Source organism: Oncorhynchus gorbuscha, linkage group LG16 (assembly GCF_021184085.1).
Source record: "Oncorhynchus gorbuscha isolate QuinsamMale2020 ecotype Even-year linkage group LG16, OgorEven_v1.0, whole genome shotgun sequence".
Lineage (NCBI taxonomy): Eukaryota > Metazoa > Chordata > Actinopteri > Salmoniformes > Salmonidae > Oncorhynchus > Oncorhynchus gorbuscha.
Genome location: NC_060188.1, coordinates 21,905,484 through 22,027,379, shown reverse-complemented (window position 1 = coordinate 22,027,379; position 121,896 = coordinate 21,905,484). Strand labels below are relative to the sequence as shown.

The window sequence follows — 121,896 nt, the reverse complement described above, 5'->3', positions numbered from 1 at the left end:
AAAAAAAAAAACTATTGAGATGACCCAGTTGAGTGAATTATGCCATTCTTTGCAGCAAAGCATGTAATTGTATAAATATATCTTGGCACCAGGCTGAGTATACACTGACTGTACAAAACATTAAGGACACCTGCTCTTTCCATGAGATAAACTGACCAGGTGAATCGAGATTAAAGCTATTATCCCTTATTGATGTCACTTGTTAAATCCAATTCAAATCAGTGTAGATGAAGGGGAGGAGGCAGGTTAAAGAAGGATGTTTAAGCCTTGAGACAATTGAAACATGGATTGTGTATGTGTGCCATTCAGAGGGTGAATGGGCAAGACAAAATATTTAAGTGCTTTTGAACAGATATGGTAGTAGGTGCTACTGGTTTGTGTCAAGAACTGAACATGTGTGGATGGGGGGAGGGGGTATAACTCAATATTATGAAGGTTTTCTTAATGTTTTGTAATGTTTAGATTGAAATAATTCAAACAACTCAAACTGAGAGTAGCAAAGTGAAATGCCATCTCCAGTGAACCATCCAGATGCTCTAAACGTGTGCAATGTGAAGTGAAATCCATGGAATTTGTTTAACAAACCACAAAAAAATGTTTGGCATGGGTCAATAACTATGAATGTTATGAACGTAACCAGACAAAGGCCATTACCTTATCAGGATCAACTAACAGACATATTCTCATTCAGCCATGGCCAAGACAAAATATTCATAAAATAACAGGAAGCTGACACAATCTGATGTCACTGTGAATCCATCCCCCCCAGTCACCTGCTTTGAGTCTCGCTGGCAGTCCAAGCAACACAGCTGGAAAGTATTCACTGTGAACAAAGAGAAATTGTGAAGGGAAACTCAACACTCATCCTAGGTTTACACAAAGGTCAAGTCACTCATTTGAAACATCCCCTATAGGTCCCCTGTAAGTGGCTGATCTGCTGTGCCTGTAAGCATAGATTTACAATGTATAATTGCACAACCACTTGTTAATGTAGCTAGGTTAGCCTAAATAGTTATTTTCTTTTGTGAGTTGCTGTAAGAACAAAATAGAAAATAAAGAAGTAGAATGAGAAAAATTGGAAATTATAATATATTTCCCCCCACCATTCAATCATATAATTTACTTCACGTAAATTAAATTCTCTATGTAAAAGAGCACATTTTATAAGTACATTTTGTGATTGAATTTGTTCATCTGATGTGTGTGGTCCCTTTAAGAGGAGTCAAAAGAAAATGCTGCATTTATAACCAAGTGGGAAGCTGGTATTTACCACGCTGGTAAAAATCCAGTTGAACGAACCTACAACTGGTAATTACTAGTGGTAAACTCGTGTACCATCTCCGAGCTCCGATTTCTCACACATGCTGAACTCTGACGTCAAATATTAAGGAAATGCTTACAATAACAGCATTTTTGGCAGTAAAATGCAACAACAAAACAGTATTTATAGAAAGCAATCTTTTCATGTGTTTTTTTAACAGTATAATTTGTTTGCGAGCATGATAGCTGTACTTTTTTGTCGATGGTCTCAACAAGTTCAAAGCACGTGAATGCACCGAACTCGTTTTTACGACTTCACAACTAGTAATTACCACCTTCCCACTTAGTTGTCAACGCAGCAGAAGTCCCAGCATCCCAAGCGATACAGCTAGCAAGCCAAACCGGCTTTTGACAAATATTTCCTATAACAAATCATTTGTGGGTGCAAAACCTATTTCAGATTAATACATAGGAAACGGACGTTATTGATGTTGCATACTGAATAGGTCTGTATGTTCTGGCTAACATAAATGTGCCACAACAACCCTAAATCGTTGCAACAAAACAAAAATACTAACTCAGCTAGCTAATGTTTTTAGCCTTAGTTCACAGACGAACACGTTAGTTATAAGTTCTCTGGCTAGGTAGCTATTTTACTCGATTACAAGCTCGGGTACATCAAGCAATGTCAGGACGAAAGAGGACGCAAATATCCGTACCTGAGTCCGAGGACCAAGTAAAAAAGTGCGTGTCACTGAGACAGGTGAGGTCTACCGACCACGAGAGCGGTGATGTTAAACCAGGGACAGTGAAGAGTCAGTACTTCTCCAAGGAGGGGGACCCTCAAAGGCTTGGAGAAGAGTTCTTCAACCAGCCCTGTATAAGTTTGGCTAAAGCATTCCTAGGCAAGGTACGTTCCCTAGAATCAAACATCATTGTAACCCAAACCGCTGTTGAAATACCCTTGATCAGATATAGATTTTAACATAGTAGCTAGGCCTATGACTAGGGCAGTCCTCGTGATGGGAAGGGGGCTCTCTGTGGACTAATGTCTACCCCTGATATAGCTACAGATTGTTACACCAGATAATGTGATTGAACTTGTTTTGCTCCATGAAGTAATCCAACATTATGTACGCTACCATCTTGTCTATTTCAAGTCTTTTCTCATTGATCGAGACTGGTGGGTGTCCCCCCAAGGTGCTCATGTCATGAAGGACAGACACCTGTCTCGATCAATGAGAGAAGACTTGAAATAGACAAGATGGTAGAGTACATATTGTTGGATTACTTCATGGAACACAAATGGAAAAACAAAAGTGATTATCTGGTGTAACAATCTGTAGTCACCTCTAAGGATTATTGTTGCAACTAAGAGTTGGAAAGGTCATCTATTTTAATCCTGAACAGAAACACTGTGCTTGCATTCAAACGACCAGCAAATTTCAAAGCCAGGAAGTGCTTGGTATGCAGAGTTACTATTAATAATCATAGCCATGACTCCTTTGCACTTCGCTTCTTTTTAAGCCCTCCAGTGGCTGAATCCTGTGCATGTTTATGTTTAATTAAGCTATGTCTGGACCAGTTTACAGGAAGGCTGTAATAAAAAGTATGAAAGCCATTATCGTGTGGCAAGGCTTCCGGGCTGGTTGTTAATTGTCAGAGAAGCTTGGTTCCCCCCGGTGTGATCATGCATTCCACCAGCCACTGCCTCAGAACACTGTGTGGTTTGTGAACAGTTCTTTGCTCAATGCTGAAATAATTGCACTCCTCAATGGTGACTTCTTTCAATGGCACTGAAAGAAACCCTCTGACTCTGAGTAGTTGGTGCTGACTGAGATCCAAACAACTGATGGGAGAGGACTTATCTTGTAGAGAAATATTGTTTTCCTTCTCACATTAACCTCATTTTATACTACTTTGTCCCCCCCAGCAACACCTATACTAAATGCCTTCTCAATGGAGTCTCATGGCCTCTGTTGATTTTGTATTTATTATGGATCCCCATAAGCTGCTGCCAAAGCAGCAGCTACTCTTCCTGGGGTCCAGCAAAATTAAGGCAGTTTATACCATTTAAAAACATTGCAATACATTCACAGATTTTACAACACGCTGTGCATCCTCAGACCCCTACTCCACCAATACCACATATCTACAGTACTAAATCCATGTGTACAGTGGGGCAAAAAAAGTATTTAGTCAGCCACCAATTGTGCCATTTCTCCCACTTAAAAAGATGAGAGAGGCCTGTACTTTTCATCATAGGTACACTTCAACTATCACAGACAAAATGAGAAGGAAAAACAATCCAGAAAATCACATTGTAGGATTTTTATTAATTTATTTGCAAATTAGGGTGGAAAATAAGTATTTGGTCAAAAACAAAAGTTTCTCAATACTTTGTTATTTACCCTTTGTTGGCAATGACTGAGGTCAAACGTTTTCAAGGTTTTCACACACTTGCTGGTATTTTGGCCCATTCCTCCATGCAGATCTCCTCTAGTAAAGTGATGTTTGGGGGCTGTTGCTGGGCAACACGGACTTTCAACTCCCCCCAAAGATTTTCTATGGGGTTGAGATCTGGAGACTGGCTAGGCCACTCCAGGACCTTGAAATGCTTCTTATGAAGCCACCCCTTCGTTGCCCGGGTGGTGTGTTTGGGATCATTGTCATGCTGAAAGACCCAGCTACGTTTCATCTTCAATGCCCTTGCTGATGGAAGGTGGTTTTCACTCAAAATCTCACAATACATGCCCCCATTCATTCTTTCCTTTACACAGATCAGTCATCCTGGTCCCTTTGCAGAAAAACAGCCCCAAAGCATGATGTTTCCACCCCCATGCTTCACAGTAGGTATGGTAGGCTTGGATGCCAAACACGACGAGTTGAGTTTTTACCAAAAAGTTATATTTTGGTTTCATCTGACCATATGACATTCTCCCAATCTTCTGGATCATCCAAATGCTCTCTAGCAAACTTCAGACGGGCCTGGACATGTACTGGCTTAAGCAGGGGGACACGTCTAGCACTGCAGGATATGAGTCCCTGGCGGCGTAGTGTGTTACTGATGTAGGCTTTGTTACTTTGGTCCCAGCTCTCTGCAGGTCATTCACTAGGTCCCCCCGTGTGGTTCTGGGATTTTTGCTCACCATTCTTGTGATCATTTTGACCCCACGGGGTGAGATCTTGCGTGGAGCCCCAGATCGAGGGAGATTATCAGTGGTCTTGTATGTCTTCCATTTCCTAATAATTGCTCCCACAGTTGATTTCTTCAAACCAAGCTGCTTACCTATTGCAGATTCAGTCTTCCCAGCCTGGTGCAGGTCTACAATTTTGTTTCTGGTGTCCTTTGACAGCTCTTTGGTCTTGGCCATAGTGGAGTTTGGAGTGTGACTGTTTGAGGTTGTGGACAGGTGTCTTTTATACTGATAACAAGTTCAAAGAGGTGCCATTAATACGGGTAACGAGTGGAGGACAGAGGAGCCTCTTAAAGAAGACGTTACAGGTCTGTGAGAGCCAGAAATCTTGCTGGTTTGTAGGTGACCAAATACTCATTTTCCACCATAATTTGCAAATAAATTCATTAAAAATCCTACAATGTGATTTTCTGGATTTTATTTTCTCATTTTGTCTCATAATTGAAGTGTACCTATGATGAAAATTACAGGCCTCTCTCATATTTTTAAGTGGGAGGACTTGCACAATTGGTGGCTGACTAAATACTTTTTTGCCCCACTGTATGTATAGTGTGTATATTATTTTGTGTGTATGCATGTGTCTGTGCCAATGTTTGTGTTGCTTCACAGTCCTGCTGTTCCATAAGGTTTTTTAAAAATCTGTTTTTGAAATTGAATTGTACTGCTTGCGTCAGTTACTTGGTGTGGAATAGAGTTCCATGTAATCATGGCTCTATGTAGTACTGTGTGCCTCCCATAGTCTGTTCTGGACTTGGGGACTGTGAAGAGACCTCTTGTGCCATGTTTTGTAGGGTATGCATGGGTGTCCGAGCTGTGTGCCAGTAGTTTAGACAGACAGTTTGGTGCATTCAACATGTCAATACCTCTCATAAATAAAAGTAGTGATGAAGTCAATCTTTCAGCCAGGAGAGATTGACATGCATATTATTAATATTAGCTCTCTGTGTACATCCAAGGGCCAGCTGTGCTGTCCTGTTCTGAGCCAATTGCAATCTTTTTGTGGCACCTGACCACTCGACTGAACAGTACCTGCCTTATCGTGTTAAGTGTTAAGAAGGCAGAGCATCGCTTTATTATAGACTTCTCCCCATCTTAGCTACTACTGCATCAATATGTTTTCACTATGGTATTTTACAATCTAGTTTTACTCCAAGCAGTTTAGTCATCTTAACTTTCTCAATTTACACATTATTTATGACAATATTTAGTTGAGGTTTAGGGTTTAGTGGGTGTTTTGTTCCAAATACAATGCTTTTAGTTTTAGAAATATTTAGGGCTAACTTATTCCTTGCCACCCACTCTGAAACTAACTGCAGCTCTTTGTTGAGTGTTGCAGTCATTTCAGTCGCTGTAGTAGCTGACGTGTATAGTGTTGAGTCATCCGCATACATAGACACTCTGGCTTTACTCAGTCAGTGGCATGTTGTTAGTAAAAATTCCTGAATCTAACGGGATTATAATTTGATAGGCTTCCATTAAGACAAGTAACTCTTTATCCACATTATAGCAGGGGGGCGTAAAGCCATAACACATACGCTTTTCCAGCAGCAGACTATGATCGATAATGTCAAAAGCTGCACTAAAGTCTAACAAGACAGCCCCCACAATATTTTTATCAATTTCTCTCAGCCAATCATCAGTCATTTGTGTAAGTGCTGGGCTTGTTGAGTGTCCATCCCTATAAGCATGCTGAAATTCTGTTTACTGTAAAATACCATTTTTTTCCCAGAACTTTACTTAGGGTTGGTAACAGTCTGATTGATCGGCTATTTGAGCCAGTAAAGGGGGCTTTACTATTCTTGGGTAGCGGAATGACTTTAGCTTCCCTCCAGGCCTGAGGACACACGCTCTCTAGTAGGTTTAAATTGAAGATGCGGCAAATAGGAGTGGCAATATCATCTGCTATTATCATCACTCATATTCCATCTAGATTGGCAGACCCTGGTGGCTTGTCATTGTTGATAGACAATCATTTTTTCACTTCTTGAGTTGATGAGTTGAATGACCTAGATAAACGTGGTGGGAAAATGTGTGTTGTTTCTGTGTTCCTGTAACAACATTGGAGTCCAGCTAGCGGTTGCACAGCCATTGGCACACATACACCATCAGCAGGGCTTATTGTGACTCCACACATGTAGTCTAGTTCTCTTCAGAGACAACAATAGATCAAGTTCCTACTGAAGACATACCCACTGAGGACACACATGAAGGAAAGTCTTTATTTAGGCCATCCCTTGTTTGTGCTGCAAGGTATTGGTGCGTCGGAGTGCGGATGGCACTGAGCTGAGAGGGAGGGTGGTGGAGACTGAGGCCTACCTGGGAGGAGAGGACAAGGCCTCTCACTCTGCTGGGGGAAAATGCACTGAGAGGAACACAGCGATGTTTATGAAACCCGGCACCATCTATGTGTACCCCATCTACGGCATCTACCTCTGTATGAATGTTTCCAGTCAAGGTAAGACCATACAACAAAACAGTACAACAGCCAGGCTTACCCTGAAGGCAGTGGAACAAACCACCAGTAATAAACCAAACTGCCATTAAAACCACACGCAGTAAAGTTCAGTGTGTTGGCCTTATCTGTAGGAAAATCACCTCATTAGAGACTAAGTAGTGTTGTATCTCCCAGGCTCCCCCATGTTACTTTCATTAGGCCATAGTTCTCTTTTTTTCAACTGTTTCTCATTATTGAAGACATTATATTATATGTTGCACCATGTTATTATCCATTCATTCACACTGGAGAAAAAGGGCAAAGGAAGGAGACAGTATGGCTCCACTCTATCGTTCCCTGTGTGTGTTCTCTCTAGGGGAGGGTGCTGCCGTGCTTCTGCGGGCTCTGGAGCCTCTACATGGCTTGCCTCTAATGAGGCAGCTGCGGACAGCCAGGCGGAGAGAGGGGGCCCGGCCCCTGAAGGACAAGGAGCTATGCAATGGTCCCTCAAAGCTGTGCCAAGCCCTGGACATACCACGCTTCTTCGACCGGAGAGACCTAGCCTCAGAGCCAGAGGTGTGGCTAGAGAGGGACCCCCAGATAGGACCGCAAGAGCCAGGCCTCAGGGAGGTGGTCTCAGCAAGCCGGATCGGCATTGACTCTCATGGGGAATGGGCCACCAAACCCCTGCGCTTCTATCTGCGTGGTCACCACTGTGTGAGTGTAGTGGACAAACAGGCAGAGACAGAGAGTTGAAATTGGGAATATTTTTGGAATTGTATCAAACCATGATGAGTACATAAGTACATAACGTTTTTTCTTAACTATAACCAGCTTTTTACAGACAATGCTAGAGCAAGTGAAAACTTGTCAGCTATGAGCTATTTCAGTCATTTGGTCTAGCTATAGGCAAATCATTGCAAAAGACCCAAAGCCAAAATGTTTGCTCCGAGGGGAATCCAGACTCAATAGATACACACATTGTTGCACAAACACAAATCCCACAGATATGGAATATGCCATATTTGTATGCTACAAATGATTAAACTACATTCCAAACATCTGTAAAATATTTGATCTAGCCTCCCCTCCCTGCTATCAAAGCAACTAGAATTTCCATTCCAGTCATTCTCAATCTTCCACCTGTTTTTTAATAAAAGTCCTTGCTTGAAAAGTTATTTTGTAATCATTGATTTCACAGATGTTTGGAACGTCGTGCTCCTTCTTTCAAAGCAGAAACAGCATGTCTGATGTTTGGCATCTTTTCATTCTTTCCCTCCCACAGACTCCTGGGGGAGGCAGCCTAGGTTGTTTTCCTACATTGTGTTTGTTGGAGATGATTTATCACTTTTGGGAATCCCCCAAATGGAAAGGCTCAAGTGGAGTACAGTGTTTAAACTGCCCAATTTATAGGTGTCACTAAAGCTCTTCACACACTGTTATTCAATCATGTAGTATTGAAAACAAGGCATTGAACGTAAAACATCTAAGAGACAAAGGGACAAATTAAATCATCTAAAAGTTACATACATTTACTCACATTCCCCCAAGCAGAGCAGACAGTTATGCTTTTTTAAATCAGTATTTTTCTGGTGCATTGATAGATGAGTACAGTATATTAGTTACCTCAAATTGCAATATTATCCAGTTGGCTGAAAGCAGCAAGCACCATAATAAGGCCTTTGTACAGCAGCAGTCTGTATCATTCTGTCTGTCTGGTATTTCAGAAAGGGTCCTTCATCTCATGACAGACCTCTCTACTCCAGAGGAGAGTGGAAGAGGGAGATGACAGACCTCTACTCCAGAGGAGAGTGGAAGAGGGAGATGACAGACCTCTACTCCAGAGGAGAGTGGAAGAGGGAGATGACAGACCTCTACTCCAGAGGAGAGTGGAAGAGGGAGATGACAGACCTCTACTCCAGAGGAGAGTGGAAGAGGGAGATGACAGACCTCTACTCCAGAGGAGAGTGGAAGAGGGAGATGACAGACCTCTACTCCAGAGGAGAGTGGAAGAGGGAGATGACAGACCTCTACTCCAGAGGAGAGTGGAAGAGGGACATGACAGACCTCTACTCCAGAGGAGAGTGGAAGAGGGAGATGACAGACCTCTACTCCAGAGGAGAGTGGAAGAGGGAGATGACAGACCTCTCTACTCCAGAGGAGACTGGAAGAGGGAGATGACAGGATCCTCATGGTTGGTGACCACCAGAACACTTCTGAATTTGTCAAAGAGGGTCTTCAGCTGAGAGCGCCTCATGTTTTCATTATACATGATCTCCTCCAGGTGATGGTGCCCTCGGAAGTAGTGCAGCAGCCTGGAAGGAACATCACACAAGAGGCAGAGAAATTAGACTAAAGCAAATTCTCCACCAAATCATTAGCTAAGTAAATCTAGCATGAAGCAGCACTTGTTAGAGCCAGTAATCACATTAGTGCATCCTGCACACTATGCAGTCACGCTATTGATTCACTGCTTAGGGCTTTGGCGTTTTCCTTCAAGCTTTTTATCACTTTTGCAACACAACCAAGAAATAACATTCTCTTTCCCATATATTCTTACATGACAGGATGAGAAAAATATATTTTTTAAATGTTGTAAAAAAATATATTTTTTAATCCTTTCATTCTCCACAACACCAAGCTGACAGATGTATGTTTGTTCTGAAGATATACGAGTCACAAGAGCCTCCAGCCCAGGTCCTTCAAAATGACCCAGCCCACCTGTCATACTGGCTGTTACACAATAGAGGGCGCCATTACGCCACTGTCCACAGCCACTGAAATACAGTAGCCCACCTTGGTGCCAACTAGTAAAGGGCAGGGGACATACTTTACCTGGCAAACATGCGCAGGTCTTCAGGGCTCTGTGCAGCCGGGATGTTGAGGATGACCTGACGCTCGTGCTCTGTCAGGCTGGCCAGTAACGTCTCGGTCATCCTCCTGTTTAGTGGAGAGTCTCCACCAGGAAGCAGTTCTGCACTGGAGTTATCCATACTGGGACTGGTCAGGGTCATGTCATCACTGCTGGCTACAGAGAGAGAGCGTGAGGGGTGGAGAGAATGAGTGAGACAGACATTGATTGAGGAGGAGGAATGACAGATAGGGGTTGATGATTAGGTGACTAGAGGCACAACTGTAGCAGGTAACCCTATTGAACAGGTTAACCAGGTATATTAAAACATACTCTATCATACAAATAGAGCGTACTTCATCAACACTTCACACCCAGAGTGCAAGACAGCTAGTTGAAGGGGCAGTTCACATACTTGGGGATCCGAAGCTGAGTGCGCTGGGCGTGCTGAGGCTGCGGCCCCCCACCCGGGCCACCAGAGGGAGCTCCTCGTCCCGCAGCAGACCTGACTCCTCCTCACTGGGGGGCACCAGCAGACACACGTAGGTATGGAGCTGGATCAGCAGGCGCCGCTGGAGCATCCACACCACCATCTGGATCAGCTGGGCCTGGCCAGAGGTGGAGGGGCAAGGAGAAGGGACACACTGGGTTAGAGGCACCACTCAAAGAAAATAACTGAACACGTGGAACTGGAAGAAGCGTCACCCTGTAACTGGGCGCATCTCTTTCAGACAGACAGGTTCCAACCTGGCCCAAAATAGAGCCAAGAAATAGCTGTGTGTTCTGGACCTGTTGCCATGAAAAATAAATGTTGAGAAGGATGGAGTTGATGTGATGTCTTTTATTATTTATCATCTTCGCTTAGAGAGCTCGGCCAAACCAGGATGGGTCTGCGAGAGAGCCCAGACGCTCTTTCTGCTTCAAACATCAGCATTTCTGATTATATGCTGAGTAGCTTTCTGGAAGCTATCTTTTAATCAAAACGAGCGTGTGTATTTCCTAATAGACCTACCTCCTGCACAGACGCATCCAGTGGGTTCCTGAACTCAGACAGTGAGAGCGGCAGGGAGAACTTGGCCAGCATGGAAGGCAGGTCATGACCTGGGAACTGCTGGCCAAACGCCTCAGCCAATGGAGAGTACCTATGCAAGAAGAAGGAGATGGTGATTTCTTACTTCTTCATATTGTAACCGGTACAAATGTTCAAGCAGGAGAGAATCCTTTCAGTCTACAGTACAAAATACAGACGGACACAGTGGCCCAAAGGAAATCTAATTCAGTCAACAAAAATCACATTTTGTTATAGATTCACCATCCAATCATTAGGTCATAAGCCAATCATAATTCAACATTAGCGCCCTGATGCTCATGATGAGTTTATTATGTTGGTATAAAATGGATGTACAGATTACAGTGTCTGGTTCATTAGTTTAGCCACCTCTCAATACACACCCTGTTAATGAGGCATGGAAGGAATGAGAGAAAGGGAGCACGAGGCTGTTCAAACACTCACACACAGATACTCACAGGCTGATGTTGGCGTGTGGGGACAGCATGTAGACATTGTTCTCACACAGAGGGTACACTATGATGGCTTTTCCCCAGTACACCAGGTGAGCAGCAATCTGGAAGATCTGCACACACAACGAACAGAAGCAAACATGTAACTGTGAAAATGCATTATTGGGCATGGACAGAACCTGTCTATTGAAATGAAATATTACTGAAGAGAAAGAAGATTCATCATTTACTCCACTAGATGGCAGTATGAGAACAGCAACATGACACCAACGCCATGGTGTGACATTGAGGACAGTTTGTAATGACTTGCTATTCTTTTTATTGACAATTCTTTATACTGCAGCATGTTAGTGTTCAGCAACTTACAATTAAATATAGTCCCCTGTTGAAAAGTGGGCTGATGTCAACTAAACCTGGCTACAAATTTAGGGTATTTACTATTTAGGGTATTTCAATTGCTTTCAAATACATTTGGAGGTAAGTATTTATATTTCATTTTTCAAGACAAGTAATTGAATATTGGAACATATTTGGAAATACACTTTGGAAAGCATTTAAAAATACTCAAATACTCAAATACACTCATATGCATTTAACCCAGGCATTTGAAAATAATATTTGAAATTAGTATTTGAAAATGCTTTCAAATAATAGTAGGCTATTTATAGGAAATTATTTTAAATACATTTACATACTTCCAATAAGTATTTTATTCAGCCACATTATTTGAAAATACTCAAATACACAGAAAATAAGTACTAAAATAATCAAATCAAATACCCATGTATTTGAACCCGAGGCTGTTGTCACTGATGCAAGGTGCTCCTACCAACCTGTAGCAGGTTCAGGTCTGCATCCTGTGCCAGCTGCTGCAGGTTCTTGACTGCAGAGCAGGTCTTAATGAGGCGCACCAGAGCAGGAGAGCAGTCCAAAGGCAGCTGGGCCAGGAGAGCCTTCTCACTGTCCAGCAACAGCAGAGCATGATACGGCCTGGGGGACAACAACACATACATTTAACACAGAGCCCATGTTCATGACTAATTATCACTAGTTACATTCTACATAGTCCATGAAGTGTATGGAAATACACTTAGTGCCCCTTCATTGGGCGTGGCAGGTAGCCTAGTGGTTAGAGCGTTGGATTTGTAACTGAAAGGTTGCAAGATCGAATCCCCGAGCTGACAAGGTACAAATCTGTCGTTCTGCCCCTGAACAGGCAGTTAACCCACTGTCCCTAGGCCGTCATTGAAAATAAGAATTTGTTCTTAACTGACTTGCCTAGTTAAATAAAGGTAAATTAAATTGCTAGAAATGTACTCATTTTTTTCTTGGAAAATACTCATAATATATAGCTATTATTATAGCTTATATTTAAGTTTCAATGCATGTTTTACTAAGGGAAAATTGGACTTGTAGTATTTTGAGATGAAGACGCTGTAACATTGCTCTGACTAAACATAAGCATGTGAAAGGCAGAAGAAGTAAATAAAGAACATTTACTGGCGCTGTGGCCTACAGGAAATGATTGGTGGAGCTGCTCACCAGATGCAGTTAATTGTTCCACATAAAGAAGCAGGCCACCAGAGCTAACTGTTACCACAAAGACTTCTCTCTCACAGCCTCGGTATATAATTACTGTAAAACGTTCCATAATACAATCAGATCAACCTAATGTCCACATACAATGAAAGCCTACAAAGGTCTACCGTCAGTTACAACTTGTAACCCACACGTCTCAAACAGTGTTCAGTAGCTCACAAACACACACACATACACACCTTATGGCCTTGAGGCTACGCTCCAGAGCCTCTGGGGGTACGTGGTTGCCCCCTACCCGGTGGATCTTGTGAGGTAAACAGAAGCTCACCTCTAGCCAGTTGTTGATATGGAGCCTCACCACCCCTGTTGTACACAGGCTAGAAACACAACACAGGCTCTATTATTACACCTGCACTGTAAGAACAAAGAAACTATCCACGAATACATGATTTTGTAGGGTGTTTTTACAAACCTGTCATATGCCTCCTTCAAGTCCCTGGCAAGCTTGCATTTAGGAAGGATTTGTCTGAACGGTGACTGAGGGCTGCCATCAGCTAAGAACGAAAACACAGAAAATCAAGTCACATACATTGACCTCTCCATGACATTGTAAATCCATGTCGAGTGAAGACTTTGACAGACACCTCTCATCCCCATCTTCTTTGGGACAATATGGAGAGGAAAATATATGCATTGTTCTATAAAATGCTATCAGAGTAAAGTGGGTACTTCATGGTATATGGTACTTAATGGAGGGTACTTTTTGGTACTAGACCCAAGCGCTGAGTGGTGTGTTTTGGGTATGTAGTATGTGACTCACTCTCGGTCATGTTGGTGACCTCGTCCTGCACGGCCAGCATCAGCTTGGCCTCTCTGGTGAGGTACTGGCAGCGGCGCTCCTCGTGCTGCAGGGCGATGGCGATGCGCCGGGACAGGTTGTGCATGCAGCTGATGACTGACGGGTCGGCGTTGGCCTGTAAGGGGCGCAGGGACAGAGAGACGGCATTATGAGACACTGGTGCAAAGCAACTGGAACACTGGCCACACTTCAACACTTGGTTAAAGGGATACTTCGAGATTGTGGCAATTATGAAGGAAGGAAAAGGTCGTGTCGTGAGCCAATTCTTACTAGCGTTAGGACTGGAAGTGTATAGACTTCCAGTCATTGCGCTAACACTAGGTAGCAACTTCCTTCAAACTGCACGCAGAAACATACAAATGGTATCCACGAGTTCATCAGACTCTGGGGATTGACAAAATATCCCTTAAATTTTTACTACTAAAATGTACTTTATTATTAGTTTGTAGATGATTATAAATATGTAATAGTTATAACACCTTGGTTGAAATTGTGAGCATCTACTAAATTATTACATTGTAATTGTAACAAATAGGGAATCTATGGTCCAGCAAGTCAGTAACCCAAGATATCGGTTTGTTTACATCACTAGATCTGAGTATTAGCAGCATTGCTGACTGCAAAACATGTTGACTTTAAAATATTGTAATCTCTAACTTCAAAACAGCAATATTAGCAGCATAATCCATTTAGAGGTTCAATAATAACTATTTTATTTTATTATTGACTGGTAAAATGACCCTCATTCCAAACTGCTCATTTAGGAAAAAAAATGTGCATACTATACAAAAATAATATCAGATATTTTATCAATACATGCATGTCAAATTGTATTTTTGCAGTTAAATAATTTTGGGTGAACCCGAGATTGAGTGACATTACTGGCACTCAATTACAAAAAAGAATGAATCAATGAATCAATAATGTATTTAAACAAATTACTCATATTTCAAAATAAAAACCAAACAAGTCAAAAGGGCAGGACATAATTTTCTGCATTCTCATGTTAGGTGAAGAGCCATAGAAAATGCCAGTGAGTGACAGGCTGGGTGGGTTGCTGGGCAGATATGAGGTTAGAACATGACTGTGCACATTCCGCCCAGTCTCAGCTGTGCAGGGCTAGGCAGCCTCCAGTGAATCAGCAGTCTGCCAGGCTGAGTCATGCCCAGGGGAGTGTAGTGCCATGCTGGGTAGAGTGATTAAACAGAGCCCACTGCCCCCGCCCAGCTCTCACCCTTCTTTCCACCACAGATAGACCCCATGCTGGAATGTTATCACCCCGAGAGACCCATCCCTTTCTGAGAAAGCACTCTCCCTGACCTGGCCTCACCCACCCAAATTACCAGCTGACTTATTTAATTTATTTAGAGAAAATGTATTTATCACCAATGAATGTGGTGTTTGTAAAATAAGCACATAATGTGGAAAACAATTAGCTAATCCAAACCTGAGTATTAGCACTTATTCATCAAATTAAGAGGAATATTATTGACATGACAATAATTATATTCAAGAGGAAAGAGAAAGCTATTTATGGAAAATAAAAATTACGTTCTTACCCTCAGAGCAAACACAACACTGAACAGGATCATGGTGGGCATCTCCCTCTTAGGTGAGGGGTCTGTCTTGGACACCTGGACAGAAAGAAATAAGATAATAAATATAATAGATGTTCTAAATCACTCTGACTATGATCAATGGCTTTGCACACCACTATTTAAATCATAATCAATTTAAATCATAATAATTGCTATTGTATGTATTGAAATGTATAAAACAACACAGTGAAAACATTCATGTTAGACCTGTGACAAAGTTATAGAATAAACAGCTGTAAATGTCTCCTTTTATTCATGCCTTTTATACTGGTATTTTCAACATCTTATTTACAAGAATACATAAATATAGAATTGCACTTTTTAAAGCTTGGTTTATTACAGTAGGTATTCAATTAAGCTTTTAAATAACATTCTATGAGAGCCATAGCTCATGAATTGTTGGTATAATTTCTGAAAAGGGCCATTTTGTAAGGATACTAACATACAGCTCAGGCTTGGTTTTTAGGGGATCACACTGATGAGAAATTGCCATTTGGATACAATCAATAGCATACAAATCACATGGATTAAATACATGTCTTTATGGAAAGCAAATGATTCACTGCACCAGTTGAGTAATTTGTTATCAGGTTCATCAGGACACTAATTTCAACCCTCCAATAGACTACATGTAGTCCAGTGAATGGAATTAGTACCCATCATCAACCTACTTTGGTTAGATACATTTTAGTTACGTTACAAACCATTTCAATATTTGCCTAGAATTTCACTCCAAATTATTTCTCCACCCCTTATATTCAACCATTCTATCTTACTTCTGTAAATTGTAAAATAATTATTGTGAAACACTGAGGTGTAAGGCACTTCTTCCACTAGATGGAGCGAGGGACCTGAATTCAGTCTCAGAGTGAAATTAGAAGTCAAAGGAGAATTGCTGTTTCAGATTGAGGGGAGAAGAACTGCCCTCTCTCATTGAAGCCACGGAGTGCAAAGCCGACCGCAGTACTGCAGAAATTGTTTGCAGAAAATAGTGATTGGAAAAATGTCAATCTTCATGGTCAATCTTCGTGTAAATAAATGAAAATATTCTAAGACAAGCATGGTACCAATAATTGCTTCTATTACACCAGATGTATGTCCTTGAACTGATTATTTTAAAACCAAAAGGTTGCTGGTTCCAATCCCGAGTCAACTAGGTAAAAAATCTATCAATGTGCCTTTGAGCAAGGCAATTAACCCGATGCAATCTCAACCACACTGCCCTAACCCATCTGGACAAGAGGAATACCTATGTGAGAATGCTGTTCATCGACTACATCTCAGCATTTAACACCATAGTACCCTCCAAACTCGTCATCAAGCTCGAGACCCTGGGTCTCGAACCCGCCCTGTGCAACTGGGTACTGGACTTCCTGACGGGCCGCCCCCAGGTGGTGAGGGTAGGTAACAAAATCTCCACCCCGCTGATCCTCAACACTGGGGCCCCACAAGGGTGCGTTCTGAGCCCTCTCCTGTACTCCCTGTTCACCCACGACTGCGTGGCCACGCACGCCTCCAACTCAATCAACAAGTTTGCGGACGACACAACAGTGGTAGGCTTGATTACCAACAACGACGAGACGGCCTACAGGGAGGAGGTGAGGGCCCTCGGAGTGTGGTGTCAGGAAAATAACCTCGCACTCAACGTCAACAAAACTAAGGAGATGATTGTGGACTTCAGGAAACAGCAGAGGGAACACCCCCCTATCCACATCGATGGAACAGTAGTGGAGAGGGTAGTAAGTTTTAAGTTCCTCGGCATACATCATCACAGACAAACTGAATTGGTCCACCCACACAGACAGCATCGTGAAGAAGGCGCAGCAGCGCCTCTTCAACCTCAGGAGGCTGAAGAAATTCGGCTTGTCACCAGAAGCATTCACAAACTTCTACAGAGGCACAATCGAGAGCATCCTGTCGGGCTGTATCACCGCCTGGTACGGCAACTGCTCTGCCCACAACCGTAAGGCTCTCCAGAGGGTAGTGAGGTCTGCACAACGCATCACCGGGGGCAAACTACCTGCCCTCCAGGTACCACCCGATGTCACAGGAAGGCCATAAAGATCATCAAGGACAACAACCACCCGAGCCACTGCCTGTTCACCCCGCTATCATCCAGAAGGCGAGGTCAGTACAGGTGCATCAAAGCTGGGACCAAAAGACTGAAAAACAGCTTCTATCTCAAGGCCATCAGACTGTTAAACAGCCACCACTAACATTGAGTGGCTGCTGCCAACACACTGACTCAACTCCAGCCACTTTAATAATGGGAATTGATGGGAAATTATGTAAAATATATCACTAGCCACTTTAAACAATGCTACTTAATATAATGTTTACATACCCTACGTTATTCATCTCATATGTCTACGTATATACTGTACTCTATATCATCTACTGCATCTTTATGTAATACATGTATCACTAGCCACTTTAAACTATGCCACTTTGTTTACATACTCATCTCATATGTATATACTGTACTCGATACCATCTACTGCATCTTGCCTATGCTGTTCTGAATCATCACTTTGTGTCTTTATGTACATATTCTGTATCCCTTTACACTTGTGTGTATAAGATAGTAGTTTTGGAATTGTTAGTTAGATTACTCGTTGGTTATTACTGCATTGTCAGAACTAGAAGCACAAGCATTTCGCTACACTCACATTAACATCTGCTAACCATGTGTATGTGACAAATAAAATTAGATTTGATTTGATTTATTTAGCTGCTCCTGTAAATCACTCTGCAGAAAAGCATCTACTGAATGACTAATGGAAGCCTGCAGTACCCCGGTAGGCCTTCAACTTGATATAATCATTGAGAGGGGGCAGCATGGAGCTAGCCTGCAACGTCACTTTTAGGAAGTAGCTCAAACTGCGCATGTTATGTATACATGAGACACCATATTAACCAACTTCCTTGGCTTCAAATGTGCTATTGAGTCTTCACAAAGGGATGAATGTCACATGACTGATGGCTTTGTCCATCCATTCATATACAGTCATTGTTCAGATCTCATGGTACTGCTGGACTGACTGACAGAGAATCTCTGCGGGTGAATGTGTAATTATGCTCAGGCCATCACAAATTCACAAAAAAGTATCTTACCTGAATGGTATGAGGATGCTGGAGGAGGGTGGGGTGCCCAACGAAACGCACATTGTCTATCTTCAGCTCAAACTTCTTCCCACACATATCAGACTTGGTGGCCAAGATAGTGGCGAGGATAATGTCAGAGAACCTTATTGGAGAAAGAGGAGAAAAAGACCTAAGTAAACCAGCTGAGAGTAGAGCAGGAAGGGAGGAGAGCAACAAGATATCTGAGAAAGTGCCAATTATATCTAATTCTGTTTTATTGTCTTTGTTTTATTATTTAGTCCATCAACCTATAATGGTAGCCATAGTGTGACTATGGATAGGAGGGTTAGGTTAATCACATGGATCAGCCTGCAACCTGATTGATGGATCACAGTTTGAGAGGAGCTGGTGTAAATAGTACTTGGAGAGGAGAGACGACAGTGAATAAGCCCCTCTGGCAGAGAAGGTGAGGGCTTTGTAAAGGGGAGGTGAGAGACTCATGCTGGTTTACATAGCTCATGCTGTAGGCTGGCCCCATCATCAAATACAAATTATATCATCATTATCAGGAGCTATTATTCCACCAGAAAACCCAAAAAGGGACAGATTGTAATCCAATCTTAATCATGACTATGTTTTTTGTTCTGAGAAATACATTATTATGGCTCTGCTTGGTTTAACCATGTTGAAGAAGTCTATGTATCTATTCAGAATTGATTTCCCAACAATCAAATATCATCAGATGAAGTGGATTCCAACGCTGAATGAACTGAAGAATCTACGTTGCTGGTTTTGGAGCAATCATTTAACAAGGCTTAATTAAAATGCAGGATTTACCAAGATAGACCAGTGAATCATTCCATCTGTAATAATTCAACAGGAATTGCAGAGATTAAGGTTGGCGTAGGTATATATATATATATATATATATATATATATATATATATACACACACAGGATATATATATATATATATATATATATATATATATATATATATATATATATATATATATATATATATATATATATATATATATATATATATATATATATATATATATATACAAGACAAAACAGGAAGGAAGGAGTGAATAAAGACATGGGTGTTGTAAACAAAAGAAAGGTGGTTTTAGAATGACTTGGTCTTACCCTGCTACCAACTGTTCATCAGTTAACGGAGTTTGTTCTCTGAAATGGGAGTAGGGCCAGAAAAAAAAGAAAACGCAAACAAAAGGAAAAAAATGCAGCAGACAATTGGACAGAATGCATAACAGAAGGACATCACAAACAAAAGCTAAACAAGATTACCACTTGAGAGTGACTTGAATAAATATTTAAAAACCTAATTGATCTCATTTTTGTACCAAAGACTTGATTACAGAAAATGTTGTAACGCTTCACGATGCATTGCTCTTGTCCTGGAGTACAAATGCTATAATTAACCCAGTAACAATGTTATGAACATGTTATTACAAAGTAATAAAGTAATTTAACATTTGCTTTGTAATTACATAGTAGTCAACATTCGTTTTTTTTGTTAGTGGACTCAACCCCATTAAAATGCAACAACAAAGAAATAACTGAGTAACAACAAGTTACTAGAGTAATTACCATGTTAATATCATACATGGGTTGAAATAGGTAAAGAGTAAGCCTAACTTGATGTAAATAGGCCTGTTTTTATTGGGTAACTATCAACTGTAGCCATGTGTATTTTTGTTAAATTCTTGCTTTTAAATTAAATGAGTCACTGAAATATATATATATATATTTATTTGTATTTATTTTTAATGCTGTATCTTGTGGCCACTATGTTACATGCCAGTCATTTCTTATAATCTGAATGTCACTTGAAAATGTAAATGCAAACATTTTAAAAGCCCACATGTTAAACAAAAGGCACTGATGTAACAAGGTTAAAAAGCTCATGTAATCTACCCATTTATTTGACACACATATAGAGTGACTTTCATAATCACATATTCCAAACAACAGATAAGGGGTGTATTGCCATGAACCCATGCTGTAATATCACAGACACATTTGCAAGAGGGCACAAATACAACCCTAGCCGTCTTGGGTGCCAGCCAATAGGACCCTAGCCAACACACATGCCGCAATTGTTTTAATCAAATGTTGACTAATTTTGTTCTGATATGAACATATCCAAAACTTGACTGCTTAACAAAACGTATGATGAATATGCTGAAGCCTGTCACACTGGTGCAGTTTCACACAGTCACCTACCCCATTCATAAATGCTAACTACTTTAGCACATATTGATGATAGTATCTTCTGACTAGGGGAGTTTTGTTGAGAGCCCAAACACTTGCTCACTTGCATTAACAAGCATTAAGAAGCATTGCCTGAGGTACTATATTGGAAACATAAGGAATGTATCTTTCATATCAGTGAGAATTACTTTTTATGTTTTTTAAAGTTACTACACACCTTGTAGGGTTAGTGTTCCCACACGGCCATATCTCCATGTTACAGAGCTTGTTGATGGAAGACATTGGCCGCCACCTGTGAAAATTGGCTATCTAGCGTGCTCCGAACACCTGTGTGTAAGATAACTGAGGAGGAAGTGTAGTTCATAAACTGGGGGCGCACAAAGTGTATGGATCTGTGTAAAACTACTAAAGTAAGTGTATCTTTTTTTATTTGAAAGATTATTTCTCGCTGACATGAAAGATAGGGGGCATATCAGCATACGTTTCGAAAACCGTTTCGAAAGCGATGATTATTGACGTTTTTAAACCTTAAAACACAGCATCGGAATTGTAGTTTACACCGAGCCAAATGCGGGCGAATGCAATGGCTGAAAATCCTACATACGGAGAAGGGTTTTCGAAAGCTAACAGTCCCCATTCAAAGGGATGTTGTTTATTTCCCCGTCGTGATATAGGCCTACACATGGATGGATACATTATGTAGTTGACATAATATGACGACCAATACCTTGAATCTCCATCTGGATCTTCAAGAACATCTCCTGTAGTGTTCAATGCATATGGACTTCGCTGTTTTGCTGTTGGGCAAAAATATCAGATTAGAAGATTTGTTTACCAAATCTTACATATCACACCACATAGCAAGCTAACGTCACACACACAGTAAGGACTACTTACTCGTGAGTGATGATGTGCAATCTGAAACCTGTTGAAATGGGTACCTAAAGAGCAATTTGTTCCCTCGGCTACCCGAAGTAACCAAAATTACACTGATAGGGCTTGTCTTTTCACCACATTTGAAGAACCTATTTTCAGACTGTTTATACATAGATTTTCGCTCGCCTTGTAAATCAAATGAAGATGAATGAATGTACATATTTTAACGTCGAGTTTGCAAATTGTTTGTCAATTAATATTTAACAATACTGTAGCTATTCACATGGTTATAAGAAACGTAGTTGCCAGACTTTCCATTTTTTTTTACAAATATAACTTTAGCTAGCTCCGAGCTAACTAGCTTATGCTAGCTAAGAAATGTTTAGGGTTAACGTTAGCTATCGAAGCACCATTAGCTACATTGATTAACTACTTAACAAAACTTGGTAATATACAGGCGACAATATATTTGAATACTTATATAATTCTGTTAGATGTGTTGTTTCTCTACTCCAGCTCAGCGCTGCCTTCCAATGTTGTGTGTTACACTGATATGTGATGTAGACCGTAAAAGTAGTTCCGCTAGTGGGGTGGGATATTTACATGTGAGATTATCGGTCGATTCTAAAACAAATACCCTGTTGTAAAACTCGCATTTTACCAGTTAATATCATCACTGTTATTTTTCACATTCAGTAGCAATGCGTCTGTACCGTAGCCTCGAGAGCCAGCATGATCACGTGAGACTAATACATCTGGAAAGCATAGAGCAGGGGTTCTTAAACGTTATCACCTAGAGACCCAAATAAAACATAAAATCAAATTTTATTGGTTTCATACACATATTTAGCAGATGTTATTGCGGGTGCAGCGAAATGCTTGTGTTCCTAGCTCCAACAGTCCATTGGTATCTAACAATTCACAACAATACACAAATCTAAAAAAGAATGGAATGGAATGGAATTAAGAAATATATAAATATTAGGATGAGCAATGTCGGAGTGGCATTGACTAAAATACAGTAGAATAGAATACAGTATATAAATATGAGATGAGTAAAGCAGTATGTAAACATTATTAAAGTGACTAGTGTTCCATTATTAAAGTGGCCATTGATTCCATGTCTATGTATATAGGATAGAAGCCTCTAAATTGCAGGGTTCAGTAACCGGATGGTAGCCAGCTAGTGATGGCTATTTAACAGTCTGATGGTCTTGAGATGGAAGCTGTTTTTCAGTCTCTCGGTCCCAGCTTTGGTGCACCTGTTCTGACCTCGCCTTCTGGATGATAGCAGGGTGAACAGGCCCTGGGTCAGGTGGTTAATGTTATTGATGATCTTTTTGGCCTTCCTGTGACATTGCGTGCAGTAGGTGTCCTGGAGGGCAGGCATTGTGCCTCCGGTGATGCGTTGGGCAGACCGCACCACCCTCTGGAGAGCCCTGCAGTTGTGGGCGGTGCAGTTGATACAGCCCGACAGTTTGCTCTCAATTGTGCATCTGCAAAAGTATCTGAGGGTATTAGGAGCCAAGCCACATTTCTTCAGCCTGTTGAGGTTGAAGAGGTGCTGTTGCGCCTTCTTCACCAATCTGTCTGTGTGGGAGGACCATTTCAGATTGTCAGTGATGTGTACGCCGAGGAACTTGAACCTTTCCACATTCTCCAATGCGGTCCCATCGATGTGGATAGGGGCGTGCTTCCTCTGCTGTTTCCTGAAGTCCACAATCAGCTCCTTCGCTTTGTTAACGTTGAGGTTATTTTCCTGGCACCACGCTGCTAGGGCCCTCACCTCCTCCCTTTCGTCATTGTTGATGATTTGTTGTGTCATCTGTGAACTTGATGATTGAGTTGGAGGCATGTGTGGCCACACAGTCATGAGTGAACGGGGAATACAGGAGGGGTCTGAGCACGCACCCTTGTGGTGCCCCTGTGTTGAGGATCAGCAAAGTGGTGGTGTTGTTTCCTACCTTCACCACCTGGAGGCGACCCATCAGGAGGTCCAGCACCCAGTTGTACAGGGCAGGGTTCAGACCCAGGGCCCTGAGCTTAATGATGAGCTTGGAGGGTACTATGGTGTTGAGCTATAGTCAATTAACTGACGTAGGCATTCCTCTTGTCCAGATGGGATAGGGCAGTGGCAGTGTGCAGTGCGATGGCGATTGCATCGTCTGCGGATCTTTTGGGCCGGTCAGCAAATTGAAGTGGGTCTAGGGTGTCAGGTAAGGTAAGGTAGAGGTCATATGATCCTCTAATCTCTCAAAGCACTTCATGTGTGGCGATAGTCATTTAGTTCAGTTACCTTTGCTTTCTTGGGTACAGGAACAATGGTGGACATATTGAAGCAGGTGAGGACAGCAGACTGGGATAGGGAGAGATTGAATATGTCCCTAAACACTCCATCCAGCTGGTCTGTGCATGCTCTGAGGACATGTCTAGGGACGTCGTCTGGCCCGGCAGCCTTGCGAGGTTTAACACGCTTAAATATCTTACTCACGTTGGCCACGGAGAAGGAGAGCCCACGGTCCTTGGTAGTAGTCTGCGTCGGTGGCACTGTGTTATCCTCAAAGCGGACAAAGAAGGTGTTTACCTTGTCCAGAAGCAGGACGTCCGTGTCCGCGACATGGCTGGTTTTCCCTTTGTAGTCCGTGCTTGTCTGTAGACCCTGCCATATACAGTGGGGCAAAAAAAGTATTTAGTCAGCCACCAATTGTGCAAGTTCTCCCACTTAAAAAGATGAGAGGCCTGTAATTTTCATCATAGGTAAACTTCAACTATGACAGACAAAATGAGAAAAGAAATCCAGAAAATCACATTGTAGGATTTTTAATGAATTTGTTTGCAAATTATGGTGGATAATACGTTTTTGGTCACCTACAAACAAGCAAGATTTCTGGCTCTCACAGACCTGTAACTTCTTCTTTAAAAGGCTCCTTTGTCCTCCACTCGTTACCTGTATTAATGGCACCTGTTTGAACTTGTTATCAGTATAAAAGACACCTGTCCACAACCTCAAACAGTCACACTCCAAACTCCACTATGGCCAAGACCAAAGAGCTGTCAAAGGACACCAGAAACAAAATTGTAGACCTGTACCAGGCTGGGAAGACTGAATCTGCAATAGGTAAACAGCTTGGTTTGAAGAAATCAACTGTGGGAGCAATTATTAGGAAATGGAAGACATACAAGACCACTGATAATCTCCCTCGATCTGGGGCTCCACGCAAGATCTCACCCCGTGGAGTCAAAATGATTACAAGAATGGTTAGCAAAAATCCCAGAACAACACGGGGGGACCTAGTAAATGACCTGCAGAGAGCTGGGACCAAAGTAACAAAGCCTACCATCAGTAACACACTACACCGCCAGGAACTCAAATCGTGCAGTGCCAGACGTGTCCCCCTGCTTAAGCCAGTACATGTCCATGCCCGTCTGAAGTTTGCTAGAGAGCATTTGGATGATCCAGAAGAAGATTGGGAGAATGTCATATGGTCAGATGAAACCAAAATATAACTTTTTGGTAAAAACTCAACTCGTCGTGTTTGGAGGACAAAGAATGCTGAGTTGCATCCAAAAAACACCATACCTACTGTGAAGCATGGGGGTGGAAACATCATGCTTTGGGGCTGTTATTCTTCAAAGGGACCAGGATGACTGATCCATGTAAAGGAAAGAATGAATGGGGCCATGTATCGTGAGATTTTGAGTGAATCCCTCCTTCCATCAGCAAGGGCATTGAAGATGAAACGTGGCTGGGTCTTTCAGCATGACAATGATCCCAAACACTCTGCCCGGGCAATGAAGGAGTGGCTTCATAAGAAGCATTTCAAGGTCCTGGAGTGGCCTAGCCAGTCTCCTGATCTCAACCCCATAGAAAATCGTTGGAGGGAGTTGAAAGTCCGTGTTGCCCAGCAACAGCCCCAAAACATCACTGCTCTAGAGGAGATCTGCATGGAGGAATGGGCCAAAATACCAGAAACAGTGTGTGAAAACCTTGTGAAGACTTACAGAAAACGTTTGACCTCTGTCATTGCCAACAAAGGGTATATAACAAAGTATTGAGATAAACTTTTGTTATTGACCAAATACTTATTTTCCACCATAATCTGCAAATAAATTCATTAAAAATCCTACAATGGGATTTTCTGGAATTTTTTTTCTCATTTTGTCTGTCATAGTTGAAGTGTACCTATGATGAAAATGACAGGCCTCTCTCATATTTTTAAGTGGGAGAACTTGCACAATTGGTTGCTAACTAAATACTTTTTTGACCCACTGTATGTCTCATGTCTGAGCCGTTGAATTTCGACTCCACTTTGTCTCTATACTGATGTTTTGCCTGTTTAATTGCCTTATGGAGGGAATAACTACACTGTTCGTATTCGGCCATATTCCCAGTCACCTTGCCATGGTTAAATGGGATGGTTTGTGCTTTCATTCGCGTTTAGCGCAAATGCTGCCATCTATCCATAGTTTCTGGTTCGGGCAGGTTTTAATAGTCACAGTGGGTACAACATCTCCTATACACTTCCTGATAAACTTAGTCACCGTATCAGTGTATTCGTCTATGTTGTTCTTGGAGGCTAATCGGAACATATCCCAGTTTGCGTGATCAAAACAATCTTGAAGCGTGGATTCCGATTTGTCAGACCAGCGTTGAATAGTCCTTAGCACGGTTAATTTCTGTTTGAGTTCCTGTCTATAAAAAGGAAGGGGCAAAATGGAGTCGTGATGTGATTTGCCAAAGGCAGGGCGGGGAAGGGCCTTGTAGGCATCCTGGAAGTTGGAGTAGCAATGGTCCAGTGTTTTAGCAGCACGAGTACTACAGTCAATGTGTTGATAGAACTTCGGTAAAGTTTTTCTCAAATTTGCTTTGTTAAAATCCCCAGCTATAATAAATGCAGCCTCAGGATATGTGGTTTCCAGTTTACACAAAGTCCAGTGAAGTTCTTTGAGGGCCATCGTGGTATTGGCTTGAGGGGGAATAGACACAGCTGTGACTGTAACCAAAGAGAATTCTCTTGGGAGGTAATACGGTCGGCATTTGATTGTGAGGTATTCTAGGTTTGGTGAACTAACGGACTTCAGTTCCTGTATGTTATCACAATCATACCATGAGTAGTTAATGAAACCTTTTGCAGCACTTGATTTACTTTTTTTATTTTACCTTTTATTTAACTATTCAAGTTAAGAACATATTATTTACCCCAAGAACAGTAATAAAAGTCAACATTAGAATCCTGGCAGTTTATTAGGCTTTTGAACCACTGTTATCCATAATAAAAGTCAACATTAGAATCCAGTTTACTTTTAACCACCTCTGAGCGAATTTATCTAAAGAGTTCTAATGCGCCTAAAGTCGTTTTCCATTGCTTTGTTGCCGTTATATCAGTTCAATAATGTCTCAATAATGACCAATCTACACTGAACAAAAACATAAACACAACATGTAAAGTGTTGGTCCTATTTCATGAGCTGAAATGCAAAATCTCAGAAATGTTCCATTCGCACAAAAATCTTATTTCTCTAAAATGTGTTTATTTCCCTGTTAGTGAGCATTTCTCCTTTGCCAAGATAATCCATCCAAAAATGTGCAGTTTTGTCACACAACACAATGCCACAGATGTCTCATGTTTTGAGGGAGCATGCAATTTACACGGTGACTACAGGAATGTCCACCAGAGCTGTTGCCAGAGAACTGAATGTTCATTTCTCTCCCATAAGCAGCCTCCAACGTCATTTTAGAGAATTTGGCAGTATGTCCAACCTGCCTCACAACAGCAGACCATGTGTAACCACGCCATCCCAGGACCTCCAGATCTGTCTTCTTCACCTTTGAGATCGTCTGGGAGGGGGTGGAGGGGGGTGCTGAGGAGTATTTCTGTCTGAAATAAAGCCCCTTTGTGCGGAAAAACGCATTCTGATTGGCTAGGCCTGGCTCTCCAGTCGGTGGGCCTGGCTGCCAAGTGGGTGGACCTATACCCTTCCATTGGTGCACCCATGCCAAGTCATATGAAATCCATAGATTACGGCCTAATGAATTTATTTCCATTGACTGATTTCCTTATATGAACTGTAACTCAGTAAATTCTTTGAAATTATTGCATGTTGCGTTCAGTATAAATAGCCTACCTACAACTGGTAATACATTGTTGCTCTGTCTCTGTGCAGCACTCTTCCAACCAGTGCTCTCAACGCACGCACACCCCTCTGGCTCTCTCCGACTTCACCATTCATTCACTCACTCACTCACTCACACACTCAGTAACAGCCTGCTCACTGCCTGATAGTCAGCATCAGGCCACAGTGAAATGTATATATATTTTTTAGGAAATGCCATGGCAGCTGCGATACAATTTAGAAGTAGCCCAAAGACCTGCCACCCAAGACCAATACATTTTCACCTGCAATATCGTTTTCAAAGTAGCCCAATTATCAGGAAAACTGAAAACACGTCTGCAGTGCACCACAAACATACGGTTCATAATTGCCAATCACAACACTGGACTGGCCAATGGCAGGAATTTGTTAGTCCATCACTCCAGTAAAAGTGACCAATTTAAGGTTTATAGACATGCACCCGCCTGTAAGCCCACACCCCCATCAGCCTAGAATCCAAACCCAAAGGTGCCAAAACTTGGGAGAGCGCAATTTGAGAAATTGAAAGTGAGTGACTATTGCTGGTGGATTTAATGCACTCAAACTTTTTTACACGTTTGAATCACGTTTGCTTACAGTTCTATATGTACTGTGTCGTGGAAATGTCCTCTATTTACCAAATCATGGGAGCAAACCACACACACAAGTCTTAACAAAGTCCATCTTTAATTATATCAGCTCTATCACAATCCTGTGACTCTCAGGTAATTCAGTGTCTCTCAATTAATTCTCTGAGAGCCCCCCTTACAATGCAACTGCGATCCTTTAATAGCAAAGAACACACATAGTCAGACAGCATAGACATAATAAATCGTTCAGCTTTGTCTCCTTACTCAAACCCCAGAACCATAAACCAATCCTCCATATCAACAGGCATATATCAAATTGTCATTTAGATACAACCAATTCTATATACAACCAATCCTGGACAAGATCACAGAGACACACTGACTGGCACACAGACATTGTGGAGTAAAAGATATGTTTACACATGATGACACTTTGGCCTCTCCCCTCTCTGCGGCCCATGCAACTTAGTCTTGACATAGAACAGATAACTGCAACCCCGCCACAGTATTATACAAAAATACCATTCTGATGAGAAGTAACTTACAAACATATGATGAATATAAAACATCTTACATATGTTACCAACAAATGCTGATTATTTCCACAACAACTGTTTAATTAATAAATCTTCTCTAGGGTAGGGGGCACTATTTTCACCTCTGGATAAAAAGCGTGCCCAAAGTAAACTGCCTGCTACTCAGGCCCAGAAGCTAGGATATGCATATAGATTTGGATAGAAAACAGTCTAAAGTTTCCAAAACTGTTAAAACAATGTCTGTGAGTATAACATAACTGATTTTGCAGGGGAAAACCTGGGAATAATCCATCCAGGAAGTAGGATTTTTTTGGTGTTGTAGTTTTCTATTCAATGCCATTACAGTATCCATTGACCTAGGACTCAAATTGCATTTCCTAGAGCTTCCACTAGATGTCAATTCTTTAGAAATTGTTTCAGGCTTGTGTTCTGAAAAATGAGCAAGACCAGTCTAAATGAGTGAATCCTATAGTGTCACACAGAGCTCTTTCATGAGCAATCCCGAGAGTGCACCTTTCTTGTTTACCTTTTATATTGACAATGTTATTATCCGGTTGAAATATTATTGATTATTTAGGCTAAAAACAACCTGAGATTTGAATATAAACATAGTTTGACATGTTTCTATGAACTTTACGGATACAATTTGAATTTTTTTGGTCTGCTTGTTGTGACTGTGTTTGAGCCTGTGGATTACTGAAGAAAACGCGCAAACAAAACTGAGGTTTTTGGATATAAAGAAAGACTTTATCGAACAAAACAAACATTTATTGAGTAAATGAATGTCTTCTGAATGCAAACATATGAAGATCATCAAAGGTAAGTGATTAATTCTATCTCTATTTCTGACTTGTGTAACTCTTCTACTTGGCTGGTTACTGTTTGTAATGATTTGTTTGCTGGGCGCTGTTGTCAGATAATCGCATGGTATGCTTTCGCCGTAAAGCCATTTTGAAATCTGACACCATGGTTGGATTAACAAGAAGTTCATCTTTAAACCTATGTATTACACTTGTATGTTTTCTGAATTTTTATAATCAGTATTTCTGTTTTTGAATGCATTTCACTGGATGTTGGTCATGCAGGACGCTACCGTCCCACGTACCCTAGAAAGGTTTTAAGACATGTTTCTTTTTGATCTACGATGAGTTTCTGCTTGCTCAAAGTCACACTTGCAGGCTCTCAAGTTTAATTTGCGCTCTTGACTGGCCTGTGCACTCGGGCATACTCGCGGGACCGCTCCTCCGCTCAACTATTTTCTTCTCTCTCGACTCACAATGCAGAGGGCTCCGTATAACTCCTCATTGCCATGATTGGTTTACTGTAGGCAGGGGCGGGAGGTCCAGTATAAAACACAAACTCACATCCTTGGCAACTTCCTTCACAACAGCTTTGCTTTGCTAAATCAAGATGTATGAAAGCCATGACGACTGAGGAGACTGCATGGCAGTAAATGCTGTACGGTCACTGTACAGATTGACCATGCAGAGCCTTTTACGCACTAATGCCAGATAGACTAAAATAATGAAAAAAAGCTCTTAATGTAGCCTATAGTTATAAATTGCTCAATAATTATACATTAATTGATTTTTAAATGTATTTTTTTCTCTTTCTTTTTTTATTTTTATTTTTTATTTTACCCCTTTTCTCCCCAATTTTGTGGTATCCAATTGTTTAGTAGCTACTATGTTGTCTCATCACTACAACTTCCGTACGGGCTCGAGAGAGACAAAGGTTGAAAGTCATGCGTCCTCCGATACACAACCCAACCAAGCACCAATGTGTCGGAGGAAACACTGTGCATCTGGCAACCTTGATATTAAATTTCAAAACTCAGTTTGATTCACAGTTTTTCAAGCTGACCTGCATTGATGATCTGCCAAACATGGGCACAATTACGCTTTTGATACTGGAGGATGCCATGACTAGCTCTGGGGTGTCCTTGAGTAATCCAGGGTGGCCTAGTGGTTAGAGCGTTGGACTAGTAACCGAAAGGTTGCAAGTTCGAATCCCCGAGCTGACAAGGTATCTGTCGTTCTGCCCCTGAACAGGCAGTTAACCCACTGTTCCTAGGCCGTCATTGAAAATAAGAATTTGTTCTTAACTGACCTGCCTAGTAAAATTTTAAAAAATTAAACTTCACAGCATCCAGGACAACCGAGTGACAACTTTGAGGTGCCAAACTTTTCACATGACCTTAAATTGTAACTGAGAGAGGGAAATCAAGGGTATGACCAATTTGGAAGACAACTGGTGTTAACCAGAAACCAAAGACAACAGATTTTGGATGACGTGGCAACAGCTATGTATGAGAGGAATGAGTATCCAAGTGTGACTTTGAAGATGCTGCAAAAGCCTTAGTCCACTGACATAAATTCCTTGCTGACAATGGGTCACCAAAAGGGTGGGACGGATGGAAGAATGGCCTTAAGTTTAAAGTAGGAAAATACAGAATGAAACTAGGCAGAGATAGGTGGCCTGAGGTTGGTTAAAATAAAGTGCCCAAAAAAGGAAAGATCCAGAACCACCACTTAAACACACTGTTTACTGTGGCCCAGTCAACCTGTCACAGTTCCCTCAATCAAACGTTGAAGCAGATCTGGAAAAGCTAAGGACTGATATTTCTCTTGAGATGAAGAAGACACACAAAAACTTGGCTGTAATCAATCGTTGTATGGGAAAGACAGTTGCCCTGAGAAGACAGGAGATTCTGAACAGCAGTACTGAAATACAGACAGTGGAGAATAGATGGCCGGCACTATTTCTAGAGTCACAGGTATTGCTTTGGCCTGGTGGCAGTGTTAACATTCTGTTACAATGTCTAAAATGTAGGGAATTAGAGGGAGTGTGTGTGTGGGGTGTGTGGGGTGTATTGAGTTAGTCATTCAGTAAGAGCCTGGTAATATATAATCACATTAAGTACAGAAGACTTCTGTGTCTTTAAATCAAATATCTAATCTACAGATATTTGCTGAGTTTCATCGCATAAATAATCAGAACCTGCAGCGATTGTTCTTTTCTGCACTAGACCATCACACTGAACGATTGCTGGCTTTATCTCGTGTGGTGCAGGGACAGATGGGGAGCTTTGGACTTTCGTTTTCTGCCATTCTGAAGACGTATGATGAAATGGTTTGTTACATTCTAATTTACATATTTAGTTTCCATGGTTCTGTGCTGGCACTCCCCCTATGTTTTTTTTTTTTTACCATTTTCCAAACTCCACCTGCAGTGTACATAACATTGGTTTGGGGTGAAATGGTAGTAAAAGGGGTGTTGTGTCTCGATTAGTGATTTGAACCTATGGATAGCCATATTGGTTTAAAATCACTGTGCCTATATACTTTTCCCATTTGTCCTCTGCAAGTTGATTTATTAATGTTCTGTCTGTGTCCTTTTAGCAATCAAGGGATGTGAATGTCAGTCGAACTGCTGCCCTTCATTGTCTCCCAGCACTACTTCTTGAAAGCGACTCAGAGGTGTTCAAAACCTGCAAGGTTGGTTAATACACTTCAGGGTTATTACTGAGTTTAAGACTGCTCCTTTTAATATTGACGTGCCCAGAAATCACAACACATCTTCCGCTTTGGTTGATCTGTATTTTACACTCTTCCGGTTGTCATACTGTAGGAACGTGAGTCAAGAAATCCTGGTGTCCTCATTGGTCCAGTCTGCATACCTGCTATCGTCTCTGATGATGAAGATGCAGTCGCCCTTCAGCCTCACCAAGTCTCCATCATCCACGAAGATAGAGTGGTGATGCACAGCTTCCAATCCTGGCCAGATGCTTTTCTCGCTCTAATTGGCCTGGTTTATGGTCTACATCTGGATTACCCAAAACCCATGTCCAGCTCATTTCTATTCATTCAGAAAGTGTTCCTTAATGTTGATTGCGAAAAGCTCAAATCAAGTTTTGGCCTTGAAAAAATAAACTGTAACCTAATTTTAACCTGTTTTCAGCTCAAATGTGCCTGTGGTAAGACAACAGATGTTGTTGTTTGTTCAACCTTAGTAAAGAGAACTTGGTGATTGTTGGAACAAAAAGGTTTGTATGCTTTTTTTGTTATTTCCTTTCATGTGCATTCTCTTGAACTGTAACCAGAGGAACAAAAATTGACAACTGTGAATCTCATGTGTTTGAAATGCTGTTGTGGTATTCTCCAATAATAAATCATATTATTTTGTACAGTTCAACATGAAATTTACACCTGAACCTAAATTATTTACATGGAAGCACGCTGAGAGGGATTGGCTTGTGTCTTGTTGTCTTAGCAAGGAGGTAGGCCTAGTAAGGTAGGCCTATGACTGTGCTTTTGTGGACTTTGTAAAAAGTACATTGAATGTGTACGTTGAAGGGGTTAAATTTGTTTTACACAATAATACTTACTTCAGCTATTATGTTTGTTCTATCTTATATTGCCTAACCAGCAAATACTCACAATCATTATTTGAATTATCAGATGTCAATACTTTTATTAATTAACTTGAAGTCATTAGACATTTACAAAGTAAAGCATGATGAACCGCTAAATGGGGTGGCTTTGAACTTTGCTCCCTGGTTTGCTTTGAGAGAACATGCCATCATGATAACCTCTGCTTACAGTACTAATACTGAGCACTTTCATATAGCAGTCTATGGAGTAATATATTCAGTCATTTGTCTCTGTTATACTATTATGGTGTTGCAGGAGCTCATGGTCTCCTGGTACTCCTTCAGGCAGTGTTAACAGCAGTGCTCCCATGAGAATTGATTTTGGCATGTTGTGTGGCATCTGCCTGTTCGTTGCACAGCATAAAATTGTTTTCCACAGCAGGGTTAACTGGTGCATCTGAACATTGTTAGGTGGCCCAACGTCTAAGACACACCGTACACATAATTTTGAAACTATGGGAATGGAACGATTAGGAAAGGGGTGGCTAGTGAGGTCTAAGTCAGTCTCTCTTCCTGCCTATCGTTCGTTCTTCTCTTATGCCTTGTCATCTTACTTGTCTCCTCCCACAACACATACCAGCCACATGTGGATACAGCCAGATAAGAAATAAAAGGGTGTCGAAAATGGTTGGTGAGGTCTTCTCATGCCCTCTACTCTTTTGTGGATTTTCTTTATGCCTTACACAATTTGTCCTCTCTAGAGTCTCCCATCAGACAGGGTAAATTGCGCTGATGTACTGTCCTCTGCAATGACCTGTGCTGACACTAATCTGGCCCTCTATAGCATTGTGCTCTGTCAGTGCGTGTGATGTATAGGTGATAGACATGCTTACTCTCTGGCATGATGTAGGCAGAATTATGTAGGCACCTCAAGCCTAACAGTGAGAATAATACAAATTGCTAAATGTAGTAATGCCCCAATTGGTTCGGGCCAAACCTATTTGAACAGTGACAAGATGATGGAGGCCAACTCAAAATGTTGTCAGAAGGCCTATATTCCCCAAATTATGGCGCAATTACATTACACATTCAATGTGTCCTGGACATGGTCCTTAAGCTCCTGGTGTTAGCTGGTCATGACTAGATTAGTCGAGTCACTGTGGATGTCTGTCTGTCTCCAAAGTGTCACTGTGGATGTCTGTCTGTCTCCAAGAAAATGTGGCTTATGAAGTGGCACTGAATTAAGAGTAATATTTATGTTCAAGTGATATAACCTCTAAAGAGTTAACTGCATGTAATATAAAAGCTGGTTCATTTGACATATGGGGCGGGCATCTGGAAGTATGTATTATTTTAAACTGAAGCCTGGTCATCGGCCAAAGGCAACATCTTCTCTGTGATCATAGGGGTGACTTTCTCCAGGTACATGTGCAGTAGTATACCTCACACACAGGCGGCTGACTTCCCACCAAGGTTTGTACGAATACGTTTATATAATTTAAAGCTACATTGCAATAGTAAGCCAATTTCTGAAATAAATCATATCAAAACCATTAATTAGTACAACCGGTCCTATTTTTTTGTAACAAAATTCTGTACTTCAATCAAAAAAAAATCTACTATAAATACAGGCAAAAACAAATGCGAAATGGTCTCCTCCAGTCCACAGAAATCACATTTATAGTCAATATTCAGCTTGAATCTTTCCAAAACATGTTTCACAGAATAAATTCTATGTAACGTTTTAAATGAAACTTCCTTTACCGTGTTACTGATACAATATGTTTTAGCAATTTTCCATGCTTTCCCCCATTGTATATCACCATAGATATTTGACCAAAAGATGTAGTATATTTAATTAAACTGCTAATAATACCAGGTACATTTCATATTCACAAATGCAAATGGTCTAATTCAAAACCTAACTTTTTTCACTTTATAAATGGATTGAAACCATATTGCACTACTTGAACTAAAATGAAAAACGAAAAGACAATTAAAACTTGTATTATTAATTAATATGATGTGTTTGTTTAGGATTCCTGGCGTTGTAAATAGTTTGTATGTATGCTTGTTTGCATGTGACTATTCCTCTTTTGTTTGTTGATATTTGTTAATTAAAAATAAAATAAAAATGAATTAGGGAGGCAATTGTGAGCACGGAAATCTAATGTAGTCTCATTATTATAGTTAGGGAGAAAATTTCCGGAGCCTACTACTACGTAGCGTAAGTAACGTTAACATTAGATGAAGTCGGTTAACTTTTCAGCAGTTCATGTTAGCCAATTAATTTAAGGAGAAGTGCTGCTGATTTTCATGACCTAGCCTAGCTAAATACAACATTATCCGAATGGTAAATCTTTATTTTATTTTTTAAAAGAAAACTATGCGTAATATATTATATGATTATTATAATGTTAATTACGGAATATTGTGAAAACTATGTGGCTAGCTTTATTTAGCAAGCATGACTAACTGGTAGCCAACTCTGACGGATCAATGCACGTGTAACGTTAACGTCGATAATTTCATGTTCAAATCCATCTGCGTATTTATTTGTTGATGTTTTAACTGGTTGGCAGCACGCCTCAACAATTAGCTAGCCTAGCTAACGTTAGGGGGAGTAAAGCAGTTTTCAATTGCCTTTTGTACTTTGTTTTATGTATGTGCAGAGTACCATCGCATCACAAACTAGAAACTCCGGGATTCGTTTTATTCCATGTTGATCAACACACAGAACGCTTGCTAGCCCTATCCAGAGAGGCAGGGAAAGACTGGAAGACATGGACAGAAAATAGCTGCCATTCTGAATATGTACAGCCAGGTATACAAATTAAATCAGTAAGCAAAATGTAAAGCAAATGATTGGATTGAAATGATACATTTTAAGATCAGTGATGCCCTTACACAGATATATAGTTTGTTTGTAATGTTTCTCTGGAGCAACCACACAATCTGAACACCGATCGAGCTGTTGTCCTCTTCCAGCAATACTCCAAGAGGATGACCCTGGAGTGTTCATAACTTGCATGGTGGGTTGTGTTTGTGTGTGAGGTTAAAATATTATTTGACCCAAAATGAAGGAGGGGAGTTGTGTGTCTTCATAAGAGTTTATTGTGACATGATAATTAAATGTGCATGTTCTTTCTCAGGAGGGAACATCCCAAGACCCTGCAGCCATCGAGAACAGCAGCCGTCATCTGTCATTGATGACGATGGAGATGGAGATGTAGCTGCTGTGCCATTCCATCCAGGAAGAGTCTACGTGGTCCTTGAGGAGAACGTGGTTACGAAGGATTTCCGGTGCTGGCCTAATGCACTTGTATGTTTGTACGGGCTAATGTACTCACTCCAACCGGATACCCGAATTGCACGAAGAACACGTTTGGGTTTATACAAAAGGTGTTGTTAAACTTGGATGGAGACAGAATGAACACAAAGGTTTTTGCTTTGAAAAATCAACTGTAAAATACCAATACCAAAAACATTTATGGTGCTAAATATTTGTAAATAGTTACGTTATCCTATAAGGAAAATATATTTAGGGATAAAAATAAAAATAAAAAACTGAAGAAGACGAAATGTTTTGTAGGCAAATGCCAACTAAAATGTCTGCCTGCATTTGATTTGATCTGTGCCTTTAGTCAAACCGGTCACAGAGATACAGAGATACAAGAGTAACTTGACTTCAGTTGGTGTAGAGTTTAATTGAAAGTGTTTCTGTTTGGGAATCCTGAACATGGGCATTGGGAAGTTACCTTACACATCCTTGTATATATGACGCTTTAGAAGCAATGGACACAAAGCTCACACTGCTGACGTCATCATATGAAAAATGGCCGAGGTCCCAGAGGATAAAAATGGATCGGGAATCTTCATAGAGTTGAAAGGAGAGGTCGTTTTGCATACCCGTGAAGTGTTGTGGACCGGTACATATAAGAAGGTTGGGGAAACAACGTTCGTACACACTGTCTACTTGCATTTAGGACGTTTATATGTCAGTTTAATGATTTGGCGTGACACCTTAGTCAGGAATGAAGGTTTAGGACCGAAACAATGCGTGTATAAGTACATTTTATAATCTGCAAGTATTACTTTGTTTTGTAAACATAATGGATTGAAAATTGTCGTGGAGGAAGAAATGTAAATTTTCAAGATTAATCTTCATTTTAAACAGTTGAATGTAGTGAAGTTGTTAGAATGTGAAATGGATGTCGCACATCACTACCTCATTTTTATTTTACATTTTACATTGAATGGAAGCTACCACATCAGTTGAAAGTGTTAATTGGAGAAGGGTCATTATACTGTGCTTATGTTTTAATAGTTAAGTTGTTGATGGGGAATGTTGCAGTGTTACACAGTATTGAATTGATTGAAAGTTGGAGGTTTGTTATCGGAGTTCTTTAAAGTTCTGTTCAAATGAGTCATGCTGTACAGAAATGGCATTCATCTATTGATGGATGCTAAAATAGATGAATCAGGTTTGGTGCATTCATGTAATTAGAGATGTGTTTCTGAAAGACGCAGTGTTTTAAAGAAAATGTAATTATTATTTTTTTAACTGTAAAGCTAACTTGCTTTAGACTAGTTGACTGAAAGAAAGAACTTGGATTGACGTTTTTGACTTAAAATGTTGATGTGCAGCTGGTTTCCACAAATTATTTGAGTTACTTAACAAAAAATATCAAGTTTCACACACTAACAAACATTGTGCCCTGTTTACTTTAAAAAAATGTAGGTAGCTATTTGCATCAGCCTCTTAAGTATAATATACACTTCACTTTTAGTGCATTACAAACTCAAAAATATTATGTGCAAAAAACTAACAGGATCTCAACAATTCCTTTCATTCAACTTAATTTTATCAGGTTCAGAATGTTTTTTGTTTGTTTGAACTGCTCAAGTCCTTCAAGTCCTAGAACTCATTTTAAGTTTGATATACTTAATGTAATCAGTTACAGAACCAATATTGTATGTTTAATTTGCTGAATTTTATTCAGTATCATAATTGATATTCTATGTTTAACATCCAAATGTTTGCTCAGTTACTTATGGTACTCGGGTTAGTAAAATGCATTTAAATTGGGTTCCTACTACTCAAATATACTCACAACTGTACTTAAAAAGCTGATGCAAATAGTTACCTCAATATACTCAATATACTTGGGATAATTTACTAAAAAGTATTATTTATATTACAAGGGAATATGCAAAAAAATATTTTGACAGCTATAAGCATTCTGGGTATAACTCCACCTTGCCTCCTTAGGTAAAGTTACATCCAGATAGCTTGCTCCTGACTATAAATAATCTCAGAAACCCACTAGTGCATATGGAGTAAGTTTTAAAACAAAGCTGTTTTTTAAAACAGGAATTGACCATCTCGTATGACCTCACCTGAAAAAGAGCATACTGTAGCTCCGATACCACCGAGCAACCAGCTTTTCAGCTTTCTTGCTACTTACTAAAACGTTTTGTGTTTAATCAACTTTAAATTGTTGCCCATTTGAGATCATGTGACACTTTAAGTTTGAGTAAAGCCAGCTCTAACGTTGTAAGTAACTGTACTCTAGAATCCTAGTGCAGCGGGTTTCCACAAATCTTTTGAGTAATGATAACTAATAAGGGTTTACAGTGTAGCCGCACTTCATTCACAAAATAGTCCGTTTCCCATCGGTCAATGCCCATCTCTATATTGCCTAAATATTGATGTTATGGATATTGTGGTGAAAGGGCAAAAAAAGCATCTAACCATGCACTTTGGCTGCTCTGTTAGTGGTCTATTGATGTTAAGCATTTTGTCGTGGAACTGAACCTGCCCCCACTCCTAACCATAATGTTGTTTATACTAATACGAATAAGGCAGATTGTTTCGATGTCTTTATTTTCACTCAAGCGGGGATGTCAGAACACAATCACTTGTCTGGGGTGCATTTAGAAGTACCGACTGCCCATGGCTGCGACAACCACTTTCATGAATTTCTGCCAGGTTGCCTGAATTTCAGGAGTGAAAGCGGCTCCGAACTTGGCGGCAACGACAATTGTGAGGACGTCAGCCAACACCTGTGGACAAAAGACAAAGGAGGACGATGTTACATTAGATCGTCGTTTTTGTTTTACCTTTGGAATTAGACGTGTTGTTCTGAATGTTATACGTGTAGCCTAAAACATATTTCTCAAGACAGAAGGCATACCCTGAAATTTTCAGGGTCGACGAAGAGTTTGTTAGCGTGGGTCTCGCTCAGTGACTTGTATGTGGCCAAGATGTTGCCCATGTTATTCACAGCTTTATCCAGAGCTCCACACACGACCTTGCCGTGAGCAGCAACTTTGGGGTTGCCCATGATTGCTGCGGGAGTTGATACATCTCCGAAAGAGCCGAAATAACGCTGAGTCCAGGGGTAGACGATCAGGACTCTGTCGTTGCAAGAACACCGAAATATGTGAATTATTTTCAAATGTATTTCAATTATATGCCTAATTAATACTCTAACATGCTCCATTCAAATGTAACAATATCAACTCAATATTAATAGTAATGATAAGATAACAGGACACGTATAATAGTGTTATAATTACTCATGATCATCTCCACTATAAACTGTATTAGATGATATATTTGAATGAGGCTGAAGCCATAACCTACCTTCCCAGAGCCAGTGGTCCGACCTCATTGATATCTACTTTGCCCCAGACAGCACTGATGGTGCTCTTCTCTGTGTCTGTCCAGTCAACCATGTTGCCAGTTTTTGTTTTCCGGTTTTGCAACAAGATTGAACAAATTAATGTCTTGTGTAAGGAGACACTTTCCCTGCAACTTATATTTCTGAGTGTTCTCCGCCCACTGGAGACGGCACATATGATTGGCTCTGGCAAAGACCAGTATTGGCCAAGTGAACGCTTCAGCTCTCGAACTTGATGTTATTGAGAATTCAGTTTCAAAATCCAATATTTTATCTGTTAAAAGCAACAGTAAATGCTAATTTATTAGTTGTTGCAGAATCAATCATTTAGGTTAGATCCTAAAATCTGAAATCATAAGTAATTAGGCCTATACAGTTTTATCTAGATTACCAACATTTCAAAATTGGTATGATCCCTAGCTAAACAGTTTTGTTGATCCAACTGATGCAAGATTACGGAAAAACTATTCAAAATGTTTTCATTGCGGTGTATAAGGCTATTCAAATAAACGTTTCTAAAGGGATGCAATCACTTTAATTAAATATTTTTACAAGTTGTGATAATTTGATAATTCAAGCTAATTCCAGCCTACAATTTGGCAGTTTCTTATCTACGACAATATTATGCCTTCCTTTTTTATCCGGGGATTCAGACCGTCCCGCCCATTTTAAGTGATTAATTTCAAGACAATAAATATGATAAGCAGGAATGTCCTGTATTATTTGCAGATAGGTGTGTACCCATATCCTCGCATGACTTCTGACATTTTTCCCGATCATCATTCGAAGTCCAATTAACCTTTTAATTGGGGATCATATCGAACTTTAATTGAACACATGTCAAATATGTCACCTTGAATAAATATTATCCAATTCAATGCAGGTCTTTGAAGGTGGATTTGATTTGTACAATGTAATTTATTAGGTGCATCGTAATTTTAAATTGCTAATTAACTAGTCAACTAATTGTTCTATTTTGGCAAAATCAGCTTTAGAATTAGCCTATTGGAAATTTATGATATACAGAAATATTTCGTTTCATGCAACGAAATAAATTATTATTATTATGTATTATTATTATAATATTTATCAATCAAACAATGGTAAAATAGTTGACAGCTCTGGGACAATTTATTTCCATACATTGTTTCACAGTACAGCCAGAAGACGAAAACGTAGGCAAAAATGTTTCAGAAAAAAGTTAATGATGTAAATTATTACAAACATAGCCCTCTGACTTCAAAATTGATAAAAGCCAAGATAACGTTTCTTACTCTTGGATTTTGACCAAGATGGTTGCGGTGTAGGGGGAGTGTACCCTAGTTCGTAGCTGGGCGTGTCTCCCGCGCTACTTTAATATAAAGGGGCCTAGTTGTATAGGCAGTCGTATAAGCAGTCATCTTGTCAGGTTAAATTCTTGTATATTTAATACGGGTCAATCAGAAAGGAGCAAAAATGAGTTTGACAGCAAAGGACAAATCTGTGGTCAAGGCCTTCTGGGGCAAGATTAGTGTAAAGGCAGATGTCGTCGGTGCTGAGGCTTTGGGAAGGTAAGCCTTCTTAATGAAATAATTATGAGACTGGTTGTGTTTAAACTGACGACAGCGGCATATTGCCTGCACTGACCAAGTATTTTAACATGCATATAATAAGTAAACTACTTTGATTACATTGTAGACAGAAGACGAGAGGAGTAAGACACGCATAATGCTTAAAAGTTAAGGAATCTGAATACGCCTAAAATGGTATACAAACTCATTTTTACAGGATGCTGACCGCCTACCCCCAGACTAAGACCTACTTCTCCCACTGGGCAGACCTGAGCCCCGGCTCTGCCCCAGTCAAGAAGCATGGAAGCACCATCATGGGTGCAATTGGTAATGCTGTCGGAGTGATCGACGACCTCGTCGGAGGACTGAGTGCTCTCAGCGATTTGCACGCCTTCAAACTGCGCGTTGACCCTGGCAATTTCAAGGTTGGCTCCCAGATAACTTATTATCTTTATATATATATATATCACTCTCAACTTCAACTCTAAGTATGTTGCTGGATTAATTCGTCAATATTAACTTTTAAAATATACTTTTCAGATTCTATCCCACAACATCCTTGTGACCCTGGCTATTCACTTCCCTGCGGATTTCACTCCCGAAGTGCACATTGCTGTGGATAAATTCCTTGCAGCCTTGTCCGCTGCCCTGGCTGACAAATACAGATAGATTGGAGTGCTGCAGTTCCTTCTCTGTTGTTATCACAATAAAATACACGGGCAATGAATGACGTTATTTTCTGTGTTTGTGTCCTTATTCCACCACATTTCACCATCAAGGTCATATTTCAATGTTAGCAATACAACAGGCTAAATACTGTAGATTCACACGTTTAAAAAATGGAATGACAAAGGAATGAAGACATTATTTATAAAATAGTGCTTTAGGCCCAACATGCGCAAGCTCAGTATGTTGTTGCCCATCATTTTGGCTAGCCTATCTAATACCTGTAACATTTATTTTGATGAATGTGGAGTAGTTGCTGAATGGGATAATACTAGAGACAGCATAGGCACAATGAAAACCCAGGCACTCCGCATTGCATAAGAACAGCCCTTAGCCCTATGGCCTTATTGCTTACCCAGTGGGTCAGATCAGAAGATTGGAGACGTAGTTTAGGGGTGTGGCTTACAGATAATTATGTTTAGCCACCATGGGAGTTAATGCCATTCTGGTTCATCTGTTCTGTTGTATAGTTATCACATGTTAAGGTTGAACATTCACTTTTTTGTATCTTCAATGAGGTTTAGAGAGTGTATGAGTTCCCTAAAAGCCTATGCAAAGGTGGGATAAATACCACCTTATTATAATATGTAATACATAATCTGAATATTCTAGAATAATGTTTCAAATGCAAACATTTTTAAAACTCTTAAATGTAACTAAATGTAATCTAAAATGGAATCTACATAATCCCCAAAAGTAATGATTTATCATGAGAGGGCTATAAACAATAGTAATGCTGCGTACTCCAAGATATGTTAAAATCTCACCTTTCTGGCAAAAATAGTTATACATGGCTGACAGTACAATCACAGTACAATTACGAAAATATCAAATATTTATATGATGTATTTCCTATTCAACAAAACTGTATGAATAAGACTTCAAATTACTTATATGCTTTCTAAATATAGTATAATCAAATTATAAAATGACTAACTATGAGATTTCACCTTCCTTATAACTGTAAAATACATATCTGTATATACAGTGTTAGAGAAAATGTGCATATTTTCTAAAGGTCTCTCTTGATCAAAATGTCTTCCCCCATTGCTGTGAATGTCTCACAAAACTCTTCCTGAACTAATTAGGAATTCACCTTTCGTCTAATTTTTCTGGTCGTTTTTCGAAATATATTTATTATTTTAGATTACTGTCTATCAATCGATCTCTGAATGTGCTACAGCGACGAGACCACTGTATCATGTTGCTTTATGATGTAAGGATTTCAGGCATATGGGTTGTTAGTTGTTAGTGGCTGTGACATAGTGTTCAGCCAGGAGTTGATGGACAGTAAATTGATGCAATAAATAATATATATAGGCCTATATTTTATTTTTTACCCTCCAATTCCGTTATATCCAATTGGTAGTTGCAGTCTTGCCCCGTTGCTGCAAATCCAATACGTACTCGGGCGAGGCAATGTTCGAGAGCCATGTGAATCCGGATCTGTAGTGATGCATCTAGCACTGCGCTGTGCCTTAGACCGCTGCGCCACTCGCGAGGGCGCAATAATTCTTACAGCACTATTTTGTATTTTATCGGATTTGTTTGATTATAGCTCTGCATTAGTTGCCCTCCTTTGGCAATACGTCGCGACCTGTCACATTGCTGTGGATAAATCCGGTGATGGTGAGGGCAAGGCTCCAAAATCATATTTTACATGGCTACTCAATTAATGTGTTTTAATGTGTTAGGCTACTCTGTTAGGCTACTCAATTAATGTGTTGAAAATAATTTCACATGAGTGGGGTATGACGTTTAAAATGTTGCTAAAAATATTGACTTAAATGGGTTTTTAGGTCCAAAAATAGTAAAAGCATTTGTTGACCGTGGATTTCAGTCATTCTATGGACATACATATTTAAATATCTAAAACAAAGAAAATACAATTTAAATATACTGTAGCTATCATATTACAATTGGAAAACATTATGTGATGGTAGGCAGGTAGACTAGTGGTTAAGAGTGTTAACCGTTTTAGGAAATAATTTATTTTCAAACTTGAAGATGTGTAGGCTAGGCGATGTACACAGCTTGTTTGATTCCATTGATGGCCTAACTAGAATCCAATTGCCATCAGGAAAATTGCCGGAAAGTATTTTCCATCGAAAAACAACACTTCAAAAAGATAAATGCTTTTACGTGTATTTTATTATGTTCAATGCGTGTAGCTATGGCACAGGTTCCAGCCTAACAGACTGGAGTTGGAGTGTCATCTCTCTTCCCTATTGATGCTGTCGAGTGATACTCTAGTGGTACTGTCTGCCAAGAGCGGACACAACGACAGCCAGGAACTTCTGGAAGGCTTCCTGAATATCAGCACTGAAAACGGTGGGACCGAGCTTGGCGGCCACGCACACGGTGATGCAGTCGGCGAGGAGCTGTGGAGAGGGGACCGTAAAGGAACCAGATAGAGAATGTAATATTTAAATAAGGTTTACATCGGCTCATAACGCTATTTAATTCACAATACTTTATTTTTGTATTTTGTTTCAGTTTGCTAAAGTGTAATACTCACCCTGAAGTTGTCGGGATCCACGTGCAGTTTCTCGGAGTGCATCACACTCAGTGCAGCATAGGTGTTCTTGATGTCATCCAGGTTCTGCACAGCTCTGTCCAGTCCGTGCATCACGGTCTTTCCGTGCTTGGCCACAGCGGGGTTACCCATGATGGCAGCGGGTGTGGATAGGTTGCCGAAGGTGCTAAAGTGCCTCTGAGTCCATGGAGACACGATCAAAAGTCTAAAAATAAATTAAACAGGCTGCCATTAAAATTGTACTTCACAATCAATATGGTCTGTATCGCACCAAACAAAAGTGAACACCGGGATGTCCTACTACGCAATTAGTGCTAATTAGCCTAGGTAGCCTATTGTCGTGTTATTATTTAATGATATCTACATAAATATTATAAGAATGTACCTGGCCAGGGCCTGGGGTCCGATCTCATCCACGCTGATCTTTCCCCACAGGCCTACGATGGCACTGCGCTCAGCATCTGTCCAGTCGACCATGTTGACGTTTGTTTGTTGATTTCCGTTGGTACTTGCAAAATGTTTACAAGGGATTCCTGAGGTTTTTGTCTCATGGAACGTCCAATTTATTGATGTTCAGAATCTCCGCCCTGACCAGAACACAGAAAATGATTGGATGAATGTCTTAGGGGGCAAGGTCCTCGAATGTGGCACATATCGGCATTGTGCCAACTTCATCTCACTTTTAAAGATAATGCTTGGTCATTTAGGCGTTGCCAAATTCAAATTACTACGGATGGAATTATCAAGCCATGATTAGCCTTCATCGGCATTTTTGTCAACATTTAGTAATTGACTTAGCCTTGTTCTGTTCAATGTTCTCTATATACTGCAAATAGTACTTAATACCCCAATTCATATTGTTAAGTTCAAAATAATATCTGACACTATTCAAACGAATGAAGGTTCGGAACTTTAATGCCAATTATCTCAGGGTAGAACCTTATTTGGCCCTAAATTCTATTATAATGTATCGTTGTAATATTCACATTGAATTGCAATATTATCTTTATAACATGCTAATTATTGATGTAAGTGTTTATTTGGGATCTCATTTAAAAAAAGAAAAGCCTAGATTGGGAGTAAACTATTAAAGAAAGAGCATGACTCGAAATATGTTTTATCTTCATATTCAGACGGACCCACCCATTTGATAGTTCCATATTTCCGGTATTTTTGAATGATTCATCTAAATGTCAGTTGGTGAAAAGTCGTTTCATCTGCCTTCGTCAGGGGAATTACATGATGCGTTCTAACTGGACACTATTCAATGTGAATATCAGCCTATTTACTTCAATGAAACCACAGCTTTTTGTTTAACCCCACTGAAATGCAATGCTCGTAGACTATATATTGTTACAATGTTTAGTGATAGGCCTAGGGTACGCTTTTTAATCGAAACAAAACCTTCCCGATTACCAGGTATATCATTTGTCTCGGTATTTATGTATTAACTGTGAATATTGACTACATAGGCCAAATTGGATCTATGCCAACACGTCTTGATTTGGTTGCTAGTTGCCAATCCAATCACGTTGCAAATATTTGTCAGTGTTGGGGAAGCTACTCTGAAAATATAGTTTACCAAGCTAGCAATTACTTCACACTGGAAGAAATTAAGCAACACTAAAGCTACCCTTAAGAAAATATAAAGTTACTATGGAAAAGAAGTTCACTATCCAAACTACTTCTTAAAAAATGATCATATGTAAATCTGAAATGTAATAGAGTAAAAATTGAGGGTCAGAGAACTTTGAGGTAAAATGTTGACAGTGTGTATTTTAGCCTATTAGCAGAAAAACGATGTTTCGAGTCAGAATTAGGCAGGTCTAATGCACCCAAAAAATATATGATTGCCTATCATATAGGGGGGGGGGTCTGTAGTTCCAGTAGTTAGCTGATACATGGGGGGGAAAGTAGTGTGAAGTTCCAGTAGTTAGCTGATACATGGGGGGGGGGAAAGGAGTTAACTACTGAAAACCCTAACTAGATTTCAATGTAGTTCAACTACTACCGAGCTACTGCAAAATGTAGTTAAATTACTAGTTGAATTACATGCAGTCCACTACTCCCCAACACTGCCTTTTGTACAGAATCACATGTGAGTATAGGAAAGATTAGACCGTACGATTAAACCTCAACCGTAAAGAAAATATTGAGGTATTAAGTGTTTCTAAAAAAAACTTTGTTATTCAATCTATATGAAATAAATACATACAATGTTATGACAGAATTTTAAAAAACAAAATCGATTATGGGCAAATGTCATATTTCGGGCATTATACGAATTAGCTCAGGTCCATAACATATAAAAACATTAATCATGTATTGGAAAGATGCCCAATCAGAGGAGGAGCCGAGATTACATCCGGGCGTGCCTTCTCTCATGCCTCAATAAAAACAGCCTCTGAGAAGTTTACGCTCACAAGCTTCTTTTCTCAACATCATTATTTAAGTGGATAAACGGACAAGACGCAGCTATGAGTCTCTCAGCTAAGGACAAAGCCAACGTGAAGGCCATCTGGGGCAAGATCCTCCCTAAATCCGATGAGATTGGAGAACAGGCTCTTTCCAGGTAATTACATAACGATGTATGATAAATTAAAAACTATAACAAATATTCAACTTATTAACACATAATTCCCCAGTCAAGTCTATGGAGGCTATGAATGCGTAGCCTATCTCAGCAAAAACATGGAGCCGATACTGACCGTGTGAATGATTATTTAAAATAAAATTTGTCTCACCTAATTTCTAATGTCCACTACAGGATGCTTGTCGTCTACCCCCAGACCAAGGCCTACTTCTCCCACTGGGCTTCCGTGGCCCCCGGTTCCGCTCCAGTGAAGAAGCACGGCATCACCATCATGAATCAAATCGATGAATGTGTTGGTAACTTGGACGATCTCTTTGGTTTCTTGACCAAGCTCAGTGAACTGCACGCCACCAAGCTGATGGTGGACCCCACCAACTTCAAGGTAAGAGAAAAATACACTAAAAAAAGCACTAAAAAACATCGGAATTTTTACCTGTGTGAAGGTGAAATATCTATTTCCATTTTTCTTTGCAGATTCTGGCTCACAACCTGATTGTGGTCGTTGCCGCCTACTTCCCCGCCGAATTCACCCCCGAGATCCATTTGTCCGTGGACAAGTTCCTGCAACAACTGGCTCTGGCCCTTGCGGAGAAGTACCGCTAAACTGGAGTTCAGCTGCTAAACTGTCATCCGAGCTACAAGCTCTCAGTTTTACATCAGAATTAGACGTTCATCCATGTTTCTCAAACGTAATGTCCTTCCGATATTGACACACGGACAATAAACCAAAATGAAACTCATACTGTGTTTGTTTTTCATTTTCGATGTCTCACATTCACATTCAATATCCATAGTGGGGCAGAAGGGCACATACCTCCTCATATTTGTCCTCTTAAAAAACGAAATAATTATAATAATATTTCCCCCCCCCTAGCTTTAGCTAGCTCAGACGGGTTCCCAAACTCATAACTATCTACCAATAAGCCATTTCAGGCTATCAATCAAGTCATAGAGGCAAGCTTGTCAAAAAATTCTCAAATTTAGGGCCCACCCCACAGCCATCCTCAGTCATTTTGTGTCCCCTCAGAATTTTGCGGTGCATGAAGCCCCTGCTCACATTGTCTTCCGATTTACAGTGCATTCGGAAATAATCCAGATCCATTTACTTTTTCCTAATTTTGTTACGTTACAAAATTATTTTAACATTTACTAAATCGTTTCCCCCCTCAAATCTACACACAATACCCGATAATGACAAATCCAAAACTGTTTTTTATAAATGTTGGCAAATTGATTTAAAAAACAAAAACTGGAGGAGTCATGTGGGACTGCTGAAAAAGATGGCAGCATTTTAGAGAGCTAACAGCATGTCAATATTGAAATTCAACGTCATACACTTATTTTTTGTCTTAATATATTGACTTGAAGTACAGTTTAATATAAAGATCATTTACATTTTGAAACATATCGCGAAAGTGGCGTTATTGGAATTTCGACACACGATAAAAACTTATTCAAGGCTAACGCGCGGTATTCACAGAAGGCCACATCGGCTAGCAAACAAACAGCAAGTCCTCCCGAATATCACAACCAAGACATGGATAAACGCGTAAATACAGAGAAATCGGTACATCTTTAGGGTCTATTTGAGTAAATGGGAATTTGAACACGATTTTGTTGGATGTTGCATCAGATTTCTCGACAATAAAAACAACAAACCTAGTTGAAGGAAACAGTTGATGCGATACAAGAGAGGATGGATGGATTTTGACCGTGAAGGATGCCATCTCCCGTCTGAAGAAGGCTAATGAGAATCACGTGAAAAAATGGTGGAATCTGTTGAATAATTTGAGAACAGAAGTAGGAGATATACATACTGTAGAAAAGGCCCATGGAGTTGGTGGAATACTCCTTTAATTAATTGCCATTTACTCAGCTGGGCCAGGGGCGCTTTAATTAGGTCAGGTGGAAATGTCCTACAGATCTCAACTCTATAAAAGGAGGAAATTGCCATCGCCTGATCTCGCTGCTTTCTCTTCCCTAAATCCATCTGATCCAGAAGTTCTGTGCGTCCACGTAAGTCCACCGACTCTCACCTTTCATCTGAATGATCTGTGGTGATCGGGAGAGTGGGCCATTCAGTTATTGTTTATAGTTATCACCGCGGAGCGCGGCTTGGAGCGCACGCTTCAAACATATTGTGTAATGTGAATTGTCAATGATCACGGCCCTACAGATCCTCATAGGCCAATTACACAATCGATATGGTTCATGTGTATTGAAATTAATTATATGTACACATGAAGACTATTGAAAGCGTGAAATGAGAAACGTCATTGTTTGCTAACTGATTGACTTTGATCATGGGGATTATAGATTGTATAACCATTCACTGTTTGTATTCTTTCATGATTTATGATAAATAGTTATGAGCCTAAATGACTCTCGGATGATTACTATTGACATCTTAATGAACTGGACTGTTGAATTCCTTAACTTATGTTAATAATGACTGATATGATTTGATCTTTGATTATGAATTTGATTGTATACATGTTATTTGTTTCCTTTGTGATGCAGCACAGACTACCCAGTAAATATACCAATTTATGGTTAAAGGAATTCCTGCCTCAGTCTCATACATTCCTCTGTCACCTTCACTGTCAGTCATCCTACCTGTCCAGCTACCCACACAGATTTCACTAATCTTTCAATGGTCCTTTGAGCCGGATGATGACTGAACCAAAGACAGGTGAAAAGGAAATGGAGGCGGAGAGGGAAGAATTGTCTCCACTGGAAGGAAGAAGAGAGGAGGAGAGAGCAGCTGAGGGAAAGGTCTTGGAACAAAGGAAATATCCAGGAGCTAAGCCTAAAGCAACAAAGGCTTCATCCTCAACCACCAGCAGCACCAGAAGAACGAGGCAAGCACCTGGTTATCTTAAGGACTATGTGGTCGAGGTTCCGACATCAAAGGGCAAGCCCACCAGAGCTCAAAGAGTTGATGGATCAACTATATGTTTCAGCCATCAACCATCCCCTCTGAGCCAAGGACCGGAAACTGCTTTGGAGCAGGAAAGTGGTCTACGTGAGGAACCTATGGATGAGGTAACTCCCACTGCACAGGTCGACCAGCTTCCAGAGGCAGGCTCCGCTCACCCCTAAACTAATGGGAAATCGTCGAAGCACTCTAGACGGAGTGGGAGTTCGACCAGTGGATACCCCTTTGGAAGTGGCCATGGCAGCCGCCATTCACTAGCCCTCAGCAATTCACAGAACGCTGTCCTACAAGAGAGGATGAAACTATTAGCTTTGGAGGAAATTGAGCGTCAGATTGAGGAGGAACGACAGGCTGACGAACGATGTCACCAATTGGATGTGCAGGCCCGTAGAGCTCTACAGGAAAGGGAATTCATTGCCAAGGACCTGGCACAGCAGCGACGGCACCGTCAAGCCAGAAGGGAATTAGAGGAGGCACGGATGGTCTCATCCTTCCTGGAGAAGAACGAACAGGGAGTTGACCTGACCACCCTTCCACATGGACCTGAACTGTCTGCCTTTCTTTCCCAATCTGCCCCTCTGGTACAGCATGGCACACAGTCCTCGGAGGCTCCGGGGTCAACAGCCAACACTGAGCACGGGAGACGGGCCGCTCCGCCAACGCCCTCTATGCCAGTGACACAAGTTAGCATTCCTCCATCTGGACAAAGCATCACTCCTTCGCCTTTCCGCCAATTACCAACCAAGGCAAATCGTTCCTTTCATCCAGGGCCAGGCCAGTCCTCAAACAACAGGTCGGAGGGCTCTCGCCCTATTCCGGCTGCCACAAATGGAGGGTCTGGGACAGTAGGGGACAGGCCCAATGAGGTCACAGTGGGCTCATCAGATGTCCCAGGTTTATCCTTCACGCAACCAGAAGAGGGAGCCAACATTATGAAACTTCTAGAAGCCTCAGCCTATGGAATTCCCAGACCCAAACTGCCATACTTTGAAAATGGAAAGGAGAGTGAATTTGTCCTTTTGGAAATGGCATTGGAGAGCCTACTGGGTATTCACGGTCATCTGTCAGAACGCTACAAATACCAAGTACTAATGGATCATTTGCTGTTTCCCAGTGCATACAGGCTGGCCCAATCATTTATGCACTCCGCAACACCATACACTGCAGCTCTCCAGGCCCTGAAGGCGAGATATGGTGAGCCATGTCAGCTAGTCCAGAATGAACTAAACAACATCCTGAACACGTCTCCAATTAAAATGGGAGACCATGCTGCCTTCCAAGAATTCTCCCTGGCTGTCCAATCCCTGACCTCGATGCTCCAATCCGTTGAAGGAGAAGACGGGAACGAGCTTAAATGTGGCTCCCACGTGAACAGGCTTCTTAGCAAACTTCCAGTGTACCTCAGAGACAGTTTCATTGAACATTGTTTGAATAAGGGCATCCTGAAAGAGGGCTCGAGAAGCACCTATGCTCTCAGAGACCTGGCCACATGGTTGGAGGTGAAGGCGAAGAGCATCGCTCACCAGGCCACAATCTCCGACATAGCCACAGGGGGAAGGAAGGAGTTTGAACGCCAGCAGGGACAGGAAAGACCAAATCCCACTACCATGTACTTAAATAGTGAGGCCGGAGAGGAACCCGGGAAGAAGACCCCTCTCAAGAGCAAGAACATCAAATTCCAGCCTTACTGCCCATATTGCAATAGTAAGGGGCACTTCCTTGGCTCATGCCCCAGAGTAAAAAAGCTCACTCAAACTCAATTGAAGGCCTGGATCACTTCAGGCGAGTGATGCTACAAGTGTGCCCGTAGCCATAAGGTGGAGACCTGCACATTGAGGAAACCCTGCAACCGCTGTAAAGAAATCCATCTCACTGTGTTGCATGATCTATTTCCCCAAGCAAAGAAGGAGCAGAGTATGCTCATGGTAGGAGCTGCAAAGGAGCTGTACCTCGACCAGCAGAACCGGTCTCCAAGGGTCATGTTGAAGGTGGTCAAAGTCACTCTGCAAAATGAAGGGAGAAGCATTGATACATTCGCCTTTCTAGATGATGGGTCAGAAAGAACAATCATTCTCACAGCGGCCACCCGTCAGCTTAACCTGGAAGGGACCCCCCGAGACCCTTAATCTTAGAACGGTGCGACATGATGTTATCCAAATGAAAGGCTCTGCTGTAACCTTTACATTTACATTACATTTAAGTCATTTAGCATTTCACCTTCAGGAAACAGGGACGTGGCCTATAACATCACCAATGCCTTCACGGCAGATGGCTTGAATCTCGCAGAGCACTCCTGCCCGGTAAGTGTTCTACAGAAACAATATCCTCATCTACGAGGATTGCCTCTTCCTAACCTGGCCAGAGTAGCACCACTTATCCTGATTGGGTCAGACCACCCACATCTCGTCACCCCGACTGAGCCTATACGAGCTGGACCAGAAGGAGGACCCATTGCTGTCCATACATCCTTTGGTTGGGCTGTGCAAGGTCCATCCCATCTACTTCTCTCCACCCAAGCTGTACAGTCACAGCAAGTCCTCTTCACCAGAAGCAATCCAGATGCAGCCACTGACCTCCTTCGGAATGTTGAGATGCTATGGAAGATGGACACCTTCTCCAACCAGAAGCTACAGGAGGTCACTCGCTCAAAACATGACTCTTATGCATTAGACCTCCTGGAGAAGAGGACCACCACCACTGAAATGGATGGCGTTCGCAGGTATGCAACCCCACTGCTACGGGTGCCCAACCATCCTCCTCTGGCAACCACGACACGGGCTGTACTCCCACTACTGCGTGGAACAGAGCGACGCCTGGTGAAGAATCCTGAGCTTGCAGAAGTTCATAACCGAGAGATTCATAACCTTATGGAGGCAGGCCACACCCATGTCTCCTTTGTCATGGCCAGGTCCAGGGTCGCACCCAAGAAGCAGTTGTCAATGCCTAGGCTGGAACTCAGTGCTGCCCTTTCCGGAGCCCAGTTGGCCTCTACCTTGCGAGCCGAGCTCACCTTGTCAATCCAACGGGTCATCTACTGGAGTGATTTGACCACTGTATTGACCTGGCTCAAGTCGGAGTCCTGCAGGCATAAGGTGTTCGTCGGAACTCGCATCGCTGAAATCCAAGACCTAACAGAAGTCCAGGACTGGAGGTATGTTGATAGCATGAACAATCCTGCTGATGACATTACTAGAGGTAAAACCCTTAAGGAATTGGCTAAACCCCATCGCTGGAGCTTGGGACCACCATTCTTGTCCCAACCAGAGAACGAGTGGCCGACAGCCCCCAGGCGTGCGGCCCCTCCGCAACCAACTGAAGCTCATGAGTTAAGGAAGTCCGCCCAATGCTACAGCATTTCTACGGAACCAACAACGGATCTCCCTGACCTAACACAATCCCAAACACTGCCGGATCTGATCACCGCCACAAACCAGACCTCAGATGGGGTGGCTTCTATACCTACCTCCCTCGCGGCAGAGACACTACTCCTCAAGCAAGCACAAGCAGTTAGCTTCCCTGAGTTAAAAGCTCTGAAAGCCGGTAGGGAAGTGGCTAAGGACAGCCGTCTTCTCTCTCTTGCCCCAGAATATGATCCAATCCTTGGAGTGATCAGAGTCGGAGGGAGGTTGCGCCAAGCCGAGGTTTTGGACCCAGATGCTATCCACCCAATTATCCTTGACTCCAGACACCCTCTTACCAGGCTCCTCATCAAGAGTTATGATGAGCGGCTTCTCCACCCAGGTCCAGAGAGGGTCTATGGGGAGATGAGGCGGAAGTACTGGATAATTGGAGGACGAGGAGCCATTCGTAAGCACCAATACCCCTGCGTAGAATGTCAGAGATGGCGGGCCGGAGCTACGGTGCCCAAAATGGCAGATTTACCCCCTGCTCGCTTGCGCCTCCTTAAACCACCCTTCTGGTCAACAGGAGTAGATTGCTTCGGCCCCTTGATGATCAAGTTAGGTCGTCGTGTGGAAAAGCGCTGGGGCATTCTATTCAAGTGTTTGACAACCAGATGTGTCCACCTGGACCTACTGGAGAGTTTGGATACGGAAGCCTTCCTCATGGCCCTACGGCGGTTTATCTCCCGATGGGGGAAACCCTACGAGATCCTGGCTGACAGAGGTACGAACTTCAAGGCAGGAGAAGCCAGGTTGGAGGAAGCCTTCCAAGCCATGGAACCCAGCCTCCAGGATCAGCTGATGGACCAACAAATCTCATTCAAATTTAACCCTCCAGGCGCTCCTCATTTTGGAGGAACATGGGAGTGAGAGATCAAATCTGTAAAGGCGGCCTTACGAGTCGTACTAGGGGACCAAACTGTCACTGAAACTGTCTTGAGGACTGTCCTGATAGAGGTGGAAGGGATTCTGAACTCCAAACCCTTGGGATATCTCTCTGCAGACATCGCTGACCCCGATCCGGTTACACCGAATATGCTCTTGATGGGATGCCGAGATGCGTCACTTCCTCAAGCCATGTATGCTGATACCAACCTCGTAGGCAGACGCCTGTGGCGACACAGCCAAATCTTAGCTGACCATTTTTGGGCCCGATTCATTCGGGATTACCTACCAAGTCTACAGCACAGAGGGAAATGGCGGAGAGAAATGGCCAGCCTGGAAACTGGCCAAGTAGTAATGATGGTGGACCCTCAGCTGCCTCGAGCCTCCTGGCCGGTGGGCCGTATAACTAAGACCATGCCTGGGACCGATGGTCGTGTTAGATCAGTGGAAATCCAGGTGAAGAACCGGACATATATCCGGCCAGTTGCCCGACTGATTCCTCTCCCTGAGATGACAGAGGACGGGGAGCAATGAGCCTTTTTTGAGGAATGTGGAAATTAACACATTTCCGGGGTGGCTGTAGAAAAGGCCCATGGAGTTGGTGGAATAAGCCTTTAATTAATTGCCATTTACTCAGCTGGGCCAGGGGCGCTTTAATTAGGTCAGGTGGAAATGTCCTACAGATCTCAACTCTATAAAAGGAGGAAATTGCCATCGCCTGATCTCGCTGCTTTCTCTTCCCTAAATCCATCTGATCCAGAAGTTCTGTGTGTCCATGAATCCACGTAAGTCCACCGACTCTTACCTTTCATCTGAATGATCTGTGGTGATCGGGAGAGTGGGCCATTCAGTTATTGTTTATAGTTATCACCGCGGAGCGCGGCTTGGAGCGCACGCTTCAAACATATTGTGTAATGTGAATTGTCAATGATCACCGCCCTACAGATCCTCATAGGCCAATTACACAATCGATATGGTTCATGTGTATTGAAATTAATTATATGTACACATTAAGACTATTGAAAGCGTGAAATGAGAAACGTCATTGTTTGCTAACTGATTGACTTTGATCATGGGGATTATAGATTGTATAACCATTCACTGTTTGTATTCTTTCATGATTTATGATAAATAGTTATCAGCCTAAATGACTCTCGGATGATTACTATTGACATCTTAATGAACTGGACTGTTGAATTCCTTAACTTATGTTAATAATGACTGATATGATTTGATCTTTGATTATGAATTTGATTGTATACATGTTATTTGTTTCCTTTGTGATGCAGCACAGACTACCCAGTAAATATACCAATTTATGGTTAAAGGAATTCCTGCCTCAGTCTCATACATTCCTCTGTCACCTGACACGTGACCACCTGTTCACCTTCACTGTCAGTCATCCTACCTGTCCAGCTACCCACACAGATTTCACTAATCTTTCACATACCTAAATCCAAGATGGCGTAGCAGTCAGACGTCTTTTGTCCTCGTCTTGTCCCATATATACAGTGCCTTGCGAAAGTATTCGACCCCTTGAACTTTGCAACATTTCAGGCTTCAAACATAAAGATATAAAACTGTATTTTTTTGTGAAGAATCAACAACAGGTGGGACACAATCATGAAGTGGAACGGCATTTATTGGATATTTCAAACTTTTTTAACAAATCAAAAATGGAATAATTTTGCACGCCCAATTTTTCAGTTTTTGATTTGTTAAAAAAGTTTGAAATATCCTATAAATGTCATTTCACTTCATGATTGTGTCCCACTTGTTGTTGATTCTTCACAAAAAATACAGTCTTATATCTTTATGTTTGAAGCCTGAAATGTGGCAAAAGGTCGCAAAGTTCAAGGGGGCCGAATACTTTCGCAAGGCACTGTATATCTATCCTACCCTGCCTTTCTAAGGTCTTCGAAAGCCAAGTTAACAAACAGATTACCGACCATTTCGAATCCCACCGTACCTTCTCCGCTACGCAAAAATCTCTGAAGCTGGAGACTCACATCTCCCTAACTAGCTTTAAGCACCAGCTGTCAGAGCATTTTACAGCTCTCCTTCCACAGCCTCCAACTGCTAAATGCATGCTCTTCAAACTCTCCTTCGAGACTCACATCAAACATCTCCAATCCAAAATTAAATCTAGAAATGGCTTCCTACTTCGTAACAAAGCATCCTTCACTCATTCTGCCAAACATACCCTCGTAAAACTGGCCATCTAACCGATCTTTGACTTCGGCGATGTCATTTACAAATTAGCCTCCAACACTCTACTCAGAAAATTGGATGCAGTCTATCACAGTGCCATCCGTTTTGTCACCAAAGCCCCATATACTACTCACCACTGCGACCTGTACTCTCTCGTTGGCTGGCCCTTGCTTCATACTCATCGCCAAACTCACTGCCTCCAGGTCATCTACAAGACCCTGCTAGGTAAAGCCCACCTTATCTCAGCTTGCTGATCACCATAGCAGCACCCACCTGTAGCACATGCTCCAGCAGGTATATCTCACTGGTCACCCCCAAAGCCAATTCCTCCTTTGGCCGCCTCTCCTTCCAGTTCTCTGCTGCCAATGACTGGAACTAACTACAAAAATCACTGAAACTGGAGACACATCTCCCTCACTAGCTTTAAGCACCAGCTGTAAGAACAGCTCAAAGATCACTACACCTGTACATAGCCCATCTGTTAGTAGCCCAAACAACTACCTCATCCCCTACTGTATGGATTTATCTTGCTCCTTTGCACCCCAGTATTTCTACTTTGCACATTCAGCTACTGCACATCTACTATTCCAGTGTTTAATTGCTATATTGTATTTACTTCTCCACCATGGCCTATTTATTGCCTTACCTCCATTATCTCACCTCATTTGCACACATTGTATATAGACTTGTTTTTCTACTGTATTATTCACTATGTTTGTTTACTGCATTTGTAACTCTGTGTTGTTGTATGTGTCGAATTGCTTTGCCTTATCTTGGCCAGGTCGCAGTTGTAAATGAGAACTTGTTCTCAACTTGCCTACCTGGTTAAATAAAGGTGAAATAAATCAAATAAAAATACGCTGAGATTGGTTCATCTGAAAGAGGGGAGTGAGGCCCGCGGTGGACTAATCTTGTGTGTGCAGAAAAACATCGCAGAGGGATTCGGATTTGATGACGGGCACGAATTCGAAATTTAACGAACACGTCACAGTTTAATGATGCCTGACGAGAATAGGCCCCCGAGAACAGTTCTCCACTTCCTATGATCTACAGCCCGGGACAAAGGTACTTAAAGCGGTGAAAGAAAGGGGTGGCATTCAGTGGGAAGGCCACCGGCTGTCTCTTTCCCCCAGACTTGTTCAAGGAACTGGCAATGAAGAGGAAGAAGTTTGCAATGGCGAAGAAACTACTACACGAGCACAAGGTCCGGCACACACTGGCATTCCTAGCACCCCTGCTATTTTCTTGAAAGGCAAATAAAAAAAAATTGACGGACAACGTGGAGGCAGCGAGATTCTGGCCAGAGCAAAGTGTTTAGCCTAGATAAAGACGAGACAAGGTAAAACACAAATTGAATTTTATGCCGTTTACTATACAAATGAAGGTAGCCTATGCGGTTGTGGGACTCTCGGGAGAGTTTCTAATTTAGCATTTCAAGCTCCTCATGAACCATAAGGAATTTTGAATTGAGATTATTTTCTGCAACATCAAAGACAGTTATGTGATGATTAACTCATCCAGAAGCAACGTTACATTCCTAGTTGCTTTGTTTTATTTTGGGATGGGTTTTTAAAGTTTTTACACTGTTTTACTGTTCAGTTAGAGCGTGTATTGTGAAATGGTATAATGATGTTCATTAGTTGCCACGTGTGTTAAATGGGACACTTCACGCTCACAGGCTATAATTACTCAGCACAAATATGGTTATGTTAACAAAATCTCATGGAATATAAATGGTTGTGGTAACCAAGTGAAGAGGAAAAAGATGTTGACATATTTAAAATCAAAACAGGCAGATATTGTGTTCATACAGGAATCACATTTAATAGACACTGGCACTGACATTTAGAGGAGGCTGGGTTGCAGAAATGTACACTGCTCAAAAAAATAAAGGGAACACTTAAACAACACAATGTAACTCCAAGTCAATCACACTTCTGTGAAATCAAACTGTCCACTTAGGAAGCAACACTGATTGACAATAAAAATTATAGGCAATTAGCAAGACCCCCAATAAAGCAGTGGTTCTGCAGGTGGTGACCACAGACCACTTCTCAGTTCCTATGCTTCCTGGCTGATGTTTTGGTCACTTTTGAATGCTGGCGGTGCTTTCACTCTAGTGGTAGCATGAGACTGAGTCTTCAACCCACACAAGTGGCTCAGGTAGTGCAGCTCATCCAGCTAGGCACATCAATGCGAGCTGTGGCAAGAAGGTTTGCTGTGTCTGTCAGCGTAGTGTCCAGAGAATGGAGGCGCTACCAGGAGACAGGCCAGTACATCAGGAGACGTGGAGGAGGCCGTAGGAGGGCAACAACCCAGCAGCAGGACCGCTACCTCCGCCTTTGTGCAAGGAGGAGCAGGAGGAGCACGGCCGCACAACCCTCCATGTGCTCGCCAGAGGTAGCCTGACTGCCATTAGGTACCGAGATGAGATCCGCAGACCCCTTGTGACTCCATATGCTGGTGCCTTTGGCCCTGGGTTCCTAATGCAAGACAATGCTAGACCTCGTGGCTGGAGTGTGTCAGCAGTTCCTGTGTAACGGATGTGAAACGGCTAGCTTAGTTAGCGGTGTGCGCTAAATAGCGTTTCAATCGGTTACGTCACTTGCTCTGAGACCTTGAAGTAGTAGTTCCCCTTGCTCTGCAAGGGCCGCGGCTTTTGTGGAGCGATGGGTAACGATGCTTCGGGGGTGACTGTTGTTGATGTGTGCAGAGGGTCCCTGGTTCGCGCGAGGGGACGGACGTGAAATTATACTGTTACACCTGCAAGAGGAAGGCATTGATGCTATGGACTGGCCCGCCCGTTCCCCAGACCTGAATCCAATTGAGCACATCTGGGACATCATGTCTCGCTCCATCCACCAACGCCACGTTGCACTACAGACTGTCCAGGAGTTGGTGGATGCCTTAGTCCAGGTCTGGGAGGAGATCCCGCAGGAGACCATCTGCCACCTCATCAGGAGCATGCCCAGGCGTTGTATGGAGGTCATACAAGCACGTGGAGGCCACACACACACTACTGAGCCTCATTTTGACTTGTTTTAAGGATATTACATCAAAGTTGGATCAGCCTGTAGTGTGGTTTTCCACTTCAATTTTGAGTGTGACTCCAAATCCAGACCTCCATGGGTTGATAAATTTGATTTCCATTGATCATTTTTGTGTGATTTTGTTGTCAGCACATTCAACTATGTAAAGGAAAAAGTATTTAATAAGAATATTTCATTCATTCAGATCTAGGATGTGTTATTTTAGTGTTCCCTTTATTTTTTTGGGGCAGTGTATCATAGCTAATTTAATTCCAAACAAAATGGGGTGATTATTCTGAAAAGCATAATACTTGAAGCAACACTCTGAGTTTGGCAGTCTTATCTGCATTAAGGCTTTTATTAGTGGGATTAAGGTAGGATTATGCAACATACAGTATATGCTCCCAAAAAGGAGGACCCTGATTTTTCTCATGAGTTCAAAATATTACTGGGAAATATTGAAGGGCAGATTGTCCTTGCTGGAGACATCAACCAAGTGATGGACAATATGATTGATAGAAGTACATTTACAGGGAACTCCACACCAAAGGATAGACTTGCAATACATACAGTGGGGAGAACAAGTATTTGATACACTCCTGATTTTGCAGGTTTTCCTACTTACAAAGCATGTAGAGGTCTGTAATTTTTATCACAGGTACACTTCAACTGTGAGAGACGGAATCTAAAACAAAAATCCAGAAAATCACATTGTATGATTTTTAAGTAATTAATTTGCATTTTATTGCATGACATAAGTATTTGATTCATCAGAAAAGCAGAACTTAATATTTGGTACAGAAACCTTTGTTTGCAATTACAGGGATCATACGTTTCCTGTGGTTCTTGACCAGGTTTGCACACACTGCAGCAGGGATTTTGGCCCACTCCTCTATACAGACCTTCTCCAGATCCTTCAGGTTTCGGGGCTGTCGCTGGCAATACGGACGTTCAGCTCCCTCCAAAGATTTTCTATTGGGTTCAGGTCTGGAGACTGGCTAGGCCACTCCAGGACCTTGAGATGCTTCTTACGGAGCCACTCCTTAGTTGCCCTGGCTGTGTGTTTTGGGTTGTTGTCATGCTGGAAGACCCAGCCACGACCCATCTTCAATGCTCTTACTGAGGGAAGGAGGTTGTTGCCCAAGATCTCGCAATACATGGCCCCACCCATCCTCCCCTCAATACGGTGCAGTCAACCTGTCCCCTTTGCAGCAAAGAATGATGTTTCCACTTCCATGCTTCACGGTTGGGATGATGTTCTTGGGGTTGTACTCATCCTTCTTCTTCCTCCAAACACGGTGAGCGGAGTTTAGACCAAAAAGCTCAATTTTTGTCTCATCAGACCACATGACCTTCTCCCATTCCTCCTCTGGATCATCCAGATGGTCATTGGCAAACTTCAGACGGGCCTGGACATGCACTGGCTTGAGCAGGGGGACCTTGCGTGCGCTGCAGGATTTTAATCCATGACGGCGTAGTGTATTACTAATGGTTGTCTTTGAGACTGTGGTCCCAGCTCTCTTCAGGTCATTGACCAGGTCCTGCCGTGTAGTTTACATTTACATTTACATTTAAGTCATTTAGCAGACGCTCTTATCCAGAGCGACTTACAAATTGGTGCATTCACCTTATGACATCCAGTGGGACAGTCACTTAACAATAGTGCATCTAAAACTTAGGGGGGGGGTGGGGTGAGAGGGATTACTTATCCTATCCTAGGTATTCCTTAAAGAGGTGGGGTTTCAGGTGTCTCCGGAAGGTGGTGATTGACTCCGCTGTCCTGGCGTCGTGAGGGAGTTTGTTCCACCATTGGGGGGGCCAGGGCAGCGAACAGTTTTGACTGGGCTGAGCGGGAGCTGTACTTCCTCAGTGGTAGGGAGGCGAGCAGGCCAGAGGTGGATGAACGCAGTGCCCTTGTTTGGGTGTAGGGCCTGATCAGAGCCTGGAGGTACTGAGGTGCCGTTCCCCTCACAGCTCCGTAGGCAAGCACCATGGTCTTGTAGCGGATGCGAGCTTCAACTGGAAGCCAGTGGAGAGAACGGAGGAGCGGGGTGACGTGAGAGAACTTGGGAAGGTTGAACACTAGACGGGCTGCGGCGTTCTGGATGAGTTGAAGGGGTTTAATGGCACAGGCAGGGAGCCCAGCCAACAGCGAGTTGCAGTAATCCAGACGGGAGATGACAAGTGCCTGGATTAGGACCTGCGCCGCTTCCTGTGTGAGGCAGGGTCGTACTCTGCGGATGTTGTAGAGCATGAACCTACAGGAACGGGCCACCGCCTTGATGTTGGTTGAGAACGACAGGGTGTTGTCCAGGATCACGCCAAGGTTCTTGGCGCTCTGGGAGGAGGACACAATGGAGTTGTCAACCGTGATGGCGAGATCATGGAACGGGCAGTCCTTCCCCGGGAGGAAGAGCAGCTCCGTCTTGCCGAGGTTCAGCTTGAGGTGGTGATCCGTCATCCACACTGATATGTCTGCCAGACATGCAGAGATGCGATTCGCCACCTGGTCATCAGAAGGGGGAAAGGAGAAGATTAATTGTGTGTCGTCTGCATAGCAATGATAAGAGAGACCATGTGAGGTTATGACAGAGCCAAGTGACTTGGTGTATAGCGAGAATAGGAGAGGGCCAAGAACAGAGCCCTGGGGGACACCAGTGGTGAGAGCGCGTGGTGAGGAGACAGATTCTCGCCACGCCACCTGGTAGGAGCGACCTGTCAGGTAGGACGCAATCCAAGCGTGGGCCGCGCCGGAGATGCCCAACTCGGAGAGGGTGGAGAGGAGGATCTGATGGTTCACAGTATCGAAGGCAGCCGATAGATCTAGAAGGATGAGAGCAGAGGAGAGAGAGTTAGCTTTAGCAGTGCGGAGCGCCTCCGTGATACAGAGGAGAGCAGTCTCAGTTGAATGACTAGTCTTGAAACCTGACTGATTTGGATCAAGAAGGTCATTCAGAGAGAGATAGCGGGAGAGCTGGCCAAGGACGGCACGTTCAAGAGTTTTGGAGAGAAAAGAAAGAAGGGATACTGGTCTGTAATTGTTGACATCGGAGGGATCGAGTGTAGGTTTTTTCAGAAGGGGTGCAACTCTCGCTCTCTTGAAGACGGAAGGGACGTAGCCAGCGGTCAGGGATGAGTTGATGAGCGAGGTGAGGTAAGGGAGAAGGTCTCCGGAAATGGTCTGGAGAAGAGAGGAGGGGATAGGGTCAAGCGGGCAGGTTGTTGGGCGGCCGGCCGTCACAAGACGCGAGATTTCATCTGGAGAGAGAGGGGAGAAAGAGGTCAGAGCACAGGGTAGGGCAGTGTGTGCAGAACCAGCGGTGTCGTTTGACTTAGCAAACGAGGATCGGATGTCGTCGACCTTCTTTTCAAAATGGTTGACGAAGTCATCTGCAGAGAGGGAGGAGGGGGGGGCGGAGGATTCAGGAGGGAGGAGAAGGTGGCAAAGAGCTTCCTAGGGTTAGAGGCAGATGCTTGGAAATTAGCGTGGTAGAAAGTGGCTTTAGCAGCAGAGACAGAGGAGGAAAATGTAGAGAGGAGGGAGTGAAAGGATGCCAGGTCCGCAGGGAGGCGAGTTTTCCTCCATTTCCGCTCGGCTGCCCGGAGCCCTGTTCTGTGAGCTCGCAATGAGTCATCGAGCCACGGAGCGGGAGGGGAGGACCGAGCCGGCCTGGAGGATAGGGGACATAGAGAGTCAAGGGATGCAGAGAGGGAGGAGAGGAGGGTTGAGGAGGCAGAATCAGGAGATAGGTGGGAGAAGGTTTGAGCGGAGGGAAGAGATGATAGGATGGAAGAGGAGAGAGTAGCGGGGAGAGAGAGCGAAGGTTGGGACGGCGCGATACCATCCGAGTAGGGGCAGTGTGGGAGGTGTTGGATGAGAGCGAGAGGGAAAAGGATACACGGCAGTGGTCGGAGACTTGGAGGGGAGTTGCAATGAGGTTAGTGGAAGAACAGCATCTGGTAAAGATGAGGTCGAGCGTATTGCCTGCCTTGTGAGTAGGGGGAAGGTGAGAGGGTGAGGTCAAAAGAGGAGAGGAGTGGAAAGAAGGAGGCAGAGAGGAAAGAGTCAAAGGTAGACGTGGGGAGGTTAAAGTCGCCCAGAACTGTGAGAGGTGAGCCGTCCTCAGGAAAGGAGCTTATCAAGGCATCAAGCTCATTGATGAACTCTCCGAGGGAACCTGGAGGGCGATAAATGATAAGGATGTTAAGCTTGAAAGGGCTAGTAACTGTGACAGCATGGAATTCAAAGGAGGCGATAGACAGATGGGTAAGGGGAGAAAGAGAGAATGACCACTTGGGAGAGATGAGGATCCCGGTGCCACCACCCCGCTGACCAGACGCTCTCGGGGTGTGCGAGAACACGTGGGCGGACGAAGAGAGAGCAGTAGGAGTAGCAGTGTTGTCTGTGGTGATCCATGTTTCCGTCAGTGCCAAGAAGTCGAGGGACTGGAGGGAGGCATAGGCTGAGATGAACTCTGCCTTGTTGACCGCAGATTGGCAGTTCCAGAGGCTACCGGAGACCTGGAACTCCACGTGGGTCGTGCGCGCTGGGACCACCAGAGTAGGGTGGCCGCAGGTGCAGTTCTGTGCTGATCCCTCACCTTCCTCATGATCATTGATTGCCCCTAGAGGTTAGATCTTGCATGGAGCCCCAGACCGAGGGTGATTGACCGTCATCTTGAACGTCTTCCATTTTCTAATAATTGCGCCAACAGTTGTTGCCTTCTCACCAAGCTGCTTGCCTATTGTCCTGTAGCCCAAGTCTTGTACAGGTCTACAATTTTATCCCTGATGTCCTTACACAGCTCTCTGGTCTTGGCCATTGTGGAGAGGTTGGAGTCTGTTTGATTGAGTGTGTGGACAGGTGTCTTTTATACAGTTAACGAGTACAAACAGGTGCAGTTCAAACAGGTAATGAGTGGAGAACAGGAGGGCTTCTTAAAGAAAAATTAACAGGTCTGTGAGAGCCGGAATTCTTACTGGTTGGTAGGTGATCAAATATTTGTCATGCAATCAAATGCTAATTAAGTACTTAAAAAATCATACAATATGATTTTCTGGATTTTTGTTTTAGATTCTGTCTCTCACAGTTGAAGTGTTCCTATGATAAAAATTACAGACCTCTACATGCTTTGTAAGTAGGAAAACCTGCAAAATCTGCAGTGTATCAAATACTTGTTCTCCCCACTGTATACTAGCAGAATATATGGGCCTTACAGAACATATGGATATTAGACCATCCTAATGATAGAGAACATACTGTTTTCTCCCACTGTCATAAAACACATTCAAGAATATATTTATTCTTGATATCTAATTTGATGGTTACTAATGTGATTGATTGCAAGATTGGGCCCATTGCCCTCACAGATTGTGCTGTAGTAGAGTTACATATTGATATGAGGCGGCAGCCTAGTGGTTAGAGCGTTGGACGAGTAACCAGAAGGTTGCGAGTTCAAACCCCCGAGCTGACAAGATACAAATCTGTCGTTCTGCCCCTGAACAGGCAGTTAACCCACTGTTCCTAGGCCGTCATTGAAAATAAGAATTTGTTCTTAACTGACTTGCCTGGTTAAATAAAATTAAAAAAGGTTGCAAGATCGAATCACGAGGTAAAAGTTGTTCTGCTCCTGAACAAGGCAGTTAACCCACTGTTCCTAGGCCGTCATTGAAAATAAGAATTTGTTCTAGTATGGCCTCTAGAAAAGAAATATAAACTCGAAAAATGTGAGGAAGGGTAGATTTAGAATCAGCACCATGATGTTACAAGATGCGATATTTATCCAATCACGAGCAGATGATCTTAGTTCCTTTTTTTGCGATCAACATAGGCTCAACGAAAATAATTAAGTTAAATAACCCTTGTTTGTTTAGTTTAGTTTGATAAACCTCTAAAGCATATATTAGAGGGAAATAATAGCACATGTATCCAAAAAAGAGGTGTGAAGGGGCTGAAGCAGTAAACAGATTAGAAACCGAGATATGTGGTTTGGACAGACATTTAACAGAAAGCACATTTCAAACTGCCTGCAAATTGAAATTTCAGTTGCATGAAATGTATAACAAAAAGGCAGAATATGCACTATTTAGACTTAGAACCCGTTTTTATGAGGGAGGTGAGAAGACAGGCAGGCTAATAGCAAGACTACTAAAAATGCAGAACACTTCTAACGTAATTCCAGCAAGAGCAATAAGATGGTGACCTCATCCAGAGATAAACAGTGTGTTTACATTTTTTATTAAGATTTCTATATATCCTCCTGTACAGCGAGCACCATAAAGATGGATACTTTTTTGTCTGGTGTAGAATTACCTAGATTATCAGATAGCCAGGTAGAGGACCTGGACTGTAATATAACAGAAGAGGAGGTTAGAGATGCCATTTTATCTATGACAGCAGAGAAATCACCTGGTCTGGATGGCCTTCCTGTCAAATATTACAAAAAGTATATTGAGATAGTTGTATTGACAGTGGTTTACCAGGAGGTATTTAAAACTGGCTCCAATCCGGACACCTATAATGAGACTTTGATATCGCTGATTCCTAAAAAGGATAGAGATACTACAGAACCTGGGAATTGTAGAGCTATCAGCCTCCTTGCGATACGCTTAGAGAAGGCACTACCTTAAAATGAAAGGAATTCATACATAGTGACCAAGTAGGAATTATAAAGAACAAGACCTCAACTGATAATACATCTCGTGGTTAAACCTCTCAAATATAGTTCCTATCGCTGCTGTCTCCTTAGATGCTGAGAAGGCATTTGGCTTCCGAGATGGCATAGCAGTTCAGACGTCTTTTGTCCTCGTCTTGTCGTGTCCTGTATATATATATATATATTTACAACTTTTTTCACATACATTTTATTTTTATTTTCCATCAACTCATCTTCAAAACACTCTCCTGCAACCCGCCTCACCAATTTATATTTATAAATAAGTATTATTTACCTCAAATCTGCAATCCTCCAAGAAGCTAGCCAGAAGCTAGCCAGAAGCTAGCCAGGAGCTAGCCAGAAGCTAGCCCAGAAGCTAATCCAGAAGCTAATCAGAAGCTAGTTCAGAAGCTAGTTCAGAAGCTAGGTAGCTTCTTTACTGGCAAATCGTTAGTATTCAGCTAACCACGGTTTGTGGTCATCAGCTATCCTTTAGCTCGAAAATCTATCGCCAGTTTTGTACGGCGCAGCGCGGCTCGGAACGGAACATACCGGACCAATTTTTCTCTCCATGTCCCTGGATTTCAACTGCTCTCTGGACATTCATACCCGGATCTCACAGCTAGCTAGCTGCTATCCGTGTGACTATCTGCTTTCGTCGATTTCCGGAGCAAACATCAATTACTCCGGAGCTAGCCAGCTCCGTCAATCACTCCTGAGCTCCGTCAATCACTCCTGGGCTGCAGTCACCTATCCGGACCCGTTTTACTGCCTACGCGGAGCCCCACCGGGCCTTCACAACTGGACTGCTGACGTTATCTACCCGAAGGAGATCCGGCTGGCTCCTCCATCGCGACGTTACCTGAACGCCCATCTGCGGCCTGCTAACTGTTAGCTGTCTTACCGGCTGCTCTCAGAATAGACAATCGGACAATTTATTTATTTTTATTATTATTATGTTTCTTCTTGGGCCTCTATAACTATATCTATTGTTTTTATTTTATTTTTTATTTTTTGAGTGATTTGGATTAATCCCCTCTACCACACGGAACCCAACTAATCTACTGACGGAACGCAAGAGGTGGCTAACAACAGACCTCCATCCTATGCTAGCTTGCTACCGATGGCCTGGCTAGGTGTCTAAATCGCCGTGACCCCCAAGCAACCTCTCCACTCACTGGACCCTTTTCATCACTCGACGAAGGATGCCTCTCCTTAATGTCAATATGTCTTGTCCATTGCTGTTCTGGTTAGTGTTTATTGGCTTATTTCACTGTAGAGCCTCTAGTCCTGTTCACTATACCTTATCCAATTTATTAGTTCCACCACCCACACATGCAATGACATCTCCTGGTTTCAATGATGTTTCTAGAGACAATATCTCTCTCTTCATCACTCAATACCTAGGTTCACCTCCACTGTATTCACATCCTACCATACCTTTGTCTGTACATTATACCTTGATGCTATTTTATCGCCCCCAGAAACCTCCTTTTACTCTGTTCCAGACTTTCTAGACGACCAATTCTTATTGCTTTTAGCCGCACCCTTATTCTTCTCCTCCTATGTTCCTCTGGCGATGTAGAGGTGAATCCAGGCCCTGCTGTGTCTAGCTCCACTCCTATTCCCCAGGCGCTCTCTTTTGATGACTTCTGTAACCGTAATAGCCTTGGTTTTATGCATGTTAACATTAGCGGACTGCAATAGCATCGAATAGTCAACTGTTCAGGGAAGTCAGGAACCAATACACGCAGTCAGTCAGGAAAGCTAAGGCCAGCTTCTTCAGGCAGAAGTTTTCATCCTGTAGCTCCAACTACAAAAAGTTCTGGGACACTGTGAAGTACATGGAGAACAAGAGCACCTCCTCCCAGCTGCCCACTGCACTGAGGCTAGGTAACACGGTCACCACCGATAAATCCATGATTATCGAAAACTTCAATAAGCATTTCTCAACGGCTGGCCATGCCTTCCGCCTGGCTACTCCAACCTCGGCCAACAGCTCCGCCCCCCCCGCAGCTCCTCGCCCAAGCCTCTCCAGGTTCTCCTTTACCCAAATCCAGATAGCAGATGTTCTGAAAGAGCTGCAAAACCTGGACCCGTACAAATCAGCTGGGCTTGACAATCTGGACCCTCTATTTCTGAAACTATCCGCCGCCATTGTCGCAACCCCTATTACCAGCCTGTTCAACCTCTCTTTCATATCGTCTGAGATCCCCAAGGATTGGAAAGCTGCCGCAGTCATCCCCCTCTTCAAAGGGGGAGACACCCTGGACCCAAACTGTTACAGACCTATATCCATCCTGCCCTGCCTATCTAAGGTCTTCGAAAGCCAAGTCAACAAACAGGTCACTGACCATCTCGAATCCCACCGTACCTTCTCCGCTGTGCAATTTGGTTTCCGAGCCGGTCACGGGTGCACCTCAGCCACACTCAAGGTACTAAACGATATCATAACCGCCATCGATAAAAGACAGTACTGTGCAGCCGTCTTCATCGACCTTGCCAAGGCTTTCGACTCTGTCAATCACCTTCTTATCGGCAGACTCAGTAGCCTCGGTTTTTTTGGATGACTGCCTTGCCTAGTTCACCAATTACTTTGCAGACAGAGTTCAGTGTGTCAAATCGGAGGGCATGCTGTCCGGTCCTCTGGCAGTCTCCATGGGGGTGCCACAGGGTTCAATTCTCGGGCCGACTCTTTTCTCTGTATATATCAATGATGTTGCTCTTGCTGCGGGCGATTCCCTGATCCACCTCTACGCAGACGACACCATTCTATATACTTCCGGCCCGTCATTGGACACTGTGCTATCTAACCTCCAAATGAGCTTCAATGCCATACAACACTCCTTCCGTGGCCTCCAACTGCTCTTAAACGCTAGTAAAACCAAATGCATGCTTTTCAACCGATCGCTGCCTGCACCCGCATGCCCGACTAGCATCACCACCCTGGATGGTTCCGACCTTGAATATGTGGACATCTATAAGTACCTAGGTGTCTGGCTAGACTGCAAACTCTCCTTCCAGACTCATATCAAACATCTCCAATCGAAAATCAAATCAAGAGTTGGCTTTCTATTCCGCAACAAAGCCTCCTTCACTCACGCCGCCAAGCTTACCCTAGTAAAACTGACTATCATACCAATCCTCGACTTCGGCGATGTCATCTACAAAATGGCTTCCAACACTCTACTCAGCAAACTGGATGCAGTTTATCACAGTGCCATCCGTTTTGTCACTAAAGCACCTTATACCACCCACCACTGCAACTTGTATGCTCTAGTCGGCTGGCCCTCGCTACATATTCGTCGCCAGACCCACTGGCTCCAGGTCATCTACAAGTCCATGCTAGGTAAAGCTCCGCCTTATCTCAGTTCACGGGTCACGATGGCAACACCCATCGTAGCACGCGCTACAGCAGGTGTATCTCACTGATCATCCCTAAAGCCAACACCTCATTTGGCCGCCTTTCGTTCCAGTACTCTGCTGCCTGTGACTGGAACGAACGGCAAAAATCGCTGAAGTTGGAGACTTTTATCTCCCTCACCAACCTCAAACATCAGCTATCTGAGCAGCTAACCGATCGCTGCAGCTGTACATAGTCTATTGGTAAATAGCCCACCCATTTTCACCTACCTCATCCCCATACTGTTTTTATTTATTTACTTTTCTGCTCTTTTGCACACCAATATCTCTACCTGTACATGACCATCTGATCATTTATCACTCCAGTGTTAATCTGCAAAATTGTAATTATTCGCCTACCTCCTCATGCCTTTTGCACACATTGTATATAGACTCCCCTTTTTTTCTACTGTGTTATTGACTTGTTAATTGTTTACTCCATGTGTAACTCTGTGTTGTCTGTTCACACTGCTATGCTTTATCTTGGCCAGGTCGCAGTTGCAAATGAGAACTTGTTCTCAATTAGCCTACCTGGTTAAATAAAGGTGAAATAAAAAAATAAAAAAGAAGCCTCCTCCCTAAGTTTGTTCTATTCACTGCTTTAGCACACTCTGCCAACCCGGATGTTCTAGCTGTGTCTGAATCCTGGCTTAGGAAAACCACCAAAAATTCAGAAAATTTTATTCCAAACTACAACATTTTCAGACAAGATAGAACTGCCAAAGGGGGCGGTGTTGCAATCTACTGCAAAGATAGCCTGCAGAGTTCTGTCCTACTATCCAGGTCTGTACCCAAACAATTTGAACTTCTACTTTTAAAAATCCACCTCTCTAAAAACAAGTCTCTCACCGTTGCCGCCTGCTATAGACCACCCTCTGCCCCCAGCTGTGCTCTGGACACCATATGTGAACTGATTGCCCCCCATCTATCTTCAGAGCTCGTGCTGCTAGGCGACCTAAACTGGAACATGCTTAACACCCCAGCCATCCTACAATCTAAACTTGATGCCCTCAATCTCACACAAATTATCAATGAACCTACCAGGTACCCCCCCAAAGCCTTAAACACGGGCACCCTCATAGATATCATCCTAACCAACTTCCCCTCTAAATACACCTCTGCTGTCTTCAACCAAGATTTCAGAGATCACTGCCTCATTGCCTGCATCCGTAATGGGCCAGCGGTCAAACGACCTCCACTCATCACTGTAAAACGCTCCCTGAAACACTTCAGCGAGCAGGCCTTTCTAATCGACCTGGCCGGGGTATCCTGGAAGGATATTGATCTCATCCCGTCAGTAGAGGATGCCTGGATATATTTTTTAAATGCCTTCCTAACCATTTTAAATAAACATGCCCCATTCAAGAAATTTAGAACCAGGAACAGATATAGCCCTTGGTTCTCCCCAGACCTGACTGCCCTTAACCAACACAAAAACATCCTATGGCGTTCTGCATTAGCATCGAACAGCCCCCGTGATATGCAGCTGTTCAGGGAAGCTAGAAACCGTTATACACAGGCAGTTAGAAAAGCCAAGGCTAGCTTTTTCAAGCAGAAATTTGCTTCCTGCAACATTAACTCAAAACAGTTCTGGGACACTGTAAAGTCCATGGAGAATAAGAACACCTCCCAGCTGCCCACTGCACTGAAGATAGGAAACACTGTCACCACTGACAAATCCACCATAATTGAGAATTTCAATAAGCATTTTTCTACAGCTGGCCATGCTTTCCACCTGGCTACTCCTACCCCGGTCAACAGCACTGCACCCCCCCACAGCAACTCGCCCAAGCCTTCCCCATTTCTGCTTCTCCCAAATCCATTCAGCTGATGTTCTGAAAGAGCTGAAAAATATGGACCCCTACAAATCAGCCGGGCTAGACAATCTGGACCCTTTCTTTCTAAAATTATCTGCCGAAATTGTTGCCACCCCTATTACTAGCCTGTTCAACCTCTCTTTTGTGTCGTCTGAGATTCCCAAAGATTGGAAAGCAGCTGCAGTCATCCCCCTCTTCAAAGGGGGGGACACTCTTGACCCAAACTGCTACAGACATATCTATCCTACCATGCCTTTCTAAGGTCTTCGAAAGCCAAGTCAACAAACAGATTGCCGACCATTTCGAATCTCACCATACCTTCTCTGCTATGCAATCTGGTTTCAGAGCTGGTCATGCGTGCACCTCAGCCACGCTCAAGGTCCTAAATGATATCTTAACCGCCATCGATAAGAAACATTACTGTGCAGCCATATTCATTGATCTGGCCAAGGCTTTCGACTCTGTCAATCACCACATCCTCATCGGCAGACTCGACAGCCTTAGTTTCTCAAATGATTGCCTCGCCTGGTTCACCAACTACTTCTCTGATAGAATTCAGTGTGTCAAATCGGAGGGTCTGCTGTCCGGACCTCTGGCAGTCTCTATGGGGGTGCCACAGGGTTCAATTCTTGGACCGACTCTCTTTTCTGTATACATCAATGAGGTCGCTCTTGCTGCTGGTGAGTCTCTGATCCACCTCTACACAGACGACACCATTCTGTATACTTCCGGCCCTTCTTTGGACACTGTGTTAACTACCCTCCAGGCAAGCTTCAATGCCATACAACTCTCCTTCCGTGGCCTCCAATTGCTCTTAAATACAAGTAAAACTAAATGCATGCTCTTCAACCGATCGCTACCTGCACCTACCCGCCTGTCCAACATCACTACTCTGGACGGCTCTGACTTAGAATACGTGGACAACTACAAATACTTAGGTGTCTGGTTAGACTGTAAACTCTCCTTCCAGACCCATATCAAACATCTCCAATTCAAAGTTAAATCTAGAATTGGCTTCCTATTTCGCAACAAAGCATCCTTCACTCATGCTGCCAAACATTCCCTTGTAAAACTGACCATCCTACCAATCCTCGACTTTGGCGATGTCATTTACAAAATAGCCTCCAATACCCTACTCAACAAATTGGATGCAGTCTATCACAGTGCAATCCGTTTTGTCACCAAAGCCCCATATACTACCCACCATTGCGACCTGTACGCTCTTGTTGGCTGGCCCTCGCTTCAAAAGAGCACAAGCTGCTTATCTTTGCAGATGATATTCTACTGCTGGTCTCTGATCCTCTTCGGTCTGTACCATGATTACTTACTTGTATTAAATCATATTTTAGTATGTCCGGCTACAAAATTAATTGGAATAAGTCGAAAGCAATGCCAATTAATGCCATATGTTATCCTGGAGCCGTTACCCCCATTTAATTTGAAATGGGATCCTAATGGGATGAAATATTTGGGTATTAAGTTGAGCTCAAATTTGGAGGAAGTGATGGGACTAAATTGTGATCCACTACTAGTCAAGATTAAGATCAATTTAGAAAAATTGGAAAATATAAAACTATATTTAGGGGGATAGATCAACGTGATTAAAATGGTTGTAGTCCCACAACTTAATTATATCTCTCCAATGTTACCTATGAATAATCCATACCAGTATTTTAAACAATATGACAAATTAACTAAGTATGTTTTGTGGGATAGGAGAAAAAAACAGGATTAATATAAAGATGTGCTCACCAAGGGATGTAAGTAGGCTTGGCTTTACCAGATGTTACATTGTACAATTTATCATTTGAAATGGCTAAATTGGCGAAGCATTGGTTCAAAACGGACGCTGGCTTGGAATGGATAACAATAGAACGGGAACTAAGTTATCCTTTCACCCCTGTTGATTCTCTGTCACATAGTCTTACAGGGGAGAGGTCTGTTGATACTCTGTCACGTAGTCTTACAGGGGAGAGGTCTGTTGATAGTCTGTCACGTAGTCTTACAGGGGAGAGGTCTGTTGATACTCTGTCACGTAGTCTTACAGGGGAGAGGTCTGTTGATACTCTGTCACGTAGTCTTACAGGGGAGAGGTCTGTTGATACTCTGTCACGTAGTCTTACAGGGGAGAGGTCTGTTGATACTATGTCATGTAGTCTTACAGGGGAGAGGTCTGTTGATACTCTGTCACATAGTTTTACAGGGCAGAGGTCTGTCAAACTCCCAACCCAATTTTGTTACACTCAAAAGAGGTGTGGAGAACAGTACACAAGATAAGTGGAATTTCACATCTAAAACAAGGATACTCATCATTGGCTACGGATAGGAAAGAAGTCTGTGTACTGGAACAGTGGCCAATGAAAATAATTCATACTATAGGTGATCTGTACAATGAAGATGTTTTAATGTCATACTCAGTTTTGGTACAAAATATGATGCGGGAGACAAGGGACATTTCTGGAAATATTTAGAATTGAAAGAATGTTTGTTAACCAGCTATCAACGAAATCCAGGAAAGAACCCAATAGCTGAGTATTTGGAATTACCCAAACACAAAGCAGCCATTTCTACTCAATATTTAGTCATTTGCAGGGTAAAGACTGTAAAAACCTCAGAACAATATGGCAAATTTACTTAAAGTGTGAAATTGATGATGATACCTGGTTGCTGGTTGAAGATCTTGTCCAGTTCAGGGAGGAACATAAGGGAAGCCAGGTGGAAACTTACTCAATATAAGACACTACATAGGTGTTATTGGACCCCAACAAGGCTTCATGAGATGGGGCTGACAAACAATTCTCTGTGTCAGAAATTCCAAAAAGACACGGGGACATTTTTACACGCAATATGGAAATGTATATTAGTGCTACCTTTCTGGAAGGATGTTTTGAAATATCTGGTGGAGTGTTGAGGCTTAACAACTCCAGTTTCACCAAGAATATGTCTCTTAGGCGATAGAACAGAGTTACCTAACGTAACAAATTAGGAATTTGCACTGATCACTGCTGGTGTGGTTACAGCAGCTAGAGTAATACTTAGAATTTGGAAGGGTCATGTGACTCCTACTCTGAAACAGTGGATAGAATCTGTGTTGGAGGTAGCATCTTATGCTTGCTAGTATCACTGGTAGAAATGAAAATTCTAGAAGCTGGACGTGTTTTATTTGTCATGTTTCTAAGACTGTGAGGTGATTACTTATGCTTGTAAACCCATTTAGTTCTGTATTGTAACCTGTGAGATTGTCACGCTCTGACCTTAGAGAGCCTTGTTTATTCTCTATTTGGTTAGGTCAGGGTGTGACTTGGGTGGGCATATTTATGTTTTTATTTCTTTGTTGGCCTAGTATGGTTCCCAATCAGAGGCAGCTGTTTATCGTTGTCTCTGATTGTGGATCATACTTAGGCAGCCCTTTTTCTCACCTGAGATTGTGGGATCTTGTTTTTGCATAGTTTTTACTATGTCGCCTGCAGAACGTTACGTTCATTTATATTTTGGTGTTTTTTGGTGTTCATCAACAAAGAAAGATGTACCTTTACCACGCTGCACCTTGGTCTCATTCCAACGACGATCGTAACAGAGATACTATTTGACTGTGTATATGTATTATGTTGGAGGATATGTCTTGATGTCATGCTCAATGATTTTATGCTGTACAATGTTTATTTTTGTGTTTAATAAATACAACTTTAATAACATAAAAAATGAATATCACATTTACATGAGTATTTAGACCCTTTACTGAGTACTTTGTTGAAGCACCTTCCGCAGTGATTACAGCCTTGAGTCGTCTTCGGTATGTCGCTACAGGCTTGGCACACCTGCATTTGGGGGATTTATCCAATTCTTCTCTGCAGATCATCTCAAGCTCTTGTCAGGTTGGATGGGGAGTGTCGTTGCAGCACAGCGATTTTCAGGTCTTTCCAGAAATGTTCGACCAGGTTCAAGTCTCTGGCTGGGCCACTCAAGGACATTCAGAGACTTGTCCCGAAGCCACTCCTGTATTGTCTTGGCTGTGTGCGTAGGGTTGTTTTTATGTTTTTTATATTTTTGTAACCTTTATTTAACCATGCAAGTCAGTTAAGAACAAATTCTTATTTACAATGGCAGCCTACATTGGCCAAACCTGGACGACACTGGGACAGTTTTGGTAGCCCTATGGGACTCCCAATCACTGTCGGTTGTGATACAGCCTGGATTTGAACCAAGGTGTCTGTAGTGACACATCTTCAAGACTGCTGCGCCACTCGGGCTGTGTCTTGGCTTGTCTTGGCTGTGTGCTTAGGGTCATTGTCCTGTTGGAAGGTGAACTTTCGCCCCTGTCTGAGGTTGTGAGGGCACTGGAGAAGGTTTTCATCAAGAATCTCTCTGTACTTTGCTCCTTTCATCTTTCCCTCGATCCTGACTAGTCTCCCAGTCCCTGCCGCTGAAAAACATCCTCACAGTATGATGCTGCCACCACCATGCTTCACTGTAGGGATGGTGCCAGGTTTCCTTCCGATGTGATGCTTGGCAGTCAGGTCAAAGAGTTCAATCTTGGTTTCATCAGACCAGATCATCTTATTTCTTATGGTCTGAGACTCCTTTAGGTGCCTTTTGGCAACTCCAAGCGGGCTAGAATGTTCCATTTACTGAGGAGTGGCTTCCATCTGGCCACTCTACCATAAAGGCCTGATTGGTGGAGTGCTGCAGAGATGGTTGTCCTTCTGGAAGGTTCTCCCATCTCCACAGAAAAACTCTGGAGCTCTGTCAAAGTGACCATCGGGTTCTTGGTGTCACGACTTCTACCGAAGGTAGCTCCTCTCGCTGTTCGGGTGGCGGTCGGTGTCGCCGGTATCACCGATCCATTTTTCCTCTTTTTCACACCTGGTTTCATTTGCGTTAATTTCTGTGTGTATAATTGTAACCTGTTGCCTGCCTAAGTTTGTGCGGGATTAGTTGTTGATTGTGAGGTGCTCGGTTTAATATTACCGTTATTTGTTTTCACAGGTTCTGAAGTATATGAGTGTCGGAACTTTGTTTGTTTCTCCGTACGTTTGTACAGGTTTTCTGTTGTCGAGGGCTTTGTCATTTTGATTGTGCCATTCCTGTGTTGGTGGACTTTCTTATTAAACACGCTTCTCAGACATCCCTGCTCTCCTGCGCCTGACTCCTACACCTACCACCTAGACGCAACTTGTCACACTTGGTCACCTCCTCGACCAAGGCCCCTTTCCCCCGATTGCTCAGTTTGGCCGTGTGGCCAGCTATAGTAAGAGTCTTGGTGGTCCCAAACTTCTTTCATTTAAAAATGGAGGCTGCTTTGTTCTTGGGGATATTCAATGCTTCAGAAATATTTTGGAACCCATCCCAAGATCTGTGTCTCGACACAATCCTGTCTCGGAGCTCTACGGACAATTCCTTTGACCTTATGGCTTGGTTTTTGCTCTGACATGCATTGCCATCTGTGGGACCTTATATAGACAAATGTGTGCCTTTTCAAATGTATAATCTATTGAATTTACCACAGGTAATGGAAACAGGATCCACCTGAGCTCAATTTGGAGTCTCATAGCTAAGGATATGAATACTTATGTAAATGTTACATTTGCAAACATTAAAAATAACTTTTCGTTTTGTCATTATGGGGTACTGTGTGTAGATTGATTAAATTGTTTTTCTCAATTTTAGAATATGTCTGTAATGTCACAAAATGTGGAAAAAGTCAAGGGGTCTGAATACTTTCCGAACTAGCTGTATGTTGTGGTCAGACATGAGTCTGTGTTGTCATATAGCCTACAAGCAGAATAGCATGATTGATTTCCCTGCTGTAACTTGCCACACAACAACACAAGGTCATTTATGGAACTATAGTGAAATGGGACCATCTTGGGAACTCCCCCCCCCCCCGGTTGACGGCAGCATAACAACCTTATTTGCTATCTTGGGTCAGACTCAGATCATAGCCTATAGCACAAATCTTTGTATAATTGTATTCAATATTTGAAAGAAGCAGGACTCAAACAACCTTGTTTAACATGAGAATAGGATGTTTGACGTCTTCAAGGTGTAAGATGACAACGCAGTGTAACATTTTACATTTCAGAATGGAAGGCAATTCATTATCAGTGGGAGAAGACTACGTTTGCTCGGCAGATCTCGAGAGCTTGTTGGTGATCCAATAGGCCTATGTTGTAGCAACCTATAAAACAACAATGTTAAAACCATATTGTTGCTTTAGTGATAATAAACCTGTTTTTTTAAACGACAATGATCGGGAGCTCATTCATGATTTTCAATTAATAAGATTTGACTGCTTTTTTGATCAAAACACAGACTTTACTACGGGTGTTAACCTGCGTATGCAATCACTTTGACTATGGCAGCAAATAGGCTATTGACGGATTATTATGCTTTACGCAACAATGGACTAAATCACAGATCGAGCACATCATTGCAAAAAGTACACAGTAGCCTAGTGGCAAAATAACTCAATTGATTGAATGTGAAATTGAGTTCAGTATGATTGAAAAGCCTTTGTGTTTGTAGTCAGCATCGTTCGGTTGTTATCCGCAGTCACCGACAGGATAGACATCTTGATTCTATGTTTAGCAGATATCTTCTGTTAATGAAGTGATGCAGAAGGGCAAAAAATGCATCTAACCATGCACTTTGGCTGCTCTGTTAGTAGTCTATTGATGTTAAGAATTTTGTCGTGGAACTGAACCTGCCCCCCTCCTAAAAAAAAGATTTTAATAAATACAACTACAATAGTTTGTTTCAATGTCTTTATTTTCACTCAGGCGGGGATGTCAGAACACAATCACTTGTCTGGGGTGCATTTAGAAGTACCGACTGCCCATGGCTGCGACAACCACTTTCATGAACTTCTGCCAGGTTGCCTGAATTTCAGGAGTGAAAGCGGCTCCGAACTTGGCGGCAATGACAATTGTGAGGACGTCAGCCAACACCTGTGGACAAAAGACAAAGGAGGACTATGTTAAATAAGACTGACGGTTTTCTTTTACCTTTGGAATTAGACGTGTTGCTCTGATTGTTATGTGTTTAGGCTTACATCAGTAAAGCTCTGGATAAGAGCGTCTGCTAAATGACTTAAATGTAAATGTAAATGCATAAAATATAAGCCTATTTCTCAAGACAGAAGGCATACCCTGAAATTGTCAGGGTCGACGAAGAGTTTGTTAGCGTGGGTCTCGCTCAGTGACTTGTATGTGGCCAAGATGTTGCCCATGTTCTTCACAGCTTTATCCAGAGCTCCACACACGACCTTGCCGTGAGCAGCAACTTTGGGGTTGCCCATGATTGCTGCGGGAGTTGATACATCTCCGAAAGAGCCGAAATAACGCTGAGTCCAGGGGTAGACGATCAGGACTCTGTCATTGCAAGAACACCGAAATATGTGAATTATTTTCAAATGTATTTCAATTATACGCCTAATTAATACTCTAACATGCTCCATTCAAATGTAACAATATCAACTCAATATTAATAGTAATGATACGATAACAGGACACGTATAATAGTGTTATAATTACTCATGATCATCTCCACTATAAACTGTATTAGATGATATATTTGAATGAGGCTGAAGCCATGACCTACCTTCCCAGAGCCAGTGGTCCGACCTCATTGATATCTACTTTGCCCCAGACAGCACTGATGGTGCTCTTCTCTGCGTCTGTCCATTCAACCATGTTGTCAGTGTTTGTTTTCCGGTTTTGCAACAAGATTAAACAAATTAATGTCTTGTGTAGGGAGACACTGCGTGCAATTTATATTTATGAGTGCACTCCGCCCACTGGAGGCGGCGCATATGATTGGCTCTGACAAAGATCAGTATTGGCCAAGTGAGCGCTTCAGATCTCGAACTTGGTGACATCAATTCCAATAATGTATCTGTTAAAAACAACAGTAAATGTTAATGTATTAGCTGTTACAGAATCAAGTCTGTAGATTAGATCCTAAAAGATGGAAGCATATGTAAATAGGCCTATACAGTTTATCTAGATTACCAGCGTTTCAAAATTAACATGATAACAGCTTAATTATCAGGTTTAATTTATTCCTCTGATTGCAAGAATAAAAGCAAGGTTATGGCAAAACTCTTCCGAAGATTATACGTCCTTCATTGCAGTGTATATGTATAAGGCTATTCTAATGAAAAATTAGAAAGAGATGCAACCACTAAACATTCTTATGAATTTGGAAAATGTGATAATTCAACATAATTCCGGCCTATAATTTGGCACAGTTTCTTATCTACGACAAAATGACGCCTTCCATTTTTTTAATCGGGGTATTTCAGACCGGTCCCGCCCATTTTAAGTGATTAATTTCAAGACATTAAATATGATAAGCAGAAATGTCCTGTATTATTTGTAGATAGGTGTGTACCCATGTCCTTGCATGACCTCTTTCTTCCTCTGACTTTTTTGTCGATCATCATTCGAAGTCCAATCAACCTTATAATTGGGAATCATGTCCAACTTCCATTGAACCCCAGTGTAGGCATATATCATAGATACAGATTAGGCCGTCATTGTAAATAAGAATGTGTTCTTTAACTGACTTGCCTAGTTAAATAAAAAATACAAATGTGAAACACGTCACTTTGAATAAATAATATGCAGGTATTTGAAGGTGGATTTGATTTGTACAATATAATTTACCAATGTAATATATATTTTACATGCTCGATTAGGCTACTCTGAAAGATTTCGTTTTATGCAACGATAAAAATAAAACAAAAAATATTGTCTATATCAATCAAACAAATTGTAAAATTGTTGACATCTCTGTTGCATCTGATGCAATTGATTTAAATGCATGTAATTTAGCCAATTAACTAAAGATTTCATATTTGTCTGTTTCGGCAAAAGCTGTTGCAACTTTAGAATGAACCTACTGGAAATATATGCTTACAATGAATGTATTTGCATTGCGCTAAAATATTAATTATGGATATTATTAGAAACATAACTTCAATAAGATGTCAGAGGGCTTTTAATATAAAACGCTAACTTAATATTTTATAAAAGCCAAGAACGTTTCTTACTCTTGGATTTTGACCAAGGTGGTTGCAGTGTAGGGGGAGTGTACCATAGTAGCTGGGCGTGTCTGCCGCTCTACTGTGATATAAAGGGACCTAGTTGTGTAGGCAGTCATCTTCAGATAATTTCTTGTATATTTAATACAGGCCAATCAGAAAGGAGCAAAATGAGTCTGACAGCAAAGGACAAATCTGTGGTCAAGGCCTTCTGGGGCAAGATTGGTGGAAAGGCAGATGTCCTCGGCGCTGAGGCTTTGGGGAGGTAAGCCTTCTTAATGAACGAATGATGAGAATGATTGTGTTTAAACTGATGACAGCGGCCTATGTGCCTACCTCGAATAAGCATTTTAACATACAATAAGTAAACTCATTTCATTACGTTGTAGACACAGACGCTGGGAGAAATATGATACTCGTAATGCTTAAAAGTTCAGCATCTAACAAAAACTCCAATATGAATCGAACTATTCTGTACCTTCCTTTGCAGGATGCTGACTGCTTACCCCCAGACTAAGACCTACTTCTCCCACTGGGCTGACCTGAGCCCCGGCTCTGGGCCAGTCAAGAACCATGGAGGCATCATCATGGGTGCAATTGGTAAAGCAGTCGGACTGATGGACGACCTCGTAGGGGGAATGAGTGCTCTCAGTGATCTGCACGCCTTCAAGCTGCGCGTTGACCCTGGAAACTTCAAGGTTTGCCCACAGATAACCTATTGTCTGTATATTGATCACTCTGTCTGTTGCTAAAGCACAATCCTTCAATATTAACTTTTAAAATATACTTTTCAGATCCTGTCCCACAACATCCTTGTGACCCTGGCTATTCACTTCCCTACGGATTTCACTCCCGAAGTGCACATTGCTGTGGATAAATTCCTTGCAGCCTTGTCCGCTGCCCTGGCTGACAAATACAGATAAGACCATCATGAAAGTCCACCATTGGACTCCAGTTCCTGCTCTGTTGTTATTACAATAAAATAAACAGGCAATGAATGAAGTTACCTCCTCTGTCGTGTCCTTATTCCACCACAGTTCACCATCAAAGTCATATTTGAATTTCATCACTGTCACATCTAGATTGAATACATTGAATGAAGAAAGGAAGGGATTAAGTACTAAATGGTGCTTTAGGTCCACCATCCACTATCTCACTCTGTTATTCTCCATAACTTTGGATAGCCTATCTAATACGTGTAACATGCATTTTGCTGACCTCGTTTAATATTTGATGAATATGGAGTAGTTACAGATGGGTTGGTAACCTGAATGGGTTATATGAAGACGGTAGAGGCACAATGAAAACCTATTCAGAGAAGAACAAATATGTATTTTATTTCTAAATTAATTGTAAATAGTTTAATAACTTTTAAAAACGGTAAAAATGACCATGTAATTTGCAACAAGATACTTCACAGAATGGGCTATTTTGTATTTCCAATGCAGTGAATTTGGTGGGGGAAGTGAAATCGACTTTGAAAAACGAACACATTGTATTATACTGTATATACCACACTATACACTCACTCTCATTCTGGAAGTTCCGTGTCTCGACTTTCTCTCAAACAAAACACCTTTCGGCACCGTGGCATTTTGTAGTTTAATTTGATACATTAATATTTAGGATTGTTTTTTTTTGTAATAAAGTATATTTGCGCATCTCTGAACCTAAATGTCTGTAAGTTAAATGGTTTTACTATTTCGTACAAACGTGTATTGTTTTATGAATTTTTACGATCTTTAGTCTAATTGTCCAACTAGAAGGCTTTTGTTGCACGCTCGTGTTCCTGAATGGTTTTGCGCGCAGGCTTGGTTTTACGCTCAGGTCAGGTGCCGACATAGCCAAACATATGGGGGGGTTCTACTAACAGGCTATAACCTGTTTTATAGGCTATACCCACCAAGTTAGAACAATCGGCGGAATTAACAGGTGAAAATAGACCAAATTATTAGCGAACGCTGTTTGGGTCTTTACCTGTCAAACAAGACACGTCATATAACACTGTTTGACGCATTAAATACGCTTTGAATTTGACACGTCAAATAACACAATTATATTATATAATGTTGTGTGCTGAATTTGCACGTGCAAAGCACTGTTAAAGCTGTACAAAAAAGCAGCCAAACAACACACACCCCGTCACGAACTTCTGGGGCCGACAGAGATGGCCACCTCGCTTTGCGTTCCTAGGAAACTATGCAGTTTTTTTTGTACGTGTTATTTCTTACATTAGTACCCCAGCTCATCTTAGGTTTCATTACATACAGTCGAGAAAAACTACTGAATATAAGATCAGCGTCAACTCACCATCAGTACGACCAAGAATATGTTTTCTGCGACGCAGCGACCCAAAAAAACGACTCCGAAAAAGAGGGAAACGTAGCGGTCTTCTGGTCAGACTCCGGACAAGGGCACATCGTGCACCACTCCCCAGCATTCTTCTTGCCAATGTCCAGTCTCTTGACAACAAGGTTGATGAAATCCGAGCAAGGGTAGCATTCCAGAGGGACATCAGAGCCTGCAACGTTCTCTGCTTCACGGAAACATGGCTTACTGGGAAGACGCTATCCGATGCGGTGCAGCCAACGGGTTTCTCCACGGCGCAGACAGAAACAAACATCTTTCTGGTAAGAAGAGTGGCGGGGGCGTATGCCTCATGACTAACGAGACATGGTGTGATGAAAGAAACATACAGGAACTCAAATCCTTCTGTTCACATGATTTAGAATTCCTCACAATCAAATGTAGACCGCATTATCTTCCAAGAGAATTCTCTTCGATTATAATCACAGCCGTATATATCCCCCCCCAAGCAGACACATCTATGGCTCTGAACAAACTTTATTTAACTCTTTGCAAACTGGAAACCATTTATCCGGAGGCTGCATTCATTGTAGCTGGGGATTTTAACAAAGCTAATCTGAAAACAAGACTCCCTAAATTTTATCAGCATATAGATTGCTCAACCAGGGGTGGTAAAACCTTGGATCATTGTTACTCTAACTTCCGAGACGCATATAAGGCCCTGCCCCGCCCCCCTTTCGGAAAAGCTGACCACGACTCCATTTTGTTGATCCCTGCCTACAGGCAGAAACTTAAACAAGAGGCTCCCACGCTGAGGTCTGTCCAACGCTGGTCCGACCAAGCTGATTCCACACTCCAAGACTGCTTCCATCACGTGGACTGGGACATGTTTCGTATTGCGTCAGATAAAAATATTGACGAATACGCTGATTCGGTGTGCGAGTTCATTAGAACTTGCGTTGAAGATGTCGTTCCCATAGCAACGATAAAAACATTCCCTAACCCGAAACCGTGGATTGATGGCAGCATTCGCGTGAAACTGAAAGCGCGAACCACTGCTTTTAATCAGGGCAAGGTGTCTGGCAACATGACCGAATACAAACAGTGCAGCTATTCCCTCCGCAAGGCTATTAAACAAGCTAAGTGTCAGTACAGAGACAAAGTAGAATCTCAATTCAACGGCTCAGACACAAGAGGCATGTGGCAGGGTCTACAGTCAATCACGGACTACAAGAAGAAACCCAGCCCAGTCACGGACCAGGATGTCTTGCTCCCAGGCAGACTAAATAACTTTTTTGCCCGCTTTGAGGACAATACCGTGCCACTGACACGGCCTGCAACGAAAACATGTGGTCTCTCCTTCACTGCAGCCGAGGTGAGTAAAGACATTTAAACGTGTTAACCCTCGCAAGGCTGCAGGCCCAGACGGCATCCCCAGCCGCACCCTCAGAGCATGCGCAGACCAGCTGGCCGGTGTGTTTACGGACATATTCAATCAATCCCTATACCAGTCTGCTGTTCCCACATGCTTCAAGAGTGCCACCATTGTTCCTGTTCCCAAGAAAGCTAAGGTAACTGAGCTAAACGACTACCGCCCCGTAGCACTCACTTCCGTCATCATGAAGTGCTTTGAGAGACTAGTCAAGGACCATATCACCTCCACCCTACCTGACACCCTAGACCCACTCCAATTTGCTTACCGCCCAAATAGGTCCACAGACGATGCAATCTCAACCACACTGCACACTGCCCTAACTCACCTGGACAAGAGTAATACCTATGTGAGAATGCTGTTCATCGACTACAGCTCGGCATTCAACACCATAGTACCCGCCAAGCTCGTCATCAAGCTCGAGACCCTGGGTCTCGACCCCGCCCTGTGCAACTGGGTACTGGACTTCCTGATGGGCCGCCCCCAGGTGGTGAGGGTAGGCAACAACATCTCCTCCTCGCTGATCCTCGACACGGGGGCCCCACAAGGGTGCGTTCTGAGCCCTCTCCTGTACTCCCCGTTCACCCACGACTGCGTGGCCACGCACGCCTCCAACTCAATCATCAAGTTTGCGGACGACACAACAGTGGTAGGCTTGATTACCAACAACGACGAGACGGCCTACAGGGAGGAGGTGAGGACCCTCGGAGTGTGGTGTCAGGAAAATAACCTCGCACTCAACGTCAACAAAACTAAGGAGATGATTGTGGACTTCAGGAGACAGCAGAGGGAACACCCCCCTATCCACATCGATGGAACAGTAGTGGAGAGGGTAGCAAGTTTTAAGTTCCCCGGCATAGACATCACAGACAAACTGAATTGGTCCACTCACACTGACAGCGTCGTGAAGAAGGCGCAGCAGCGCCTCTTCAACCTCAGGAGGCTGAAGAAATTCGGCTTGTCACCAAAAGCACTCACAAACTTCTACAGATGCACAATCGAGAGCATCCTGGCGGGCTGTATCACCGCCTGGTACGGCAACTGCTCCACCCTCAACCGTAAGGCTCTCCAGAGGGTAGTGAGGTCTGCACAATGCATCACCGGGGGCAAACTACCTGCCCTCCAGGACACCTACACCACCCGATGTTACAGGAAGGCCATAAAGATCATCAAGGACATCAACCACCCGAGCCACTGCCTGTTCACCCCGCTATCATCCAGAAGGCGAGGTCAGTACAGGTGCATCAAAGCTGGGACCGAGAGACTGAAAAACAGCTTCTATCTCAAGGCCATCAGACTGTTAAACAGCCACCACTAACATTGAGTGGCTGCTGCCAACACACTGTCATTGACACTGACCCAACTCCAACCACTTTAATAATGGGAATTGATGGGAAATGATGTAAATATATCACTAGCCACCTAGTGGTGTGGGGGCTGTGCTTTGGCAAAGTGGGTGGGGTTATATCCTTCCTTTTTGGCCCTGTCCGGGGGTGTCCTCGGATGGGGCCACAGTGTCTCCTGACCCCTCCTGTCTCAGCCTCCAGTATTTATGCTGCAGTAGTTTATGTGTCGGGTGGCTAGGGTCAGTTTGTTTATCTGGAGTACTTCTCCTGTCCTATTCGGTGTCCTGTGTGAATCTAAGTGTGCGTTCTCTAATTCTCTCCTTCTCTCTTTCTTTCTCTCTCTTGGAGGACCTGAGCCCTAGGACCATGCCCCAGGACTACCTGACATGATGACTCCTTGCTGTCCCCAGTCCACCTGGCCATGCTGCTGCTCCAGTTTCAACTGGCCTGGGCCCTAGGACCATGTCCCAGGACTACCTGACATGAGGACTCCTTGCTGTCCCCAGTCCACCTGGCCATGCTCCTGCTCCAGTTTCAACTGACCTGAGCCCTAGGACCGTGCCCCAGGACTACCTGACATGATGGCTCCTTGCTGTCCCCAGTCCACCTGACTGTGCTGCTGCTCCAGTTTCAACTGTTCTGCCTTATTATTATTTGACCATGCTGGTCATTTATGAACATTTGAACATCTTGGTCATGTTCTGTTATAATCCCTACCCGGCACAGCCAGAAGAGGACTGGCCACCCCACATAGCCCGGTTCCTCTCTAGGTTTCTTCCTAGGTTTTGGCCTTTCTAGGGAGTTTTTCCTAGCCACCGTGCTTTTACACCTGCATTGTTTGCTGTTTGGGGTTTTAGGCTGGGTTTCTGTACAGCACTTTGAGATATCAGCTGATGTACGAAGGGCTATATAAATACATTTGATTTGGTTTGATTTGATTTAAACAATGCTACCTTATATAATGTTACTTACCCTACATTATTCATCTCATATGCATACGTATATACTGTACTCCACATCGTCGACTGCATCCTTATGTAATACATGTATCACTAGCCACTTTAACTATGCCACTTTGTTTACTTTGTCTACATACTCATCTCATATGTATATACTGTACTCGATACCATCTACTGTATGCTGCTCTGTACCATCACTCATTCATATATCCTTATGTACATATTCTTTATCCCCTTACACTGTGTGTAAGACAGTAGTTTTGGAATTGTTAGTTAGATTACTTGTTGGTTATCACTGCATTGTCGGAACTAGAAGCACAAGCATTTCACTACACTCGCATTAACATCTGCTAACCATGTGTATGTGACAATTTTTTTTTGATTTGATTTGAACAATGTTTTAACAATCCCGCTTTGGAGAAAATAGACCACATTATTAGGGTGAGGCACATGGGCTACTAACAGCTTTCTACACAACATACACTTAGTATTACTGTCTTAGCTACAGTATACATTTCTCCCTTGCATATTACATCATTTATGCAGCAGCATACAATACATTGTTGGAATCACCTTGTGAAGGTGGCGCAGTGGTCCTTTGTTGGCAAATGTTGTCATCAAAGTCTGGCATTTTCTGGATTTATGGTGTGAACTCGGGGGGAAAAACAGCCAGTCCATTGAATAGCAGGCTAACATTAGTGGTCTATTTGCAACGCTTTCAGTTAGCCACTGACTCCTTCCAAACGACTTGTTGTTGAATTTGCGATTTCCAAATTGTGTATATCAGGTACCAAGATAAGACCCATATGCAGACTGTGTGAAGTAACAATGTTTATTATAACCACAGAGGCAGGCAAATGACAGGCCAAGGCAGGCAATGGTCAACAATCCAGAGTAGGAGCAAAGGTACAGGACGGCAGGCAGTATAAGGCAGATTTCAGTAATCAGGAAAAGTTTTTTTTTTAAACACACAAAAAACAGGAGGACAAGAAAAAAAACAGGAAAAACGCTGGTAAACTTGAGGAAGTGACAAAAGACAGACAGAAAACACAGGTGTAAATACACAGGGGATAAGGGGGAAGATGGGCGACACCTGGAGGGGGGTGGAGACAATGACAAAATAGGTTAAATAGATCAGGGCGTGACAGTGTAATCTTTATGTACAATGGCCGATACGTTTTATCTATAATTTCTCTTCATTATTTCTCTTCATATGACAAGGATTAAAAAGGATTTTCCAGTAGATTGTCGAGTTGATGACAATTGATGATGACTGCTAGCTAAGAATGTCTAAGTAAGATGTAGTCCAATCAAAGCTACTGTAGATATAACTTGATTTGATGTATTTATTTATTTATTTTATTTCACCTTTATTTAACCAGGTAGGCAAGTTGAGAACAAGTTCTCATTTACAATTGCGACCTGGCCAAGATAAAGCAAAGCAGTTCGACAGATACAACGACACAGAGTTACACATAGAGTAAAACAAACATACAGTGAATAATACAGTATAAACAAGTCTATATACAATGTGAGCAAATTAGGTGAGAAGGGAGGTAAAGGCAAAAAAAGGCCATGGTGGCAAAGTAAATACAATATAGCAAGTAAAACACTGGAATGGTAGTTTTGCAATGGAAGAATGTGCAAAGTAGAAATAAAAATAATGGGGTGCAAAGGAGCAAAATAAATTAATTAATTAAATACAGTTGGGAAAGAGGTAGTTGTTTGGGCTAAATTATAGGTGGGCTATGTACAGGTGCAGTAATCTGTAAGATGCTCTGACAGTTGGTGCTTAACGCTAGTGAGAGAGATAAGTGTTTCCAGTTTCAGAGATTTTTGTAGTTCGTTCCAGTCATTGGCAGCAGAGAACTGGAAGGAGAGGCGGCCAAAGAAAGAATTGGTTTTAGAATTGATGTAATTCTGTCTGTGGCCAAAGACCTTGAGCCTTCTTGAATGGGCACTTCTTATATATAACTCTATGGCAGAATCCAAGAGGCTAAATTTTCGAGCTCTAACCTTAGAATTAGGGATGACGTACTGTCCCATGAGTGACAGAAAACCGAACCAATCATGACAGAAAACTGAGCCAATTAGGCGCAACGCTCTGTATTTTCTGTTGGCTAGACCCACCACCACAGAAAGCACTGAGCTAGGCTGAAACACCTGCATTTTGGAGCTGCCTTACTCAAGAAAGCAAAAAATAGATAATGTTTGTATGCGGCTTTATTAACACATTGATATTTTTTTTATGTGACTACGGATTAATGCATAAAATTACAAGCAAAACAGGCATGCCCCTGTGTTACTCAATTAATGTGTTTAAAGGTCCAATGCAGCCGTTTTTATCTCAACATCAAATCATTTCTGAATAACAATTAGGTAGCCTATCCCAGAAAAAGCTTCTTGGCCAAAAGCAATTTCTCAAGTAGGAATGTTGCTTGGACTGTGAGAGTGGTCTAAGTGGAGAGGGGAAAACATAAAACTAGCTTTTATTTGCAAAACTCCATCCCATGAAAACAGGCAGGAATTTCAGGCAGTCTTTTCAAACCACTCTTACAATAAAAGGGCATTATCATAATTGTCACAATTTGACATTATTATTTCAACCTCATAGTGTGGAAATATATAAAACACCGGGAAATCATGTTTTTCATTGCACTACAATTATTTTGATGATTTTGGTATGACCTTAAAATGTACTTATAAGTTTGACTTGGGGTTTTAGTCCAAAAACGGTAGTTTAGTTTAGTTTATTTTATTTTTACAGGGACAGTGCACATTAATCAACGTTTCAGTAAAAGTGCCGGTTTTAGCCAGCCGGCTAATTTTCAACCGCAGTCCCTGGGCAGGTTATTAAAAACAATTACAATATAGACAATAGCACCATAGAACAAGCAAGACATAGCAACATAGGACAAGCAAGACATAGCATACAGACAGAGCAACATAGGACAAAAAGCAGCAAGACAAAATTAATAAAAGCAACAAAGTGTTTCCACACCTCACAAGCTACAGACAACAGACAACATGGAAAGCGGCAACACACAGCTAGGGACCATGTTCACAAATCTGATTGACCTTTAGCCATGTCTTCAAGCATTTTGTGAAAGTGTGATATGTGGTGCAGTTGTGTGTCTGATGGCAGTGTATTCCAGACATGGGAAGCTCTCACAGAGAATGCAGATTTACTAAAGGTGCTTTTCCTTAGGGGAACTATACAGTCACCTCTCATGGCAGACCTTGTGGATCTGCTGCCATATTTCTGGGTTTTCTGTTTAACAAAAATATTGAGTGGAGGGGGAGCCAGGCCATTAAGGATCTTGAATGCAAGACATGCGTCGGTGTATTGCACAAGATTTTCCCAACTCAAGAGCTCATGCTTTCTAAGGATGTGACAATGATGATGGCTATTGGGCTTCCTATCAAGCACTTTGAGAGCCTGTTTGTAGACAGACTGAATAGGTTTTAATGTTGTACAGCAAGCTTGGGCCCAACTAGTCAGGCAGTATGTTAAGTGGGGGAGTATCATAGATTTGAAGTACAGTTTTGCTACCTCTGTAGTCAAACAATTTCGTATAAATCGGAAATTAGCTAGATTGAATTTAATTATTTGAATTACCTTTTTCACATGCTTTTTAAAAGAGAGGTTGGAATCAAGTATGATGCCAAGGTACTTAAAATCAGATACCACCTGAAGCTTCTCCCCTGACACATAAACATCTGGCTCAGTAGCATCTGTTGCCCTCTTTGTGAAGAACATGCAAACAGTTTTTTTCACATTGAGATGCAAACACGAGTCACTGAGCCACTTTGTAACCTGGGCCATTACAGTAGTGAGTTCTTGTGCAGCTTGTTGTTTGCTCTTTGCATGCACATATATCACTGTATCATCTGCATACATTTGAACTTCAGACCCATTACAGACAGAAGGCAGATCATTAATGTACAGGCTGAACAGGAGGGGCCCCAGTATTGACCCTTGGGGCACGCCCACATCATAGCTACAAGTGGGCAACAGCTCATTGCTCACTGACACACTGAGTTCTGCCTTCAAGGTATGATTTCATCCATCTCAAGGCATCAGGGGAAAAGTTGAACTTGGACAATTTTGTGATGAGAATCTCATGGTTAACAGTATCAAAAGCCTTCCTTAGGTCCAGAAACACAGCCCCAACAGCACCCCCTTTGTCCATCTTGGACTTCACATTTTCCAGAAGAAAGCAGTTGGCCGTTTCTGTGGAGTGTTTCGCTCTGAAGCCAAACTGCATGGAGTGTAATGTGAAGGGGCTGTTGTTGAGGTGGGCAATCAGTTGTTCTGCTACACACGTTTCAACAACCTTTGACACTACAGGTAGTATACTAATGGGCCTGTAGTTACTCACGTCAGCAGGGTCGCCTGATTTAAAGATGGCCATTATTATGGCCGACTTCCATACCCTTGGAAACACACCGAGACCAATAGATGTGTTGGTGACCTTAGTAATGGGGCCAATGAGTGACTCTGTAGTTTTTAAGAAAGGTAGAGTCCATCCCAAACACATATTTGGCTTTAGAGTTCTTTAGTGAGCTAATCACCTTGTTCACCTTTGACTCAGAAACCTCCCTTATGATGAAGACAGGTTGAGTGTCATTCACTAGCACTGAGCCCAAGAATCCAGTGGAGGGGTTCTGTGTCAGTACCCTGACAGAGTCAATAAAGTATGAATTGAAGGCTATTGCTATTTCGACTGCATCCTGTGTTAGATTGTTATTCACCATGATTTCTAGTCTTTTTGCAGTGTTACATTACATTTACATTTACATTTAAGTCATTTAGCAGATGCTCTTATCCAGAGCGACTTACAAATTGGTGCATTCACCTTATGATATCCAGTGGAACAGTCACTTTACAATAGTGCATCTAAATCTTAAAGGGGGGGGGGGTGAGAGGGATTACTTATCCTATCCTAGGTATTCCTTAAAGAGGTGGGGTTTCAGGTGTCTCCGGAAGGTGGTGATTGACTCCGCTGTCCTGGCGTCGTGAGGGAGTTTGTTCCACCATTGGGGGTCTTTCCACCATATGGTCTTTCCCTGTTAACTCTTTTAGATTCTCCCATATCAATTTAGAATTTCCCTTTGCTTCACCAATTATGTTAATAAAAAAGTTTGCCTTGGCCTGTCTGATTTCTTTTATCACCTTATTTCTCAACATGGTAAACCTATGTCTGTCATGCTCTAATTTAGATTTTAGGGCTATTTTTAGAGCATAATCTCGTTCTTTCATCAATTTCCAGATTTCTCCATTTAGCCAAGGAAGAGTGCTCTTTTGGCCAGGTTTGGATTTGATTTTCTTTAGGAAGCCATTTATTGTAGTCTGGATTGTGGATAGAAAAACCTGACTATCAGCTTCCACATCTGTATAGGACAAGAGATCATTCCAGTTTATTCCCTTAATTGCTTTTTCAAAATAGTTTAATTCACTCTTAGGTATTCTGAGTTGATCCGGCTTTCTAACAGTAGAGAGGTTAAACCTGCTCTTAGACAGCTTTCTGGCTATAAGTGTCAGATTATGATCAGACAGCCCAGTAACCATATTGAATGATTTAGTCACTCTCTCTGGTTTATTACTGAACACCAAATCAATCTGTGTTTTAGAGCAACAAGTCACCCTGGTTGGCCCTTTAACTAGCTGTGTAAGGTCAAAGGTATTAGTGATCCGTTTGAGGGTTTTCCTACAACACTTGTCTTCATAATTAATGTTAAAATCTCCCATTAAGATGACCTCTTTCCCAAAATCACATTCCCTAAGCATGGTATTAAACTGATCAAAAAACACACTTTTGGTGGAAGGTGGCCTATACATTCCAATGAGGGTAAAAGACATTTGGGGAGACAGTGTAACGTTCAGGCCGATACATTCTAGTTCATTATCACATGACCACTCAATTTGTTTACATCGGATATGTTCTTTAATGTAAATCATCACACCCCCTCCTCTTCCTTCAATTCTGTCTCCCCTGAAAAATCAAATCAAAGCAGCATATGGAGAGTGTTTATGGAGCCATGTCTCTGAGAGGCAGAGAAAGTCAAGGTTTGAGTCTGTGAGTAGATGTTGAATTTGATCACTTTTTGGAATGATACTACGAATGTTCAAGTGCCCCCCTAGTAGTCCCTTGGGCTTCGCTCGTGGGTCCCAGATGACTCGAGAGTGATTGACACATTGAAAAAAGTAAAATTTTCTGTGTTTTCTGACGGCTGGGTTTAGGCCGTTTTGTTTCGTTTTGATTAGGGGCAGGTCGGTAGCGCAATTAACAATCCCTCCCGCCTGCACTGGATGCGGGGAACTAATTAAAATAGCTTGCGTACCAGAAGCAGAGTCAGGGATCGCATATAGCGACTCTGGTATGTTTGAAGAGTCAAAATATATCCTGGAGCCGGGTGAGTCGAGAGAAACCATAGCACTCACCCACCTCCACAGCGGCGACGACCAGTGGACGAGGCCTTCCACCGCTCTCCACTCCGGTGCGTATCACTGGCTCGGTGATATTGGGCCCAGGATTGAGTTGTACATCCCCGGAGAGGAGGAGGGTAGTGAACAGGTAGTTTAACAGTTTCCGATAAATGTTGGACTTGTGTTTGTTACGCCTAAGCGGTTCAGTAGAATAAGGAGCGAGGTAGACTTGGCCATTATTCAGAACATTATGGTATGCTGTGTACTGTCCGCTCCCGTGGAACGGTGAACCAATGTGTTTGGTGTTGATATTCTCCGGTAGTAGACTGATTGTGTCATCCCAGCAAGGACGCACTGATATTATCAGTAGAGCAGCTACATAACTGACAATCATGGCAGAGTACTGGAGATAAAACACATAATTGCGCTTTAACTCTTTGCATGAGTTACTTAACTGGGATCGGCGTACACCTGATGGTTTAGATAATATTACAGCATTCGAATGAGAAGCGGAACCTGCCGCACCACCCTGTCTTCCGTCCGCCATTTTCCGTACCAAGTTTCAAAACTACAAACCGAGATCTCCCTTGTCGGGAAAACCTTTCTTGACAGTGGATTGCAGTAATTATTTTGTAAGGAAACCAATATCTAAATATCTAAAAACAAGGAATATAAATATCTAAATATAGTAAGGCCTATATATCACTTTAAAATTAGCCAATATTTGTCCATGTTTTAGGAAAGAATTTTGATTTCAAACTGGAAGTTATGTAGCCCTAGGTTTAGGCCTGTATCACCAATTTGAACCCTCTAAAGGCCTAACTACACAAAAAAAGAAAAGGTTCCTGAAGTCCCCTTTATGGTTTCTTCAAATTGAAACTGTGGGGGAACACCTATAAGTTCTTCAAAGAACCCCTTTTAATGGTTCCTCAAACAACTTTTTGAATAACCTTTTGGGGTTCATATTTTAACTACCCCCCCTCCCCAGTTATTATTCTCATTAATTATAATACGCATAACAATAACAACAATTGCACAATATTCTAGTTCTCAGTGTTTATTATGATTTTAGAGGCAAAGCAAAATAAAAAAAATCTAAATATGAGGTAAACTCTCAGCAGTGAAAAGTGTAAAGATCTCCTCAATTTAAGAGAAGGTTTGTCCCTTGTATGAACTAAATGTATATTGTTTTATGATGATCTCTCTTTTCATATTTGTGCAAATCCTTCTAATACACAATTCAATGGATATCAATCAACAAAGAGGTAAGAATATGTAGGCTATAAGAATATGTTGTTGGCTAGCTGTATTGGGTTCAGATGACTGAACTGATCACCTTTGTGTCTGCAGGTATACAGACAAGGAAGCATACAAAGGTATGTTAATTGCTATTGGTATGTTATGCAGATCACATTTGCCATCCTCTTTCCTTATCTCATCAATTAATAACCATTAGGCCTCTAGATTATGACCAAGTATGTTTATGAAAACCATCATCAAAACAGTTTTTTTCATTCACATTCCCTCATTTTAGTGTAGAAACCATGTACCCATAAGTACAATTGCAGGAGAACGTTTTCCATAAATAAAAACACTTCAAAAAGATAAACGCTTTCAAATAGATGTTTTTTTCAAATGTGTAGCTATGGAGTTGGAGTGTCATATCTCTTCCATATTGGTGCTGTCGAGTGATACTCTAGTGGTACTGTCTGCCAAGAGCGGACACAACGACAGCCAGGAACTTCTGGAAGGCTTCCTGAGTATCAGCACTGAAAACGGTGGGACCGAGCATGGCGGCCACGCACACGGTAAAGGAACCAGATGGAGAATGTAATATTGGAATGAGCTTTACATCGGCTCATAACGCTATTTAATTCATAAGACTATTTATTTTTGTATTTTGTTTCAGTGTGCTAAAGTGTAATACTCTCCCTGAAGTTGTCGGGATCCACGTGCAGTTTCTCGGCCACGGCGGGGTTACCCATGATGGCAGCGGGTGTGGATAGGTTGCCGAAGGTGCTAAAGTGCCTCTGAGTCCATGGAGACACGATCAGAAGTCTAAAAAGAAATAGGCTGCCATTAAAATTATACTTCACAATCAATATGGTCTGTATCGCACCAAAGGTGAACACCGCGATGTCCTACTACGCAATTAGTGCTAATTAGTCTAAGTAACCTATTATCGTGTTATTATTTAATGATATCTACATAAATATTATAAGAATGTACCTGGCCACGGCCTGGGGTCCGATCTCATCCACGCTGATCTTTCCCCACAGGCCTACGATGGCACTGCGCTCAGCATCTGTCCAGTCGACCATGTTGACGTTTGTTTGTTGATTTCCGTTGGTACATGCAAAATGTTACAAGGGATCCCTGAGGTTTTTGTCTCATGAGACCTCCAATTTATTGATGTTCAGTATCTCTGCCCTGAAAGTAACACAGAAAATGATTGGATGAATGTCTTGAGGGGACAAGGTCCTCGAGTGTGGCACATATCGGCATTGTGCCAACTTCATCCCACCTTTAAGATAATGCTTGGTAATTTATTACGGATGGAATAAACAATGATTAGTCTTCATCGGCATTTTTGTCAAATTTTAGTTATTGACAGACTTTTTCTGTTAAATGTTCTCTACATACTACATGTTGTACGTAATAGCACAATTCATATTGTTAAATTCAACAATTTTTTTTAATTTATTTTACCTTTATTTAACCAGGCAAGTCTGTTAAGAACAAATTCTTATTTTCAATTACGGCCTAGGAACAGTGGGTTAACTGCCTGTTCAGGGGCAGAACGACAGATTTGTACGTTGTCAGCTCGGGGGTTTGAACTTGCAACCTTCCGGTTACTAGTCCAACGCTCTAACCACTAGGCTAATACCTGACACCACTCAAACCATTGAAGGTCCGGATCTTTAATGCCAATTATCTCAGGATACAACCTTATTTTGTCCTAAATTATCTTTTAATTTATCGTTGTAAAATTCAAATTGAATTGGAAAATTATCTTTATAAAAGTGGGTATAGGCCAGTATAGGCCAACACGCCTTGATGTGGTTGCTAGTCCGATCATATTGCAACTATTTATCAGTGTTGGGGAAGGAACTCTGAAAATATAGTTTACCAAGCTAGCAATTACTTCACACTGGAAGAAATTAACTGTTAAGAAAATGTTGAGTTATTAAGTGTTTCAAAAACACTGTTATTCAATATATATGAAATATATACATACAATGTTATGACATCATTTTTACAAACGAAATCGATTATGTGCAAATGTCAGATTTTGGGAATAATACGAATTGGCTCAGATCAAATCAAATCAAATCAAATGTTATTTGTCACATACACATGGTTAGCAGATGTTAATGCGAGTGTAGCGAAATGCTTGATCCACAACATATAGAAAACATTACTCTTGTCTTGGAAAAATGCCCAATCAGAGGAGGAGCCGAGATTATATCGGGGTGTGCCTTCTCTCATGCCTCAATAAAAACAGCCTCTGAGAAGTTTACGCTCACAAGCTTCTTTTCTCAACATCATTATTTAAGTGGATAAACGGACAAGACGCAGCTATGAGTCTCTCAGCCAAGGACAAAGCCAACGTGAAGGCCATCTGGCGCAAGATCCTCCCTAAATCCGATGAGATTGGAGAACAGGCTCTTTCCAGGTAATTACATAACGATGTATGATAAATAAAAAAATATAACATATATTCAAATTATTATTAACACATAACTCCTCAGTCAATTATATGGAAGCTATGAATGCGTAGCCTATCTCAGCAAAAATATGGACCCGATACTGACCGTGTGAATGATTATTTAAAATTAATTTTGTCTCACCTAATTTCTAATGTCCACTACAGGATGCTTGTCGTCTACCCCCAGACCAAGGCCTACTTCTCCCAGTGGGCTTCCGTGGCCCCCGGTTCCGCTCCAGTGAAGAAGCACAGCATCACCATCATGAATCAAATCGATGAATGTGTTGGTAACTTGGACGATCTCTTTGGTTTCTTGACCAAGCTCAGTGAACTGCACGCCACCAAGCTGAGGGTGGACCCCACTAACTTCAAGGTAAGAAAAATGTTTTTACCTGTGTAAAGGTGAAATAATATATGTCCATTTTCCTTTGCAGATTCTGGCTCACAACCTGATTGTGGTCGTTGCCGCCTACTTCCCCGCCGAATTCACCCCCGAGATCCATTTGTCCGTGGACAAGTTCCTGCAACAACTGGCTCTGGCCCTTGCGGAGAAGTACCGCTAAACTGGAGTTCAGCTGCTAAACTGTCATCCGAGCTACAAGCTCTCAGTTTTACATCAGAATTAGACATTCATCAATGTTTCTTAAACGAAATGTTCTTCCGATATTGACACACTGACAATAAACCTAAATGAAACTCATACTAGCTAGCTAGCTGAGATGGATTCCCAATTTCCCAAACTCATAACTATCTACCAATAAGCCATTTCAGGCTATCAATCAGGTTAGATAAGCAAGCTTGTCAAAATTCTCCAATTTAGGGACCACCCCACAGCCATCCTCACTTAGTTTGTGTCCCCTTAGAATTTTGCGGTGCATGAAGCCCCTTTCGGAAAGTATTTAGACCCCTTTACTTTTTCCACGTTTTGTTAGGTTACAGATTTATTTTAACATAAAAAATTACCCTCATCAATCTACACGAAATACCCCGTATTGACAAATCAAAAACACGTTTTTAGAAATGTTTGCAAATTTAATATTTTTAAATACCTGGAGGTCTCACGTGGGACCACCGAAAAATATGGCAGTACATTAAAGATCTCCTAATTCCAGCATGCAAATACTGAAATTCCACCCATACACTTACATTTTTGTCTTAATATATTGATTTGAAGTACAGTTTAAGATAAAGATAGTTTACATTTTGAAACATCTCGCTAAAGTGGCGTTATTGGAATGTCGACAAACGCAAAAATGTATTCAAGCCTAACACGCGGTATTCACAGAAGGCCACATCCACTAGCAAACAAACAGTAAGTCCTCCCGAACACCCCCACCAAGACATGGATAAACACGTAAACCCAGAGAAATCGGTACATCTTTAGGATCTATTTTTATTTATTTATTTTATTTCACCTTTATTTAACCAGGTAGGCTAGTTGAGAACAAGTTCTCATTTGCAACTGCGACCTGGCCAAGATAAAGCATAGCAGTGTGAGCAGACAACACAGAGTTACACATGGAGTAAACAATTAACAAGTCAATAACACATTAGAAAAAAGGGGAGTCTATATACATTGTGTGCAAAAGGCATGAGGAGGTAGGCGAATAATTACAATTTTGCAGATTAACACTAGAGTGATAAATGATCAGATGGTCATGTACAGGTAGAGATATTGGTGTGCAAAAGAGCAGAAAAGTAAATAAATAAAAACAGTATGGGGATGAGATAGGTAAAAATGGGTGGGCTATTTGCCGATAGACTATGTACAGCTGCAGCGATCGGTTAGCTGCTCAGAGAGCAGATGCTTGAAGTTGGTGAGGGAGATAAAAGTCTCCAACTTCAGCGATTTTTGCAATTCGTTCCAGTCACAGGCAGCAGAGAACTGGAATGAAAGGCGGCCAAATGAGGTGTTGGCTTTAGGGATGATCAGTGAGATACACCTGCTGTAGCGCGTGCTACAGATGGGTGTTGCCATCGTGACCAGTGAACTGAGATAAGGCGGAGCTTTACCTAGCATGGACTTGTAGATGACCTGGAGCCAGTGGGTCTGGCGACGAATATGTAGCGAGGGCCAGCCGACTAGAGCGTACAAGTCGCAGTGGTGGGTGGTATAAGGTGCTTTAGTGACAAAACGGATGGCACTGTGATAAACTGCATCCAGTTTGCTGAGTAGAGTGTTGGAAGCAATTTTGTAGATGACATCGCCGAAGTCGAGGATCGGTAGGATAGTCAGTTTTACTAGGGTAAGTTTGGCGGCGTGAGTGAAGGAGGCTTTGTTGCGGAATAGAAAGCCGACTCTTGATTTGATTTTCGATTGGAGATGTTTGATATGAGTCTGGAAGGAGAGTTTACAGTCTAGCCAGACACCTAGGTACTTATAGATGTAAACACATATTCAAGGTTGGAACCATCCAGGGTGGTGATGCTGGTCAGGAGTGCGGGTGCAGGCAGCGAATGGTTGAAAAGCATGCATTTGGTTTTACTAGCGTTTAAGAGCATTTGGAGGCCACGGAAGGAGTGTTGTATGGCATTGAATCTCGTTTGGAGGTTAGATAGCACAGTGTCCAAGGACGGGCCGGAAGTATATAGAATGGTGTCGTCTGCGTAGAGGTGGATCAGGGAATCGCCCGCAGCAAGAGCAACGTCATTGATATATACAGAAAAAAGAGTCGGCCCGAGGATTGACCCTGTGGCACCCCCATAGAGACTTCCAGAGGACCGCACAGCATGCCCTCCGATTTGACACACTGAACTCTGTCTGCAAAGTAATTGGTGAACCAGGCAAGGCAGTCATCTGAAAAACCGAGGCTACTGAGTCTGCCGATAAGAATATGGTGATTGACCGAGTCGAAAGCCTTGGCAAGGTCGATGAAAACGGCTGCACAGTACTGTCTTTTATCGATGGCGGTTATGATATCGTTTAGTACCTTGAGGTGCACCCGTGACCGGCTCGGAAACCAGATTGCACAGCGGAGAAGGTACGGTGGGATTCGAGATGGTCAGTGACCTGTTTGTTGACTTGGCTTTCGAAGACCTTAGATAGGCAGGGCAGGATGGATATAGGTCTGTAACAGTTTGGGTCCAGGGTGTCTCCCCCTTTGAAGAGGGGGATGACTGCGGCAGCTTTCCAGTCCTTGGGGATCTCAGACGATATGAAAGAGAGGTTGAACAGGCTGGTAATAGGGGTTGCGACAATGGCGGCGGATAGTTTCAGAAATAGAGGGTCCAGATTGTCAAGCCCAGCTGATTTGTACGGGTCCAGGTTTTTCAGCTCTTTCAGAACATCTGCTATCTGGATTTGGGTAAAGGAGAACCTGGAGAGGCTTGGGCGAGTAGCTGCGGGGGGGTGTAGCTGTTGGCCGAGGTTGGAGTAGCCAGGCGGAAGGCATGGCCAGCCGTTGAGAAATGCTTGTTGAAGTTTTCGATAATCATGGATTTATCAGTGGTGACCGTGTTACCTAGCCTCAGTGCAGTGGGCAGCTGGGAGGAGGTGCTCTTGTTCTCCATGGACTTCACAGTGTCCCAGAACTTTTTGGAGTTGGAGCTACAGGACGCAAACTTCTGCCTGAAGAAGCTGGCCTTAGCTTTCCTGACTGACTGCGTGTATTGGTTCCTGACTTCCCTGAACAGTTGCATATCGCGGGGACTATTCGATGCTATTGCAGTCTGCCACAGGATGTTTTTTTTAGCAAATGGGAATGATCAACATGGTTTTGTTGGATGTTGCATCCGATGTCTCCACAATAAAAATAACAACTACCGAGCTAAAGGAAACAGTTGATGTGATTGTAACAAAGTGGGGCTATGTGAAGTTGGTTACATAATACAAGAGAGGGGATGGATTGGGCAGAGTAACTGATTTCAACCGTGAAAGATGCCATCTCCCGTCTGGAGAATGGTAATGTGAATCACGTGGAAAAACTGGATATATTGTGGTATCGTGTCGAAGAATTTGAGAACAGAAGCAGGATAAATACGGTAAAAGTGGTTAACCGGAAAGAGGTGTGTGAGGCTGGCGGTGGACTATTCTCGTGTGTTCAGATAATCATCGAGAAGGATTCGGATTTGATGACATGCACAAATTCGAAATTGAACGAACACATGCCTGGCGAGAATAGGCCCCTGATAACTGTTCTCATCCGCTTCCTACGATCTACAGCCCGGGACAAAGGTACTTAAAGCGGGGAAAGAAAGGGGTGGCGTTTATAGAGTTCTTAAGAGAAAAGCCCACTCTACCCTATCAAATGCCTTCTCAGCATCTAAGGAGACACCAGCGATAGGAACTATATTTGAGAGGTTTAACCACATGAGATGTATTATCAGTTGAGGTTTTGTTCTTAATAAATCCTACTTGGTCACTATGTATGAATTCCTTTCATTTTTCGGTAGTGCCTTCTCTAAGCGTATCGCAAGGAGGCTGATAGCTCTAAAATTCCCAGATTCTGTAGTATCTCTATCCTTTTTAGGAATCAGCGATATCAAAGCCTCATTAAAGGTGTCCGGAAGTAAACCACTGGCAATACAGGTACAACAATCTTGTGCAATATGGACATTTACATTCGTGCTACCTTTCCGGAATAATGCTTTTAAATACCTGGAGGAATGATTGGGGTTACAATTCCAGTTTCACAGAGAAATCTAATCAAAGTTTATTTGTCACGTGTGCCGAATACAATAGGTAGACCTTATAGTGAAATGCTTACTTACAGACCGTAACCAACAGTGCAGTTTAAAAAATCATTGATAGGTATTAGGTGAACGGTAGATGAGTAAAGAAATAAAAAAACAGCAGTAAAAAGACAGTGAATAATAACAGTAGTGGGGCTATATACAGTAGAGAGGCTATGACAGTAGAGGCTATATACAGGTACCGGTTAGTCGGGCTAATTGAGGCTATATGTAGAGTTGAAGTCGAAAGTTTACATACACTTGGAGTCATTAAAGCTTGTTAGGACATCTACTTTGTGCATGACACAAGTCATTTTTCCAACAATTGTTTACAGACAGCATATTTCACTTCCAGTGGGTCAGAAGTTTACATGCACTAAATTGACTGTGCCTTTAAACAGCTTGATAAATTCCATAAAATGATGTCGTGGCTTTAGAAGCTTCTGATAGGCTAATTGACATATTATGAGTCAATTGGAGGTGTACCTGTGGATGTATTTCAAGGCCTACCTTCAAACTCATTGCCTCTTTGCTTGACATCATGGGAAAATCAAAAGAAATCAGCCAAGACCTCAGAAAAAAAATTGTAGACCTCCACAAGTCTGGTTCATCCTTGGGAGAAATTTCCAAACACCTGAAGGTACCACGTTCATCTGTACAAACAATAGCACGCAAGTATAAACACCATGTTACCATGCAGCTGTCATTCTGCCTTCATACCATCCTAGAGATGAACGTATTTTGGTGTTAAAAGTGCAAATCAATCCCAGAACAACAGCAAAGGGCACTGTGAAGATGCTGGTGGAAACAGGTACAAAAGTATCTACAGTGCCTTGCGAAAGTATTGGGACAGAAAATCTATAAAAACCATCACAGACAACCCTTTAATCATACATTCTGTCCTGGCATGGTGCAAACTGCATGAGCTGTTCGGATGAGGGGGATTCCTTTCACCTAAAACCCCTTTATGGAACAATAGATTGATCCCTATGTTTTTCCAGAATAGTAACTTTAGACCATGGTCTGATAAGGGGATCACTCTTCTGGAACATTGTTACGAGGAGGGAGTTCTTATGTCTTTTGATCAGCTGAAACAGAAATACCACTTGCCTAACAGGGACTTCTTTAGCTACCTACAACTACGAAACTTTATTAGGGTGACTCTCAAGGGACAATGGAACCTTCCTAAGATGTCACCTATTGAACAACTCTGCCACGCAGACCAACCACTGTTCAAGACCATTTCCCGTGTTTACAATGCTCTTATGTCAGGACTAACACTGCCTGGGCTAGATAAACCCCGACTTAGATGGGAGAGAGATCTGGGTATTGATCTTGATGAGGATCTATGGAGTGACCTATGCAGGGATGGGGTTACATCCACATTGAACTCCAGATACAGACTGATCCAGTTTAATTTCCTCCATCAGCTCTATATCACCCCATCTAGACTGCACAGGTTCAACCCAGATATCTCCTCCCTATGTTTTAGATGTGGCTCAGATGAAGGAACATTCCTCCATTCCACTTGGCAGTGTTCAAAACTACACGGTTTCTGGCAGGGGGTATGCAATACCATATCCTCAATTCACGGGGTTGCATTCCCTTTAGACCCGGAGGTCTGTCTACTGGGTAACTTTACTAACACCAATCTTAGGCAAAGCCATACTATAAAGCTAACAGAAATATTGCTAGCGATTGCCAAGAAATGTATTGCCTTGAAATGGAAATTGGATTCCTCGCTGCCAGTTGCAATGTTGCTTTCGGAAGTTAATAGTTGTATCCCTTTGGAGAAAATCACTTACTGCTTGAGGAATAAGTTAAAGACATTTTACAGAATTTGGCAACCTTTTATTGACTATATGGAGAATCTCCCCCCACATCTCATTGATTGAATCTATATATAATCCTCACACAATGTTTCACACGTAATGTATATTATGTAGCCTACGGCAGGTGATCCAATGTCTCGTTATTTCTTTTTTATATATTTTTTATATTTTTTATATTTTTTATTATTGTATGTTTGTTTATATAACTATAATTATCATTTATTTTTGTTACGTTCGTCTGTTACTGTCACTTTGTCCTATCGTTGTCTAATATCTTTTCACTTTTGTTTTGAATGTTCGTAATTGGAAAATGCAAAATAAAATATATATTTTTAAAGTGACATAGATGATAAACAGAGAGTAGCAGCAGCGTAAAGGAGGGGTTGGTTGGGGGGGGTGGCACAATGAAAATAATCCAGGTAGCCATTTCATTACCTGTTCAGGAGTCTTATGGCTTGTGGGTTAAAGCTGTTGAGTACTTTTTTGGTCCTAGACTTGGCGCTCCGGTACCGCTTGCCATGCGGTAGCAGAGAGAACAGTCTATGGCTGAGGTGGCTGGCCTTCCTCTGACACTGCCTGGTGTAGAGGTCCTGGATGGCAGGCAGTGATGTACTGGGCCTTATGCACTACCCTCTGTAGTGCCTTGCATTCGGAAGCCGAGCAGTTGCCGTTCCAGGCAGTGATGCAACCAGTCAGGATGCTCTCGATGTTGACCTTTTGAAGATCTGAGGACCCATGCCAAATCTTTTAGTTTCCTGAGGGGGAATAGGCTTTGTCATGCCCTCTTCACGACTGTCTTGGTGTGTTTGGACCATTCTAGTTTGTTGGTGATGTGGACACCAAGGAACTTGAAGCTCTCAACCTGCTCCATTAAAACCTCGTCGATGAGAATGGGGGTGTGCTCGGTCCTCTTTTTCCTGTAGTCCACAATCATCTCATTTAACATTTACATTACATTTAAGTCATTTAGCAGACGCTCTTATCCAGAGCGACTTACAAATTGGTGCATTCACCTTATGACATCCAGTGGAACAGCCACTTTACAATAGTGCATCTAAATATTTTAAGGGGGGGGGGGGTGAGAAGGATTACTTTATCCTATCCTAGGTATTCCTTAAAGAGGTGGGGTTTCAGGTGTCTCCGGAAGGTGGTGATTGACTCCGCTGTCCTGGCGTCGTGAGGGAGTTTGTTCCACCATTGGGGAGCCAGAGCAGCGAACAGTTTTGACTGGGCTGAGCGGGAACTGTACTTCCTCAGTGGTAGGGAGGCGAGCAGGCCAGAGGTGGATGAACGCAGTGCCCTTATTTGGGTGTAGGGCCTGATCAGAGCTTGGAGGTACTGAGGTGCCGTTCCCCTCACAGCTCCGTAGGCAAGCACCATGGTCTTGTAGCGGATGCGAGCTTCAACTGGAAGCCAATGGAGAGAGCGGAGGAGCGGGGTGACGTGAGAGAACTTGGGAAGGTTGAACACTAGACGGGCTGCGGCGTTCTGGATGAGTTGTAGGGGTTTAATGGCACAGGCAGGGAGCCCAGCCAACAGCGAGTTGCAGTAATCCAGACGGGAGATGACAAGTGCCTGGATTAGGACCTGCGCCGCTTCCTGTGTGAGGCAGGGTCGTACTCTGCGGATGTTGTAGAGCATGAACCTACAGGAACGGGCCACCGCCTTGATGTTAGTTGAGAACGACAGGGTGTTGTCCAGGATCACGCCAAGGTTATTAGCGCTCTGGGAGGAGGACACAATGGAGTTGTCAACCGTGATGGCGAGATCATGGAACGGGCAGTCCTTCCCGGGAGGAAGAGCAGCTCCGTCTTGCCGAAGTTCAGCTTGAGGTGGTGATCCGTCATCCACACTGATATGTCTGCCAGACATGCAGAGATGCGATTCGCCACCTGGTCATCAGAAGGGGGAAAGGAGAAGATTAATTGTGTGTCGTCTGCATAGCAATGATAGGAGAGACCATGTGAGGTTATGACAGAGCCAAGTGACTTGGTGTATAGCGAGAATAGGAGAGGGCCTAGAACAGAGCCCTGGGGGACACCAGTGGTGAGAGCGCGTGGTGAGGAGACAGATTCTCGCCACGCCACCTGGTAGGAGCGACCTGTCAGGTAGGACGCAATCCAAGCGTGGGCCGCGCCGGAGATGCCCAACTCGGAGAGGGTGGAGAGGAGGATCTGATGGTTCACAGTATCGAAGGCAGCCGATAGGTCTAGAAGGATGAGAGCAGAGGAGAGAGAGTTAGCTTTAGCGGTGCGGAGCGCCTCCGTGATACAGAGAAGAGCAGTCTCAGTTGAATGACTAGTCTTGAAACCTCACTGATTTGGATCAAGAAGGTCATTCTGAGAGAGATAGCAGGAGAGCTGACCAAGGACGGCACGTTCAAGAGTTTTGGAGAGAAAAGAAAGAAGGGATACTGGTCTGTAGTTGTTGACATCGGAGGGATCGAGTGTAGGTTTTTTCAGAAGGGGTGCAACTCTCGCTCTCTTGAAGACGGAAGGGACGTAGCCAGCGGTCAGGGATAAGTTGATGAGCGAGGTGAGGTAAGGGAGAAGGTCTCCGGAAATGGTCTGGAGAAGAGAGGAGGGGATAGGTTCGAGCGGGCAGGTTGTTGGGCGGCCGGCCGTCACAAGACGCGAGATTTCATCTGGAGAGAGAGGGGAGAAAGAGGTCAGAGCACAGGGTAGGGCAGTGTGAGCAGAACCAGCGGTGTCGTTTGACTTAGCAAACGAGGATCGGATGTCGTCGACCTTCTTTTCAAAATGGTTGACGAAGTCATCTGCAGAGAGGGAGGAGGGGGGAGGGGGAGGAGGATTCAGGAGGGAGGAGAAGGTGGCAAAGAGCTTCCTAGGGTTAGAGGCAGATGCTTGGAATTTAGAGTGGTAGAAAGTGGCTTTAGCAGCAGAGACAGAGGAGGAAAATGTAGAGAGGAGGGAGTGAAAGGATGCCAGGTCCGCAGGGAGGCGAGTTTTCCTCCATTTCCGCTCGGCTGCCCGGAGCCCTGTTCTGTGAGCTCGCAATGAGTCGTCAAGCCACGGAGCGGGAGGGGAGGACCGAGCCGGCCTGGAAGATAGGGGACATAGAGAGTCAAAGGATGCAGAAAGGGAGGAGAGGAGGGTTGAGGAGGCAGAATCAGGAGATAGGTTGGAGAAGGTTTGAGCAGAGGGAAGAGATGATAGGATGGAAGAGGAGAGAGTAGCGGGGGAGAGAGAGCGAAGTTTGGGACGGCGCGATACCATCCGAGTAGGGGCAGTGTGGGAAGTGTTGGATGAGAGCGAGAGGGAAAAGGATACAAGATAGTGGTCGGAGACTTGGAGGGAAGTTGCAATGAGGTTAGTGGAAAAACAGCATCTAGTAAAGATGAGGTCGAGCGTATTGCCTGCCTTGTGAGTAGGGGGGGAAGGTGAGAGGGTGAGGTCAAAAGAGGAGAGGAGTGGAAAGAAGGAGGCAGAGAGGAATGAGTCAAAGGTAGACGTGGGGAGGTTAAAGTCGCCCAGAACTGTGAGAGGTGAGCCGTCCTCAGGAAAGGAGCTTATCAAGGCATCAAGCTTATTGATGAACTCTCCGAGGGGACCTGGAGGGCGATAAATGATAAGGATGTTAAGCTTGAAAGGGCTGGTAACTGTGACAGCATGAAATTCAAAGGAGGCGATAGACAGATGGGTAAGGGGAGAAAGAGAGAATGACCACTTGGGAGAGATAAGGATCCCGATGCCACCACCCCGCTGACCAGAAGCTCTCGGGGTGTGCGAGAACACGTGGGCGGACGAAGAGAGAGCAGTAGGAGTAGCAGTGTTATCTGTGGTGATCCATGTTTCTGTCAGTGCCAAGAAGTCGAGGGACTGGAGGGAGGCATAGGCTGAGATGAACTCTGCCTTGTTGGCTGCAGATCGGCAGTTCCAGAGGCTACCGGAGACCTGGAACTCCACGTGGGTTGTGCGCGCTGGGACCACCAGATTAGGGTGGCAGCGGCCACGCGGTGTGGAGCGTTTGTATGGTCTGTGCAGAGAGGAGAGAACAGGGATAGACAGACACATAGTTGACAGGCTACAGAAGAGGCTACGCTAATGCAAGGAGATTGGAATGACAAGTGGACTACACGTCTCAAATGTTCAGAAAGTTAAGCTTACGTAGCAAGAATCTTATTGACTAAAATGATTAAAATGATACAGTACTGCTGAAGTAGGCTAGCTGGCAGTGGCTGCGTTGTTGACTTTGTAGGCTAGCTGGCAGTGGCTGCGTTGTTGACACTACACTAATCAAGTCGTTCCGTTGAGTGTAATAGTTTCTACAGTGCTGCTATTCGGGGCTAGCTGGCTAGCTAGCAGTGTTGATTACGTTACGTTGCGTTAAAAGAACGACAATAGCTGGCTAGCTAACCTAGAAAATCGCTCTAGACTACACAATTATCTTTGATACACAGACGGCTATGTAGCTAGCTATGTAGCTAGCTACGATCAAACAAATCAAACCGTTGTGCTGTAATGAAATGAAATGAAAAATGTGATACTACCTGTGGAGCGAAGCGGAATGCGACCGGGTTGTTGAGTGCGGAAGTTCTATTCAGTAGACGTTGGCTAGCTGTTGGCTAGCTAGCAGTGTCTCCTACGTTAAGGACGACAAATAGCTGGCTAGCTAACCTCGGTAAATTAAGATAATCACTCTAAGACTACACGCTCTAAACTACACAATTATCTTGGATACGAAGACAGCAAAGACAACTATGTAGCTAGCTAACACTACACTAATCAAGTCGTTCAGTTGAGTGTAATAGTTTCTACAGTGCTGCTATTCAGTAGACGGTGGACGTATGCTAGCTGGCTAGCTGCTGGGCAGATAGCAGTGTAGACTACGTTAGGACGACGAAATACAAGTTGCAATAGAAGTGCTGACTGTTTCACTTTGTTGTCCTCTTTCTTTTCCTTTTTCTTCTGTCCTTCTTTTGTCCTTATTTTGTCTTCCTTTCTTCTGTTAACTAGATATTTTTTGTTGTTATTCTTTGTAAGCTAGCTAGCTTCTTATCTTATCTTATCTCCTTGGTATTGGTTACATTGAGGGATAGGTTGTTATTCTGGCACCACCCGGCCAGGTCTCTGACCTCCCTATAGGCTGTCTCGTCGTTGTCGGTGATCGTTGTCGGTGATCACACAGTCGTCCGGAACAGCTGATGCTCTCATGCATGTCTCAGTGTTGCGGGCATCAAAGCGAGCATAGAAGTGATTTAACTCACCTGGTAGGCTTGTGTCACTGGGCAGCTCACGGCTGTGCTTCCCTTTGTAGTCTGTAACAGTTTGCAGACCCTGCCACATAAGACGAGCGTCGGAGCTGGTGTAGTGCGATTCAATCTTAGTCCTGTATTGACGCTTTGCCTTTTTGATGGTTCGTTGGAGGGCATAGCAGGATTTCTTATTAGCTTCCGGGTTAGAGTCCCGCACCTTGAACGTGGCATCTTTACCCTTTAGCTCAGTGCGGATGTTGCCTGTAATACATGGCTTCTGGTTGGGGTATGTATGTACAGTCACTGTGGGGACAACATCATCAAAGCACTTATTGATAAAGCCAGTGACTGATGTGGTGTACTCCACAATGTCATCGGAAAAATCTCATTACATATTCCCGTCTGTGCTAGAAAAACAGTCCTTTAGTTTAGCATCTGCTTCGTCTGACCACTTTACTATAGACCGAGTCACTGGTGCTTCCTGCTTTAACTTCTGCTTGTAAGTAGGAATCAGGAGGATAGAATTGTGGTCAGATTTGCCAAATGGAGGGCGAGGGAGAGCTTTGTATGTGTCTCTGTGTGTGGCATACAGGTGAACTATAATTATTTTCCTTCTGGTTGTGCATTTAACATGCTGATAGAAATGAGGTAAAATGATTTAAGTTTCACCACATTCCCTGCAACCCTCTGGGTGAGTGGTTTCCTGTTTGCTTATTTCCTTATACAGCTGACTGAGTGCGGTCTTAGTGCCAGCATCTGTCTGTGATGGTAAATAAACAGTCACGAAACATATGGATGAAAACTCTCTTGGCGCATAGTGTGGTCCACAGCTTATCATGAGATACTCTACTTCAGGTGAGCAAAATCTAGAGACTTCCTTAGATTTCTTGGATCAGCTGTTGTTTACAAATATGCTCAGACTGCCCCCCCCCTCTTTGTCGGAGTGTGCTGTTCTATCTAGTCGGTGCAGCGCATATCCCACAAGCTGAATATCCATGTCGTCATTCATCCACGATTCGGTGAAACATAAGATGTTACAGGTTTTTATGTCCCGTTGGTAGGATATTTGTGATCATACCTTGTCTAATTTATTATCCAATGATTGTACATTGGCAAGTAATACTGACGTTAAAGGCAGGTTTCCCACTCGCCGTCGGTGGATCCTTACGAAGCAACCCGCTCTGTTTCCTCTGTACCTGCGTCTCTTTCTCTTGCCAATGACGGGGATTTTGACCTGGTCGGGTGTCTGAGTCCTGCTTGTTGAAGACAAAATCTTTGCCTTAACCGAGGTGAGTGATCGCTGTCCTGATATCCAGAAGCTATTTTTTATTATGTACAAAATAAGTTACAAATAACGTGAGAAAAAACACAATAGCACAATTGGTTAGGCACCCGTAAAACTGCTGCCATTTCTTCCAGCGTCATTTAAAATATGTCTCTTGGGCGAAAGAGCAGAGTTACCTGATGTAACAAAGGAGGAATTTGCACTGATCACTGTTGGTGTGGTTACAGCAGCTGGAGTAATACTCTGAATTTGGAAGGGTCGTGCGACTCCTACTCTGAAACAGTGAATAGAATCAATGTTGGAGGCAGCATCTTATGAACAAATGCTTACTAGTATCACTGGTAGAAACAACAATTCTAGAAGCTGGATGTGTTTTATTTGTCATGTTTCTAAGACTGGGAGGTGATTACTTATGCTTGTGAACCCATTTAGTTCTGCATTGTGACCTGTATGATACTAGTTGACTGTGTATATGTGCTATGATTGTGTATATGTGCTATGACTGTGTATATGTGCTATGACTGTGTATATGTGCTATGACTGTGTATATGTGCTATGACTGTGTATATGTGCTATGACTGTGTATATGTGCTATGACTGTGTATATGTGCTATGCTATGTATATGTGCTATGTATATGTGCTATGACTGTGTATATGTGCTATGACTGTGTATATGTGCTATGCTATGTATATGTGCTATGACTGTGTATATGTGCTATGACTGTGTATATGTGCTATGACTGTGTATGTGTGCTATGACTGTGTATATGTGCTATGCTATGTATATGTGCTATGACTGTGTATATGTGCTATGACTGTGTATATGTGCTATGACTGTGTATATGTGCTATGACTGTGTATATGTGCTATGACTGTGTATATGTGCTATGTGCTATGTGCTATGTTGGAGGATATGTCTTGATGTCATTCTCAATGTTTTTATGCTGTACAGTGTTATTTTCTATGTTTTATTTGTTTGTTTGTGGAAAAAAAGGAAACAATAGATACAACTTTAATTTTAAAAATATATATATAAAAATGGAAAAATCACATTTACATAAGTATTCAGAACCTTTACTCAATACTTTGTTGAAGCACCTTTGGCAGCAATTACAGCCTTGAGTCTTCGCTATTTATTTTATTTTTCCTTTATTTTACTAGGCAAGTCAGTTAAGAACAAATTATTATTTTCAATGACGGCCTAGGAACAGTGGGTTAACTGCCTGTTCAGGGGCAGAACGACAGATTTTGTACCTTGTCAGCTCGGGGATTTGAACTTGCAACCTTTCGGTTACTAGTCCAATGCTCTAACCACTAGGCTACCCTGCCGACCCGGCTATGAGCTTGGCACACCTGTATTTGGGGAGTTTCAATTCTTCTGTGCAGATCCTCTCAAACTATTTTTAGGTTCAATTGTGCGCCGCCCTATGGGACTCCCAAACCCGGCCGGTTGTGATACAGCCTGAATTCGAACCAGGGTGTCTGTAGTGACACGTCTTGAAGACCACTGCACCACTCGGGCTGTGTCTTTGCTTGTCTTGGCTGTGTGCTTAGGGTCGTTGTCCTGTTGGAAGGTGAACCTTCACCCCCTTGTCTGAGGTCCTGAGCATTCTGGAACAGGTTTTCATCAAGAATCTCTTGGTACTTTCCTCCTTTCATCTTTCCTTCAATCCTAACTAGTCTCCCAGTCCATGCCGTTGAAAAACATCCCCACAGCATGATGCTGCCACCACCATGCTTCACTGTAGGGATGGTGCGAGGTTTCCTTCCGACGTGACGCTTGGCATTCAGGCCAAAGAGTTCAATCTTGGTTTCATCAGACCAGATAATATTGTTTTTAATGGTCTGAGAGTCCTTTAGGTGCCTTTTGGCAACTCCAAGCGGGCTAGAATGTTCATTTTACTGAGGAGTGGCCTCCATCTGGCCACTCTACCATAAAGGCCTGATTGGTGGAGTGCTGCAGAGATGGTTGTTCTTCTGGAAGGTTCTCCCATCTCCAAAGAGAAACTCTGGAGCTCTGTCAGAGTGACCATCAGGTTCTTGGTCACCTCCCTGACCAAGGCCCTTCTCCCCCGATTGCTCAGTTTGGCCGAGTCTCATAGCAAAGGGTCTGAGTACTTATGAAAATAAGGTATTTCAGTTTTTATTTTTTACATTTGCAAACATTTTTAAAAATTGTCTTCGCTTTTTCAATATGGGGTAATGTGTGTAGATTGATGAGGGAAAAGAATTTAATCAATTTTAGAATAGGTCTGTCACAAAATGTGGAAAAAGTCAAGGGGTCTGAATTTTTTCTGAATTAACTGTGTGTTGTGGCCAGACATGACTCTGTGTTGTCAAATAGCCTACATGCAGGATAGCACGAGTGATTTCCCTGCTGTAATTGGCCACATAACAGCACAAGGCGATTTATGGAACCCCCCCCCCCAGTTGACTGCAGCATAACAACCTTATTTGCTATCTTGGGTCAGACTCAGTTCATAGCCTATAGCAGACATCTTTGTATAATTGTATTCAATATTTGAAAGAAGCAGGACTCAAACAACCTTGTTTAACATGAGAATAGGATGTTTCACGTCTTCAAGATGCAAGATGACAACACAGCATAACATTTTATCTTTCAGATTTGAAGAAGGAAATTCATTATCAGTGGGAGAAGGCTACGTTTGCTAGACAGATCTCAGGAGCTTGTTGGTATTCCAATAGGCCTATGTAGAAGCGGCCTATAAAACCAACAAAAATGTTATTACCTGGTTTAATCTGGTTTATAAACTATCAATCGACAATGAGCTCTTGAAGCTCATTCATGATTTTCAATGAATAAGATTTTACTGCTTATTTGACCAAATCACAGACTTGAAAACAGGTTAACCTTTGTTGTGTAGGCAATCACTTTGAGAATGGCGGCAAATGGGCTATTGAGGCTATCAAATAGGCTGCCCCCCCCCTCCTTCTAAAAAAACAAGTTTGTATAAATATAAAATACAATAGATTGTTTCGATGTCTTTATTTTCACTCAGGCAGGGATGTCAGAACACAATCACTTGTCTGGGGTGCATTTAGAAGTACCGACTGCCCATGGCTGCGACAACCACTTTCATGAACTTCTGCCAGGTTGCCTGAATTTCAGGAGTGAAAGCGGCTCCGAACTTGGCGGCAATGACAATTGTGAGGACGTCAGCCAACACCTGTGGACAAAAGACAAAGGAGGACGATGTTAAATAAGACTGACGGTTTTCTTTTACCTTTGGAATTAGACGTGTTGCTCTGATTGTTATGTGTTTAGGCTTACATCAGTAAAGCATAAAATATAAGCCTATTTCTCAAGACAGAAGGCATACCCTGAAATTGTCAGGGTCGACGAAGAGTTTGTTAGCGTGGGTCTCGCTCAGTGACTTGTATGTGGCCAAGATGTTGCCCATGTTATTCACAGCTTTATCCAGAGCTCCACACACGACCTTGCCGTGAGCAGCAACTTTGGGGTTGCCCATGATTGCTGCGGGAGTGGACACATCTCCGAAAGAGCCGAAATAACGCTGAGTCCAGGGGTAGACGATCAGGACTCTGTCATTGCAAGAACACCGAAATATGTGAATTATTTTCAAATGTATTTCAATTATACGCCTAATTAATACTCTAACATGCTCCATTCAAATTTAACAATATCAACTCAATATTAGTAGTAATGATACGATAACAGGACAATTATAATAGTGTTATAATTACTCATGATCATCTCCACTATAAACTGTATTAGATGATATATTTGAATGAGGCTGAAGCCATGACCTACCTTCCCAGAGCCAGTGGTCCGACCTCATTGATATCTACTTTGCCCCAGACAGCACTGATGGTGCTCTTCTCTGCGTCTGTCCAGTCAACCATGTTGTCAGTGTTTGTTTTCCGGTTTTGCAACAAGATTAAACAAATTAATGTCTAGTGTAGGGAGACACTGCGTGCAATTTATATTTATGAGTGCACTCCGCCCACTGGAGGCGGCGCATATGATTGGCTCTGGCAAAGATCAGTATTGGCCAAGTGAACGCTTCAGCTCTCGAACTTGGTGACATCAATTCCAATAATGTATCTGTTAAAAACAACAGTAAATGTTAATGTATTAGCTGTTACAGAATCAAGTCTGTAGATTAGATCCTAAAATATGGAAGCATATGTAAATAGGCCTATACAGTTTATCTAGATTACCAACGTTTCAAAATTAACATGATAACAGCTTAATTATCAGGTTTAATTTATTCCTCTGATTGCAAGAATAAAAGTAAGGTTATGGCAAAACTCTTCCGAAGATTATACGTCCTTCATTGCAGTGTATATGTAGAAGGCTATTCTAATGAAAAATTAGAAAGAGATGCAACCACTAAACATTCTTATGAATTTGGAAAATGTGATAATTCAACATAATTCCGGCCTATAATTTGGCACAGTTTCTTATCTACGACAAAATGACGCCTTCCATTTTTTTAATCGGGGTATTTCAGACCGGTCCCGCCCATTTTAAGTGATTAATTTCAAGACATTAAATATGATAAGCAGAAATGTCCTGTATTATTTGTAGATAGGTGTGTACCCATGTCCTTGCATGACCTCTTTCTTCCTCTGACTTTTTTGTCGATCATCATTCGAAGTCCAATCAACCTTATAATTGGGAATCATGTCCAACTTCCATTGAACCCCAGTGTAGGCATATATCATAGATACATATTAGGCCGTCATTGTAAATAAGAATGTGTTCTATAACTGACTTGCCTAGTTAAATAAAAAATACAAATGTGAAACACGTCACTTTGAATAAATAATATGCAGGTATTTGAAGGTGGATTTGATTTGTACAATATAATTTACCAATGTAATATATATTTTACATGCTCGATTAGGCTACTCTGAAAGATTTCGTTTTATGCAACGATAAAAATAATAAAACAAAACATATTAATTGTCTATATCAATCAAACAAATTGTAAAATTGTTGACATCTCTGTTGCATCTGATGCAATTGATTTAAATGCATGTAATTTAGCCAATTAACTAAAGATTTCATATTTGGCTGTTTCGGCAAAAGCAGCTGCAACTTTAGAATGAACCTACTGGAAATATATGCTTACAATGAATGTATTTGCATTGCGCTAAAATATTAATTATGGATATTATTAGAAACATAACTTCAATAAGATGTCAGAGGGCTTTTAATATAAAACGCTAACTTAATATTTTATAAAAGCCAAGAACGTTTCTTACTCTTGGATTTTGACCAAGGTGGTTGCAGTGTAGGGGGAGTGTACCCTAGTAGCTGGGCGTGTCTGCCGCTCTACTGTGATATAAAGGGACCTAGTTGTGTAGGCAGTCATCTTCAGATAATTTCTTGTATATTTAATACAGGCCAATCAGAAAGGAGCAAAATGAGTCTGACAGCAAAGGACAAATCTGTGGTCAAGGCCTTCTGGGGCAAGATTGGTGGAAAGGCAGATGTCCTCGGCGCTGAAGCTTTGGGGAGGTAAGCCTTCTTAATGAACGAATGATGAGAATGATTGTGTTTAAACTGATGACAGCGGCCTATGTGCCTACCTCGAATAAGCATTTTAACATACAATAAGTAAACTCATTTCATTACGTTGTAGACACAGACGATGGGAGAAATATGATACTCGTAATGCTTAAAAGTTCAGCATCTAACAAAAACTCCAATATGAATCGAACTATTCTGTACCTTCCTTTGCAGGATGCTGACTGCTTACCCCCAGACTAAGACCTACTTCTCCCACTGGGCTGACCTGAGCCCCGGCTCTGGGCCAGTCAAGAACCATGGAGGCATCATCATGGGTGCAATTGGTAAAGCAGTCGGACTGATGGACGACCTCGTAGGGGGAATGAGTGCTCTCAGTGATCTGCACGCCTTCAAGCTGCGCGTTGACCCTGGAAACTTCAAGGTTTGCCCACAGATAACCTATTGTCTGTATATTGATCACTCTGTCTGTTGCTAAAGCACAATCCTTCAATATTAACTTTTAAAATATACTTTTCAGATCCTGTCCCACAACATCCTTGTGACCCTGGCTATTCACTTCCCTTCTGATTTCACTCCCGAAGTGCACATTGCTGTGGATAAATTCCTTGCAGCCTTGTCCGCTGCCCTGGCTGATAAATACAGATAAGACCATCATGAAAGTCCACCATTGGACTCCAGTTCCTGCTCTGTTGTTATTACAATAAAATAAACAGGCAATGAATGAAGTTACCTCCTCTGTCGTGTCCTTATTCCACCACAGTTCACCATCAAAATCATATTTGAATTTCATCACTGTCACATCTAGATTGAATACATTGAATGAAGAAAGGAAGGGATTAAGTACTAAATGGTGCTTTAGGTCCACCATCCACTATCTCACTCTGTTATTCTCCATAACTTTGGATAGCCTATCTAATACGTGTAACATGCATTTTGCTGACCTCATTTAATATTTGATGAATATGGAGTAGTTACAGATGGGTTGGTAAACTGAAGGGGTTATATGAAGCCTCTACAATTTTCATATAACCCCTTCAGTTTACCAACCCCTAACTACTCCAAATGCATGTTACACGAAGAACACCATCCCAACTGTGAAGCACGGGGGTGGCAGTATCATGTTGGGGGGGGGTGATTTGCTTCAGGAGGGACTGGTGCACTTCGTGAAAAAGATAGCTTCATGGGGGGGGGGGGGGAATTACATGGAAATATTGAAGCAACATGTCAAGGCATCAGTCAGGAGGTTAAAGCTTGGTCGCAAATGGGTCTTCCAAATGGACAATGACCCCAAGCATACTTCTAAATTTGTGGCAAAATGGCTTAAGGACAACAAAGTCAAGGTATTGGAGTGGCCATCACAAAGCCCTGACCTCAATCCCATAGAAAATTTGTGGGTAAAACTGAAAAAAAAACTAAAAAAGTGTGTGCGAGCAAGGAGGCCTACAAACCTGACTCAGTTACACCAGCTCCGTCTGGAGGAATGGGCCAAAACTTATTGTGGGAAGCTTGTGGAAGGCTACCCGAAATATTTGACCTAAGTTAAACCATTTAAAGGCAATTCTAACAAATACTAATTGAATATATGTAAACTTCTGACCCACTGGGAATGTCATGAAAGAAATTAAAGCTGAAATAAATCATTTCACATTTCACATTTCACATTCTTAAAATTAAGTGGTTGTAAGGGAGTACGTAATTGGTGGCAGGGAAGTTAGGCGCATGAGAGCAAAACTGGGTAATCAACGATGCAGTTTTATTCATAAAACCACCAGAAACTAGAACAACAAACAAATGGGTACAAAACCTGTAGCGCACTAGAGAAAACGTGCACATGCACTTACAAAAAACAATTCCCCACAAAGACATGGGGGGAACAAAGGGTTAAATACACAACATATAATGAGGGAATTGAGACCAGGTGTGTGGGAAGACAAAACTAAAGGAAAATGAAAAGTTGATCGATGAAGACCGGTGACAACGACCGCCGAGCGAACAAGGAGAGGAACCGACTTTGGCGGAAGTCGTGGCAGTACCCCCTCTTGAAGTGCGGCTCCAGCAGCGCGCTGACACCGGCCCCGGGGACGACCCGGAGGGCGAGGCACAGGGCGATCCAGACGAAGACAGTGGAACTCCTGCAGGATTGAAGGGTCCAACATGTCCTCGACCGGAACCCAGCACTTCTCCTCCGGACCGTACCCCTCCCACTCCACAAGGTACTGAAGGCCCCTCGCCCGACGCCAATGTACAATGGCCGATGAGCACCGATACATTTTATCTATAATTTCTCTTTATTATTTCTCTTCATATGACAAGGATTTGCCAGTAGATTGTCGAGTTGATGACTGATGATGACTGCTAGCTAAGACTTTGAAAGTAAGATGTTGACATGACCAGTCCAATCAAAGCTACAATGTGATATAATGTGATATGATGTCATTCTATCTGTGGCTAATGACCTTGAGCCTTCTTGGATGGGCACTTCTAATATAACTCTATGGCAGACTAAAAGGGGCAAAAATGTTTGATCTCTAACCTTAGAATTGGGGATGACATACTGTCCCATGAGTGACAGAAAACTGAGCCAATCATGACAGAAAACTGAGCCAAACAGGCGCAACACTGTATTTTCTGCTGGCGAGCCCCACCACCACCACAGAAAGCACTGATCTAGGTTGAAACACCTGCATTTTGGAGCTTCTTCTTCAAAGAACCCTTTTTAATGGATCCTTAAATAACTTTTTGAATAACTTTTCGGGGTTCATTTTTGAACTACCCCCCTCCCCAGTTATTATTCTCATTAATAATAATACGCATAACAATAACAACAATAGCACAATATTTGAGTTCTCAGTGTTTGTTATGATTTTAGTGGCAAAGCAGAAAAAACAAATCTAAATATGAGGTAAACTCTCAGCAGAGCCCCAAGTCCAATGGGTATATCCTCTGGTACGTTGATGTTAATGTGTTGATGTTCTCCATATCCACAGCCAGAATGATTTTGAGTGCATGGGGATCGAACAGGTTTCCTGTTATACTCATCAGAGGTGTAGGGAGGGAGAAGTCTGTGAATCCCCAAAATAGTAATTATACAGATGATTAACAAAACATGCACACCACAGAATTCATACACTCTAAAATGAGGGGTTCAACAAGGGTTCTTTTAAGATATCCAAAGTTATTTGAAGATCCTTAAGGTTCTGAAAATGGTCCCTAAAAGGTTCTTCCAAGAAGGAGGCATACAAAGGTATGTTAATTGCTATTGGTATGTTATGCAGATCACGTTTGCCATCCTCTTTCCTTATCTCATCAATTAATAACCATTAGGCCTCTAGATTATGGACAAAGTATGTTTATGAAAACCATCATCAAAACAGTTTTTTCATTCACATTCCCTCAATTTTAGTGTAGAAACCATGTACCCATAAGTACAATTGCAGGAGAACGTTTTCCATTAAAAACAACACTTCAAAAAGATAAACGCTTTTAAATAGATTTTATTATTTTCAATGCGTGTAGCTATGGCACAGCTTCCAGCTTAACAGACTGGAATTTGAGTGTCATCTCTCTTCCATATTAATGCTGTCGAGTGATACTCTAGTGGTACTGTCTGCCAAGAGCGGACACAACGACAGCCAGGAACTTCTGGAAGGCTTCCTGAGTATCAGCACTGAAAACGGTGGGACCGAGCTTGGCGGCCACGCACACGGTGATGCAGTCGGCGAGGAGCTGTGGAGAGGGGACAGTAAAATAATATTGGCATACACTTTACATCGGCTCACACCGCTATTTAATGCATAAGACGATTTTCTCCTAAATGCCTCGAAGGAAAATTGGTCATACCTTTAAAAAATATATAATAATTGTATGAAGCACAAAATTGTAGGCTATATGCATTACGTTTAGTACTCACCCTGAAGTTGTCGGGATCCACGTGCAGTTTCTCGGAGTGCATCACACTCAGTGCAGTATAGGTGTTCTTGATGTCATCCAGGTTCTGCACAGCTCTGTCCAGTCCGTGCATCACGGTCTTTCCGTGCTTGGCCACAGCGGGGTTACCCATGATGGCAGCGGGTGTTGAAAGGTTGCCGAAGGTGCCAAAGTGCCTCTGAGTCCATGGAGACACGATCAGAAGTCTAAAAATAAATTAAACAGGCTGCCATTACAATACGAAATTAGTGGTCATTAGCCTAGGTAGCCTATTATCGTGTTATTATTTAATGATGTCTACATAAATATTATAAGAATGTACCTGGCCAGGGCCTGGGGTCCGATCTCATCCACGCTGATCTTTCCCCACAGGCCTACGATGGCACTGCGCTCAGCATCTGTCCAGTCGACCATGTTGACGTTTGTTTGTTGATTTCCGTTGGTACTTGCAAAATGTTTACAAGGGATTCCTGAGCTTTTTGTCTCCTGGGACTTCCAATTTATTGATGTTCAGTATCTCCGCCCTGAACAGAACACAGAAAATGATTGGATGAATGTCTTAGGGGGCAAGGTCCTCGAGTGTGGCACATATCGGCATTGTGCCAACTTCATCCCACTTTTAAAGATAATGCTTGGTCATTTAGGCGTTTCCAAATTCTAATTAATACGGATGAAATAAACAAGTCATGATTAGCCTTCATAAACACATTCATACTTAATTATACAATCGAACATAATTAAAAAAGTAAAGTGTATAGACATTTAAAGGTTCCTTTGGCCCTAAATACTCTTTTAATTGATCCTTGTAATATTGGCATTGAATTGTAATATTATCTTTATAAAATTCCTAATTATTGATGTAAGTGTTTATTTAGGATTTCATTAAAAAAAGAAAAGCCTAGATTGGGAGTAAACTATTAAAGAAAGAGCATGACTCGAAATATGTTTTATCTTCATATTCAGACGGACCCACCCATTTGATAGTTCCATATTTCTGGTATTTTTGAATGATTAATCTAAATGTCAGTTGGTGAAAAGTCGTTTCATCTGCCTTCATCAGGGGAATTACATGATGCGTTCTAACTGGACACTATTCAATGTGAATATCAGCCTATTTACTTCAATGAAACCACAGCTTATTGTTTAGCTCCACTGAAATACAATGCTCGTAGACTATATATTGTTACAATGTTTAGTTATAGGCCTAGGGTACGTTTTGCTACCAGAACAAAACCTTTCCATCTATTTTTCCATCGAATCTTTTGTAGGTTACAGAATCACTCACCAATGAGTGCTGCAATAATAGACCTTACGAGTCGTATTACTTACGACTAAACTTTAATTGTAAAGAAAATATTGAGGTATTAAGTGTTTCAAAAACCTGTCGTTATTCAATCTATATGAAATAAATGCATTCATTGTTATGTCAACATTTTTACAAACGAAGGTATTATGTGCGAAGGTCATATGTTGGGCATTACACGAATTGGCTCGGTTGCATAATTATAACGTATAAAAAACATGAATCATGTCTTGGACAAATTCCCAATCAGAGGTGGAGCCAAGATTATATCGGGGTGTGCCTTCTCTCATGCCTCAATAAAAACAGCCTCTGAGTTTTCCACGCTCAAAAGCTTATTTTCTTAGCATCTTCATTTAAGTGGATAAACGGACAAGACGCAGCTATGAGTCTCTCAGCCAAGGACAAAGCCAACGTGAAGGCCATCTGGGGCAAGATCCTCCCTAAATCCGATGAGATTGGAGAACAGGCTCTTTCCAGGTAATTACATAACGATGTATGATAAATTATATAGTATGTACATGTAGACTGTTGAAATTATTAACACATAATTCCTCAGTCAATTTGGAAGCTATAAATGTGTAGCCTACACTCTTAGAAAAATGGTGCTATCTGGAACCTAAAAGGGTTGTTCAGCTGTCCCCATAAGATTACCCTTTGAAGAACCGTTCTTGGTTCCAGGTAGAGAACCCTTTTGGTTCCATGTGGAACCCTTTTCCCAGAGGGTTCTACCTGAAACACAAAAGGGTTATACTTGGAACCAAGAAAGGCTCTAACTGGATCCAAAAAGGGTTATCCTATGGGACAGCCGAAGAACCCTTCTGGAACCCCTTTTTCTAAGAGTGTTTTTTTCGGCGAAGATATGGACTGGAGCCCCGAACGAATGATTATTTAAGATGAATTTGGTCTCACCTCATTTCTAATGTCCACGACAGGATGCTTGTCGTCTACCCTCAGACCAAGGCCTACTTCTCCCACTGGGCTTCCGTGGCCCCCGGTTCCCCTCCAGTGAAGAAGCACGGCATCACCATCATGAATCAGATCGATGACTGTGTTGGTAACTTGGACGATCTCTTTGGTTTCTTGACCAAGCTCAGTGAACTGCACGCCACCAAGCTGAGGGTGGACCCCACTAACTTCAAGGTAAGATCATTTAAAAAAGAAGAATAATAAATAACACTTTTTCCTGTGTGAATGTGAAATAATCTATTTCCCTTTTGCTTTGCAGATCCTGGCACACAACCTGATTGTGGTCATTGCCGCCTACTTCCCTGCGGAATTTACCCCCGAGATCCACCTGTCCGTGGACAAGTTCCTGCAGCAACTGGCTCTGGCCCTGGCCGAGAAGTACCGCTAAACCGCAGTTCAGCTGTCAATCTGTCATCCGGGGAATAATGTCCA

The 121,896-nt window shown here is 42.4% G+C and overlaps 14 protein-coding genes and 1 long non-coding RNA gene across 19 annotated transcripts in view; 8 read left to right on the top strand and 7 right to left on the bottom strand.

Moving 5' to 3' along the window:
• Nucleotides 1–1,620: 1,620 nt before the first annotated feature.
• LOC124000343 (DNA-3-methyladenine glycosylase-like) lies at nt 1,621–8,782 on the top strand. 2 transcript variants are annotated; one of them, XM_046306634.1, is made up of 3 exons: nt 1,621–2,023; nt 6,708–6,912; nt 7,268–8,782. In XM_046306634.1, exons 1-3 carry the CDS (start codon nt 1,946–1,948, stop codon nt 7,645–7,647), a joined length of 663 nt encoding a protein of 220 aa, XP_046162590.1. In that variant the 5' UTR covers nt 1,621–1,945; the 3' UTR covers nt 7,648–8,782. The 2 variants fall into 2 exon arrangements, with proteins under 2 accessions (XP_046162590.1, XP_046162588.1); XM_046306632.1 differs by having other exon boundaries at nt 1,621–2,170.
• A 121-nt stretch (nt 8,783–8,903) lies between these two features.
• Nucleotides 8,904–22,026, bottom strand: LOC124000368 (GATOR complex protein NPRL3-like). Of its 4 annotated transcripts, none has more exons than XM_046306678.1 (14): nt 21,479–22,026; nt 21,309–21,378; nt 19,496–19,534; nt 18,374–18,506; nt 15,221–15,295; nt 13,623–13,776; nt 13,275–13,356; nt 13,042–13,179; nt 12,097–12,253; nt 11,270–11,376; nt 10,755–10,884; nt 10,158–10,350; nt 9,727–9,919; nt 8,904–9,206 (listed from the first exon to the last, which is right to left on the bottom strand). In XM_046306678.1, exons 1-14 carry the CDS (start codon nt 21,675–21,677, stop codon nt 9,041–9,043), a joined length of 1,836 nt encoding a protein of 611 aa, XP_046162634.1. In that variant the 5' UTR covers nt 21,678–22,026; the 3' UTR covers nt 8,904–9,040. The 4 variants fall into 4 exon arrangements, with proteins under 4 accessions (XP_046162634.1, XP_046162636.1, XP_046162635.1 ...); XM_046306680.1 differs by having other exon boundaries at nt 21,935–21,989; XM_046306679.1 differs by lacking the exon at nt 19,496–19,534.
• On the top strand, nt 20,690–32,697 carry LOC124000369. The gene is made up of 4 exons (XR_006832588.1): nt 20,690–20,991; nt 31,744–31,847; nt 32,117–32,212; nt 32,346–32,697. It is a non-coding gene; the product is annotated as an uncharacterized LOC124000369 (long non-coding RNA).
• A 6,260-nt stretch (nt 32,698–38,957) lies between these two features.
• Nucleotides 38,958–39,899, bottom strand: LOC124000720 (hemoglobin subunit beta-1-like). The gene is made up of 3 exons (XM_046307295.1): nt 39,737–39,899; nt 39,285–39,507; nt 38,958–39,153 (listed from the first exon to the last, which is right to left on the bottom strand). The coding sequence occupies exons 1-3, from the start codon at nt 39,826–39,828 to the stop codon at nt 39,025–39,027; spliced, it is 444 nt and encodes a 147-aa protein (XP_046163251.1). The 5' UTR covers nt 39,829–39,899; the 3' UTR covers nt 38,958–39,024.
• A 1,256-nt stretch (nt 39,900–41,155) lies between these two features.
• Nucleotides 41,156–42,058, top strand: LOC123999407 (hemoglobin subunit alpha-like). Its single transcript, XM_046305182.1, has 3 exons — nt 41,156–41,323; nt 41,541–41,748; nt 41,864–42,058. Exons 1-3 carry the CDS (start codon nt 41,229–41,231, stop codon nt 41,990–41,992), a joined length of 432 nt encoding a protein of 143 aa, XP_046161138.1. The 5' UTR covers nt 41,156–41,228; the 3' UTR covers nt 41,993–42,058.
• A 2,124-nt stretch (nt 42,059–44,182) lies between these two features.
• Nucleotides 44,183–45,132, bottom strand: LOC123998806 (hemoglobin subunit beta). Its single transcript, XM_046303967.1, has 3 exons — nt 44,971–45,132; nt 44,568–44,790; nt 44,183–44,430 (listed from the first exon to the last, which is right to left on the bottom strand). The coding sequence occupies exons 1-3, from the start codon at nt 45,060–45,062 to the stop codon at nt 44,299–44,301; spliced, it is 447 nt and encodes a 148-aa protein (XP_046159923.1). The 5' UTR covers nt 45,063–45,132; the 3' UTR covers nt 44,183–44,298.
• Nucleotides 45,133–46,992: 1,860 nt separating this feature from the next.
• LOC123998807 (hemoglobin subunit alpha-4-like) lies at nt 46,993–47,918 on the top strand. Its single transcript, XM_046303969.1, has 3 exons — nt 46,993–47,157; nt 47,353–47,560; nt 47,653–47,918. Exons 1-3 carry the CDS (start codon nt 47,063–47,065, stop codon nt 47,779–47,781), a joined length of 432 nt encoding a protein of 143 aa, XP_046159925.1. The 5' UTR covers nt 46,993–47,062; the 3' UTR covers nt 47,782–47,918.
• Nucleotides 47,919–78,267: 30,349 nt separating this feature from the next.
• On the bottom strand, nt 78,268–79,278 carry LOC124000123 (hemoglobin subunit beta-1). The gene is made up of 3 exons (XM_046306282.1): nt 79,117–79,278; nt 78,665–78,887; nt 78,268–78,464 (listed from the first exon to the last, which is right to left on the bottom strand). The coding sequence occupies exons 1-3, from the start codon at nt 79,206–79,208 to the stop codon at nt 78,336–78,338; spliced, it is 444 nt and encodes a 147-aa protein (XP_046162238.1). The 5' UTR covers nt 79,209–79,278; the 3' UTR covers nt 78,268–78,335.
• A 1,381-nt stretch (nt 79,279–80,659) lies between these two features.
• On the top strand, nt 80,660–81,566 carry LOC123999331 (hemoglobin subunit alpha-1-like). Its single transcript, XM_046304973.1, has 3 exons — nt 80,660–80,825; nt 81,051–81,258; nt 81,355–81,566. The coding sequence occupies exons 1-3, from the start codon at nt 80,731–80,733 to the stop codon at nt 81,481–81,483; spliced, it is 432 nt and encodes a 143-aa protein (XP_046160929.1). The 5' UTR covers nt 80,660–80,730; the 3' UTR covers nt 81,484–81,566.
• A 13,078-nt stretch (nt 81,567–94,644) lies between these two features.
• On the bottom strand, nt 94,645–95,406 carry LOC124000331 (hemoglobin subunit beta-like). The gene is made up of 3 exons (XM_046306608.1): nt 95,264–95,406; nt 94,959–95,092; nt 94,645–94,846 (listed from the first exon to the last, which is right to left on the bottom strand). Exons 1-3 carry the CDS (start codon nt 95,353–95,355, stop codon nt 94,731–94,733), a joined length of 342 nt encoding a protein of 113 aa, XP_046162564.1. The 5' UTR covers nt 95,356–95,406; the 3' UTR covers nt 94,645–94,730.
• Nucleotides 95,407–96,545: 1,139 nt separating this feature from the next.
• LOC123999710 (hemoglobin subunit alpha-4-like) lies at nt 96,546–97,401 on the top strand. Its single transcript, XM_046305717.1, has 3 exons — nt 96,546–96,710; nt 96,909–97,116; nt 97,178–97,401. Exons 1-3 carry the CDS (start codon nt 96,616–96,618, stop codon nt 97,304–97,306), a joined length of 432 nt encoding a protein of 143 aa, XP_046161673.1. The 5' UTR covers nt 96,546–96,615; the 3' UTR covers nt 97,307–97,401.
• Nucleotides 97,402–112,739: 15,338 nt separating this feature from the next.
• On the bottom strand, nt 112,740–113,702 carry LOC124000578 (hemoglobin subunit beta-1-like). The gene is made up of 3 exons (XM_046307061.1): nt 113,541–113,702; nt 113,089–113,311; nt 112,740–112,935 (listed from the first exon to the last, which is right to left on the bottom strand). Exons 1-3 carry the CDS (start codon nt 113,630–113,632, stop codon nt 112,807–112,809), a joined length of 444 nt encoding a protein of 147 aa, XP_046163017.1. The 5' UTR covers nt 113,633–113,702; the 3' UTR covers nt 112,740–112,806.
• A 1,388-nt stretch (nt 113,703–115,090) lies between these two features.
• On the top strand, nt 115,091–115,997 carry LOC124000356 (hemoglobin subunit alpha-1). The gene is made up of 3 exons (XM_046306654.1): nt 115,091–115,256; nt 115,482–115,689; nt 115,786–115,997. Exons 1-3 carry the CDS (start codon nt 115,162–115,164, stop codon nt 115,912–115,914), a joined length of 432 nt encoding a protein of 143 aa, XP_046162610.1. The 5' UTR covers nt 115,091–115,161; the 3' UTR covers nt 115,915–115,997.
• A 2,747-nt stretch (nt 115,998–118,744) lies between these two features.
• On the bottom strand, nt 118,745–119,681 carry LOC124000222 (hemoglobin subunit beta-like). The gene is made up of 3 exons (XM_046306435.1): nt 119,518–119,681; nt 119,179–119,401; nt 118,745–118,994 (listed from the first exon to the last, which is right to left on the bottom strand). Exons 1-3 carry the CDS (start codon nt 119,607–119,609, stop codon nt 118,863–118,865), a joined length of 447 nt encoding a protein of 148 aa, XP_046162391.1. The 5' UTR covers nt 119,610–119,681; the 3' UTR covers nt 118,745–118,862.
• A 1,132-nt stretch (nt 119,682–120,813) lies between these two features.
• The window catches only part of LOC124000312 (hemoglobin subunit alpha-4-like), a 1,124-nt gene continuing 41 nt past the window's right edge, over nt 120,814–121,896 (top strand). The window contains exons 1-3 of the mRNA XM_046306587.1: nt 120,814–120,975; nt 121,431–121,638; nt 121,724–121,896. The exon at nt 121,724–121,896 is cut by the window's right edge and continues 41 nt beyond it. Coding sequence (XP_046162543.1) covers nt 120,881–120,975; nt 121,431–121,638; nt 121,724–121,852 — 432 coding nt within the window. The 5' untranslated portion in view covers nt 120,814–120,880 and the 3' untranslated portion in view covers nt 121,853–121,896. The remainder of the gene's footprint in view (nt 120,976–121,430; nt 121,639–121,723) is intronic.

Coding starts and splice junctions, on each gene's coding strand:
- LOC124000343 (XM_046306632.1), top strand. CDS start 1,946: ATGTCAGGACGAAAGAGGACGCAAATATCCGTACCTGAGTCCGAGGAC. Junction 2,171..6,707: donor CTAAAGCATTCCTAGGCAAG/GTACGTTCCCTA, acceptor TTGTGCTGCAAG/GTATTGGTGCGTCGGAGTGC. Junction 6,913..7,267: donor TATGAATGTTTCCAGTCAAG/GTAAGACCATAC, acceptor TGTTCTCTCTAG/GGGAGGGTGCTGCCGTGCTT.
- LOC124000368 (XM_046306678.1), bottom strand. CDS start 21,677: ATGTACATTCATTCATCTTCATTTGATTTACAAGGCGAGCGAAAATCT. Junction 21,379..21,478: donor TTGCACATCATCACTCACGA/GTAAGTAGTCCT, acceptor TTTGCCCAACAG/CAAAACAGCGAAGTCCATAT. Junction 9,207..9,726: donor GACCTGCGCATGTTTGCCAG/GTAAAGTATGTC, acceptor TGTTCCTTCCAG/GCTGCTGCACTACTTCCGAG.
- LOC124000720 (XM_046307295.1), bottom strand. CDS start 39,828: ATGGTTGACTGGACAGACACAGAGAAGAGCACCATCAGTGCTGTCTGG. Junction 39,508..39,736: donor GGACCACTGGCTCTGGGAAG/GTAGGTTATGGC, acceptor TTGCAACGACAG/AGTCCTGATCGTCTACCCCT. Junction 39,154..39,284: donor TCGACCCTGAAAATTTCAGG/GTATGCCTTCTG, acceptor TTTTGTCCACAG/GTGTTGGCTGACGTCCTCAC.
- LOC123999407 (XM_046305182.1), top strand. CDS start 41,229: ATGAGTTTGACAGCAAAGGACAAATCTGTGGTCAAGGCCTTCTGGGGC. Junction 41,324..41,540: donor GGTGCTGAGGCTTTGGGAAG/GTAAGCCTTCTT, acceptor TCATTTTTACAG/GATGCTGACCGCCTACCCCC. Junction 41,749..41,863: donor TTGACCCTGGCAATTTCAAG/GTTGGCTCCCAG, acceptor TATACTTTTCAG/ATTCTATCCCACAACATCCT.
- LOC123998806 (XM_046303967.1), bottom strand. CDS start 45,062: ATGGTCGACTGGACAGATGCTGAGCGCAGTGCCATCGTAGGCCTGTGG. Junction 44,791..44,970: donor GGACCCCAGGCCCTGGCCAG/GTACATTCTTAT, acceptor ATTTATTTTTAG/ACTTTTGATCGTGTCTCCAT. Junction 44,431..44,567: donor TGGATCCCGACAACTTCAGG/GTGAGTATTACA, acceptor CCCTCTCCACAG/CTCCTCGCCGACTGCATCAC.
- LOC123998807 (XM_046303969.1), top strand. CDS start 47,063: ATGAGTCTCTCAGCTAAGGACAAAGCCAACGTGAAGGCCATCTGGGGC. Junction 47,158..47,352: donor GGAGAACAGGCTCTTTCCAG/GTAATTACATAA, acceptor TGTCCACTACAG/GATGCTTGTCGTCTACCCCC. Junction 47,561..47,652: donor TGGACCCCACCAACTTCAAG/GTAAGAGAAAAA, acceptor TTTTCTTTGCAG/ATTCTGGCTCACAACCTGAT.
- LOC124000123 (XM_046306282.1), bottom strand. CDS start 79,208: ATGGTTGAATGGACAGACGCAGAGAAGAGCACCATCAGTGCTGTCTGG. Junction 78,888..79,116: donor GGACCACTGGCTCTGGGAAG/GTAGGTCATGGC, acceptor TTGCAATGACAG/AGTCCTGATCGTCTACCCCT. Junction 78,465..78,664: donor TCGACCCTGACAATTTCAGG/GTATGCCTTCTG, acceptor TTTTGTCCACAG/GTGTTGGCTGACGTCCTCAC.
- LOC123999331 (XM_046304973.1), top strand. CDS start 80,731: ATGAGTCTGACAGCAAAGGACAAATCTGTGGTCAAGGCCTTCTGGGGC. Junction 80,826..81,050: donor GGCGCTGAGGCTTTGGGGAG/GTAAGCCTTCTT, acceptor CTTCCTTTGCAG/GATGCTGACTGCTTACCCCC. Junction 81,259..81,354: donor TTGACCCTGGAAACTTCAAG/GTTTGCCCACAG, acceptor TATACTTTTCAG/ATCCTGTCCCACAACATCCT.
- LOC124000331 (XM_046306608.1), bottom strand. CDS start 95,355: ATGGTCGACTGGACAGATGCTGAGCGCAGTGCCATCGTAGGCCTGTGG. Junction 95,093..95,263: donor GGACCCCAGGCCGTGGCCAG/GTACATTCTTAT, acceptor ATTTCTTTTTAG/ACTTCTGATCGTGTCTCCAT. Junction 94,847..94,958: donor CGACAACTTCAGGGAGAGTA/TTACACTTTAGC, acceptor CATCTGGTTCCT/TTACCGTGTGCGTGGCCGCC.
- LOC123999710 (XM_046305717.1), top strand. CDS start 96,616: ATGAGTCTCTCAGCCAAGGACAAAGCCAACGTGAAGGCCATCTGGCGC. Junction 96,711..96,908: donor GGAGAACAGGCTCTTTCCAG/GTAATTACATAA, acceptor TGTCCACTACAG/GATGCTTGTCGTCTACCCCC. Junction 97,117..97,177: donor TGGACCCCACTAACTTCAAG/GTAAGAAAAATG, acceptor TTTCCTTTGCAG/ATTCTGGCTCACAACCTGAT.
- LOC124000578 (XM_046307061.1), bottom strand. CDS start 113,632: ATGGTTGACTGGACAGACGCAGAGAAGAGCACCATCAGTGCTGTCTGG. Junction 113,312..113,540: donor GGACCACTGGCTCTGGGAAG/GTAGGTCATGGC, acceptor TTGCAATGACAG/AGTCCTGATCGTCTACCCCT. Junction 112,936..113,088: donor TCGACCCTGACAATTTCAGG/GTATGCCTTCTG, acceptor TTTTGTCCACAG/GTGTTGGCTGACGTCCTCAC.
- LOC124000356 (XM_046306654.1), top strand. CDS start 115,162: ATGAGTCTGACAGCAAAGGACAAATCTGTGGTCAAGGCCTTCTGGGGC. Junction 115,257..115,481: donor GGCGCTGAAGCTTTGGGGAG/GTAAGCCTTCTT, acceptor CTTCCTTTGCAG/GATGCTGACTGCTTACCCCC. Junction 115,690..115,785: donor TTGACCCTGGAAACTTCAAG/GTTTGCCCACAG, acceptor TATACTTTTCAG/ATCCTGTCCCACAACATCCT.
- LOC124000222 (XM_046306435.1), bottom strand. CDS start 119,609: ATGGTCGACTGGACAGATGCTGAGCGCAGTGCCATCGTAGGCCTGTGG. Junction 119,402..119,517: donor GGACCCCAGGCCCTGGCCAG/GTACATTCTTAT, acceptor ATTTATTTTTAG/ACTTCTGATCGTGTCTCCAT. Junction 118,995..119,178: donor TGGATCCCGACAACTTCAGG/GTGAGTACTAAA, acceptor CCCTCTCCACAG/CTCCTCGCCGACTGCATCAC.